Source organism: Saccopteryx bilineata, chromosome 2 (genome assembly GCF_036850765.1).
Source record: "Saccopteryx bilineata isolate mSacBil1 chromosome 2, mSacBil1_pri_phased_curated, whole genome shotgun sequence".
In the NCBI taxonomy this organism is placed as follows: Eukaryota; Metazoa; Chordata; class Mammalia; order Chiroptera; family Emballonuridae; genus Saccopteryx; species Saccopteryx bilineata.
In genome coordinates, this window is record NC_089491.1 from 339,821,813 (window position 1) to 339,943,708 (window position 121,896).

At 39.6% G+C, this 121,896-nt stretch overlaps 1 protein-coding gene and 1 non-coding gene across 3 annotated transcripts; one reads left to right on the forward strand and one right to left on the reverse strand.

Annotated features, from left to right (window-relative positions):
- Positions 1-37,033: 37,033 nt before the first annotated feature.
- Positions 37,034-37,164, forward strand: LOC136327466 (small nucleolar RNA SNORA31). The gene has a single exon (XR_010729677.1). It is a non-coding gene; the product is annotated as a small nucleolar RNA SNORA31 (small nucleolar RNA).
- A 5,331-nt stretch (positions 37,165-42,495) lies between these two features.
- Positions 42,496-119,791, reverse strand: PTN (pleiotrophin). 2 transcript variants are annotated; one of them, XM_066262375.1, is made up of 6 exons: positions 119,485-119,791; positions 111,680-111,740; positions 60,631-60,746; positions 59,522-59,695; positions 56,700-56,861; positions 42,496-42,963 (listed from the first exon to the last, which is right to left on the reverse strand). In XM_066262375.1, the coding sequence occupies exons 3-6, from the start codon at positions 60,743-60,745 to the stop codon at positions 42,908-42,910; spliced, it is 507 nt and encodes a 168-aa protein (XP_066118472.1). In that variant the 5' UTR covers position 60,746; positions 111,680-111,740; positions 119,485-119,791; the 3' UTR covers positions 42,496-42,907. The 2 variants fall into 2 exon arrangements, with proteins under 2 accessions (XP_066118472.1, XP_066118471.1); XM_066262374.1 differs by lacking the exon at positions 111,680-111,740 and having other exon boundaries at positions 119,485-119,790.
- Between the last annotated feature and the right edge of the window lie 2,105 nt (positions 119,792-121,896).

Genomic DNA, 121,896 nt, shown 5'->3' on the forward strand with positions numbered 1-121,896 from the left:
TAGTCATTTAGAATAAAATAATTTGTATTTCACAATGTAAATAATTAAAATGAACTACCCTGAAACACACAGAGACGTATTCAGAGATTTTCAATTATAGGGGAATCACGGAATTCACTGGTTTAAAGTGATCAGTAATACAGGGGTGTGAGTGAGTTAGTGAACTAAATACTATATATTATATTTATGCCAATGATGTTATTTTTCTAAATAGAGAACAAACTTTATAAAAAGTTTTTCTACTTACATGAAATCAGTTTCTGTTGTCAAAAAGCAGGTTTTTAAAACTGTATGAATATCTATCTAATGCTCTAATATTCTTAACTCTACTAAATACCAGTAGCACCTGAACTTTTGTGACAACCAAAATAACTACCACAAAATATTGCCTAGAAATCAACATGGTCCTCACTGAAAACTGCTGTTTTATCTGAAGTGCACATATTAATTTAATTTAAACAACTTCTAACCACAGTCATAATACTATTCTTGGTGAGATAGCATTATGACTCATCACATGGGGGCTGGGTTCATTTCTGCTCTCTCAAAGTGTTTCAGAAAGAAAGTCGTCTAGATACCTGAGGACACCATTACTTCTTGAAATTTTTAATGCTGAATTTAAAGGTCACACATTAAGGTCAATTTCTCCTCAAATATTATGAATTAAGAGACAACACAACACTTGCTATTGTGAGACTATAGAACAGCACTGTAGATACAAGACTCTCATTCACCACTGTGTACATGTTTGTAAGCCAAATCATGTTCGCTGGGAAATACCCATATTTCAAATGAATGCAGATATTTTTTGCCAATAGAGCAAAAGGAGAGAGGACCAATATGTTGACAAGAACCCGTGAAAATTCACTCTAAGTAATAACAATGAAATGTGCTCCCTGAAGATTTCTGATTATTTCTACTTTAGACCTTCAGGACTAGAACCTTTGGTACTGAAAATTGACACCAGTTTGTTTGTTTTTTAAGTCCTACACAGTTAAGCTGATTCTTTTGAAGGAAATCCCAGTGCCAGAAAACACTATTGTGATACCAGATATCATCCTGGAAGTGATGATTGTTATTTCACACTACCCAGGTTGAGGGTGGGGGCGGGGCGGGGGGGGGAGCAGTCAGACATTTTTATAAGCTGAACAGACATAGAGAAAATGGAATACATTAATATGTCTAGGGATGAAGATTATTTTGTACACAGAACACTTGTAATATCTAATGTTACCTTAAATATTTAAAAAAGTCACTATTAAGATTTGAACATTTTGCTAATTTTATTCCCTCTTAAATTACTGCTCTCATATATAGAAATTTCCTTATTTCATCCAACCAGTTATTTACTCATGTTTAGTTTTCATTCCAAATCTATGAATTTTCATATTGTAATAGATTAAATATTTTATATTTACGTACTGATGTTTGTATGGGTGTTTGTGTCTGTTAACAAACAAACAAGTTCGCAGTTAAATTGTTTTTAAATGGTTTGATATAAAATTAAACAGCTGTTTTCAAGAGTTATCTTCCATGCAGTTATTTCTTTGCTAGAACAAAATTGCTAAACTAAATTCAAAAGTGGTTCATCTTATGGGGAGGGGAATGCATAACCTTTGGATTTATCTCCTTTTCTGGGCAAAATCATTTGCATCTAATTAGTTTCCTCCAAATGAACATCTGACTCTAAAGAACTGTAAAATGTCTGCTGTTAATGAAAGGTAAATCAAACTCAGGCATATGTCTCTAGAGTCAGTACATCCTAAGGCAGGTTTCTTAGCAAGGAAGGTCATGTTGTCACCCTTTTGCCTTATTTCTGTGTAGGAAAATCTTTCTTAATCTTTTCTCATGATCAAAAGTAATCTCCAATTAGTATTTAATTTACATAAGTGATATTAGACTATAAATCTGTGAGTTGATTTATTTTTCTCTTTCAACAGTTTCTCTTTTTGCATCAGAGAGAGAAAGAGAGATTTTGTTGTTTTTCACTAATGCAAAAGTTCTACATTGTTTGTTTTTTCATATATCACCCTTTACAGATATTTGGTAAATAAAAAAATCTAGAATAGATGGATGAATCTTGAAGGGCAGTAATTTAGTATAACATCATCATCATCTACAATAACAAAGAGCCATTACATTTAACATTTGACTGTCACAAGTTGTTCTCAGTTGTCCTTACCAGCCTTATCTTCTAGACTTATCTCTCTTGACCTCATATTTCAGTAATAACAAACTCTTCACTGTGCCCTGACTATAGCTCAGCACTGTGTGAAAGCATGGGACGAAATACCCCAAGGGGAAGGGGGTAAGAAGAGTTACAATATAGGGTAGAAGCAAAATTTGAAAGTAGGAAAGATACCTAGTTTGGACAGGAGTGGCTTGAGAATTCAAATGGAAGGATTATTTTAATTACACTGCTCATCTTGGCTCTCCACCCCTTATAACTGTCACCTGTTCTCTGGTCCAAAGGTTTCCTGGGTCAGCAGGACATAAGTGAATTCAAGCATATAGGATGAACATTCAGTAAAAGTTAGTGACTATAGACAGAAGCTTGCCCCTGAGTCAGTCCTAAGGGTGGTAGATTGAAGTTGTAGCCCACATAAGGGTGTGGGTAGAATCATGCACATCCTTGGCAAATTACTCAGCCCAGCCCCAACCTCACAGTGGCAGTGGACATCACCTATTGACAAGATGTATTGTTTTGAAGACTTTTTTAAGACCTACAGAAAGTGCTTAGTGGAGGTATGTCCTGATTGTTAATATTTTAAATACAGGAATAGAGTTTTGATAGTGTTCCAGGATCCAAATGAACATATTTCAGGAACAGGGCTAAGAGCCTTTATTAAATTGAGGGGAAAAGGCCAGAGCCAAAATTATACTTCGGATTATGGTTTGCCTTAATTCATTTGAGTGAGTTGAAATCATGAGTTAAATAGAAGAACATGAAATTAGGACAGAAAGAGAAGCTCTGATTTGAGTTGTATAAAGTTCAGAAAAGCTGAGAAAACCCAGAGAATCTCTGGATTCTTCTCCTCCACGATGAACACCAAAATGTACCTAAAAATGCCATTGTTCATAGTTCTTATCATTAATAGTTTTACTATCTTGCCATTTTTTTATGATTTCGGTTCACACTTAATCCTATTACAGAATCTCTTGGTTATTAGATTGTAATTTAGAGGGATACAGGTATGTTCTTAATTGAGGTCAATGTCAGCAGCTGAAATTCAGCAAAATGAACAATAGGAAACACATTCCATTGGCCTTTGCTCAGGAACGTGTCTATTAAGCCTGTTTATGGAATTGTAGATCAACCACAAATTGTGGCCATTGTGTCTGAGGGGTGTGCTTTCTCATTCAATAAAAGGTATTATTGCTCAGTCTCTCTGACACTCAAAACAAACTCCCTTTTCATAATGATTCTGTAAGACAATGTTTGGATAATACATAAGGCATGAGTGTAGTAAAATACCGAGGCCATAACGAATATACACAGTGATTCATAGTGTATTAGTCACCAGAAACTCTGTCTCCTCTCTCTAAGGGATTTTTTTATAGTTTACTATAGAAATGAAAAATACATGCATTGGAATAGTAAACTGAAAAATATATTGAAAGGAATAACTTGTTTTGTATCAAGGGGCAAAAAGCCCAGAGGCCATTGTATTGTCTTACCTCTTAATTCCAAAACGGAATGAGAGCATGAGCCAATAAATCTATTTAATAATAAATCTATTTTAAAGTGATTCTTTTAAAGAAGAAAGTAGAGAACCATAGAGGGGAATATTTTAACCTCATAAAACCCTTTCAGTATTCTAGTATTGTTATTCTTTTATATCTTAAAAAAATTGCATTGCGGGGCAGGGTCATGAGGTTTCTGATGTAAGGACAGATGTTGCTGTCTTCCCGATTGCATTTCCGGAAGTGGGACTGTTATGACGCCACAGTGCTCACAGATGGGACCAGACAGTATGGCGGGAGTTATCTGAGGATCAGTCCTTCCTCACACCCCCCCAAGAATAATAAAAGAATGATTAGAGGGTGGAAATTCATTACCACAATTGCTGCTAATGTTATTCACCAGAAGCTCTCTACACATAAACAAGATACCCAGAGGCACCTCTTACTCATGTAATGAAGAAATCCTTTGGCTATCTGCAATTGACACATACACGTCAGTTTACAGTTGTTCCCACAAACTGTCAGTCACAGTAAAATCAGCTTGTGTAGAACACATGGTCAGGTTTTTCTCATCTTCCATCCTCTCGTGTGGAATGTACTAAAATGAGTTATTGAGGGAGAACTTCAAAATAGTAAGACTATTAATTCATACACGTGTAGACTGCTTCACAGCTTGCAAGGCACATCCATACACATTACCTCACTCATTTCCACAGCCATACGAGAAAGATTACTAATATGATTGCCACTATTACAAATAAGAGAAATGAGGTCTAGCATGCACCCATGAGACCAGGATCCCATGATTTTTTAAATAGTAGAGCAGAAGCTACAATGTATACTTTTTATTATTATTATTATTATTATTATTGCAAGTTCAAGGGACCAAATTAAAAAATAATCAGCTTGCTCCAACATTGGAAAATGTGCCTCTATTATTAGGCACCGTCCTCTCTGAACATCTCACGTTATCTTTGCTGAACAGTAGATATCCAGTCCAGACACAGAAACAGAGGGCATTGGAGCATTCGAGGTGCCTTAGAGCCATGCTCCTCAGAACCTGGCTCATGTGCTGCTGCTGGTCTGCTGTTTGTAATGAATCGGCAATGTGACAAGGACCAAAATGGAGAGTAAGCATTTGGAAAATTTCGTGGCAGTTTGACAATAATTTTATGGCTGTTGAATAATAATTGTATTTCATATGTCCTTTACAAAAAGGTTTAATTTGTCTACTCATTTATGTTTATGATATTTTGCAAAAGGATCAGGCCACAACAGGTTGAGCCAGGGGAGGAGGAGAATGGGCCCTCTGCAAATTTAGCAAAAGAAGCATGGCTTTAGGGAATGATCCCTGTGTCCTGGCAGATAGCATGTCTATGTTCAAATTCATCAGGGCGTCCTTGGCTGACTCTGCTCCACTCTGTTGACTTGACTGACTGGATTTTCTCAAAGGGCTTTCTTTTCATTCTGCAGAAATCTGTTTCTATAAGCATGTCTTTCAGGTTCTGCCCACTTATGAAGCATAGTTCTCTTCTCTTTCAATTACCAAGTGACAAATCACTAAAGACATAGGTAGGTGGCTTGAAGCGACACCCATTTATTATCTGACCATTTCCATAGGTCAAAGACTGAGCATGACATAAAGGTTCCTGGCTCAGGGTCTCAGGAGGCTGACTTCAAGGTGTTAGCAGGGATGCTGCTCATCTGGAGTGGGAGGGTCTCTCCCGAGCTTATTCAGCTCGTTGGCAGAGTTCAGATTTGGGTAGGACTGAAGTTCATGTTCCCTTGCCGGCCAGCAGGGGGATCACTGAGCTCCTAGAGGTTGCTCTCTGGTCTTAGCCACAGGGACCTCCTCCTCCACCGGCCGTTCACACTGTGTCTGCTTGCTTTCTTCTAAACCAGAAGTACAAGAATTCCAACTTTTTTAAGGGGTTACCTGATTGGTTCAGCACCACCCTCTCCAAGACAATCTCCCTTTTGATTAATTCAAAGTCAATGGATTAGTGAACTAACCACTGGATTAGTACCCTGTCATGGTTTCTGCTCTCAATCACACTTAAGAGGAGTGAGAATTAGACAGGTGAGGACTTGGGGGTGTGGGTGGCTTAGAATTCTGACAATCACAGTGGTCAACACCTGATAAAAACAACACTAGGAAAATGCATTGTTATGTGTCGTATTGTCCCTGTTAAACAGTGTCCCTGAAAATTCTATTGATTAAAAAGTGTAAGGCTCATTTATGTTGAATTACACTGATTCCATGCCTGCCTGAGCCCTTAATGTTATAACAGAAGGACTCATCCATCCTCTGAGACGTTTTGGTCCTCAAAGCGCAGAGGTCTTGCATGCCTTCACGCAGGGAACCCAGACTCCTTGGTATTTTCTAGTGCGGCTCTGCCAGATTGCTGGAACTACACTATTAGAGCCAGTGGTTATGACACTTTGGGACTGTAAATGAAATGGAGCACAAATCTTAGGACACGGTCAGGAAAAGTCAGGCTGTGAAACTAACAAAATCAACACAAAACAACCATGCGCAACCTCATCTGAAACTCAACCAGTAGAGAGTTGGAGAGAGTTTACTTCTGAAGCAAAAGCACCAAAAACCTACAAAAAAAATGAATGTAATATAAATTAAGCTACAATCGTGGACACCATAATATATCGTGGACATGAACTATTATTATTATGTCTGTTATAATGACAGAACACTTTGGGCACTGATAAGAAATTCTGAACTGAGCCCTGCCCCATAGAGCCACAGCAGTAGAGCATTGGTCCAGGGTGTGGAAGTCCTGAGTTCCATTCCTTGTTAGGGCACACAGGAGAAGCAACCATCTGCTTCTCCACTCTTTCTCCTCCCCCTTCTCTCTCTCTTTCTTTCTTCCCCTCCTGCATCATGGCTCAAATGATTGAGCAGGTTGGCCCCAGGTGCTGAGGATGGCTCCATGGCCTCTCCTCAGGTGCTACAATAGCTTGGTTGCTGAGCAACAGAGCAGTGGCCCCAGATGGGCAGAGCACCCCCCATTAGGGGGCTTTCTCAGTGAACCCCAGTCGGGGCGCATGTGGGAGGCTGTCTATCTGCCTCCCCACTTCTCACTTAATAAAAAATAAAAAATTTTAAAAATTCTTGAACTGAAGTCATCATTGAAAATGAGACGTTTATATCTTGCCTACAGTACTACTTAAATTAATAAAGCTCCAAATTATTACGTTAAAAAAGGTAATACCTTTGGTAGTTATACCTGCAATGGAATGGAATATCAGCAGAGCTTTAATGATTATTGTCTTACTGCCATTTAATTCCATTCATTAACAACAGGCACTAACATTGATACGGTACTTTCACAAAGAGAATTTCATTATTTTATAGAAATACTTCTATTTATTCTACCTCTAAAGTCTTAAAACGACCTTCTCATTATAGTTTGTTTTGTCAAGTAGATTGTCCTAATTGGAAAAAAAAAAAAAAAAAGATACTCTGTGCAGTAGAATTCTTTGGTGCAAGAGACGGAAATTACTAAAGAAAATATAAGCCAAAGAAAGGGGAGAGATTTTTTTAAAGGCTGGCAAAGGATAATTTTTTAAAAGAGACACAAAGATGGTTCCTACACAGATCCAGAATAAACACATGTCAAAGATTTTCTTTAACACATGAATTCATGAGGGAAACAGTAGATATTACAACTCGTCCAATAGGGAGCTCAGGGCACCACGCATTCATAGTCAGATACGGAATGCAGACACAAGTTATAGACAGAGGCAGCTACTCTTAGATGAACTAGATAAATTTAATTTTTGAGCCAAGCAATAAAACCTAGACTTCTTTGTTCTCTACCAAAGAAAAACCAACTTCTGAGACTCATACAGAAAGAAGAAGGTGACTTATTTAACATTCACATTAATGGGGACCACAGACACATGATCAGATCAGCCATGGCAATGGGCTAGATATCAGGAAGGAATTTCAAAACTAAACTATTTCTATCAGTCTAGTTTTGCCAGTTCAGTGATCTAATAGAGATTCAGGCTTGGATTTATCTGCTTATTGTTTGGTATGAAAACCAGATATATAGCCTTTCTTTTTTTCTTTTTCTTTTAACTTTCTGACTTCATCCTATTGTAGACTCAAACCAATATATCTTTTTATTTAACCTGTCCTTCCTCGGAGGCAACCTTTCTTCTCCAGATTTTCTGGCAGAAGGGGACACTGCGGGAACATCTTGATAATGGAGACATCGTTAATCTAATTACTTATATCACACCCCTGCTTCGCCTTCGCCCTCCCCCACGTCTTGGAGAAGCATCTGTTAAATGTCAGTAGTTAAGATGTGTCAGACGGAATCCAGAGCCGCATAGCTCAGCTTGTTGGGAGACAGCCAGAGAGGAGTAGAGGAAGAAAAATATTTTTTTCGAATTCTCTTTTCAGTTGTCAGCCTAATTGTTTTTACAAAGAGAGAGAAGAGTCCAACAAGAAATCTAAAGAGATGATATTTGTGTGCCTGAGTATATGCACTCATAGTGTGTGTGTGTGTGTGTGTGTGTGTGTGTGTGTGTGTATGAGTGTAGGAGAGAGAGACAGAGAGAGAGATTGCCAGTCAGCCAAGGGGAAGGGTGTACATATGCGGGAAAAAAGCATGACATCATTGGCATGATTTATATGCCCCTTAATCAGTTAATGATTTAATGGCTCTTTAAATCGGGCAGAGTGGAACACATATAAAACTCAGTATACCATTTATGCCCGGATGGATCAGACATGAAAATTTAGCTACTGAACTTCATGCCAGGCGTTGGTATGTCTAACTATTTGGGCATGATGAGTGATGAGCAAAATTATGCATACTATCTATTAAATGCAAGAGTGATGTAAAAGCAACAGCTAATCTCATCTCCAACAAGCGTTATACCCAGGTTCTTTATATGTAGAGTAGGACTGCTACCAACAATAAACAAGAATTCTTCCCTTAGCCCCTGTGCACAGGGTTACTTCCCTGAAGCCATCAATGTTTTAGTGTCTGTGGAAGTTTAAATCATTTGAGAAAGAAAAAGCTGTGTGTTCAAATACCAGCACTTTATTTTGTAAAAGTGGATGTCATCCGCAACCACTAATACGCAATGTCTAGTTCCATAAAATAGTAGTTCTCAACTTGGGGTGCCCCTCAACCCACAAAATTCTATTTCATACCCACTATGTCAGAATACCAAGATGGGAGCACACAGCATGTTGTCTACCATTTCAATGAAGAAAGCCACTTTGCTATATTTGTTGCTATAGCTTTATAGTTTAAAACAATCTCAAGCATAGAGTACAAACTTAATATTTGTTTTCAGAGAGAACGGTATTCAGAGAGTCAGAAATCATTTGGGGATACAATCTTTTTTTCTCGCATATGTACACCCTTCCCCTTGGCTTACTGGCAATGTTGTGACATAGACACAACATTTTGATTTTTATGTCTTGGGGATTTTTTTTTCATGTAAGACTTTATTATTATAATAAAAGATTATAGCAAAATACCTTTCAAGACTTATTTGTGGCCTGACCAGGTGGTGGCGCAGTGGATAGAGCATCGGACTGGGATGTGGAAGGACCCAGGTTCGAGACCCTGAGGTTGCCAGCTTGAGCGCGGGCTCATCTGGTTTGAGCAAAGCTCACCAGCGTGGACCCAAGGTCGCTGGCTCAAGCAAGGGGTTCCTCAGTCTGCTAAAGGCCTGTGGTCAAGGCACATATGAGAGAGCAATCAATGAACAGCTAAGGTGTCGCAACGAAAAACTGATGATTGATGTTTCTCATCTCTCTCCGTTCCTGTCTGTCTGTCTGTCCCTATCTATCCCTCTCTCTGAGTCTCTCTGTCTCTGTAAAAAATAAAAAATAAAAATAAAAGACTTATTTGTGGCTGGGGCCATAAGTGAGCTGTTGTATTGCATAGGGCCCCTTCCTCTGCTTCTCAGGTCCAATACCCCTCCCTGCTCCCTAAAGGCAGAAACTGTCTCTCATACTCACCGACTCTGCTCCAAGATCATAGTCTGTTTTCAGGGGCCCATAACACAAAGAAAAAAGTAAACTAAAATTGTTAAATTTTCATTGTTCTCCTGACCCTCCCAGAGGCATGCCCCTTTAAGTATTTTTTCCCCTTCGGAAAGAGGTTACTTTGGGCAGTGGATTCATTCCTCCTTCATGTAACTGCAGCAGACATTAACAAAAACAGGGCTTTTGCTTGCTCCTCTGGTTTCTATAATTTACCATTTGGCTCAGGCCTTTGGTTGAAAAGGCTCTGAATTATTAAAGGGAACAATCTGTTTTCTCTTTTTGGACACTTTACAACATTTAATAAAACAAACTGACTCATTCACTTAAAGATATTTATTGGACACCTACTAGGCTCCAGGCACTGGGGATATAAGTTGAGTAAGACACAGACGGTCTCTGGAAGCTTTCTAGAGGAAGAGACAGAGAAGCAAATCAATGATTGCCATGGGATAACTACCCTGGGGGAAATATTGTGATAGTTCCATGGGAGCATGGAAGGGGAGGGGTCTCAAATTTAGCTAGACTCTAGAGAAAGACTGCTTAGCGGAAGTAACACTTGAACTAAGAGCTTGAAGACATAAAAAAGCTCTGTGATGTGTGTGTGTGTTGGAAAGAAGTAAGATGTTTTTAAGGCAAATGCAATGACAGTGTTAGGTATCAAGTATGAAGTATAGGGAGACTCATTTGGGATACTAGAGTCTGGGGCAGCCGGAAAGTTTATGAGTGCGTGAAGGGAGATTAGATGACCAAGAGCAGTCCAGTGAGATGAAGAATGTATGACAGTTAAACAGAGATAAATACACCGATTTGTAGAGCATCCAGAAATAGGCTTATGTATAATTTAGTATATGACAAAAGTGTTATTTCAAATATAAAAAAATTGATTATTTAATACAAGCTTGGGCACCTGGCTACTCATTGGGACCAGGAAAATACAACAAAACTGTAGCTCTAATTTCTAATAGCGAATTCAATTCTAGGTGACTCAAAATGAAAAAATTAAACCGTAAAGGGTGAGGTAACATTTTTTTTTTTTTTACTAGATATTGAGATAATCCTTTTGGGGACGTGACAACAAAAGTCAGAAAATTGTTAATATTCTGCTGACCTTTAAAAGAAGAACAAGAAATTCTTCATGTCATAAAACAGATTAAGAAGTTTAAGGTACAACTGATAAGATGGAAATATTTATCTGCAACCTATTTTAATAGTCATAATATTGGTAGATACTCTGATGTATTAATTGCTAAGCAATCTTTTAGCGTTTATAGTTGTCACTTAATCTTCCCAACCACTCTCTACTCCTACTTTATAAAGGGAAAAAAAAGCACCATAAAGCTCAATGATCTCACTCAAAGTACCAGAGTTAGTAATTCTAGAAACTGGAGTTTACACTAAACTTGGATTAATTAAAAAATTTGTATGCTTAACAATTATAATACTGGCTCTTAAAAGAATAATTTTTCATTTACGCAAAAATTCATACAACGAGGACCAAAGAAAGAACATTCTAGAGAAAAATGGGTGAAATATAAGAACAAATGGTATATTCTCTCTCCTTCTCTTCCCCCCAACACCTTTATCACTCATGTGTTGTCATCCACATACAAATTGGCACTAAATAGTAAAAAAATAAAAATCCTTCACTAATATCCTAAAACTAAAATTTTAAAAATTTAAAAACAAGACATTACTTTTTTTACCCCTCACACTGACAAAGATCAAAAAGACTTTTGTATCTGTTTGAAGATGACGTAAGAGAAACATGCTGCCTGTGCTTTGAGCGGGAGTATAAAATTTGTGTAAACTTTTGGACAGTATGTTGGAAAGATCTATTGAAGTTTTAGTTGTATGTCTCCAGTCATACCCACAAATATCTCCTAAATTGACCAGATAAACATGTAAATATACAACATAAAACACAGCCATATACTCCTAGGACAGTTCAAGTTCATGGCTGGTATCTTCTCATGATTAGAAATAGTGTCTTCTTCCTCTCTCACATTTTCTCATTTTGTAAATTAAATCATGAGATCAATCCACTTCAGTATATTTTTAACCAGTACATTTCTCTATAGTCATTGGAAACGATATTAATCTATGTCATCTGACATTACATGCAGTGTAACATAACATTGAGTAACAAAGGCACTGTATAAACTAGATTATGAAATTTAAGTCCTACATTTATTGAAATATATATATATATATACTGCTCACAAATATTAGGGGATATTTTATTGCTTCATATTTATTTTTAAATATCCCCTAATTTTTGTGAGCAGTATATTTACATCCTTATTCAACTATTTATATCTTTGTATGTATTTACAAATGCAATAAATTTATAACTGATTTTTTTTACTTCAGGCATTTTTATTTTATTCTTTACATTTCTATGGTTTAAACTCTTACAATAAACATGTATTCTAATTTAAAAAATGAAGCGATTTTGGAGGGGAGAAAAACAGGTCATGAATGTATAGCTATCTGATAAAGAAGACTCTAGAAGAAAATAACAATTTAACCAAGTTGCTTTTTGCCCACTAGATATTAAAATGAGATCTGTAAGTTAAAGTATATTTAGTTTTAATCTCAAAGATCTATATTCTATGAAAATATATAAATACCAAGGCTGAGCCTGACCTGTGGGGGCGCAGTGGATAAAAGCATTGACCTGAAACGCTGAGGTTACCGGTTCGACATCCTGGGCTTGCCTGGTCAGGGCACATGTGGGAGTTGATGCTTCCTGCTCCTCCCCCCTTTCTCTCTCCCTTCTCTCTCTCTCTGCTCCATCTAAAATGAATAAATGAAATCTTTAAAAAAAAAAAAAGGCTGATAAACTCCTTAAATGTTAGTCTTTTTACTAATAAAGGAGATAGGTGATAGATATATGAAAGATAGATAGATGATGATAGATGATAGATAGATAGATAGATAGATAGATAGATAGATAATGATAGATAAAGATAATGGTTCAAGAATTAAAGTTACTAAGAATTTTATCAAGAAACAATTTGAAATAAGTAAATCAGAAAAAACCAGGAACTGCATTATTCCATACGTAGGTCGGACATAAAAGTGAAACTAAGAGACATTGATAAGAGTGTGGTGGTTACGGGGGGGGGGGGGGAGGGGGGAAAGGGAGAGGGAAAGGAGGAGGGGGGAGGGGCACAAAGAAAACTAGATAGAAGATGACAGAGGACAATCTGACTTTGGGTGATGGGTATGCAACATAATTGAACGACAAGATAACCTGGACTTGTTATCTTTGAATATATGTATCCTGATTTATTGATGTTGCCCCATTAAAAAAAATAAAATTATTAAAAAAAAAGAAAAGAAAAGAAACAATTTGATCATTTTCTTGTAGTTTTTATCTTCGACATTTCATAGGCTAATCTTAAGCCAATTACTAAGTAGCAACTGCTACTCTATCAACTGAAACTGCTTTTTTTTAATTAAAAAAAAAGTCAATCAATATGGGATTTTTAAAATTGAATTTATTAGGGTGACATTAGTTAATATATAAGGGTCTACCAGGAAGTTCTGTCCATTTCTATCACAACAAGTTTCAACACGTAAGCACATGTTTATTTGGCGCATGTGTGCCTCTCTATTTTTATCACTTAATGTATACATACTGATGTCGCAAATTAACTAAAACAAAGTTGATTCACGTTAGTCTTATGTGTGAAGCGATAGTGTACCCATGGCTACTGATAAAGTTCATTTACGCCACTGTAATTTTTACGAATTTCAACAAGGAAGAAATGCTACAGAAGCATGTAGAAATTTATTGAAAGTGTTTGGTGAAGGTACAGTTTCTGATAGGACATGCAGAAGATGGTTCAAAAAATTCGAAACAGATGATTTCGACCTTTCTGATAAACCATGTTCTGGGCAACCATCTTTGATCGATGACGATGTTGTTAGGACCATGTTGGAGCAAGACCCTTTTCTGACAACATCGGCGATCGCAGAAAGGCTTAATTCAGCTCATCAAACCATTTTGGACCATATTCGGAAGATAGGATTGGCGTGGAAATATATTATTTAATAAAGTTTATTGACGGTAAGAAAAATTTGTATTTTGTTTTATTCCAAAAACGGAGAGAACTTTCCGGTAGACCTTTATAATTATACAGGTTTCAGGTGCCCAATTCCACAACACATCTCTGTATCCCGTAATGAGTGATCACACCCCAACCAAGTCAAGTCCTTGTCCACAATTTATCCCCCCTACCCTCAACCTCCCCCGCCCCCAACTGAAGCTGCTTTGCATTGTCACTGGCTTCCGCCATTTAGCTACAGAACAGTTGAGGATGGCAAGGTCTTGGGTGGATAGAGACAGTGAAGCCAGAACTTTCAGGTCTGTCTGGACTGCCGCGTCTCTTTGTCCTGCACCTACCCTTCGTGCTTTGAAAATGGTAGCAGGAAGCAAATCCTTTGATGGATAGAAAGAAAGATGAGGCTGAAGTTCTTTTTAGAACTGAATGTTTGTTTTTTTCCTATTTTTCTGTTTCACTACATACCAGATAATTTTTTCATTTACTTTATAGAAAGTCGATGAGAACAAGGATAAACATGGAGTAATATGCAGAAAGAAGACCCGAATTGGGATTCCGGTGTTGCCTGTCTTTTACTACAATTGTTTGTATTGTATTTTAATTTGTTTGCCTGCCAAGTTTTACTTTGGGAAAAAAAGTATTTCTCAAGGATGGCTGTAAAAGTCACCAGTTCTTCTGCAGAATCAGAAACATTTTGATGTTCTATAAAATAACTGTCTTTAGTAGGTAAGATTCAGTCTAAAATGTGGTACTTAATTTTATTAATTATGATTAATATGATATATACATCCTTGAGTACTTTGATGATAAAAAAAGGATACACTATTGCTTTAAGGTCTGTGTTTATTTTTAAATGTTTTTTATTTGTTTGTTTATGTATTTATTTTTAATAGCAGGAGAAAAACAAATTGGAATTTAATAACATGTATACCTCCTGTATACATGGGAGAGACCCAGGAACATTGAGAAACTCCTATTTTAAAATTAAAATCAAGAGAGATCATAGTCTAAAGTCATCTAAAATTCTCATATTAATTCATAAGTATATACCAAAATTACTCTCAAAATTAAATGTAAACAATACAATGGAAATGCTCAGCTTCCAGCAAGAAATATATGTTTAGACTGATCTCTTTTTAACACCATAGTTAGCATACTAAATGGTATTTTGCAATCCATTTCTCCTTCCCATGCTCACATCTCAGGTTCTGATCTTTCATTTACACTGAAATAAAAAACCTCTGTGAGATAGTTGCTGACCACCTTTGACGCCCATATTAGCTCTAAAAATGTATGATTCCATGGTTCTACTGCAAAATCTTTCTATTGTTGCGTGTGGAGTTTTGCTCCGTGCAAAGGGGTAAAGCTTGCATGGTCGTGTTCATCCCCTGTGTGTGCTTAGCTGGCACACAGTACATATGCAAATGCTCGTCTGTGATGTTTCCAGTTGTAAGCTAAATGAGCAGCTGGCACGAGTGTTGCATGACTTAACCAGAAACATCAAAAACTGACAAGCAGAAGGTTGACATCGGCTTCCACAGAGAAATGGCATAACCATTAAACCAATATCCATCAGCTTTGGAATATGTTGCCGTTTCCTTTCCTTTTGTAAATAAATTGTTCGTTTTAGTGCTCAAGTGGCAATTGTCTTTATTTGGGCTATTAGAGAAAAAATAACATATACACTGGGTGGGTGAAATAACATTTATTTCTCACTGTTCTGGAGGTGAGAAGTCCAAGGTCAAAGCACTAGTATACATCTGGCCCTCATCCTGTGTGCTCACATGATAGAAGGGGCAGCAGTGCCTTGGGGTCTCTATTATAAGGCCACTAATTCCATTCACGAGGGCTCCACCCTCCTGACCTAATTGCCTCCCAAAGCTCCATCTTAAAATACCATCACATTGGAAGTTAAGATTTCAACATATGAACTGTGGGGAAACATAAACATTCCTTCCATAAACATATTCATAATTTAGTCTTAAAAAAGAAAAACTTAAATTATTCTTAAGAATGCAAAAGTTTCTGGCACCATAAAACCTGGATCCTTCCCTGTGAACAGCAATTGCCTTCATTTCTGCTATATTAGCTCATGAGATCAGAAGAAATTCACAGCACAATAAAACTGAAACTGCAGATTTTTCCACTATTCTGGTAATTAATGAAAAATGTAACTTGTGACAAACCATCGCTAATTTATTACAAAGAATATAAGACTTGCTGACCAAACTCTGCACCTTGCTTATCCCCAGAATGCTAATAAATTTTTTTTATTACATGAGGGCTTGGTTTGATGCTATCAGAAGGTGGTTCCTCACCTTATCCCACCAAAATATATCTTTTAGCTAGAGGTACACAATTTCTAGAAAGCAACTAAGCAGGATGTGAGGAGACGGTGGAAGACATATTTTGAGAAACCATCAGGAACGTAAGAACAGGCTTGTTTCCGACATAATAACTTTGCACTTGATCAGTTTAGAGCATGAAATCTAAACCCAGAGAGTCCAGAGATCCATCGCAGGCAAGATTGTATGCAAAATACTGGCTACATACTAGGCAATATGTTTCTTTATTCTTTTCTCATTGACATGAGCAAAATCCAAAAAGTGTATGAACTTCTGATGTGGAGAGAAAACCAACAAGAGAGAACAAGGCATCTCAGGTAAGAACAGGGGGGAGCATTTAAGGTCAAACTGAGTCAGGGTCCTGGCTCTCCCACTTACCAGTTGAGTTATCTCAAAAGGTTACCTAACCTCCTATTCTTCAGTTGGCTCATCTGTAAAATAGGGTTAATAGTAGTATCTACCTGAGAAGGCTTGCAGGAGGATCTAGTGAATGAAATATGTAAAGTTCTTGGAACAACCTCTGGTCTACAGTAAATGCTGTATACATGTTAGCTATTATTATGATGATGAAATTCTGTCAGGCACTTAGAACAGAGCTTAAAATGTCTTGCTCCTAACTATAATCCCAAACAGGAATTTGACTTTTGGAGACAGGGTAGAAATTTTAAAAAAAATTTGTGTCTGGAAAATAACTAGTATTAGATAAGAATGTGGAAAATCTAAACAACAACCACACCTGGATTCTATAAAGATTACCAGGGTTTAAAAAATAAGAGAATTTTGCCCTGGCCGGTTGGCTCAGTGGTAGAGCGTCGGCCTGGCGTGTGGGGGACCCGGGTTCGATTCCCGGCCAGGGCACATAGGAGAAGCACCCATTTGCTTCTCCACCCACCACCCCTCCTTCCTCTCTGTCTCTCTCTTCCCCTCCCGCAGCCAAGGCTCCATTGGAGCAAAGATGGCCCCGGCACTGGGGATGGCTCCTTGGCCTCTGCCCCAGGCACTAGAGTGGCTCTGGTCACAGCAGAGCGACGCCCCAGAGGGGTAGAGCATCGCCCTCTGGTGGGCAGAGCGTCGCCCCCTGGTGGGCGTGCCGGGTGGATCCCGGTCGGGCGCATGCGAGAGTCTGTCTTACTGTCTCTCCCCATTTCCAGCTTCAGAAAAGAAAAGAAAAAGAAAAAAAAATAAGAGAATTTCAACTTAAAGAAATTTAGAGAAGAACTAACCTCTAAAAAGTTATGTATAGCCAGAAAAAAAATACAAAATATTTTTTAATTCTCTAAAATATTTTATAAAACAAGCAAAAGACAAACAGAAAAAAAGACCCTGGTGGTAGGGTAGCTCAGTTGGTTAGAGCATCATCCTGATTCACCAAGGTTGCAGGTTTGGTCCCTGGTCAGCACACAGACAGGAATGAACCAGATTGCATAAATAAGTAGAACAACAAACTGATGCTTCTCTTTCTCTGTATTTCTCCCTCTCCCTCTCTCTCTAAAACCAATTAAAAAAAAAGAGCTATAGACTATTTAAAGACAAAAGAAGGTACAATATGTTAGAGATAAATGGAATAAGAAATAATTTCATGAAAACAAAAAATACAGCTGAAAAAGGACATTAATCTTCCTTGGCAACAGAATTGGAAGCAGAATTGGCATTGTAGGAAATTGAGTCAATGACATATCAAACTGGCAAACCTCCCCCGGAGGCAGAAGGAGAGGAAAAGAGAAGACAACAATGACAATACAACAGATAACGAGAACAAATAATGCAGATGCAAACTAAGAATAACAGTTGTTCCTGAATGAGCGACAAAATAATTGGACCCAAAATGGTAATAAAAAAAAAACACAATGAACATTTCCTTAGCTAAAAACCAAACAAACAATTAGAAAAGCATGAGCATGAAGGTAGTATCAGATCATCACGTACCAGAGAATTCGATGCAAATAAACCCACACAACTTTTTTTGTTGTTGTCATTACAAGGGCAGAAAAGAAATTTCTGTAGGCATTATGGATTTAAAAAATGTTAAAATAGAAAAAACACAAAGCCTGCCTGTACTTAGACTACCTTCTGCAATAAAACAACAAAGTGAACTCAGTAGTTATTAGAAGATGATAAAATTGTGTAGCTAGAAAACCCAGGCACATTAACAAAAATTTTATTAGAGAAAACAATTCAGGAAGTAAATGGGTTACAAGAAAACCATGCCAGGTTTATGGGGTTTTTATTATTATTATTATTACAGTTAATCTGTATACTGGTTCATGGGCCCACAGAATCACTGAAAATTGGCTGAGTTTTAGTTTTAGCCATGAATTGGAATGATCCAATACCCCTCTCACCACCTACTCCTGTTAGTCATATTATATACTGACAATTAAAGTACTTCTTCACTTAAAATTTCTTGGTATATTGACAAAGACTGATCATATGCTTTTCCTAAAAGAAAAAAAAAGGTTCAATAAATTTCAAAATTAGAAATGATTATGTCGTAAGTTTTGATAACTAAGTAATAAAATTAGAAATTAAACCAAGATTTGAACAGAAATAACAACAAAATCAACCAGAAATTAAATTACTCCTAAGTACCGCTTGCCAATATTTCAAAGACTTAAATATAAACTGAAGGGGGTGACCTGCCTTAGAGGGAAAATATTCCAAAGTGTCTCAATCTTGACTGTGTCTCTTTAGTCAACAAACAGTCTCAGCACAACCTCTCACCTTGGGATCAGATGACTCTGGCTGGGGTACCTTCACTGTCTTTCTGCCAGGGCAGTGATTGATTATATACCTTTATTACCTAATCAATTTGTGCACTGAATGTGGAATGGATTCAGCAGTCAGAGGAAGGAGTGGGAAAACGAAGCTATAATTATTTGGGATGGGATATGATTTAGGTAAAAAGCTCTGTTTTAAACAGCATCATACTAAACTTATTTCAATCCTGTTGGGCCCTCCAAAGTGATGTTGCCTTTAAATTTGGTCCTGAGGTGAGAACACCAAATCCTAACCACTAGAGCTTCAGGGAGACACACTACAAAGCACTAATTAACAAGATTGAAAAAGACAAAATAAAATGGGAAGGTATTCTGTGTTCATGGATTGAAAAAACACAGTTAAAATGTCCACATTACTCAAATGCAATCCCTATCAAAATTCCAATGAGATTTTTTTAAAGAACTAGAACAAAAACATTATCAGATTTGTATGGTATCACAAAAGACCCCAAACAGCCAGAGCAATCTTGAGAAAAAAGAATGATGCCTGCGTTATCTACTATCTGACTTCAAATTATACAAAGCAATGATAATCAAAACAGCATGGTATTGGCAGAAAAACAGACACACAGACCAATAGAGCAGAATTGAGAACTCAGAAATAAAACCAAGTCTATATGGGCAAATAATTTTTGATAAAGGAACCAAACACAAACAACAAAGAGAAGAAAATCTCTTCAATAAATGGTGCTGGGAAAATTGGAAAGTCACATACAGAAGAATAAAACTAGACTATAGTCTGTCCCTATGTACAAAAATTATTTCAAACAGGATTAAAGACATAAATTAAGATGTGAAACAATAAATTACATAGAAGAAAACAGGTACTAAACTTACTGACCTTAGTCTTAGAGAAGAGTTTTTGAATTTGACCTCAAAAGCAAGGGAAGTAAAGGCAAAAATAAATGAATGGGACTATATCAAACTAAAAAGCTTCTACACAGCAAAAGAAAAACCACCAACCAAATGGGAAAAGGTATTTGCAAAACACAGCTCCAACGAAAGGTTAATTTCCAATATATTTAAAGAACTCATGCAACTCAACGCCAAAGAACAAACAATGCAATTAAAAAATGGGCAGAGGACCTGAACAGACACTTCTCCCAAGAAGATGAGCAAATGGTCAACAGATATATAAAAAGAGGCTTAACTTCACTAGCCATTAGGGAAATGCAAATCAAAACCACAATAAGATACCACCTCACACCTGTTAGAAAGGCTGTTATCAACAAGACAATAATAAGTGTTGGAGAGGTCATAGGGAAAAAGAAACCCTCATTCACTTGTGATACAAATATAAATCGGTACAGTTACTATAGAAAAGTTTGGACGTTCCTTAAAAAATTAAGAATAGTGTTACCATATGACCCAGCAATTTGTTTTCTCAGTATCTATCGGAAATTTTGAAAACATTAATTTGCACACAATTGTGCACCCTTATGTTCACTGTAACACTATTCACGATGGCCAAGTCATGGAAACAACTAGTGTCCCTCAATCAATAATTGGGTAAAGAAGATGCGGTGCATATATACAATGGACTATCACTCAGCCATAAGAAAGGATGAAATACTGCTATTTGTGACAACATGGGTGGACTTTGAGAACATTATGCCAAGCAAAGTAGGTCAGTCAGAAAAAGTTCAGAATCATATGCTTTTACTCATATGTGGAATATAAAATTAAAACTCCCAAAGACAACAGGATAGTGGTTACCAGATAGTGGGGATGGGGGTAGTAAAAGGTAAAGGGGGCCAAATATATGGTGATGGGAAATTACTTGACTGTGGTGGTGGGTACACAATGCAATATACAGATCATGTATCAGAGAAACGTACTCTTAAAGCCTATACAATCTTGTTAACCAATGTCACCCCAATACATTAAATAAAAAATAAAATAAGTTTGGTGCAGAATGCTGAAATCCTATAATCATTCTTTGAAGAGTGAGTTCAGCAGCCAAGACACCCCCCTCTTTTCAGATATTCCCCCAAATAAATGGTTTTATTAACAGGAACAGATACGTTCTTTCTATCCTTTTCAAAATGGGATTATTTTGTGCTGACTACATTACTGAAAGCTAAGGTAGGCAGTGGCCTGAGAAAAAGAATATGGCTGAATGTCCACACAGCTGGGAGAAACAATGTTTATGTTTTTCTGGGGAACCAAAGCAACTGTGGAACACTCGAGTTCCATCAAAATGGAAGCTCAGCTCTAGAATGAAGACCATTTGAATAATTAGAAGAAACAGTTGTCAATGGGAAACATTTGGGACCTCAATCATACGTCCATAATGACTATTCCTCACTCCTCAGCAAGCAGTGGAATTTGGTCTATTAAAAAAATAATAATAAATACCCTGAGAGGAAGAAACACAGGGTGCATTTCCACATCCTTAGAAAGATGAGGAGAGAAAACTTGGGGAAGTGTCCAGGAAGGATTTGGAGAAGAAAGAAATAGAAGGAAAGCCAGAATTGGATTTTGAAGCAGAGAATTTGTAGCAGACCAATAACAAACAGTTATTATACTGTTTTAATTCTAAAGAATGATGCTTCAAATAAGAAAAAACAATAAGACAAATGGGGCTAAAGGTATCTTACCAGCCAGGTAGAATGAGCTGTGACCATCTGAGGTGCCCCTCCTATGTTATATGATAATGCTCCATGCTTCTCCCTTACCATTGTAATGTGATTGACCACTCATATCTATTTCCATTAAACTCAGAGATTCAGAGGTAGGCCACTTGCCTGTCTGTTGGGTGTGCAGTGCCTGGTGATAATCACTGTTGGTTAAAAAAATAAATAACATACCTTCCCTGTGGTGGCACAGTGGGTAAAGCATCGACCTGGAATGCTGGGATTCCTGGTTTGAAACTGTAGGCTTGCCCGCTCAAGGCACATATGGGAGCTGATGTTTCCTGCTCCTCCCCCACTTTCTCTCTCCCTCCTTCTCTTCTCTCTAAAATGAATAGTTTTTTAAAAAATTTTTAATTAAAAATTAAATAACATTTGTTTGTACAGAGGAGATTATATCATGTATGTATATCATGATTATACATATAGTCAAACTTCCACCGAGAGCAGGCTTTTCCTAAGAGCTGGTAATCCCCACTCTCTTGAATAGCTCATTTCTTACAAAGGTAATTTGGGTAACTTAAGTTATTAGGGAATTTAATTGGCTAATATAATTTATTAATTAAATTCCCATTAGGTAATTTTGATTATTAGACTATATTAAATTAAAATCCCCTTTTTCCTATGGATTTTTTTTATCTTACAAAGCTAAATGGAATATATTGATTTCTATGTATCCCTTCTCTAAAATCTAACTTCTGCTAGCACCTGTCTTTGTCATTTTTTTTTTATAAGCAATTCACAGATGCAGAATCTGAGGCTCAAGTTAAACTAAATAACTTGCCCAAAGTCAGAAGGCCAAAGTTAACCGGCTATTCTGGGACTTGAACTTTGTTCTTTCTGATAGCATAACCACTCTGTTTGTCCTGAAAATAACTATAATTTCTTATAATGAATCTTTCAAAAAATGGTTCACTACCTCAAAATTCTTTCTCCATATGCCCTTTGTCAGTATCTCTCTCAAAATGCAGCAGAAAAAGAAACCAATGTCTCAGATATTATCTAGCTAGCACAGAATGCAGTGGGATTAATATCAAATTTGATTTGGACCCAACAGTTCCATTTCATTAAAATAAAATTGTGTAGAAGTTACAAAACCTGTATTTATTTTATGGCAAACCAAAATTCCAGATTATGTTTACATGAGTTGTTTCAAAGAAAGGTCTTCCCAATTCACATGTAAAATTTATTGTTTTAACTAAAATGCAAGATCATTTATCTTGGTGAAATATTTTTATTTTGGGTCAAGCCTACCACAATCATTTTAAGACTTAATTATGACATCTATCATATTAGCCAGCCTCCAAACTTTATGTCATCTGCACATCTTGCCTAATAACCGTATTTTCTAAGCATTTAGTCATGTCATTGCTAGAATATTAAAAAAGACAAGATAAGACATAGAGTTTAGCAATATTCTATTAAAAATGCCCTTGAAAATAGAAACAAGAAAACATTTCTGGAGAAATTGCTCAATAGTTTTATGGACAATAACCAGAGCATTTTTCACCATATTATTAACCAGGAAAAAGGATAACATTTATTTAAATGCTGTTTAGAAATCATTATGCCTTACATGTCGATCTTATCAAAACAGACTAATTTGTCCTGACATATTGGCTCCTGGTAATCACGTCATTTCTACAGGCTCAGAAAGCATATAGTTAATAATATGTCCTGGAATTTTCCAAGGGGCAAATATCTGGGAGCTGGAAAGTCTTTTTTTTTTTTAACTTCTCAAATAATGCACATAAGTTTGTTTGATAAAAATAAAATTTAATAATGGTGAAGAAAACTACATTTAAAATCTGAATTTTTATTTTTTAAATGTACATGTTTTAAAAATGTCTGAGAAGCTATGTGCCAGTGGGCTAACAGTATCACTCTGAAAGATGTAACTGTGGTTGATTTTTATTTTCTTTTTGTTTGTATTGTCTGATTTTTTTCTTTTTAATGAGGATTTTATTTTTGGAAAACTCAGACCTTTCAGTGGATGATGTGGGGCAAACACATGATGATAATATTTTCAGTACAGTATTTTGGGGATATTACACGCTCTTCCCCCATTTTTCTCAACTCACACACACCCTGGTCCTTTTAACTTTACAGTTACATAAGCCCATATTTTGAGTGTTTGAATATTTTGAAACACTCATCATATTATACACAATGTTATTCCAGTTTTTTTTCAAACTGGAAGATGGACTGTTATGTAGAATTGTCTGACTAATACCCTAAGTTCCTTAATATTGCCAAAGTGATCTGACATTTGCTAGACATGTTGTCACTTCCAATCTTCCTGATGAATGACATATCTACTGCCTTGAAGATTCTTCTAAAATAATAGCTCATCATCCACAGCCCTTTATTCAAAATCTCTGTCTCCACTGAAAATAAACATTTTCAAAAAATTTTTCTTGTTCCAAAGTGTGCATTTCACCCAATACTGTGCTTTAAACTTGGGTTCAGCACGCAGACGTTTGTCCAAGGCCTCATTACACGTTTTCTGATTTCATTGATTTTGATCACATATTATCTAGCTATGTCAGCCTTTCATTTATTTCTTTTGAAATAGAAACTGGGTTTTCCTGAGCCTTCTCTGGCCCTCCTCCAGCTTTTTCTCACATTCCTTAGGGACGTGGAGTAGCATCCTCAATGTTTTCTTTCAAGGGGAAGCTCTGATTTATCTTGGGCATTTGAGTCATTCCCATGCAACGGGACGTGACTCTCCCTGCAGTTCCGCCAGGTTCCACATGATGGTGGCCTTGTCTCCGCAAACCGGCCTTCAGATCCTTCTCTGTTCTAGAAGTGAACTGGCCTCCATCTCAAGCCCCTATAATAAAGCCGTGTCATGTTGCCAGTGTCCCAGTCAGATGGCTGAGGTTGCTGGCTTGGGCTTCGTGACCTGTGGCTGAGACAGCCATGTTTGGGGTTTGATTTTGATTTTTCTTTTTCTAGTTGACTGCTTTCCTAGCACATTTCAAATGTTGAGGATGGGGGATGAAGATGCTTAGTGAAAACTTAAATCATGCTACAGTCCGAACTGAGGTCTGCAGTCGGCTTAAAACACACACAAGATTTAAAAGTCCTAATCCCCCCCCTCAAAAAATAACAGGATAATATAAAATTATTTATGTTTATTTAACATGAAAATAGTCATAATTTAAAATCTGCCAGATTATATTAAAATTAATTTCACTTGTTATTTGTTACTTTTTAAAATATTGCTACTTAAACGAGAAAAAAATAAACCTAAGAAAAAGGTAATGATAATAACTAGATTAACATAATTTTGAAACACCTATGAGATGTCACAAATAGTGCTGACTACTTTTCATAGGTTATATCAGAGTATCTCTCTTTGAGAGAGGTCTATTATTGTCACTATTTTGCTTATAGGGAAATCTAGGTTCCTGGAGTTTAAGTTCAAAGTCACAAAAGAATTGAAGAAGCTGGTATATCAATCCAACATGCCCCGTGGCACTATTCCTAAACCCACTGAAGATAGTACAAAGAAGATACTTTAACTTTTCACGAAAAGCAAAATGTCTTAATTATCTAAAATGGAGCCTTTCACCAAGGCTCAGAATAAATGTTTTATTCATTACCTTGTGAAATAATTGAATTGACTTCACAAAAAAATGAAAAAGAGAACTCATTGTTTGCATCTATTTTTCAGGAACAAGTTTCTTCCAAATTATGAATCATGAGAACAAATACCTCTCTTTAAAAATTTTTATTGATTGATCTTAGAGAAAAGAAGGGAGAGCAAAAGAGAGAAAAAAAAAACCCATGGATTTATTGTTCTACTTCTTTATGCATTCATTGGTTGATTCTTCTATGTACCCTGACCAATGATCAAACTGCAACCTTGGCGATTGGGAAGATGCTCTAACCAACTGAGAACACAGCCAGGGCTACCAAATACCTCCTCACAATATATATGTATCCCACAACATTCATCTAAAGAGGAAGTTATTATTGACAAAGTTTTCTTTATTTCCTCAAGGCCCTTCCTGTACCTCTCTTCCTATATTAGTATCATTTTCTGCTTCAGGAAGGGACAGCATGGTGATGCAGACTAGTCCAGGAACCGTCGCAGGAAAGGGCTAGATATTCCACACTGGATCCCAGTAGGGGACCGCTAGCAAAGAGTCAGCCATGCCAGCAAGAGTTGGGTAGTGACAATTTTAAGTAACCGCGAGATCCAAACCTCTGTGCTTGCACTTCGTTGGAGGGGCATCAGTTATTTCCAGGGACATGCCGTCACATCACACTTAGTCTTTTAATTCTGCTTTGTCAACTGGGAGGGAGTAAAGCAAATGCATGGGGCAAATGTTCCCTGAGAAAATTACAATTTTATTTCACATACAGTAGGTATGAACAGGGGAGGCGGGAGGTGCTTAGACTATCGTGTTGAGTTTATATCTACTAGTTGAACTGAGTGCTGAGAGGGTTAGGTATTGTCACCTGGGCCATGCCAGCAACATTCCCAACTACCTAAGGTGAGAGAGTACCTCTTGTAGTAATGATATCATGGAGTTTAAAATAACCTGTAATTGAAATTAACAAGCAATTACAAACCCCCACCCTGGTAGAAGAACTGTTTAGCCTGTAAGCAAATCACATTTCAACGTTATAATTTGAGGTTGCAAATATTACTTTCTCACGCTGAGCCTATGAACTCAGTCATTTCTTGGACACTACAGACCAGGTGACTCCTGATGATGTGATGGCGGCTGTGGAACTAGACTCTAGTTACTAGAGTATCAAGCCGGCTGAAAGGTATTAGAATAGGGAGGGGATGTCTGAACTCACATTCATTGTGGAGCATTAACATTCAATGACCTGCTGCTTTTCAGGTTTTCAAAACTGTTAATAAATGACCATTTTTCAGGTCCAGTCTTGGTGAGGTCCAATGCTACTGAAATCTCCCTATATCCTGATAAGTCTTTGTTGTTGTTTTTTTCATGCCTAATAAAAGCTGTCACTAGGATAATCCCATCCTCCTGCAATTATTTTAAAATAACTCCATGACCATTGATATTAAAATTTATCAAAGAGGTTGTTAGGATTTTTCTCAGTATGGAGGATGTATGCAGGGTCTGATTTCTGTTCAGCACTAATATGTGATGCTTTGATGTTATATGAAAAGTATGAAATATGCAGTTATCACTAGGCAGAAATTCATTTAGAACAGCTGTTATAGACTGCATGATTGTGACTCTCCCAAACTCTCAATACATTGAAACCCTAACTCCCAATAGAATGGTATTAGGAGGTAGGGCCTTTGACGGGTAATTACATGCAGGTGAGGTCATGAAGGTGGTGGCCCATGATGAGATTAATGTCCTCATAAGATAAGAGACCTGAGTCTCTCTCTCTCTCTCTCTCTCTCTCTCTCTCTCTCTTTCTCTCTCTCACACACACACACACACACACACACCTCTACCCACTGGAACCTAGATCTTGAAGTAATAAATATTTGTTGTTAAGGCACTAAGTTTATGGGTTTTGTCACAGCAGCCCAAGCTGACAACCACAGCAGCACAGATCTTGCTTTGTTCTTTGAGGCAGACAAATGTGGGGGTTGGGGGAAGGGAGTCACATGCACATGTGTACTCATCTGGCAATATGTTGCAATATTTACTTAAATAAATAATACTTTAGATAAATACATTTAAGACAGGACAGTTCAATGGAAGTTCCTAGATAAGAAAAATATGTGAGCGATTCTTCTAGAAAATCCAAAAGGCAAATTTCCTTTGTTGTGTGTTTTATTTAATTCATCAAGAGATTGATAGAAAGCCCTGGCCAGCTGGCTCAGTGGTAGAGCATCGGCCTGGCGTGCAGAGGTCCTGGGTTCGATTCCCGGCCAGGGCACACAGGAGAAGCGCCCATCTGCTTCTCCACCCCTCCCCCTCTCCTTCCTCTCTGTCTCTCTCTTCCCCTCCCACAGCGAGGCTCCATTGGAGCAAGGATGGCCCGGGCGCTGGGGATGGCTCCTTGGCCTCTGCCCCAGGCGCTGGAGTGGCTCTGGTCGCAAAAGAGCGATGCCCTGGAGGTGCAGAGCATCGCCCCCTGGTGGGCGTGCTGGGTGGATCCCGGTCGGGCGCATGCGGGAGTCTGTCTGACTGTCTCTCCCCGTTTCCAGCTTCAGAAAAATACAAAAAAAAAAAAAAAAAAAAAAAGATTGATAGAAAGACCACACCATGTCTGTATTTCCCACATTGCCCTGATATTGTATTACTTAATAACACTTCGCAGGCTTAGCCTACATTGGAGAAACACTAAAATCGAATCCATGACACGGCAGGATGACAGAGAAATCTCCCTTTGTATATGAGCTCAATCTCTCCCTATTAAATTTTCCTCCTCAAATTGACCTTTTCACTATATGATTCCACACATAGGTGGTATACAAATTTGAGACTCACGCACATAGATAAAGAGTTCAGTGGTTACCAAAGAAAAGGAGGTGTGGAGGGGGGGGTAGGGGAAAGGATATAAAGAGTAACAAATATATATAAGGTGATGGAGGATGATTTGACTTTGGGTGATGCATAGACAACATAATTGACTATCCAATGATGTAGAGATGTTTACCCAAAATCTATGTACGCTCGTTGATCAATGTCACCCTGTTAAATTAAATTTTCTAAATAAATAAAACAATTTGAAAAAAAATTGACCTTCTCAATAGTCAAAACATGGTCAGACACTTTGATAATGACAGTCATTGAAATACACACATTTTCAACGAGCCTCTATGCAGTTCATATAAATACTGTGAAGTGTCATTGCAGTCCTGAAGATTTCTCTCTATACCTAAGAACTCTCCTTTCCCTACTTATTATGTTGACATCTCTCTTTTCTCTACTGTCATAAAACGTGAGAAAAGGCTTCTTTCAGAAGGTTATTAAAGTTTGTTTTGCAGTCCACTGATTGAGAATAAGATTTTATGGTAATTTAATTTTGCTGTGTTTCTTAACGGGTTTTCATACTATTCATCCCAATAGATATCAGAGTAAAGAAATACACATTACTGTGAATATATATTGTGTTACTATAGAGTTGACGATATTTTAAATAATTTCATACAGAGTGCTCTGTACACTAGTAATTTTAATGACCCATGGCAACCATACAAATTCCAAAAACAGTTACATGAGACAGAATTATCACTTGGAAAAGGCAAGCTTCACACTAGAAATTATCCCATGGGACAGCATTAGATTGACTAATATTTCATGGTTCAAGGGTTGACCCCCAGCTGGCTCACAGATTGAATTATCGTCCTACTAATATTAGATACATATCATGATCTTCATGTATTAACTGATAGTGATGAAAATGACTATATCTCAGATTACAATACTCTGACAGAACATTGATTTCCTTCCCTCCTCTAGACCTAAATGGGGTACGAATATTTTTTTCAATGAGAATGGTCCTGTCAAGTCAGTGGGTGTGGATGTGGAAGGTATTTTTGCTTAAGTTCCTCCCTCCCCTGAGATGCTCATAATGTAAATGCAGCATGAGTTACTGCAGCTCCCCTTTCCCTATGCTGACCACCCCTTATCACCTCCCCCACCCTCGAGTCTCCTTGTTCTGATCTACACATCGTACATCATGTTTGATGACTCTGTCTGTGACATTAATCTCACACCACTTCATTCCTTGCTCCAACAGCCATTCTTTTTCAGTTGCCTTTGCATGTGCCCTATTAAATGGTGACTTCTTATTTCAATTTCAGATGGTAATTCATTTCTTTCTAAACTATATTTTCAAATTGTTGGAGCCTGACTCTCTGTAGACTTCAACTGTGGATAAAAGGTAAAACTAATTTTGCAGAATCGATTAGAAATTGAAATGTGCTAACTTAATACAAGTCTGAAAAGAGCAACAGAATTAGGAATTAGGAAGCGGAGTTCATGACAGCTGGTCATTAAGAAGCTGGGTTCAAGGTAGAGGTCAGGAAAAAAATCTCTGATTCCAGGAAATAATGTGACTTCCTTTCGAGCACCACATATTTATTACCCACACTAAACAAAAGGCAGTAGAGTATAAAAAACTAAAGCCCATATGATAACAATTTTCCCACCCTACTATTAATTTAGAAGAAGAAAAAAATGATATCTCAGGCTTGGGTTTTCACTTTGACATGAAATTAATTTTCTCTCTTATGTAGAGATTAATATCTATTTCTCCAGACTAAACTAACCTTATCCATCACATAGACAGTAGCTCTGGGCTCCGTCAACTCATAGATAACATGGGCCAGCAGAACTTGAGGGATGTCTAGCATCAGTATTTCAGAAAGGAAGATTCCTGGTAAGAGAAAGAGTCTCAGCCACAGAAAATGGATATTCAATATAAAACAGGAAATGGGAAGAAAACTAAAAAGTATGATCGTTCATTTAAGATTCCACATAAGATTTGAATGGAATTTTAATTTTTTTCCTCAGATGTTCTTACATCCTCTAGACTTAAATATCTCATAGATATAGCCAAATATAACAGCAAGGGGCAAGTAATCTTTGAGAGTCCTGAATATGTAAAAATCAACTGCCTAAATTTAATATTATTATGTATGTATGTATATATTCCTTTTTCTGCTTTTACTATTTAGAAGCCTTATCTCAAGAATTGGGGTACTACTATATATTTTGAGGGCTCTGAGATAGGAGTAATCCATTTAGGAAAAAAATAATTATAAAGTAACAATTGGTTTAAAGCAGTGGTAGTCAACCTGGTCCCTACCGCCCACTAGTGAGCGTTCCAGCTTTCATGGTGGACAGTAGCAGAGCAACCAGAGTATAAATAAAAAGATAGATTTAACTATAGTAAGTTGTTTCATAAAGATTTAGTCTGCCAAACTTAGTGAAAATCTGACATAAAGTACTTGGTAAGTAATTATTATTATATGCTTTAACTTACTGTAACTCTGCTTTATAAATTTTATAAAGTAAAGTTAGTTCCCTACTTTATAAATCACCATTACTGTGGAGCTGGTGGGTGGTTAGAAAATTTTACTACTAACAGAGATACAAAAGTGGGCTGTAGGTATAAAAAGGTTGACTACCCCTGGTTTAAAGGTTCATTTATGAAAAGTCCTTTACATAATATAAAGATTTATTTTCCCTAATTTTTAAAAATGATTATTTTGAGTGGAAGAACTTTTGTATCTCAGCTTCTACCTTACAAAACAAAAACTACCATCTACAACAGGCAAAGATGTTTGAAAAATACTAGTGTATTTTCTACTTTTTCCATATAAATAATATGAAATAGTAGTATAAAAACTAGTAGTTTATTTCTGAAGAAAATTGAGACATTCAACAACACCGAGCACTGACAAAAACAAGGAACAATGGAAACTCCCACACTGTACCAGTGGTAATGGAAATTCTGTTCAACGAATCTGCAAAAAATGATTTGCTTCAGAATCCCAAGGGCCTGTCTTGAAATTCTTCCACTGGGTTTGACATTAGCAGCGTACCTCACCAGTCCCCATGACTGACATATGTATACATGGTCATGGTGTCTGCTAAATCATAATGTCCAAGTTTCAGGACTGCTTGTGCCACCGCCTGGACCTGTCAACCGAGCCTCTTCCTAATTAAGGTCCCATTCAATGTTGACAGTTCTGTGTCACCTGGTTGTATGGGCCAGAGCAGTAATAGCTAGCTGTGGAATGTATTCCCTCCATTACCCAAAGAGGCCTCCCAGGCCCTGTGCTTCCTTTGTGTGCTGATTCAAGGTGCGGTCATTTGTCTTTTACTTTAGAGTGGTGGATGTCCTGAAAATGGAGCTATCCCTTTCTTTACCTTTGGACCCCCAAAAACCTCACTGATGTGTCAGTCCCCTGAATTTTCATAGGGTTTATCTTCCATCCTCTGGAACACAAGTGCCTTACCAAGTTCTCCCACATACAATGCACCTATTGTTCATCCTGCCTAATTTGCATGATCTGATGGACATAATATATTTGTCTGATGTTTTGTAGGACATCCAGGGCACCCAGATCTCCTCAGACTAGCCTGATGACAGAGAATGGGAATGTTAATGCAGACCTGATGCAAAACTATAGTGAATAACGTCTGTTCCATAAATGCAAACTGTGTCTGAATGTCTTTTCTCATTGGAATCAAAACAAACATATTTGCCTAATCATTGGCTGCCTACAGTGTACCGGAGGCAGCGTCAGTCTGCTCCAACGATACCAGGACTGGCCCAGCAGCTTCCACTCGGTTAAACTTGCAGTTGTCCACAATAGTTTTTTAAAATCCTATCATTTTTAGGGGTTTTCGTGTCAAATTAAAGGAAGAGAGGTTCAGAACCATTTCTCTTGTATCCTTTAGGTTTATAACAGTGGCACTAATGCCTACTGTCCACCCAAAGATGCAATACTGTTATTGAATAATTATATTGGCTACAGTAGAAGGGTGTTTCAGAGGTTTTCTATGGTATCATTACTCAAGGCCAGTGGTCCAGTGTGGGGGTTGTTTCCATTGCTAAGATATCAATTCCAATGATCCATTCTGGGACTGGAAAAATGACCCCTGGATGAGTCTTTAGATGGAGTGGCCCCATCGTGCACCATTTTGACTTGCCCCCTTAAGCCCTCACTAAAGCCAGAGATGGAGGCAGGTATAGAATAACGATAATCTAAGTCTCTGGGTACCAATCTCAAGTCACTTCGTCAGTATTTCTTAACTGTCCAGATATTCTCCTTTCCCCAGGGTAGTCAGCCTTTTAAGTATCCATGGATTCACCTGGGGAAAAGTTGAAGGAATCATTATAGTAGCTTCTTACCACAGTGTTGCATGCAATCTTTCCTTCTTAAGACCAGAACATCTTTTCAGTCATTGGGTTCTGAATATAAAAATTAGCTCAGATTTAGTAACTTAACAAAGAGTCATAACTGCTCCTTGGGGTGGAAGAGCAAACACCCCCAGCCTCCCGTTCTTCTGTTTGTATCTTTTCCTGGTTGTAGATGTTCAGCATCACCTTCATTGACTGCCTTGTCTTACCATTTTGTCTCCAGAAACACCAGGCTCCATTCATCATCTCCAAAACCCCTTGAAGATTAAGTCTAATTGACTGCCCCTTAGTCCTTGCAGGTCATTAATTACAGCCTCCTGGTTCCGAGTCTTTAATCACCCACACCTGTGGTTTCAGTAAGTCAAGGAGTACTAGCATTCCAAACAAAGGGGACAGCAGAAACAAAAGCCCTTGGAGAAAAAATGTCTGTGTTTGCAGCTTGGCAGAAAGGACAGACTAGTGTTGAGGAAGAAAGGCAGGTCCCCATGTAATAAACTTAGGATGGGTCCCCTAAGGAGTGCTATTGACATAGATTTATTAAAACTCTCTAGCCTTGTCTATGATTGTGAATGCCACTGGAACAGGGTTTTTAACTAAAGAGTACCTGAAGAGAATTGGGGAGTCCATGACTTAAATTTTTTTTTTAATGTTTATTTTTTAATCGCCTCTCACGGAACCAAAATTTAACATTTTCTTCCAGTGCAACTGTGGACAACAAATCACAGCAGTATTAGGAGTATTTGTGACTTGGTCATGAATAGAAATCACTGATAGTCTCATCATATTACAGTTGTTGCTGTAGCTAAAAAAATCATGTATGCGTATCAGTAGATATTAGACTTTCCTCTAGATCTTACTTGATGTAGAAATAGTAAAGCAAAATATTTCCATATCAAACTTTCATTTTCTTAGGATGACAACTATATTTCAATATAATTGGAGTAATTTACAACCCAATACAATTTATTTTCAGCATTTAAAATCATTGTTCTGTGAAGGGGTCCACAGGTTTCTCCAGACTGCTAAAGGAGTTTATGGAACAAAATATGTCAGAACCCCTACATTTAGAATTAGCCCTTTGGTTTTAGTTTTCTTCGCCCCTCTATCAAATTAGTTCTTGAACCGTCCAGGTAAACAGCTCCAACAAGCATCCCCAAACTACGGCCCGCGGGCCACATGCAGCCCCCTGAGGCCATTTATCCGGCACCCGCCGCACTTCCGGAAGGGGCACCTCTTTCATTGGTGGTCAGTGAGAGGAGCACTGTATGTGGCGGCCCTCCAATGGTCTGAGGGACACTGAACTGGCCCCCTGTGTAAAGAGTTTGGGGACCCCTGATTCTAGACCCTCTCTGTAGGATTCTTACACAATAGACATCTATGACAGTTCCTATCCTCATTTGTGTGGGTGAGGTAAAGAATTTTTATATCCCCTTTCCTTGTTGTGCTCTTTACTCTCCCTTTTGTCCATTTCTATTACACTTCAATGACTTCCCCTATTTCAGCATGTTCCTGGAGATGAACGGGAAAACTCCAAGCAGGTAGGAAGGTTCAAAAGGGCTTAAATTGAAAAGCAGAGATCTTCACACAAGGAGGGCAGCTGCTGAAAGCAAGGAGAGGAAAGGAAGGTAATGGGAAGGGGGAGACAGAGTCGCAGATGGTAGGAGGAAAAGGCAACCCAGTGGTCGGCAGATTCAGAGCACAGCTACACCTGAGTGGTGATGATGTGATGGGGAAGAGGAATTGAGGAAAAATAATAGAGCCCAGTCTTATAAAGGCTGGAATACTGGGATGACTACAAGGAAGTTAATTAGTGGCTGGATTGGAAAGGGTAGTAGGGTGGAGGCTTTATCTCAAGTGAAAGGCGTGATCTGAATTGAATTCTTATACCTAGAACACGTGAGCCTGAGAGAAGATTGGCTTGATGCCTAATTTCTTATTATCGAATCAGATCATCTTAAATAATTAGGGGAGGATCATTCACAAAGCCTGAAGCCAAGGTGGCCTGACTTTTGCCAATGGCAATGGAAGGCTGTGAAGACAGAGAACCAAGAAACATGGGACATATGGTCAGCTCCAGACCTGCTTTCCTCACTGAGCAAGACCTACTCTATGTGACATTAGGCTCCCAAAGCCTGAAGCAAAATGGGTCATTGAGTTGCCTCTCCTTGGATTACAAAGAAAATAATAAGGCAACAGCAATATAAGAAGAGAAAGAAAAACTCAAGAGAGAAAATGACTGAGTAGCCACAGGCAAAATGTATGACAGATCCAAATGGCCTTCATTATTTCTCAGTTGGAAAATTCCAGTAACTTCCTAAATTGTCTCCCCATCGTAAAGGCTTCATATTAAAATGTATCTTATAAACCGCTTCCAGGTGACAGATTAACATTCTTCAAGTGTAAACACTGTGACTCACTTCAGTCTTCTACTAAAAAATACCAACGACTCATTGCCTAACATATCTTCTCTTCATGTTCAAATTTTTATATGGTTCCAACACATGTCCATGCTTATTTCCTAGTATTCCTTATGCATAGTAGCTTAATATTAGACAATTAAAATAACTAATGCAAATAGTTAATACTCTACTACTTTTTCATATTTCCTATTTAATTTCTGACAACACTTCCTTGAAGAATTGAGCTAATTCATTCATATGTGATTCTGGTAGGCTGCTAATCTGAAGACCATGGACTTTCAACAACAGGGATGCCATATGGCCCAAGTTAGTGAGTGAGCCATCTTGGACATCCAAGCTTCTCAGGCTAATACCACATGGAACAAAAGAACCACCGAGAGGAGTTCAGTCAACCCACCATAGGAGCAATGAAATAATAAAATAATTGTTGTTTTAAGTCCATAGGTGGTTTGTTATGTAGTGATATATAACCAAACATCATTCCTTGTGTTCCTTGTTTGTGTCCTAGAAGGAGGGAAAATTCCATGAAAACAGGGTTTTAATTGTTTTTGTCCATTTTGTTCTTTGCCACATTCCTAGCATCTATAACAGCGCCGAGCACTTGATAAACATGTTGGATGAAGACATGCATAAATTAGCTAATGAATTTAAACTAGTCATGGCCCATGGGGTGAACTGTATAATCAGAATTTGGAATGGGAGTTATGCCCAAAGGGATTTTCAGAAATTCATTAATCTATATAATTAACATAGAATAATATTTATTCAAAAAGCCTTTAGACTTTGTAAAAGAATGGAATCTTATTTTGGATATAGTTAAATTTCTTGAGAAGGATGCATTTATCAGAAAATCAGAATTTAATTTTCCAGTACTAGTTCACTTTCCTACTTAATATGAACCTAAATCAAATGCTGCCCAAAGCTTAGATGGACAGATATCTTTTAGCTTAATATAGATGGATGGAATTCAGAAATTTCAAAAATGCTTGATTACAGCAATTATCTACATCTTGCCTACGCTTCTCCTCACCAGATCCCAGAATAAACCTCTGATATCTCTCCCCTTATCCTTGCTATAAGACAGTAGAGAGGAGAATCTCTCAATAAATTGGTAAGAATTTTAATTACTAGTTATAACTACCTTAAAAGCATACAACTTTTAGACTTATCTCAATCCACTGGTCATTTATAGTAACTGAGGTATTGATGTAATTCTCCAAGAATCAAGTATGATACTTGAAGATTTTTTTTGTCTTGTGCTTAATGAATCTGATAGTTAAAAACAGGTTAAGCTTTATAGTGTAAATATGTAATATAATATGTATATTAAAGTAAAAAATTTTAAGACACAATTTTTAAGTGTATAAATTCTATGATGCTAAAGAGATAGAGGGGAAAAATCATTCTCTGTCATTAGTTTATTGTATGTAACATTTGTATCTCTACTAAGAGCAAGTTGAGTTGAGAGTATGAACACAATCACTATGTCTGTATAGTCTCCAAGGCACCCCTCCTTCCCAGGAGTTAATGGGTATGTCCACATTTCCCATGCTTTCATTCTTTAATGTAATGTCTATGGCTCCCATGCACATTTTCAAAAAACAAAAGAAAGAATGTGGCAATAATCTAGAGAGCTAACCTCCTTAGCTAACCCCATGAGTAACTTAATACAGTAGCTGTAATGGTATATATACTGCTTACAAAAAATAGGGGATATTTCAAAATGAATGTGAAGCGATAAAATATCCCCTAATTATTGTGAGCAGTGTACATAAGAAATACATCAAATAATGTTCTGCCTGTTGTTTTGTCCATTCTTTTATAAATTACTTTACAGAAATTAGGTATTGAGAACTAATTGTTCTTCATTTTTCTTTTTAAATAAAAAAACACAATTTTTTAAATAGAAATGTAAGCCTCCATTTCTTTGTGTTGAGATATTATTGAATTATATTATTTTACATAAGACTGTAACAGGATTGAGTATTTCAGTCTTCTTTTGGTGCCTTGCTTGGAAAAGTGAAAGATTGGGAAGAACAGAAACAGTAGAGGATGGGCAGATTGCTAAGATTGGTATATTTTTCTCTGATTAAATGTTTCACATTTTTTATTTTGAGGGGATTAGAGTCTACATAAATTTGAGGCCAGCATTACTTGCAGGATGCTCAGAGTAACATTATGCCCTTTCCCCTTGTGTTCATGTGTTCCAAGACTCTATATTTTCTTTGAAAAGTAGAATGAAAATGCATCTCTTTGACAGACCTAGAGCAGTTACTGTCTGCTGCTAAGGTTTCCAGATGCAAGAAAAAATAGTGTCCCCTCCTTTTCTGTCTATCTGATTGTGGCAGCCCAGATAGAATGGGGGAACAGAGGAGGAAAACATGGCAATACAGGGAAAGACAGGGAGAGAATTTTTACCATTTAGAAATAACCTTATAGACAGTGAGGAATCTACAATTTGAGTTTATATGAAGTGTTGGATATACACCCTCGCTTTCTGATTGACTTTTGAAAACTTAAGGGTTAAAACTAATTAAATTTTTTTTTTTATAATTTTATTTTTTTAATGGGGTGACATCAATAAATCAGGATACATATATTCAAAGATAACAAGTCCAGGTTATCTTGTCGTTCAATTATGTTGCATACCCACCACCCAAAGTCAGATTGTCCTCTGTCACCTTCTATCTTGTTTTCTTTGTGCCCCTCCCCACCCCCTATCCCTCTCCCATTCCCCCCTCCCCCCCGTAACCACCACACTCTTATCAATGTCTCTTAGTTTCACTATTATGTCCCACCTACGTATGGAATAATACAGTTCCTGTTTTTTTCTGATTTACTTATTTTGCTTCGTATCATGTTATCAAGATCCCACCATTTTGCTGTAAATGTTCCGATGTCATCATTTCTTATGGCTGAGTAGTATTCCATAGTGTATATGTGCCACATCTTCTTTATCCAGTCATCTATTGACGGGCTTTTTGGTTGTTTCCATGTCCTGGCCACTGTGAACAATGCTGCAATAAACATGGGGCTGCATGTGTCTTTACGTATCAATGTTTCTGCGTTTTGGGGATATATACCCAGTAGAGGGATTGCTGGGTCATAAGGTAGTTCTATTTTCAGTTTTTTGAGGAACCACCATACTTTCTTCCATAATGGTTGTACTACTTTACATTCCCACCAACAGTGTATGAGGGTTCCTTTTTCTCCACAGCCTCTCCAACATTTGCTATTACCTGACTTGCTAATAACAGCTAATCGAACAGGTGTGAGGTGGTATCTCATTGCCGTTTTGATTTGCATTTCTCTAATAGCTAAAGAAGATGAGCATCTTTTCATATATCTGTTGGCCATTTGTATTTCTTCCTGGGAGAAGTGTCTATTCATATCCTCTTCCCATTTTTTTATCGGATTGTTTGTTTGTTTGTTGTTGAGTTTTATGAGTTCTTTGTATATTTTGGATATTAGGCCCTTATCTGAGCTGTTGTTTGAAAATATCATTTCCCATTTAGTTGGCTTTCTGTTTATTTTGTTATCAGTTTCTCTTGCTGAGCAAAAACTTCTTAGTCTGATGTAGTCCCATTCATTAATTTTTGCCTTCACTTCTCTTGCCATTGGAGTCAAATTCATAAAATGCTCTTTAAAACCCAGGTCCATGAGTTGAGTACCTATGTCTTCTTCTATGTACTTAATTGTTTCAGGTCTTATGTTTAGATCTTTGATCCATTTTGAGTTAATTTTTGTACAGGGGGAGAGACTGTAGTCCAGTTTCATTCTTTTGCATGTGGCTTTCCAAAAACTAATTAAATTTGAAGCAAGCCATGAGCCTGACCAGGCGGTGGCACAATGGATAGAGCATCGGACTAGGATGCAGAGGACCCAGGTTCGAGACCCCGAGGTCGCCAGCTTGAGCAAAGCTCACCAGCTTGGACCCAAGGTCTCTAGCTTGAGCAAGGGGTTACTCAGTCTGCTGAAGGCCCACGTTCAAGGCACATATGAAAAAGCAATCAATGAACAACTAAGGTGTCACAGTGAAAAACTAATGATGATGCTTCTCATTTCTGTTCCTGTCTGTCTGTCCCTATCTATCCTTCTCTCTGACTCTGTCTCTGAAAAAAACCAAAAAAACAAAAAAAGCAAGCCATGAAAAATAAAAGGAGATTGAATGCTTTGATATTCCACTTCCAAGGATGTATATCTTATTATTTTGGAAGAAGATTAATGAGAAGAAAGCCCTTTGTTTGACTCCCTTAGGAACTCCCATAACGGTTGATAAAGTTCTGATTTTAATGTTTGGGAATTATTACACAATGATATAATATGTGAAAGTGGTATTTTCTATTGCCCCATTCAGTGCCTCTTAAATCATATTTACCACTGTTTTTCATTTAAAGAAGTTATAAAATAAAGGCCTTCAGAATTATGAAACCAAGAGTTATGTATAAAGGGGAAAATAATGTGTGCCTCTTATTCCTAAAGAAATTATCTTCTCAATGGGAGAAAGATTGTAAACTTTCTTTCCCTAAATAAGACTTCAGACAGTCAAGGACAAACAACTAATATTATTTCATTTTTTCATTACATAATTTAATTATTAAACTTAATAATTTATTTACACTCTCACCCATAATATTCAGGGTATTAAATTGTTTGGGGCTCCTCTCCTACAGAGTTAACAAGACTTTGAAATGTCATCCCAGGAATATATGAAGTCAAAATGTCCTTTTTCCTAGGTCCTCTTCTTGATAATATTTATATATAACAAGTGTGACAGCATTCATGTATTCAGGATAAATCAGAAAGTCTAGCAGAGCACAACGTGGAGGACTCAGTCACTGAGCTAAACAAGGACACTTTCTGGTCACTGAAGGATTACTAGCATTTGGGGGAGGCTGCCTTATGCCCTCCTAATTTTATATATAATAATATATATATTATTTTTTTGAGAAAGATGGGGGAGGCGGTGAAGAAGCAATCAACTTGTTGTTCCACTTAATTATGCCATAGATTGCTTTTCATATGTGCTCTGACTGGGACCTGAACTGGCACCCTTGGGGGTCGAGCTGGGATCTCAGTGCTCCAGGATGGCTAGAGAACTCTATGAAATTCTTGATGATGGTCTTTCTTTTCCTTTTTGTGAGAACTAGTCATTTTTGAAGCTTTTCCTTTTGTCTGTACAGTTTCAATACATCAGTGACTTAGCAAGATGTTTAAAGCTGAGGCTCGGATGGAATAATTCTCTAGACTTAGAAGAAGTCTAATTTCATATCCTAGATGATGGAGATTAGCATTCCAACTCTTACTCAGAGAATCGAGGAGTTATTACTATATGGTTTGTTAGGATTCATCGTTGATGCAGCAAAGAAGCCCCTGGCTTCCTGCCATGCTCGGAGATAAAGAGGGATGCCATGATTATTCACAGGATTGGGCTTCTTTTCGGAGATTCTGTTCTAGCTCACCTTAGCTCACTCCTGATTCATGGGCTGCTATTTTAGCTAAATGCTGATGGAGAAGCAATATGAGGTGAGAGGCTAAGAAGACGTGCTTCAGATTCTTCTATCATCCCTATCCTCATGGGATATTGCTGTCAAAAAATCCATGAAGACAATGCCTTTCTTTCATCCCCTCCATCCATCCACACGAGTGCTTTTTCTTCCCATTAAAATCTGCTTGTAAAAGGACTGCATTCACTATTCACGGTTCTGTCATTTGCACTGTACAAGGTACTCTGCTTTTATTAAGCACCAGTCCATCAAATGGTCAATGTATGTGCCCACCCCTCTTTCTATTGCCATTGGCAGTTGGCTTGGACTTAGTGGGGAGTTATAGACCTCCCCCAATATTCTCTGCTCAAGTGGAGAGTTCAACTAGATGACAGACAGGTAGCTTTGGAGCTATCCTGGCTTCACCATCAGACAAGGATGTAATGATTTTATGGCTAGCCCAAGGTATGTTAAAACCATCATTTTTTCTTTTTTTCATTTTTCTGAAGCTGGAAACAGGGAGAGACAGTCAGACAGACTCCCGCATGCGCCCGACCGGGATCCACCCGGCACGCCCACCAGAGGCGACGCTCTGCCCACCAGGGGGCGATGCTCTGCCCATCCTGGGCGTCGCCATGTTGCGACCAGAGCCACTCTAGCGCCTGAGGCAGAGGCCACAGAGCCATCCCCAGCGCCCGGGCCATCTTTGCTCCAATGGAGCCTTGGCTGCGGGAGGGGAAGAGAGAGACAGAGAGGAAAGCGCGGCGGAGGGGTGGAGAAGCAAATGGGCGCTTCTCCTGTGTGCCCTGGCCGGGAATCAAACCCGGGTCCTCCGCACGCTAGGCCGACGCTCTACCGCTGAGCCAACTGGCCAGGGCAAAACCATCATTTTTAAAATACTTACAGTCATCTGAGTAGATAGGTGTGTGTTTATTGCATCCCGTCACTTTAAAATGAGAGGTGGCTCCTTCAGGAGCAATGCTTTGAAGCTAATCTCAGCTGATTTCTGAGCCTTTTTAGCTGAATGATGGAAACATAGTCTTGTTTACTTAAAGATTATTGTTTAGAGGCCCTGGCTGGTTGGCTCAGGGGTAGAGCGTCGGCCTGGCGTGCGGGGGACCCGGGTTCGATTCCCGGCCAGGGCACATAGGAGAAGCTCCCATTTGCTTCTCCACCCCCCCCCTCCTTCCTCTCTGTCTCTCTCTTCCCCTCCCGCAGCCAGGGCTCCATTGGAGCAAAGATGGCCCAGGCACTGGGGATGGCTCCTTGGCCTCTGCCCCAGGTGCTATTGTGGCTCTGGTCGCGGCAGAGCGATGCCCCGGAGGGGCAGAGCATCACCCTCTGGTGGGCAGAGCATCGCCCATGGTGGGCGTGCCGGGTGGATCCCGGTCGGGCGCATGCGGGAGTCTGTCTGACTGTCTCTCCCCATTTCCAGCTTCAGAAAAAAGAAAAAAAAAAAAAGAGATTATTGCTTAGGGCCCCGCAGATAAGGGGAGCCCTATAGAGAATCTTTGGCATGCATATGGTAAATACTAGAGTAAGAATTCTTGGTTTCTGGAAACCAGTTCAAATTCAAAGTACCATTTTGCATTGTGATCCTCTGATCCTGATTTGGGCTTGGCAAGCCCAGATTGGTTCAATATAAGAAACATTTTCCTAACAACTAGACTACTTTGGGACTTTAGTTCAATTCAGTACCACTAGTCCAACCCACTAAATATTGATAGAAAGTTAAAAATATAGAGATATAGACATATTGATTTCTATGTCAACATATACATTGCCTATATCCACATCTATATAAACCCTCTGTAACATTTGTGCCCAAGAGTGACTTAATTATTTTGTATGATAAATTCTCACCACTAACAGGTTGACAAGGGGAAATGTAGGTGACAAATGTAAGAGGTTTACAATATCAAATTATTGCACACAAAAGCACCTTTTTTTCAGCATCACCTTGATTTATTTTCCTAGTTGGTTTTTTTTCCTTAGATGGAAAAATAGTTTCATCAAGAAAACAAATGTTTCTGCCAAAGTGAAAGAATTGCATGTTTAAATGCTTATCTTAAAAAAAGTCAACATTGAGCATGCTCTGTCCCCTCCCCCTATTTTGCCGACTAAAAAAATTTTTAAATGCATAGGCAGATCACAAGGTATTTTCCTTGAATAAGATGATCATATTTTATTGCTGCCTGGTTTAGTACATATTTTTCTCAATTGGGGAAAAAAAAGTCTAGGTGAAAAAAATTTATCTAACAAGGAAAGTCGTTTACATGGTCATAACATTTCAATTGCTGACAAAGGAAAAAAAAGTGTAAAAAAAGAAAGATTTTAAATGGAAAATATCACATAACTTCAAAAAAACTTACCTCAATTTCCTATCATGTATCATGTACTATAAGTCAACTTTCTACATAGGATTACAGTCCTTTATTATAAGCCCCTAGTGGTACTATGGTATACATTTTAAAAATGCAACTACAAAAATGTTCTTTCCTTTGTGTTTCTGCCTATTGTATACTTAAGCTGTAGATACATTTTGAATAAAAAGCCTACGGCAGGTATAAATGTAATAGTTAAACTGGTCCTGTTGGCAGATGTCTCCCTGTCCCACGAAGGTGGCCTCTCTTAGTCCAGCATCTTCTCCTGTTTCTTGCCTTCCTTTTTCTTCTTCTTCGATTCTGCTGCAGTTGGAAAAGAAAAAGACAGAGAAATAAAAGCATTCCATGAGTAAGCAATGGGGAAAAGCCACTTTTTTGATAACTGGCCAGGAATGGCATGATTCAATGGATAGACAAGGTACATGCACCCATGCACGCGTGTGTGTGTGCACATACACACACACACACACACACACACACACACATACACACACGTGTTTTTGCCAGGAGAGTCCCTATGAGAATAGGCAGGAGGAATAGAGTTTAGAATGACTTTTATCTAATTATTTAATGTGCATTTCCCCTGCTGTAGGAGGGTGGAGACTATACTTTTCTCTTCCATCCGTGTCTTTGATGCCTGGTATATTCTAAGTGCTCCTGAGACAGTGGTAGTACACAGAGTGAAGAAATGAACACTTGAATGAGAAACAGAAATGGTCGATGATTGGCATATAGAAAATAGTATTTCCCAAGGAAAGTATGGAGTGTAAATTCAATCAGAATCTTGCAATATGTCAGTTCTTCAAAAAAACAATAATTTATGAAGAGTAAGATGAAACACATACATATATAACATACAAATTTCTCAACACTTTTTTCTTTGTCTTTAAAGTAGAACCCTGAAATAACTCTGTGGGTAAAAGGAATGTCCCACTGTAGCAGTCATTCAAGGTTAGACAGTAAAAGAAATATTTACCATGAGCACAAGGGTCATGAATTGGCCTGGGCCAGGGCTCTAACTTGGTAAGGCAAAGTGCTTTGTGATGAAATGACATAGCAGCTACTCTCCAAGGTTTGAAGAGCCAATGTGATCATATCTCAATGTGACCCAGTAGGGCACCTTCATTCACACTAAAAACAGTCAAATGAATGGAAGGAAGTATATACAGGGTACACATCAAATAACACCCCCGGTGACACGTCACTCTTCCCCATGTGGACAGAGGCTGTGAAGCAGAAATGGACGCAAACAGGAAATGAGCCACTGTCAAAATGTGAGAGAGAAAGGTGCCTGCCCGTGGGGGGACTTGTTCTTGTTCCCTGGCGTGATCCCCAGGAGCACATCTCTGCACTGGAAACTCACGGTGGTGCCCTGGGAGTGTTTTAACTTTCTGGGTTTACAAGTTTGTACCCTTTGGGGGGCAGTTTTTGAGTTGCTGGAGGATAGTCCTCACCTCTCACTTCCGGTAGGTATGTAAACATAGAAATAGGTTGTTTTATGATATGTTTGAGAGTGTTCAGGACGTCCTAAGACTTTCCTAAGAATATTCTAGAAAGGATTCCTGCTCCTCCTAGTGCCATCAACCCTAGCCCCCAGAGCACCGTCTTTACCACATCCTGTGTAGAAAACTCAAAATCCTCACAATTGGCTCACTGCATGGCAATCACGGTAAGAAAGAAGAGAGGCACTGAGAAGGCACGTAGGAATGAATTCTGAACCCACTATTTTTTTTTATTCTGAATAGAAAATGAAATCCAGATGGACACTGACGTAGTAAGTGGTCCCTTGGCCATTGTTTAGTGAAGCAATGAGGGAACGATTCTGTTAGGATCATAATGTGAACCAGGTCTTCCCTAAGGAATTGTTTTTCATTGATATCTGCCATCGACCAGCTCAGGGATCCTGGGCAACCCCATCGTTTTGCATTTATTTCCTGTAAACTGGGGATAATAAATCCTAGGATGTGCTCCTCAGAGGACCATCAGGATCACCATGTGAGATTATGGCCTCTAAGATCCCATTTAACTATTACTAACCCCCCACATTTACATATTTAGCAAATACACACTCTCTATCCACTATAGTTCAGGTGCTGTTCTAGATGCTGGGCTAAAAGGGCAATTGCCTAAATTCTGCTCTCACAGAGCTCCATGACAAGTAATGTTTCTGAGATTGCTTGTGTGGGTCTTTCAACACTGCAAAGCAACTCTCAAAGTACATGTTTATATTCAAGAGCAAGGATACATGGCAACTATTTGAATGGCTTTAATGCCTATTGCTATGTTGCTAGTTTACTAGAACCTTGCAGGTGCATATAATGAAAAAGGGTATCCCCAGGGAGAATGAATTACTAGGGAGAAATGTATGCCTACCGTAGATCTAGCCTAAAGGGAAGCAAGAATGATTTCATTCTTCTTTAAACATATTAATTCATTTTCCAACACAAAGTTTTAAAACACACTTATTATTAAATTACTCATAGCTTCACAACATAGAGATTTAACAGCGGGCTCTATTTATGTTTTCTTTCTATGGATATACATTATATATACTTTAACTAGGAACAGATTGACAGTTGATAGAATATCTTATCCCAAATATTGAAAAGCACTTATTTCCCTGCCATTCCATGTATTCTGAAACATGACCGAGTAGTATTTCTTTATGACATTCTAGTCCAGGGGTCTCAAACTCGCAGCCCGCCAAACAATTTTGTGCGGCCCGCAGACTAATCCACGAAGTTCAAAATATTTTGGATAAAATTAAGTAAGCCTAGGGGCCTACTTGTATTTTTCATTTCTCTAGCATCCTAGCTAGATATTAGCTTAGTTAACAGCAGTTGTGATGCGAACTACAGTTTCTGGTCGTTTTGTGACACTGAGTAAACTGCATATACGATTGTGCTTGTTGTACTGATTTTTTTTTCGTTTTCAACTGCAGTGAGAAAAGTGTTGCGTAACAGTTGCCTTTTGTAGACCTAGTGCGGCCCGCCGAACAGCTGTGATCTTGCTCTGCGGCCCACATGCTGATGGACACTGCATGTGAGTTGTTTGAGACCCCTGTTCTAGTCCATACTGTTTATAATCTTTCTCCTGTCGGTAACCTGGCGTGTTCTCAGCTTTTGCTATTATAAATAATGATGTAACGTGTGTTTTGTAAATCATTATATGTTTAAGTTTTGGCTTAGTATAAATTATTAGAAGAGGAGCTCCTGGGTCAAAGGTCAGGATATTTTTTAAGCTTTTGATATGTATTAGCAAATTTCTTTCTCAAAAGCAAGTGCTAATTTAAATTTTTATCAGCAATTTATAGAAGAGCCAATCACAGCAAACTTGCTCTCAAAAGGCAAATAAATAATCAAAGAGCATGCAGCCGTTCTTTTCCACTATTTACAGGTCTTTTCAGGAAGGGGAATGCCATGCAGTTGGTACAGGAAAACACCCACTCCCATCTTCAATATTAGGAAAGTCGGGAGAAACAGGGCTGTGAGTAGGTGTTGAAAGAAAGATGTCAATTGAAAGGTTTTTCAAAGATCTTGAATGGGAATATAATTCCAAGGAATGGAAGGATTGAGAATTCTGAAATAAGCTTATCTTATTTCCTTTTTTTTTTTTTTAAAGTTTATTTTTATTGATTTTAGAGAGAGAGAAAGAGAGAGAGGGAGAGAGAGACAAGAACATCGAATCATTCCTGTATGCACCCTGACCAGAATCGAACCAGCAACTGCCGCACTTCTAGATAATGCTCTAACCAACCAAGCTATCCGGCCAGGGTGAAACCTTTTTTTTTTTTTAATTAAGAGAGTTAAGTGATTGAGAGGAGCCCGGATTTTAACGAAACTGAGTCAACTTCTTTTTGCTATGATTTAAACAAAGTGGCTTTGGGGCCCTGGCCGGTTGGCTCAGCGGTAGAGCGTCGGCCTAGCGTGCGGAGGACCCGGGTTCGATTCCCGGCCAGGGCACATAGGAGAAGCGCCCATTTGCTTCTCCACCCCTCCGCCGCGCTTTCCTCTCTGTCTCTCTCTTCCCCTCCCGCAGCCAAGGCTCCATTGGAGCAAAGATGGCCCGGGCGCTGGGCATGGCTCTGTGGCCTCTGCCTCAGGTGCTAGAGTGGCTCTGGTCGCAATATGGCGACGCCCAGGATGGGCAGAGCATCGCCCCCTGGTGGGCAGAGCACTGCCCCTGGTGGGCGTGCCGGGTGGATCCCGGTCGGGCGCATGCGGGAGTCTGACTGTCTCTCCCTGTTTCCAGCTTCAGAAAAATGAAAAAAAAAAACAAAAACAAAAACAAAAAAACAAAGTGGCTTTGGGTTTTTAAACCAATGGGAAGAATTATTCATTAGAATAGGAAGCAGAGATTTGTACCTTCTAAGAGGTAGAATTCGTATATGAGGAAGCTAACCCCCTGTGGACGCGGAGGGTCAGAGTTCCAACAGACAGGGACAGCTGGAAGCATGCCATGAGAGACCACTGAGCCTTACCTGTGGGGACGCACTCAATAAGTCATGAGAACTGAGCCAGGAAAGGCATCAAATATGTCACTGCCAAATAGTACTATCACCATGCAAATATGCCCCAAATCCTGGATATCACCAAGAGCTTTTTAAAGCTTTGTGAATCTATTTAAAAGAACTTGTCTGTGCTTGAGAATTGTCTACCTAGTCATTTAATCCCTTGTGCCATAACTGCTGTGCCTCAGAACTGATAATAAAGCATTTTAAATTGTGAATGTACAACTCAGAGATCTACCTGGAATCCCCTGATATGGGGCCATTCATTACATTTCTCAGTATTTCAGGTTAAATTGGGCAGCATTTACCTAATTTAATTTAAATTTGGTGCCTCCATACAGAAGGAGATTTTTATTTAAAAATCAAAATTATAATATTTAAAAGAGTTTTCTTAATATATCATTCTCAGGTATGGCTCTGTCTTATGTCTATTATTACTATATTGTTGTTTCTTATTTGATTTATTATTTTGTAATACCACTTACTTTATTTCTTCTTTTAGGAACTCGAGGCACTTACTTCCAGGCTGTGTATGGACTATATATGTACATATGACTAGAATTACGAATGTAAGACATACATGCATAATACAGATGTTACTGCTCCTCAATGCTGCCCACGAGCTACCTGTTATCTCACTATCCACTTTCCTTTAAATATTTTTATTTATTAATTTTAAAGAGAAAAGAAAGAGAGAGCGAGAGACATCTATTTTTTGTTCCACTTATTGATGCATTCATTGGTTGGTTTTTGTATATAGCCTGATTGGAGTTCGAACCGGCAACCTTGGTGTATCAGGAAGATGCTCTAACCAGCTGATCTATCTGGCCAGGGCATCCATGTTCCTCTTTGTTCATCAGCTCTTCGTTTCAAAACAATATCTACCATGGCCTCTCAACTGTGTGCCTTTCTACATGTCTGCTTTCTGGTTTCAATTAGACGTGAATAAAAGATATGCATCTTCGGCTAGACACAAACTAAACATTTCTGGATCCTTTAAGGCAGTGGTCCCCAACCTTTTTTGGGCCATGGACTGGTTTAATGTCAGAAAATATTTTCATGAACCGGCCTTTAGGGTGAGACGGATAAATGTATCACATGACCGAGACAAGCGTCAAGAGTGAGTCTTACATGGACAAGAGTGTGGTGGTTACCAGGGGTGGGGGGAGGGAGGACATGGGAGGGAGGGAGGGAGAGAGTTAGGGGGAGGGGGAGGGGCACAGAGAACTAGATAGAGGGTGGCGGAGGACAATCTGACTTTGGGCGAGGGGTATGCAACATAATTTAATGACAAAATAACCCAGACATGTTTTCTTTGAATATATGTACCCTGATTTATTAATGTCATCCCATTACCATTAATAAAAATTTATTAAAAAAAAAAAAGAGTGAGTCTTAGACGGATGTAACAGAGGGAATCTGGTCATTTTTTAAAAATAAAACATTGTTCAGACTTAAATATAAATAAAACGGAAATAATGTAAGTTATTTATTCTTTCTCTGCGGACCGGCACCAAATGGCCCATGGACCGGTACCAGCCCGCGGCCCAGGGGTTGGGGACCACTGCTTTAAGGAACCTCTGCTCTGCCTTCATTTCCTTTTGAGGTACCTCAGCACTTAATTGCATCTCCCCCAAATAGAAATTTCATCTACGGAAGCACTGGTGAGTAACGTAGATTTCACTGAAGGTCTAGTGGAGGAGATGAGGAAATTATTTCATCAACCATACAGTACAAGCTTAATAAAAGTCCATAAACTTCTTCAACCCATCAAGAAAGGGCCCAACTTTAGGATGCACTTCTTTGTATGGTAGAGTCAGGACTGTGTTAGACTCAACCCCAAATCAATGTGTGTGTGTGTGTGTCCAGGTAGAAATTCACCAGAAGAAAGCCCTGTTTTTTAGATCAACACATCCTTATGTATGAGCTAAACCTAATCTTCCATTTGGGAATTTACAAACATTAAGCATAAAAGCTGAACGTTTTCATGGATTTTTCCTTAAAGAGTCCCGGAAAAGAGCAGTGAAGATGAGAATCAGAGGTTGATTCACCTGCAAGTCTTTGAATCTGGGGCTTTCTTTTGTATGTAGTCACAGAAGCAAAACCAAAGCCATGCGTGTGTGTGTGTGCATGTGTGTGTGTGTGTGTGTGTGTATTCAACATTCAGCCGCTAAGCTATGTCTTTATCACCTTTGGCAAAAATATTTTTAAGCACTAAATAAACCTGAAGAGAAGCAAATATAGTCCAAGCACGGTAAATTCTGCGAAGAATGTATCACTTTATGTAGGTAGCTTCAAGAATGGGAATGTAATTATGCCTGTGAACACACAGGCGCAGTAGCAGGCAGTTCTGATACCTGAATTAGAGATTCGTTGTGCACACGTGTGTATGTAGGTAGTTGGTTTGACAGTTGCTATACAATGTCTCACCTGGTGGTACTAGTGGCCCTAACTATATTCTCATGTTTTCCAAAGTTACTTTAAAAGACTTTATGGAGTTAGGTAGAATAGAGTGTCGATGCTCAGTCACATGCACATGTGAACACACACATACACACACACACACACACACACACAGAGAAAACCATGGATAAGGAAGCAATATTTGGGTTTCCTCTGTTCAGCTAAAGCATCTGCCTCTTCCTCAATGTGTAGACCACTCTCGTGATCTTACATTCTTGACCGTGACCTCCACACACACAGATTCACTGACCTCTTCCACCTCAAAACAGGAAGGGAAAACATTAACTTCTGACATGATATTAAATGTTTAAAAGCTTTGTTTCTGTAATAATAAGAACACAGAAATCTTATAAAATTTCAAAAATTATATTGGTAGCCAAGTCGGAAATGGGAATGGGAATGTATTTATTATAAACAATAACAAATAGTTCCCACTTGGTGCATCATTAGTTTCTATCATCATACCTGATGTTTAATCGTACACGGCCGGTACTACTGGAAAATTAAATGATGATTTATGAAAAAGGAGAAAAGCATGAATCCTAGAATATTTAAATTTTCAGCAGGTACAGCACCATAAATCATGTTTTATTTGCTGCCACATAGATTGTTCTTTTCCGTTGTTGTGTGCTGACTTCTGTATCCACTGAAAATCATGTTGGATTCTTAAATCCCATACCTCAGAATGTGAACATATTTGGAGAGAGGGTCTTTTAAGAGGTAATGAAGTTCAATCGGGGGCATTAGGCTGGGTAAAACATTAGGTATTACCTAATCCAAGATAACTGGTATCCTTGTAACAGCAGGAAATTTGAAGACAGACACCCACAGAGGGAAGACAGTGGCAAGGGGCATGGACGAGGCAGGTATCTATGAGCCAAGGGAAGATGCCTGGAATGGAGCCTTCCCTCATGGACTTGAGAAAGAATCAGCCCTGCAGAACTCTTGAGCTCAGACTTCCAGCCTCCAGAATTGTGAGAACATAAATTTCTGTTTAAGCCACCCTGTCTAGGTCCTTTGTTACAGCAGATGTAAGGAACTGAGATATCAGTGAATGAAACTCACCCTGTCTTTCATTTTCTAACTTTCAGGGCACCCTCCTTAGTTGTAGAGGTGTAAATTATGGGAGCTTGTTTTTTTGTCTGTCCTCAAGAATTTTAAATATATGCCATTTCAATAGGTGACTTTGATACTATGTAACGTGGGACTCAATGCTCAGGAATGGTTTCACAAATGCTCACTGCACTGATCATTCCCCTCATCTCCACACGTGACTTCCAGATCCCAAGCAGGTGAGCTACATTCCCTGCCCCCCACCCCACATGATTTCTCAGACCTCCAAGTACCCGACTTCAGCAGCAAAAGTTAGATTTGAAGAAATTCCCCTGGACTTCTCTACATCTTTTTAGAAAGCAGCCTTCACAGTCGCTTAATTGATTAGCCTTGTGCATCTGAGTGAAGATCTGAAAATCATGTTTTGCTGTCTTCTGTAGAATAACAGTAATTTCTGAAGGCCTCAGCTGAGTGAGCCCTGGAATTCTGGTAAAATGCTCTGAGCCTTGCTCTTTGGATTTCTTGCTTTCTTTTTTTTTTTTTTATTAATTCAATTTATTGGGGTGACACTGGTTCACAAAACCATACAGGTTTCAAGTGGACAAACCAACCTAACCCCATCTGCACGCCACATCGCGCACCCTCCACTCCAAACAAAGTCTCTTTCCTGTCCCCACATTACCCCTTTTGCCTACCTCCTCTGGACAAAAGAAGGTGAAGGGATTAGCCAGAAAACCATATATACATAACACATAGACACAGACAACAGGGCAGCAACAGCCAGAGGGAAAGGGGGTGGGAGGCAAGGTGGGGGCGAGCTCTTTGGATTTCTGATGAGCTCTTCTGAAAATAGTTTTTACCATATTTCCCCATGTATAAGATGCTCCCATGTATAAGACGCACCTTAATTTGGGGGCCCGAAATTTGAAAAAAATGTATTGCATAAAGTTACTGAACTCAAGTTTTATTCATCAGAAAATTCATACAACTCCTCAGATGTTTTTTCTCCCAAAAAAGGGGGAAATGCAAGTAAAAAAACTACAACCACTGTATAAGACGCACCCAGTTTTTAGACTCCAAATTTTTCAGAAAAAAATGTGTCTTATACATGGGGAAATATGGTACTTCTCAGGAAAGAGTCTTCAGTGTTTTTCTTTTCCCTGCCAGCCTGCCCTGATTTCCCTGCAGGTTCCCGGAGGTTTTACCTCAGTGCAAAGTTGGCTGGAATCACTGGGAGTATGTCAGGTGTCCCCACTGACAGAGCTTGTTACCAGGACAGCGGGGCGTGGAACCCTGAGAAGCACAAGAGTGGCTCTGAATCTCAAGTGGGGAGCAGGCAAGCCTGAGTCCAGCCCAGGGTCCTGCCTGGGAGGCTGCTGGGTGTGACAGGTGCACTGCACTGCTTTGTCTCCCTCTCAAGAAACGTTCCCCAGCTTGAGAAATGCAGCACTAGAAAAAGTTATCACTGGCTTCAGTGCAGTTATTATACAAAGGCAAGCGTGAGCCAAACATTACCTGACATGACTCCATTATAAATGACCTCCAGCAGGCTTATATTAATGTTTTAGAATTATTATTGAAACAAAAATCTAAATTATTAATTTTTTTGAGAATACCCAAAGAGTAGGAAGCACTGAGTTTGGAAAGCAGTGGTATAATAGGAAAGAATGAACTGTGAGTATAGACAGTCCCGACTTCAAGTTCAAGCCCGATTCTTCCCTGAATGGCTGACCTTCTGCAAGTTGCAACCTCAATGTCCTCATTTGTAAAATGTGAGTGAAACTAGCTGAGGCTGTTGCAGGGATTAAACAAGACAGTGCATTCCTAAAGGTTTTGTATAATTCCTGTCACATCATAAGTAATAAATGGGAATGACTTCTATAGAACTCAGGAAATGCTGATGACAAGAGCTACAACTTAAAACACGAGACAGAACTTATCAATCCAGCAGAAGTGAGAAGTAGAAACACAAAAGCTTCAGGGGTCCAAAACCAAAGGCGTTCCCTCAACCCAGTAACTAATTAGTGTGAACAGTGTTCTATTCTGCAGCCTTCCCCCATACTAATTATTCCATGGCTGTGTGGTGTGTGCACAGCTAATGAGGCTCCGAGCGCGGAATTTACCAAGGGACATGAAAGCATACACAATGTGCAGTAAACCCCACAAATATTTACAGTTCCTACTTCTCACATCTGTCCCAGCAATTAGAACTAAAAGTCCCTTAATAAGGACAGTAGGAAAACATCCTGATGAGTTTTCTTGAAGGTGAGAGTGTTGTCCTTTAACAGTGATTTCTCTGTACATTTGTGAAGCCAATGAATAAATGATGTGTCCTAGTGAGCCAGACTAGCACAATTTAGTTGGATACATCGCTCAATCACTCAGGTCAGTACTATTCATTGAGTTCCTCTCATGGACTAGACACCATGATATGTGTGGTACGTTACACAGGTGAGCAGCACGTGGCTCCTGCCCTCCCTTAAGATGTTCATTGGTGTGAGCAGCAAATACATCCTTGCTACAGAGGAATGAATGAATGTCTCATCAGAGGAGTGACCCCTCCCAGAAACTTAAATGCTTGGGAAGGGAACTCTGCTGAGATTTAACACTGATCTCTTTTCTAGTCTTTGAACAAAACAAGTTTTCTTTTTTGTGGCCACAGGGCCTTTGAGCTTCTTGTTTCACTTAGAATACCAGGATGGCAAGTTCAAAAGTTACCGCTCACAGAAGCTGTCCCTGGTTATTCTACCTTAGTCCCTCCAACCCCATCCCATGCTAGTCACTCTAACACTTGGCTCTTTGGTTCTTAAGACTACTTACTCCAATATACAGTCATAATTTTAATTTTCTATTTTTCTTTGTCACTATTATCTACCCAACAGCATCACCAGAACAAGTAGCAAGAGGAAAGGAAACTTGTTGAGTATCACTAGCTCCTAACGTACTGCCTGCTCCATCGAAGGTTCTTAGTAGATTTTATAAATAAATGAATAAACCGGAAGGAATGCCAAAGGCCTTTCACAGGATTTGTCCTTCAGAATGTGCCTTGGGATTTGTCCCTCTGCTCCTTGTACTCCACTCTAGGTCCAGGACGGTCATAAATTTGTCCCTGGTGTTAACTCTAGCAGACAGCATCCATCAGTAACATATTTACTGAATGAACAGGGTAGGTTTTACAGAATGAAATATATAAACTGCAGAAAAAGAACAGGTTCCAGGCTTTTAGAACCACAGGCACAGAGAAATAGACGTATAAGTTTGGTGTGGCCGGGCCACGGTTTGGCAAAGACTCAGACAGGTGTCAAACTGGATGATGCCTGAGCAGCATGTCCTACTAGGGAACCAGAATCTGATTCTGTTGCTGATAGAAAACCATGATCAAAGAAGGATTTTAGGAAAGAATAAGTGGGTCTGACATTCATTATTCTTCTTAGATAAAAAACTGAGAGCACTCTGTTGAATAGATTCAGGGGACAGAGTTATGCAGGAAGCCAAAGATCTAGAATCAGACCGCTGGGTAATTTAGCCCTGGCTCACAATAAATATTAACTATAATTACTATTATTGTCATCATTAAGATTTTTTTTTCTTTTTTGCTTGAAAAGGTGCTGAGAGAAACACCCAGCTCAAGAAGTTTATTTGGAAGAAAGGAAATCATCTTAAAAATACTGCACAGGTATCACACATTCTTACATATATGACTTCATTTTATCCTTTCAGCAGTGCTAGGAGATATTTATTGTAGATTCCAGTTTACAGAAGACAAACAAGAAAATATCATTCTAATAAGAAAAGAACAGAATTAGATCTTCTCACTTCATATACAGTAGCATGGATGGGAAATAAAATATAGATATTCGCACAGATTGATGAAACAGAATAGACAGCCCAGAAATAAACGCACACTTATCAGGTCAATTCCTCTATGACAAAGAAGGTCGGAATATACAATAGAATAAAGACACTCTCTTCAATAAATGGTGTTGGGAAAACTGGACAGACACATTGCAAAAGAATGGAATGGACCACTTTCTTATACCATGTACAAGAGTAAACACAAACAGATTAAAGATTTAAAAATAAAATAAAATGCAGATGTTCAAAGATTTTTGTGAGCAGGATAAAGACATTGTAACCTTGTGACCGAACTAAATAAGAGTGTTTTCCTCCTATCAAGGACAAAATTCCCACAGGGTGATCCAGGCTGCCTTTTTTTTTTTTTGGTCAAATGCAAGGGCAGCAGCCGTCAGCCCCCTTTCCTCCTGTTGCAGGGTCTCAGGGGCAAGCAAGCTCTGAGATTCTGCCCTTACACCTCTCTGTACACAGAAGTCACCAGCACAGCACAGCTCTTCCACAGAATATTGCCACGCTCATTCCTAAGGGATGTCAGAGCCCAGAAAATAGAAAAAAGAAAAAAAAAAGTCAGGGAACTTCTTTTATCTTTAAAAGGACTGGCAAAAGAATCTATTTAGTGGGGAGAGAATCAAGGATGCTGGGAATATCACTTGCCTGACCCTTTTCTCCATTTAATAATCAGCTGCCAAAAAATGGTGCCCCACACACAGCTGAGTCTTGCACTTAAACAGTTGCTGTTCTTTTGATCTTTAAAGATGAATTGTCAAACCGAGGAGAGGGCTAGGCAATGGTCCAAAAGAAAAAAAGAAAAGAGCAGCAAGATAGGGAAACTTTGAGAAAGATCTGGGAAGATATAAAAGGAATTGGGGTTATCGTGAGCAGGGGAATTTAACAAGGGTCTGGTCACAGCAGAGCTTGAGTTGGCAGCCAGGACAGCAGGAGGGATTAACACATTCCCTGGACCACCTGTAACACAGACATCCAACCCTGTATCACATGCTCCTGCTTCTGACTATACCAGAAACCAGCTGAGAATACCCTTCGCCCAGGCAGACTCAGAGGCTGCCCCGCTGGTATCAAAAGGAGCTTCACTGTACCTCTTGTTGATGTAGCTTATTTAATAAGTAACAACTAAGAATGTCCATGTATGTCAACAGTAACTCAGAGTCTAGAATGCTCCAAAGTGATCATTAGGCCATGTCATCACTGTGGCACTTGGGAAAATTTGAGCCCCTCGAGGACCCTTCTGCACAAGTCCTGACTCAGCCTCAGGTTAGACCCTCCACTGCATTGGTGACCCCCAGAACCAGGTCAGCTGGGCCGCTCTGTACCTACAGACGGGGCTGCCTGTGGACCAGGACAATGGCCGCCCATCCTGGCAGCCCCGCTTGGCTTGGCCGACTTCTGATTCCATAGTGAGCTGTCCATCATTTAAACATTCCATGATAAATGTAGTTGGGGAGCTAATCAAACTAAAAGGAAAGGTAAAGGCTCCCAAAGACGTAGAAGAAATACAGAACTTATCAAGGTATGCGGTAGAAAAAGGAAAATGTAAAATAACTGAGGTGATGTCACGAAAACGGTACCTGTTAGATCATCTAGGAAACACTTGATTTAAAATCTTCTGCCCCATGACCTTTATACATACTTGTCAAAATGTAGTCCCAGTTTAGGGCTTGGAATATATAATCATCAACAACTATCTTAATTGGCCTGTTTTGCTATGCCATTTATTTGTGCGAGGAGGTTATTCTAATCCCCACATCTGTGCAGAGAACTCCAATTTCCTGCTAAAAAGTAATTGTGTAAAATTTAATATATGGGGCTCTTTTCCAATTTCTTTCTTAAGGTAATTCACCTAAGACCCTGGTCAGCAAACTGCGGTTCATGAGCCACATGTGGCTCTTTGGCCTCTTGAGTGTGGCTCTTCCACAAAATACCATGTGCGGGCGCTACCTCCATAAGGAATGTATCTACCGATATAGTTTAAATTTAAAAATTTGGCTCTCAAAAGGAATTTCAACCACTGTACTTTTGATATTTGGCTCTGTTGACTAATGAGTTTGCTGATCATTAACTATGGAAAAGCGAAGATCTTGCCTGAGTCCATTGATCCATTCATATTTAAATTACGGTCAAGGAGAGACTGAGAACCTACCTTGAGGCTTGGGTTTAGTCAGTTTGCCACAGGGCTTAGAGATGGTGACAGTTTTCTGGCAGTCAGCATTGTGGAGGGCTCGCTTCAGACTTCCGGTTCTGGTCTTCAGGGCGGTATTCAGATCACACTCTCCCCACGCCTGGAATTGGTATTTGCACTCCGCTAAAGGCAGGGTAAGACCAAACAGAAACCTTTGAAAGATTCTGTGATCGTGCCATGAAAATAAAAGACACTTTTGTTTTTAACTCTTCGTAGTTACATAATTGTAGATTCGCACAGTTGTAAGAAATGAGAGAGATCCCATATACCCTTAACTGTGATATCTTCCATAGTTATAGTCCAATAGCACAGCCAGGAAACTGACATGGATACAATCCATAGAACCTACTTGGGTTTCATTCATTCTTTTGGGTATGTGTGTGGGGGAGGCAGGATTTAGTTCTGTGTAACTTTATCCCATGTGTAGATACAAGTGACAACTACCACCACTGATATACAAAACTGTTCTATTACAAGGGTCCCTTAGGCTATCTTTCTATAGCCATATGGCTTCTTCCTTTCTCATCCCTTTAACTTCTGGCAACCACTATTCTGTTCTCTATAGCTCTAACTTTTTCATCTCAATTTTGTCATTCATCTTCATGCATGGAATCAAATTCTATGCAGACTTCTGAGATTGGCTTTTTTTTTTTTTGTATTTTTCTGAAGCTGGAAACGGGGAGAGACAGACAGACTCCCGCATGCGCCGGACCGGGATCCACCCGGCACGCCCACCAGGGGGCGATGCTCTGCCCCTCCGGGGCGTCGCTCTGCCGCAACCAGAGCTACTCTAGCGCCTGGGGCAGAGGCCAAGGAGCCATCCCCAGCGCCCGGGCCATCTTTGCTCCAATGGAGCCTTGGCTGCGGGAGAGGAAGGGGGGGGGGTGGAGAAGCAAATGGGCGCTTCTCCTATGTGCCCTGGCTAGGAATCGAACCCGGGTCTCCCGCACGCCAGGCTGACGCTCTACCGCTGGAGATTGGCTTTTTCATTCAGCATAATTTCTGGGAGGTCCATCCAAGTTGTGTATATCCATAGACTGTTCCTTTTCATTGCTAAATAATATTCCAGATGTATGATTTGTTGAACCATTCACCAGATGAAGGACATCAGGGTGGTTTCCAGTTTTTGGCTACTACAAATAAAGCTGCTACATACATTCACATACAGACTGTTGTGGAAACAAGTTTTCATTTCTCTAGGATCAATACCCAAGAGGAAAACCACTGCATTGCATGGTAAACAAATGTTTAGTTTTGTAAAAAACTGCCATAGTCTCTTCCAATATGGCTGTCCTATTCTATATTCCCATCAGCAATGGATGAATGATCTAATTTTCCCACATCCTCTCTAGTAGTTGGTGTTATTTTTTATTTTAGCCACTCTGATAAGTATATAGTATATAGCAATAGCTTGTTGGTTTTCATTTTCATTTCCCTATTGAAAAAAGATGTTGAGTATCTTTCTGGTATTTGCTGCCTATATATCCCCTTTGGTTAATGTTTCATTATCATAAGTCTTTTGCCTAATTGAATTGTTACTTTTGAGACTTCTTTATATATTCTAGATACAAGTCCTATAAGACACACTTTTAAAAACTTTTGGTAGTTTAGTCTTTATGATACCCATATACAACTTAAGACCAAAGATTTCTAAATTTTACCAGGCTTTTAGAATTTACCTCCATTCATAAAAAATGCCCCAAAGGTTATAGAAAGTGACAAAAACATAGTGTACAGATTCACTGCTCTTCTTCACTGGCCTATTAGCCAGAGTACATTTCTGTAAACTAGTGAGAGTATTTGAGACATTGTGTCTCACCATGGCTAAGAAAGACAAAAATTAAAGAATATGAAAAAATACAGGTAATTTGGGTGTGTCACTGTGGGTTTAAAGTTAGAGAATTGAAAGATTACTTCTCAAATAGGTAGATGAGGCCAATGAGATTGGCGACAGTCAGTGGGAGAAAATCTGTGAAAAATGGCTGTCATCAATCAGCCCTCCTGGATTCGATCAGTCAGTCTCCAAACCAGTGTGGAGAATGGAGAGGACCACAAGACAGAGAGGGCTTGCAAAAGACCTGGAGAAGAGGGATAATCAATAAGAAAAGGGGAAAGAAAGATACAAGGTACTTAGAAATAGAAGAAGAAAAGAAAGGACAGAGAAAATAGATCAATGAACATTATGAGGAGGCATCAAGAACATATTTTATGTCCCTATTGGTAAGGCAATGGTTCCCAATCAGTGGCTGCTTTGACCCCCAGGGGACACTAGGCAATACCTGGACACATTTTAGTTGTTTGCGGAGGTGGGTGGTGCTAGTGGGAACTATAAAGGACAGAAGACAGAAATGGTGCTAAGAATCTTACAGTGCACAGAACAACCCCCCACAACAAAAACTGCCTAGCCCGTAATGTTAGTACAGTAAGTTCTCACTTAACATTGTCAATAGTTTCTACAACTTTAAGCAAAACAATGTCTAATAAAACCAATTGATACCATACACTACTTGATATAAATAAGACTGAAGTTTCTACAGCATCTCACCAATGTTATCATGAAAAGAAATGGAACAAAAGAACTTTATCTGAGGACCTACTGTGGTGCCCAAGTTGAGAAGCCCTAGGATTAGGCAAGATGTCTTGTAATTTTTTTTTATCTGATAAAATAAACTCATTGAAAATAAACGATAGTCAAGCTCAAAAAGATATTTGGTGGAAGAATGCAAGAATGATCTCAAGTGGATGGTTGAGTCAGTAGGACTCCAAGGGAGGGAGGGACTTACCTCCAAATTGCTTCTTCCAGTTGCAGGGGATCTTACATCTCTGGGTCTTCATGGTTTGCTTGCACTCAGCTCCAGTGCGGGTGCCCTCCCGGGTGCCCAGCCCACAGTCTCCACTAGTGGGCACACACACACTCCACTGCCATTCTCCACAGTCAGACTTCTTCACTTTTTTTTCTGGAAGGAGGAACGAATAATCAACATTCAGAAAACTCTTTAACTTTTGAGATCATTACAGGGTCAGGACTTTTCACCTACATCTTCAGTGTCCAGCAAATAGTAGAAACTTGAGAGGTGTTAGCAGAATGATGGAATCAATGAATGACCAGCAGAAGGGAAGAGGAAAACTAAAGAAGGAGAGAGAACTAATGTTAATTTAACTCTTACTATGTGCCAGGGACTGTGCTAAGTGATTTACTGACATTTCCTTGTAGAAGTAAATATTTCTATAAAATAGAAGGTGGTCAAAAACAGTTAAACCCCCCAAAATGAGAAAGCATTTTATTAGAAGCAAGAGTTGTCAGATTTGCTTTCTCAATGCAAGTTGGTGTTACTTTCTCTTTGTTATCGATAGAATAGAATAGCATAATATAGATGTGGTGCAACTGAGTGCTCACTCCACAGACTCCTTACTGGGAGTAACACTTTAAAAAAGGTGCTTCTTTCTCTCTGAGCTTCGGGTTTTTTCTTTAGTAATATGAAATGAAACAATAATGCCTTGAAGGGCTCTTTTTGAAGACAGAGGCAATATAAATAAAACACCTGATTCTTGGTTAAATAGTCTATACATAGTAGCTGCTGCTAAGATCATTATGTTAATGGTCATCATCTATATTTCAGGACTTACAGTTGGGGGAAGATGAGAGGAGATGTTGCTTTGGTTCCTGGAAACGTTTGAAAGAAAAGGAGGGAAGGAAGAAGGAAGGAAGAAAGGAAGGAGAGAAAGAAGGAAAGAGGGAAGAAAGGGAGGGAAGGAAGGAGGGAGGTGAGAGGAGAAGAAAAGATAAAGGAAGGATGAGGGGAAAGAAGGAGGGAGGGAGAAAGGAAGAGGTAGTTGGACAAGAAGGACATTAACCAATGAAGAGTCTTGCCTTCATATCCCTACTGCTCACCTGGTTTCTCTTTCTTCCCTGCTTCAGCAGTGCCCACAGCTGCCAAAATGAAAATGAATGCCAAGAAGGCAGCTGCAAATTTTCGACGCTGCTGCAGGTACTGTTGGGACTGCATTCTAGGAATAAACAGAGACACAGAAGAAGGTGGTGTCAACCTAAATCAGAGAGGAAGACTAACGGAACTCCTGCATGAAGGGCTCCATTTTCCATTTCTGGACTATTACATTTTAGGAAGATTTGTATCAATTATCTTATGTGTAGTTGTATCTTTTCTCTTAAACAGCCACAGAAATAAGTGCTCTTTTACAATCAGTCATATATTTGCTGACAAAATCCAACTGTTCTCCATGTAAGACTTCACACAACACAACCATTTGGTAAGTTTGACTCAAGAATGACAGAAGCAAAGGAATCTTGATGACATGTGTTTGAAAAGACTCCTATAGGAAGTCTTCCTGGGAGTGACACTTGGTAATATCAATAACTATAGTCATCTTTATAGCACTTAAAAAGAGCATGGTGTTCTAGTCCACATGGATAACATGACTGGACACAATGAATGGATTATCTGTGCAAATATATGTTTGCTGTTATCTTTAGATGCATCAGTATTGACCAATATCTCTAATTTTGTAAATAAGTTCCCATGATCATGATCATCTTATTGTCATTGTTCCATTATTCATCGGTCCATCGAAGAGTGAAACATGAAACAGATGTAAGGATAGCACGCATATGCACATACAAACACACACACACACAGATTCATATATATAAAGCACACAAGCTCACATGTGCTAAAAATCCTCTAAATTGTAGGACAATAAAGAGTTCACACTCACTCAGAATTTGAAATTCTCCACATTTGATATGATCAAAGCCTCAGAATAACATTAGAAAAACTCCCTTAGAATTTGAAGTCACATCTGAGAGTCAATATGGTCACCTTGCCAAAGCAAACTTGAGAAGTTTCTGCCTTAGCCCGGAACAACCCACTTCCTAGTGCCTATCCCAAGCCAATGGCTACAGCAACCCAACTGGCTTTTATTTAATCTCCATCTGGTGTGTACCTGGTGTTTTATATAAAAATAACAATAATGACTTAGGGTCCTTAGCTCTGAGGATTTTCTTTCCAGAAGTGGTAATAGATTAGTTCAGATGATTTGACATTCTCTTGAGTGTGAACAATAAAACCTCATACATATAAGGAATTGGGATTATTCTGTTCTGCAATTTGCTTCTCTCATTCAAAAATACCTATGAAATGTTATCCTTGTCAATAAATTTGTCTCCCTTTCTGTGCCACTGGAATGCTATTTTTTATTAATGTTTTTTAAATCAATGACTTCAGATTCCATTGCAAGGATGAAGCATATTTCATTTACCAATATAAATGAATATTTTGGTCATTTAGCCCTTTCACCAAATAATAAGTCCTAATTAGCTACTCACCATCTCCACTACTTTATAAAATTGGGTGGTCTGTTCTTCCTTCTAATGCTAAACGCTCAGAAATTAAGAAGTGGGTAAACGGTGAATTTCGGCTTCACAAATTCTAAGGAAAGACACACCCAAGTCCATGTGTACAGGGAGTCACCTCTGCAATATGATACGTGATCAGAAACAGGTTTGAGTTGGAGAATACCTTTCTTCTTCTCCACCTCCTCTCCACGGCCCTTAGGTTTTGTCGCCATTCTGCTTAAGCCTACATTTTGATAGCTTAGATTTTTCTGGGTTGAAAAAATGAATAAAGGTTATTTGAAAGAAGAGAGTAAGAGGGTTTAGAAAAGAGATGATTAAAATTAACCAAAAAATTCAAGTTGCCCAAACAGTACCCACTTAACACACTGGTGCCTTGCTGATGTAGTAAATACTTGAGTAATTAGCACATGTGTGGATAATGGGTCCTCTTGCTAGTGGTATCTGCAGAGTTGATTATTTGTCCTGAGCATCAAGTAAAGGCAAAAATCTCTGCCTGTACTTAGCATCTATATACCTAGTTTTATATTTTTAACTCTGCCTGCTCTCCAACAGAGCAGAGGCAAGAGCATTGATCTTAAGTGGTCAAGAGCATGGCTGAGGGAAAGAAAACAGCAGAAGAAGCAAGCTTGCCAAGCTGGCTCAGTTCTTTTGAATATTTACTTACTTGTACCCCCTCCCACCACCATTGTTTGTTGTATTTGCCCTCTAAGATTGAGTTTCATAGGGTTTAATGGTTAAGTTGAAGCCTAACATTGATGAAGGCTGGTGTCTGGAAATCACTATTGAAAAATCTCAATCATTAATGAGTCTGAAGCTCAAAGATAAAAGGGAAATAAAGTTAAAGAAACCAGTTCAGAGGAAAAGTGTTAATTTATTAAATCCTGATCTCTGCTCTAGAGAAATAGTTGATTAAAAGGAAAAGGGACCTCCCCTTTTCTTTTGCATTTTAATAGGATCTAGAGGTCTTCACAATGATTAGCATTTGATATAAATAGAAGTCAAGGATGCTAGAATCTGTCCCATAGTGATCTGTTTGGACTAACTTGGGATTTGAAGGCAGAAGCTTTGGCTTATACTGCAGCTCCACCATCTAATTTGTAGAATGTCCTTGGGCAAATCATAGGTATTTGAACCTCTGTTTTGACATCTGTAAAGTGGGAGTGATTACAGATAGCAACTACTTGATAAGCCAGTCATGAAAATGCAAGATAGAAACATAGAGCTAACAAGAACATTAAGGAATATACTATGAATTGCTAAATAAAGGTAATTCATCCTCACACTCTTATTACCCAATATAAGGAAGTGCTGTTTTTTAAGTAATAAATAATGAGCATTACACTTCAAGCTGTCTAATATCCAAAAGCAAAAGACAAAAATGCAAGACAACAATGAGAAAAAGAAAAGGAGAGAGAGAGATGACTTAAGGTCAGCTAAAGACTGTTAACCTTTTCAGAATACAAATTCATTCTGCCCTTTGACTTGCTAGAAGCTGAAACAAACTCAAGGACCTTCATCCCCATATTACATTGGAGTTCACTAAAGTCAGGGAAGATCCACATTGAGAATCAGGGAACACATCGATGCAACTTAACTTGCATGAAATGAGAATGAAAAATCTCACTTTGCAACTGTATTTTACAGTCTAATTGTCCCATCTTTGGCCAGTGTAAGCTTCAGTACATTGGCTCATAAGTTCTTTTCACATGACCCTCGTAATCTTTCAAAATGTCCTTGCTCTCTTCCATATGGCTAAGAGCCCGTAAAGTATGATATCGCTTACTGATAAATATTTTGAATCAGCCCTCCCCCCAATTATCCTTGTCATTCCTCGTTATTCTCTTCTGAGATGAGATGATTTTCTTTTTGCCTCTGAGCTTTTATAATTCAGGAATTCCAAAACTAGCCAGCCACTTCTCCTCACTGACCCATTCTCTTCCCTCTACCACAATCTCTGGATCCACTTCAGGTCTGACCAACAACCACTGGCTCATGGGTAAACCATCCAGTCAAATTGAAATCTTCCCAGCTTACAACCTGTATTAATATCTTAGGTCCTATTTTAAAATAACCAAACAAATCATCATTTTAGGAAATGTTTACCTTTCCCAAGAAAAATTACAGCAGTCGTTTATTTCATTTAAACATCATGTCCCAGAGTGTTCTTTTATTCATGCCTTCTGACTTGGTAATATAGCAGGAAATCCATTTTGACTAAAAGCATGTGGCCTTTTCCCCTCTGTCCCTTATTAATATTTACTAGGATGCGTAGGTTGCTTAAAAATTGCTTTCTACTTCGAATTCAACTCTAAATACACAAAGGCATTCAGGAATGAGCGAGGGAAAAATAAATCAAGTAAAACAAGTGCTCAATAAAAATGGATTAGGTTTCCCTTTATAATATGACTGTGATGGGAAGGTCTGTTTATTCAATTATTTTTTGGAGCCAAATAAGTTCAAAGTTGGTTGTATTATTCATTTACTGCTTTCATTTGCTATAATTAAAAGTAACCAGAGATGAATGCTAAGCATTTTAGAATTTTCTAGTTTCCTTTGAATTCTTTTTATATCTGTCTGCTGCAACTTGATATAGAGAGAAACAAATTAAGGGTTTTTGGATAAGTCAGACCAAAGATAGAAACCCAACTCTGGCTAATAGAGCAATTCATTTAATTTCTCTGAAACTTTTTCCTTGGCTGTCACACAGTGGTTTGAGATTAGAGATTATGAAAAGTGAGGAACAAGGACCTGGCCCATGACAGACCCACCATATCTTCTCCTGGTATGCTTTCTGAATTCGTACCACAGTCCCTTTGCTCCTGCACCTTTACCTGTGCTAAGACAACAAATTGACATTTTGGATGGAATTTTCCTCCATCCCTAACATTGAATTTTCACTGGGCAAAAATGGCAACTATGTCTCCCTGTCACAGATGATCATGCTATCTTAAACTCACCTTTCTGGTACCTTGCTTGTTTCCCTCTACTCTATTTTATTCTAAAGCTAAGGTGTCCATAATATCTTGAAACTTTTCTTTCTCACAGAAATCCATTTGACTTTGTCTTCTTGCCTCCTTTACCCAATCCATATATCTTTAGCCAGAAAGAAGTACTTACAATGCTCTAAACCCAGAAACATCATTTCAATCCATGGATCCCACACTGTCCCACGTGATGGAAGCCCTGCCCCAAATCCTTCTACCTGGCAAACCCTCATCATCTTCCAAGGTCTAGTGCAAGGATTTCACCTTCCATACAGCCTTTGCTGATACAATATTGTCTGTCCTCTTTATCTCGGGAGCTCACTGTACCACACCCATTCCATAGACTATGATCATTCACAACCCCCGAATTTACAAGTGGTGTATTATTGACTCAATATACTCCTATCATATAAAACTGGGGAAACTGACAGGAGCCCTCTAGAACATTATATTTAGTAACCATCCCTTTTTTTAGTTCCCTTCAATTTCTTGTCTTCCATGACCAGTACTAGCAGTTACTTTCAGAGGTAATTATTTCTCAATAAGACAAAAACAAATAATAGCGTATATTGTAACCCAAGAAGAGACTAACAAAGCTGCCCAAAAGACGGACACTGAGAAATCATCAAGGAATGTTCCCAATATGCTTTAGCTATTTTACTGGTTTCCATCCACCAGCCATGAAGTAAATTCTCATCTAAGGCAGATTACTGGCAGTGCAAGCCATCGACCTTATGAGATGCTATTAGCATGACTGACATTTAGAATATTATCTAGTGCTGATGTTCTATCAAAAGCTTTTGAAATAGAAGTAATATAATTTTCTGAACACACATGTGTGATTGTGATTGGGTATGTATATATATAATAGCGTGTGAGTAGTGTACACAAACACTTCTATACATCTTCCTTCAGTTATAGGTCCTTTAAGGGACAGAAGACTATATTTTTGTTGTTACATTTATCTGTAAGATTTAGAACAGTATTTGACCCATAGTTATCACTTATATATTTCTTTAAAAAAGAAATAAAATAATAAATAGCTTTATATCCAATATGATAACTGACCACAGTATCTAAAATGGCACTGACTTCATATATTTTATGCCCTCATCTGGCTTTATTTACTTTTTTTTTCCTTAGCACAAATTAATGCTGGGTGTATTATATCTTTATCTTTATTTGCTAATTATCTTTTCTCTCAAGATGGCAGGCCTCCAAAGAATAGCAGCAAGTTCTGGTCATTGAAACCATATCAAAGACCATGCGCAGAAGAACACACAGGAATATAAAAAGATATTCCGGGCTGAGCGTTCTCAGTAATCATAACTAAAATACATTTTAATTATTTTTTTAACAGCTAAAGAGCCTTGGTTTTGAGGTTGCTTTTTTTTTTAATTTAAGTCCATTTTCTCCATAAAGATGGTGGCAAAACAAACTTTTATGATTTTTTGAATTTTGATAAGCAAATTTGGGATGGAAAGCATTTCCAATGGAAGGAATGGGATAAGCCAAAGCTGTAGGTGAGGAATCAAGAGACCGATCTGAAGTACATAGTTCCATTTGTTAGTAAAAGAAGAAAATGTGTTGTAAATGCACAAAACCAAAGCAAGCAGGGTTTTGAAATCATAATTATTATCAGTGAATATTTAGTGGCCATTTACTATATGCAACATAATAAGCTAGGTTATAAGAAAGACACAGTGTGAATTATATTTAATCTCATGAATGCCATATCATTACAAACTTCAGGATGGAGAACTAATATACATCATATTTTTGTCTGAGCTCTAAAATGCTCTAACGAAAAGCAGCAGTATTTGTGATTACAGAGGAGTATTTTATATTCTTGTCAAAATCTCTTCTGCAAAGCTAAAAGGACACCTTTCAATACTCAGCAGTAAAAAATCAAAAGAAAGGCATCTGTATTGGCAAACTAAATTAATTTCTCAAAGCAAGAGTCAATAGTGCTAATAAGTCACAGCTAAATGCCCCATGGTGACTGAAAACAAATCCATACTCGTTCACCCTAGCTCCGGGAGAAACCCACATTAAAAAAATGTGTGGATTTCAACTTCAAACAAAAAGGTATTTCTGGCAAGATTACTCACACATTTTCATCCTCTTCTAAACAACTGAGTACAGCTTTATTAACCACTGAGTTCAGATGGCATCTCTAATAACTGGTGGCTTTATTTGTTCAGATGAAGTGGCTCAATTAAAAACATAATTACCAAAACAGCATGCAGATTTTCATGTTCACTAACATTGCTAAGCAAGCGAACACTGTTCCACATCATTGTGTATTTGGGGGAGGAAATGAATAAGTATGGTATGGTTATATAAAGTGGAGACTTCTCAAGGTATCCCTGAGCATCCACTCAGAGAAGATGCCCTTTTACCTTGGCCACAAAGTCAAACACCTGAGACATGAATATTGTGAAGACGGATCTAAATATGTGGATCGGTCTACTGCAGACTCTTAAATTTGGACCGGAAATGGAACTATCACTTGTTATCACAGAAAATCTTTACCCAATAAATCTTGATTGTATCTGAGAGTATGGACCACTTTTCTCAGGTTAAGACATACAATTACCAAAGAACCTGCAAGAAACAGATTTCTATTTACAATTCAATGGAATTACCCAAAAAAGTTATTAGAACTACTAAGAGAGGTCAGTAATGTTGCAGGATACCAGATCGATACACAAACATCAATTATATAACTATATATTTGCAAAATATGTATCTCAAAGGTGTTTTATCTAGAACACATGAAAGAACATTTATAACTCAATAACTGAAAAATCCAGTAAAATTATGGTTAAAAGAATTAAACACTTTCCAAAGAAGATATGCGAATGGCAAACAGGCACATGAAAAGATGTTTAACATTATTAGGACAGCAACTGATACACATTGCCAATGATTCCTAGGAGAAAATAGAAACACCACAATCATAAATGTGGAATCTCAGCAGAAACATAAAAATTCTAAAAAAGACTAAACAGACATTCTAGAATCGAAAAATACACATGCAATGTATGCTGGATTGATTAAGAGTGAATTAGATATAGCAAAAAAGTCATTGAATTTGAAAATCGATCAATATGAATGATCTGAACTTCAAAATGGAGCAATAAATTATTTCTTTAATGAATAGTCTCTAAGTGTCCTACAGGACAGTGTTAAACAATCATATTCCAGTTAAGGAGTTCTAGAAGCAGAGAAGAGTAAAAAGCAGCGCCAAAAATATTTAAAGAAATAATAATTGAAAACTTCTAAAACTGTATTACATCAACCCATAGAACCAAGAGGCTCAGCAAACCCCAAGTCCAACAAATATTAAGAAAATCTCACATAGATACTCACATCTAAATTATTGAGAACCAAATATGAAGCAACAAACAGAAAAAAAACAAACTTAAAAAGCACCTGGGAGAGACGTACATCGCATCGTGGAACTACAATATAAATGACGAATTATTCCCAATGTAACAAAAGAAGCTAAAAGTCAGTGGAACAACACCTGACAGAAGAAAAAAAACACAAACTGTAAAACCCTCCCAGTTTCTGTAGGGTGATGTGGCAGCATGTGTGCATGCGCAAATGATGATGTAACACTGTGTATACAGTGGAGGAGCCCACGGCCATGCCAGTCGAGATGTGGACAGTACAGAGGAAAGTGTGTTCTGTGGCTCGCTAAATTCGAATCCATGACCAAAGTGCAACGTGAATATCGGTGCGTTTATAACGAAGCGCCACTACATAGGAACAACATTACTCGGTGGGATAAGCAGTTGAAGGAAACTGGCAGTTTGGTGGAGAAACCCCGTTCTGGTAGGCCATCAGTCAATGACGAGTCTGTAGAGGCTATATGGGATAGCTACCTAAGGAGCCCTAAAAAATCTGTGCGTGAGTCCACATCGAGCTGCACTGAATAGGTATGAAACTGGGAGAGTTTTCCTTTTATTTGGTGGAGATTTCACATTTCTATCGTCTTTTGTTGCTTTCCTGTGACCGGTCAAAAGTGCACCATGACTTTACTGACACACTGTATTATAAAACTGAGGGCAAGGAAATGCATTCTCACGGAAAAAAAAGGCTGAAAAAATGTGATACTAGCATATTGTCTTTGCAGTAAATTCTAAATGCAGTTGTACAGACCAAAGGGAAATATTATATTGCCATATTAAACTGTATATTTCTTTCTATGTTATAAATGTTAATATGTATAATATATAATATATCCTTGTATATTTCAAATAGACAAATCTGCATACATAGCTCAGATCCATAAGATGGAATGAAAGACATAGAAAATGGAAAATATGTGCACAATTATAAAAAGCTAACTTTTTATTATTTTTCAAATCGATAACTTATTATTTAAAGCAAATTGTTATAGGGTTTATAGCATATGTAGAAGTAAAAGATATAACAACAATAAAATGAAAATGGGGAAAAACGAAGTTATACTGTTTTATGGATTTTGCAGTTTACATAAAGTGGTGTAATGGTTCACTTTAAATAGAAACTTATATGTCACAGATACATAGGGCAATTCCTAGAGCAACCTCTAGAAGAAAGAAAGAATTCAAAGAGTGGAGGGTGGGGGGGCGGGAGGGGGATGAGGGAGGGAAGGAGGAGAGGGGGAGGGGGAGAGGGAGAGGGAAGGGCACAAAGAAAACTAGATAAAAGGTGACGGAGGACAATCTGACTTTGGGAGATGGGTATGCAACATAAGTGAATGACAAGATAATCTGGACATGTTTTCTTTGAATATATGTACCCTGATTTATTGATGTCACCCCATTAACATTAATAAAAATTTATAAAAATAAATAAATAAAATGATACAACCACTTCCGAACAAAAAAAAAAGAGCTACAGTTAAGAAGAGTGTGAAAATTAAACTTGAAAACTTAAAATAAGGTTAGATTAACCCAAAATAAACAGTAAAGGGAGAATAAAGGAACAAAGAATAAAGGAGATAAAAAAAATAGAAAGAAAATATATTTAAACCTAAACAGATGAATGATTGCATTATTCTAAACAGCTGACATATGTTTAAGTGTGATTTTAATTCTCAGAAAACCTGATTATTTAAGTTCTTTTACTATTCCTACTTCTGAGGTCAGTACCTAAGGTTTAAAGAAGTTAAGTGACTAAGGGTAAGAAAATGGCTTTCAAGCTCTATTTTGACATTTTGAATTCGAGGGATCAGTAGGGCGTTTTTGTTGGAATTGACAGTAGTTATGAATCTGGAAATAGAAATTAAAGTAGAGTCAGCAGATGCTATTTCAACAAGTATGAGGACTTCAGATTTCCCCAGGAGACCACAGAGTAATAAGACACAGAGTAAGAAGTGAAGAGGTAGCAGGAAGTGAGGATTTTAGTTCCTACATAAATAAATGATGAGTAGCAGCAGAGGAACTAAGAGGAAAGCAAAGGGGTTGAATCGTGGAAATCAAGCACTCAGGAAGTTTTAGGAAGTAAAAAATGATGACCAGCTTCAGATTCTAGATAGGTGACCTCAGGAATTAGCAATAAGAAGTGAACGGTAACCTTAATGAGGTACATTTTAGCAAAACTTTAAAATTCAAAAAGCAAATAGCTGTTTCAGAAACAATCATTAAGCTAAACTAACATTAATTAGTTCAGAGCCTGTTTCTTGGGCAGTGACTCTCCTGTGTGACTTGGCCAAGTTATTATGTTAGAAGAGCCTAATAAATATTCAAGGTGACATAATAAAAGACTTTGAGAACTGATAATATATTAGGGGGGAAAACTCTGTCCGGGAGTCAAGGGACCAAATGCCTGCAGAGGGAGCTGGTATTACTCAAATGAGCGTCAACACCTATGGCACTGGTCAGAAATAGACTCCCTTGGAATGGTTTCAGGTAATTTTTGTTAGAGAGGAAGCTGTCACTCAATAAAGAATAAGAGAAATGAGGAACCATCTCTTTGCTCTTGGTTGTGATTCAAGGAGGCCTAGGCACTAGATTGTGTCTGTTTGTTTTTTATTAAGCGCTAAGGATACTCCACATCACTCTTTTGAATCCCTTTCTACACAAAGTGTTACTGTAAAGACCAGCCACACCAGCACCAACTGGGAACTTGTTAGAAATGCAGATGATGAAGTCTTCATCCCCTACATTCTGAACCAGAGTTGACACTGTCACAAGGTCAAGATCCCCAGGTGAACATCCATGCACAAGAAAGTCCCATAAACCTTTCTTCTAAACCATAATTTTTAAGTAATTAAAAAAATTAAATGTTTATTAAGTATTTGACGACTTATTTACTTTATGTATAGTTCAACTTGTTCCCGTAGGTTTAAGGTAGCTTTTACAGATCTATACATTAGAGAAAGATGGGAAAATGAAAGTAAAGAAAAAAGGCGAAGGTCAAGTCAAAGTATGGAAAGACAGCAGCCGTCGTGGTTGAAAGCTCCTGCCCTGTGCTAAGAGCCTCCTCTAACTTTTATCCTCCCAACAACTTCATAATGCAGTCAGTATTATTCCAATGTTGCAGGTGGGGAAAAATACAAGTTAGAGAACTTAGATAATTTTCCCAAGATCACAAAGTATAGGAACCTAAAGTATTTCAACCTAAACCGCTGAAAATTAAACTAGATCTGTACTTGTAATCACAAAGTGGAATAATGAGGTTAAAATACAGAATGCCTGGTATGTACTCTTACATACCAGGATTTACCCTACATTTGGCTCTACACACTTCTTTTCTTTTCTTTTTTTTTTTTTTTTGTATTTTTCTGAAGCTGGAAACGGGGAGAGACAGTCAGACAGACTCCCGCATGCGCCCGACTGGGATCCACCCGGCATGCCCACCAGGGGCGACGCTCTGCCCATCAGGGGCGATGCTCTGCCCACCAGGGGGTGATGCTCTGCTCCTCCGGGGCGTCGCTCTGCCGCGACCAGAGCCACTCTAGCGCCTGGGGCAGAGGCCAAGGAGCCATCCCCAGCGCCCGGGCCATCTCTGCTCCAATGGAGCCTTGGCTGCGGGAGGGGAAGAGAGAGACAGAGAGGAAGGAGGGGGTGGGGGTAGAGAAGCAAATGGGCTCTTCTCCTATGTGCCCTGGCCAGGAATCGAACCCGGGCCCCCCGCAAGCCAGGCCGACGGTCTACCGCTGAGCCAACCGGCCAGGGCCTCTACACTTTCTAGAAGCTGATGTTAATCGAGACTATAAGAATAACATTCACAGAGTCTGTATTTAATTCTCTACCAGTGTTTTTTTTGTGTGTTGTAGAGGAGAGCTATCACTATATGAACAACCTCAACAAACTGAAATATATATGGTAGATTTAAGGTCTTGTTTCTTAGGAAATGTATGTATAAGCGGTGTATCCAAAAAATGTTTAATATTGTAGCAAAATTAAACATTTTGCTTTAAAAATTTTGTTTTAAAAATTAAACTTTAAGTGGATGACTAATCATTTATTATCTGAACCAGAAAACTGGGGGTGTGGGGGCAAGAAGTAGTTTGGAAGCAGAACACAAACTCAGGAACTAATCTCTCTCATTTGTGGGCATTTAACTCATAGACAAACGGATTCAGAATGCTTAGCAACAGGGGCTTTTAGAGGCCCTCAGAAATATTTGTGATGTGAAAAAAGATGTCTCTAAAACAAGAAAATAGAAAATATTCAAACTAGCATTTAATAATGGTTACAAAACCAGGTATTAGATGTCAATTTCACAAACCAGAATATCCAGCAGTTTCAAAATTCACTATATTTGAAAATCACCTTAGGATTAAATTTTTCTCACTTTTCATGGATTCCTTTTTATTTATTTTAAATTTTTGATTGAATTTATTGGGGTGACACTGGTTACTAAAATCATATAGTTTTCAGGTATATAATTCTATAATATATCACTTGCATATTGTACTGTATGTTCAGCACCCAAAATCAAGTCTCCTTCCATCACCATTTGTCCCCCTTTACTCTCTTTTACCTCCCCCACCCCCTTCCCCTCTGGTAATCACCACACCATTGACTGTATTCATTATTTATTTAATTGCTTACCCCCTTCGCCTTGGCCACCCAACCTCCCAATCCCCCTCCTCTCTGACAGCTGTCAGTCTGTTCTCTGTGTTCTATGAGTCTGCTTCTGTTTTATTTATTTTGTTCATTAGATTTCACATCAGTGAAATCATATGATACTTGTTTTTCTCTGACTGCTGTATTTCACTCAGCAGAATACTCTGCAGGTCCATCCATGCTGTCGCAAAAGGTAAGATTTCCTTTTTTTTATAGCATAGTAGTATTCCATTCTTTAAATGTACCACAGCATTTTATCCACTCACCTATTCTTGAATATGTTATTGATAGTTTAGAAATGAATTACTTGAAAGCAAAGAATTTTCAAAAGCAAAATGACAAATAAGTTCACCCCCTCCCAAATGTGTGCATGCATATTATCTCCTGTGGAAATAGTAGAAGTCCCTGACTTTAATACAGATACAACTAGATGGGGCTGTCTGACTTCAGAGCTCCTAGTTTCTCCTTTGTCTGTCCTGGGTTAGAGTAGAACAGAAAATATCAAAGAGACTGAAGACTACCTCCTCTAACCACCCACATCCTACCAGTGATGCAACATCCCTTCCTACACAGTTCCCACACTACTAGGAAGTGACCAAATGGGTACTAAGATACCGCAAGGCAGAAATGAGATGTGTATTTTCTTGGTTTAGCTTGCAAAGGCTGGGTTATTAATGCCTGGTTCCATACCGGGAACAAAGCCCTAGAATAATCAAACAATCACCCAGGAAGCCATTTGGCTTGAAATTATCCTCTCCTTCAAGAACGGAAGAGCTGAACCTTGCCAGCTTTGATTTGCACGCCTTTCAACTACTATTTCCAGCCAATTCAGTTCATCCAACTCCAGCTTTCATTTAGGGCTGAACTCATTGAGTAAAAAAAAAATAAAGAACGGGAGGGAGGGAAAAAAAGAAACAAGAAAAGAAATCAAGGAAAAGCTTAGTTGATTATGCAGAGTGTTGCTTTGGGAAAAGGGAAAATCTTGTTAGAAGCTTGGCAAACCTACTTCATTAGGGACCTGGTGACATCTAAAACCAGAACATTACATCAGGTTAGTTTAAAACATCAAGTGGCCTTACAGTTTAGTAGGGACGCCCCATACTCATCCATTCTGTCTGCCTCATTCTTTGCATTTTTTATCATACTTTTAGCAATGGCGAAAAGTTTGTTACTAAAAAATCTGCTGAAAGAAATGTGACTACTGGAAATTAGCAACATTAAAAACAGAGACTGATTCTGCTCATTCATCTGGTCCTCTTTCTTAAAGCCTACTTTCTTCTTCTGTTTACTTGGTTATTTTTACCTCATTTCTACCATCTTCCTCTCTCGTATACATGGTTCCATTCATTCTCCTTTCATATGACCCACTTTCTGCAATGTTGGTAAATAAATGTAGACATGAGCATCAGGTCTCATAATGGTGCATGAGAATTGATTGCTTCTTGTCCTGTTCAAGATCTTCTAAAGTTCTAGGGTATGGTTCCCATGTGAGAGAAGGTTGTTGATTTTTGTTTCTTCCTTTCTTTCCCCCACTCACTGAACTGCTTCCTTTTTAGAAATAATTAGGCTAAGGACCAAAATTACTATTAAAATTTATAAAGAGTAACTAGAAAATCAATACGGTTTGGTCATGCCAAATAAACATCATTTAGTTGTGTGAGAAAGTGGCTCATAATGGTGATTTCATGGCCATAGAGTATCTTGGTTTCAGGACATTTTGACACCTTCTGAAAATATACCTCTGATAAGATAATAAAGCTTGAGTTAGCCCTGGCCGGTTGGCGCAGTGGTAGAGCGTCAGCCTGGCGTGCAGGAGTCCCGGGTTTGATTCCCGGCCAGGGCCCACAGGAGAAGCACCCATCTGCTTCTCCACCCCTCCCCCTCTCCTTTCTCTCTGTCTCTCTCTTCCCCTCCCGCAGCCAAGGCTCCATTGGAGCAAAGTTGGCCCAGGTGCTGAGGATGGCTCTATGGCCTCTGCCTCCGGCACTAGAATAGCTCTGGTTGCAACAGAACATGCCCCAGATGGTCAGAGCATCGCCCCCTGGTGGGCATACTGGGTGGATCCCGGTCGGGTGCAATCGGGTGTCTGACTGCCCCCCCATTTCCAACTTCAGAAAAATATAAATAAATAAATAAATAAATAAAGCTTGAGTTAGATAACATTATGAGGTGGGTATATTGTGAGACTACTATCATTCCAGATAAGTCAATTCAGAGAGATGCTTATGAGAAATTCACAGTAGATTCTCTCTTTAACTCTGGTCTGCAAAAAAAAATTATACTAATAATTAAAATAAAAATACCAAAAGAGTTCTAGTTAAATGTGCAGATTACTTAAAATTGGGACAAATGGAAAATGATGTTGATGATAAAATCAAGACTAATTATATTCTTGGTGGTACAATATTGACTTGAAATAAATTAAAACATAACAATGATAATGTTAGGTATTATATAACTGTTATGTAATTAAAACCTAACAATGATAACTGTAAAATCCTGCATTTGAATATATCTAAATCAATTAACTTCCATAATAGAGGATAACTTGCTTTCCAGTAATTCACAGGATACAGTGAAGGGTTATGGGGCCATAATTTAATATAGATAAATGGTAAAAATGGGTGAAGAAACCAAGCTAATGAGAACATCAGTATATTCCATTTTTGAAAAGCTCAAATTGTTAGAAAATTCTTTCTTATGTTGAGCTAGAAGCTACTCACTGTAAATTTCATTTACTTTTTCTCAGAGAAGGCATGAAGTTCAATTCTTGGCAACCTGTACATCGATAATAGGATACACAATTAACTTTGATTCTAATAAAGCTACTGTGGCTATGACAGCAGGAAACAATACTTACACAGATGAGAGATGATTAGCTTGCAGTTGCAAATTTTAACTAGATTTAAAGTAGTTGTTCACCTTGATCATATCATTTCCTTAAAACCATATAATAACATCATGTTTCATTGGCATATAAATCCATGTATCATAAAAATGGTAAGATCTTTCAACCTCCAGGCTTAGTAAAGTACCCAGGCACCTGGACAATATTTACTAAAAGAATAAATGAAATTCAGAATACTGACTAGCCATAGAAACAGTAACATGTGGTTGATCCCCTTATGATATTAATCATTATCTTTTGAATTTTACATATAATCTACAGGCTTGGCTGTTTGGTTTTCTGGTGTATAGTAAAGTAAAAGGGAGGAAAATAAATGCTACTGTCAAATACTGGCATTGGCATACCAATGGAGGAAAATGTAGGGAAATTACTTTTAAAAACTCATTCACATATAAATTATTTAGGGTGGAGTCATATAATTTAATAATTGAGATGTCTTTAATTAGAGCACTCTCAGACCTTACAGTATTGATTGATACCTGTAAGATATCTAAAATCACCGATGTATGCTAATATTTATAAGGCATGATAGTGTGACAAGGCTACACCGATGAAGTTAATTAGTTCACACAATTAGTACATAAAGGTATAAATCCTTAGCTCGCTAAAAAAAAATCTCCAAATGCCACTATTCATGGTTATTTGCCTCCTCTGGGATCCTGACAAACTCAGTTTCATCAACACTTCTAGAAAGCCTCCATAAAAATTCATTTTACTAGCTTCTAGCGATTCCAATTTCCACCTCAATTACCCTGACACCTCAGAGTGGTAGAAGAGGTCCATTGTATCCAATTTATGGATACAATGAACACAACAGAAAGTAAGTCAGGAGAAAGTGAGGCCAGCCTACTCCTCAAAGGTAAAGACTTTGTTTCTCACTTAACCATTCATTTGGACTGCATCAGCTTATGGTTGTGGCTTTGTGCTAAAAACCAGGCACCATGCTGAGTGATTGTGTGTGTGTGTGTGTGTGTGTGTGTGTGTGTGTGTGTGTGTGTGAGAGAGAGAGAGAGAGAGAGAGACAGAGAACGAGAGGACAGATAGGGACAGACAGGAAGGGAGAGAGATGAAAGGCATCAATTCTTTATTGCGGCATCTTAGTTGTTTGCTTTCTCGTATGTGCTGTGACTGGGGGGTCTACAGCAGACTGAGTGACCCTTTGCTCAAATCAGCGGCCTTGGGCTCAAGCCAGAGGCCTTGAGCTTCAAGCCAGTGACCATGGGGTCATGTTTACGATCCCACGCTCAAGCCAGCGACCCCACACTCAAGCTGGTGAAAACCATGCTCAAGCCAGATGAGCCTGTGCTCAAGCCGGTGACCTCGGGGTTTCAAACTTGGATCCTCTGGGTCCCAGATCGGTGCTCTATTCACTGCATCACCGCCTGGTCAGGCTGGGTGATTCTAATGTAGAAATCAAACTACTCTCTCAAGAAAACAGACACATAAACAAATATTTGGAGAAATAATTTTGGAATGAGTTAAAAAGCAGGATTATCTGATACATTTAAAATACCATATATAGGCTGCTGATTTATTTTCCTTAAAGCACTTTGTTTTAAAGCACTAGCTAGGCTAAATAATCATTAACTACTTTCAACCCCAAAATGGTATAATTCTATGCTCTTCAATTACACAAAATTACTGTGAGATAAACAATAGCAGGCATTGTTAATCTGTAGTAAATAGACTATGAAATTGAAGACTTAATAGATTGCATTATTTACCACAAACAAATCTAGTTAAATTGTGAAGCCAGATAAGAACTTGATTGAATCCTAATCAATTATTTGATTTAGCATGTAATATATCTCATATTTTATGATAGGGAGTCATCAGCTGTCTCATCCCAGAGACTGAAATCTCATTCTGGTGGTATGTTTACAAAAAAGCAGATTGAATAAACAAGGTTGTTCCCCAAGTGGTGTAATCTTTCTTATTTTGCTAATAAAGTTTTTCAGTCTCTCTCTTAACATTCCACATGCACACTTTATGAACAAATCCACTGTTCACCTCTACTTATAATGTTTCTTTTACATAACTGCTGTTTCTAGAAGACTTGTAAAAAGAAATTTATGAATGACCTAATCTGACTACTATGTATATTTAAAGCTTGTCAGCTATTTGGGGGACTAGGCGGAGTTCCTTTCTGCTTAGGGTCATTAGGATGTCATCTAAGTACAAACAAAAGGTACATTTTTCAGAGAATTTTAGGAAGGGGAGTGACCTTAACTTGATCCTTCAGCTCCTAATTCATCAACTAAAATTTATTAAGTGCTATTAGGTACAAAATTCTGTAGACATAGGGAATTAATATATATGTGACTCTCATTCATAAAGAACCTGAACTGAAACTTCAGGGTTTTCATGAAAATTTAAATGGAGATCCTCTGCTTATCAAAAAGAACGTCCCATAGAATTAAAAAACCTTGTATTGCATTTACTTCTCCAAATATTTACAATGCAGTCCACTCTAAAGCCAGGAAGATGTACCAGCTGGCTTCTTTTCTTTAATACAGTTTTTTTCCAGGTCATAAAAGGTGTATTTGAAAATATCAACTGTCTACTCCCCGCCAGCAAGCCAACCAGAAAAATCAATTGACTAATAAGCCAAGCCAATTTTACTAAACTACTACAGTCATGAATAGAACCTTGACTGTATCTTAAAGCCTAAGAAAGGTAGGTCCAGGAGGATAATTGTAGGGCTTTGGGATCTGGTTTCAAGTGATTGAAGTTAAATCTTTCAAGTCATGGCTTGACTAGGAATGAGTGACATTCTCAATAAAACAGTTCAGTGAGTTGAAGGTCTTAAAATGAGCCTGGATAAATGAACTGCTGTCTCATAGCCAAATTGTTTACCCAGGTAAGCAATCAGTAATTCTAAGAGGACAGCAATTTGCACAGGTGAGTAAACTGTGTGCTTGGATACACTGGTTTTCAGGAATTTTATGAAGCAACAAAGTTATGAATTGGTTTTACAGCTCAGTCTTTCCAGCTGAAGACTTCCTAGAATAACAGGAGTGATTCGGGAGCTCTGCCTGCTTCATTCTCTGGTTCGTCACTTTCCAGTTCACTCATATGTTGAATAAGATTTGTGATCATTGTTTACACTTGAAAAGCTAGCTGACCATGGCCTGACCTGTGGTGGCGCAGTGGGATAGTGTCAACCTGAAACACTGAGGTCGCTGGTTCGAAATCCTAGGCTTGCCTGGTCAAGGCACATATGGAAGTTGATGCTTCCTGCTCCTCATTCCCACTCTCCCTCTTTCCCTCTCTCTCTCTTTTTCTCTCTCTCCTCTCTGAAAATTGAATAAATAAAGTCTTTTAAAAAAAGCTAGCTGACCACACTGTAGAGGCTTCTAATGAACATAGCATGTACATTTATTAGCAGATGTATGTGTCTAATGTTCTCAAAAGCAAATATATTTTTTAGTTCGTATTGTGAGCCAGAAATTAAGAATATGTATTTGCATACAGAGATAAAAAAATATTTATTTGGGGAAAACAAAACTTTCGTTTAAAGTTTGGAAACGTTGGGCCCATCATTCCTTAAGAAAAAAATATGATATCAGTTTGGGATCCAACTTTCAGTTTGAAAAGCATTTTTAAAAAAAGCAGAATCAGCCCTTGGCTGGATGGTGGATTCAACTTTAAAAAGCCCAACTAAAGAAAATAATATAAATCTGCTTTCTCTTTGTTTCCTTCCTCACTGAAATCACATTGAGATTACTGTTTATTCTATAACTCAGAGCAAGAGCTGTGCTAAAGGTTTTTGCACACATATTCTTATTTAATAGTCACAATGCCCTTATAAAATAGGTCATATTATTCCCATTTTACAGGCAGATAAACAGAAACAAACAGTTTAACCAAGCATGTTGTGCAACTCATCCAAGTCTTGGTAGAAACAAAATTTGAATGTTGTATATCTGATTTCTAAGCTGTTAGAGTGAAATTAAAATTTCAGTAATTAAATGCGATTACCCATCTCTCTCAAACTTAAACCTACTAATGACTTTCGTACTGGAGGGTCCCAATGAATGTTCCGACAGCACTGCAGACCCAGCCAAGTGTACTGAGCAAAGAGATGAGCCGGAGAACTCTGGTCTGCCTTGACTCCATTTCTCCAAGGCTCCAACTGAAATGAATTGAAGGGAATTTTCTTCTTCCATTGTCTCCTTCATGGGCTGTGAATGCCACCCTCTTTAAATTGAGTTTCCAATCTGAGTTGCTGAAACCCATAAACATCTAGCCAAAGGCAGTGGGATAAAAATGATTATGAGTTCTTTAGACATACTTAAAAAGTAGGTGTATCTTGACCAGGGTCTCAACCACCCACTTGTACTGGGATATGTCTTAAGCATTCTTCTTTAGTGACCTCGTGTCATTCACTCCCCATGTTCCTTTGTATCTGAGGGACAAAACTAGGTTTCTAATAAAATTTGAGGACCCTTGGGTCTTCGGCCAGCCTTGAACCAAAGATGCGCAGGAATTGAGTAGGTTCATATCCACTTCTGTCACTAAAAAATATCCCATTTAGGGTTAAGTCAGTGAGTTTTGGTATTGTGAGGGGGATCATCTTCCAAAAGGGAAAAAGAAGTAATTAAAATATGGAATAAAACAATATTTTAAAAGTTTGAAACAGAAAAAACAACTGAGTCCTAGTCCTAACACCCTAGAATAATAATTTTAATTTTTAATTACCTTACCCACTTTCACGCTTAAGATCTCATGATATTTACAATTTGGGTTGTTTTTCTTAAAATTGCAAGCCATTAGGCTTCTTAATATATATATATATATATATTTTTTTCCATTTTTCTGAAGCTGGAAACAGGGAGAGACAGACTCCCGCATGCGCCCGACCGGGATCCACCCGGCACGCCCACCATGGGGCGACGCTCTGCCCACCAGGGGGCGATGCTCTGCCCATTCTGGGCGTCGCCATGTTGCGACCAGAGCCACTCTAGCGCCTGGGGCAGAGGCCACAGAGCCATCCCCAGCGCCCGGGCCATCTTTGCTCCAATGAAGCCTTGGCTGTGGGAGGGCAAGAGAGAGACAGAGAGGAAAGCGCAGTGGAGGGGTGGAGAAGCAAATGGGCGCTTCTCCTGTGTGCCCTGGCCGGGAATCCGGGCTGGGATTCTCCTGTGTGCTGTGACCTGGGTCCTCCGCACGCTAGGCCGACGCTCTACAGCTGAGCCAACCGGCCAGGGCCATTAGGCTTTTTTTTAATGCTTCTTTGTTACGACTTGACTTCTATTTTTTTAAGGGTGCTGTAATTTCTGCCGAGTAGATATACCACTGTCTGTTACATCAATTGCTATTTTCCCTTTACACGGACTTCCAAAAATGAGGAGTCTTGCCCACCCACCAGGCAGAGATAGGCAGGGAGCCAGCACAGGTCATATAGCCTCCTCGCTTCAGACTCCCCCTTCCACACGTCACACCCCCAGGGCCGCTTTCCTTTCCTGAAGCTATTTCTGGTTCTACAAATGGGTTAATATCAACTGGGTCTTGTGATGAAGCTACACAACAGAGCGAGTTTAGACCTAAAACTGCTTAACCACCAAGTCAAGAGATAAGAGGGAGAAAGAAGAATCCATAAATAGATGGCACGGAACCAGCCCCTACTTCCTGACTCATGGGACTACAAATAAGTCATTGAAACTGGTTTGTGCTAATACGGGGCAGGCATTTTTTTCCACCTCCCCAGCAGCATAACTATTTACTTGGGGAAAGCAAAATGTAAGCACACTGCTAAATGCATTAACGAGCCCTTCATCCTACAATTGATAGAGTTTCTGGGCTAGCGTACTTGAAATGCTAGAAATTCAGGGTGAATTAGTTGTGCAGGGTGCTGAGGGCAGATAGAATAGTTTGTCTTGGGAAGTGAAACTTTTGATGATTCCACCCTGAAGACAGCAAACAGGTGTCCTGACTTTACTTTTTAAACTGAGCTATTTATTATGGAATGAAGATATTATTAAGAAAGGATGGAACAATGAATCTTTTAAAAAAAAAATTTCCATTACAGTTTACATTAAATATTATTTGGTATTGGTTTCAGGTGTACAGCATCGTGGTTAGACATTCATGTACTTTACAAAGTATCCACCCCTCTCCGCCCTGATATTTCTGGTACCTACCTGGTTCCATACATAGTTACTACAATAATATCGACACTATTCTCTATGCTGTACTTTACACCCCCTGACTATTCTCTAACTACAAATTTGTACTTCTCAATCCCTTCGCATTCCCACCCAGCCCCCAATCCCCACCCCTCTGGCAGCCATCAGTCTGTTCTCTGTATCTATGAGTCTAGAACAATGAATCTTAAGTGTTACCTTTATCAGGTGTAATAATGGCCTCATGGTTATAATTTAAAAAACTTTTATCTTGGCATTTTCAGATGAAATAATCAAAAGTCTAGGATTTGCTTCAAAATTTTAAGGAAAAGTGATTTTGGCATACCACCCAAGCAAAAAATGTTGATAAAACAATCTTGAGTCTATTCTTTATACAGGTACTTAGGATTGCTTTTCTTCTTTCCTTTTATTTTATTTCTTAGAAAGAGATAACACCCATTCATATTTAGACCAACTTCAGGTATTTATGGGCTTCTATATCTTAGGCTTTAGCTACAAATTTATTTTTTTATTGTTATTGTTTTTTACAGCTTAGCAGGAGTTCTTCCTTCTAGCCATAGCTTGAGTGTTGAAGATGGCTGCTTAGATACCACAGTGGGCTGCTGATGGCCCCTAACCTGTTCTTGTACAGAATTTAACAATGTGCCTCTTCCTCCAGGTGCCGCAAGCCCCAAGCAGGGTCCACGGGGTGTGCATTTTACTGCCCACTCTTCCCCTGGGTGCCCTTATGTAGGGCACAATTTTGCATCATGTTGCAAGATGTGCAACAGTCTTAGTCCTGAACATTGACACTCCCTTTTACTTTTACTGAGTCCCTGGCCGCTTTGCTTGGCAGTCAAGTGTCTAGTCAGAAGCCAAATTAGGATCACTTGCTCCCCACCAGGACATCTCATGCCCCCACCAAGAGTTTGGCCTATTTGCAAGTTTCTCTGCCATCCACCCCAGCCACCAGAGAACATGCCAAGTTGCAGTTACTGAAAAGCCCATTATCTATTGTGTCTTAAGTGTCTCCCCTCGGTGCTTTTAGTTGTGTGCCCTTCTGATGTCACACACATGTACATTTAGGGGAAGATAAAGAAGCCAATAAAAATGTATGCCCCTTGCCATTAGCTAAATGATTTGGATTGTTGGTGAAAGTAATAGCGATTGCTTTAGTTAAGTAAGTTTGGGATTAGGTGTGGATGTCAGATATCTCCTGCCATCTGGTTCCTTTTTTTATAAGGAGACTCGGAATTTTAAGTTGAAACTCAACTTCAGAGAGTTGGCAAACAAACAAACAAAAAGAAGTAGTATCACTTGCCTTTGGTCATACAACTGGTGACTTACTTTGGTGATAAAGTCAGACTTCTATCCTTCTATGCCAACAATCTACACCTATCCTGTTTAACACCACAGCCCCTGGTCACATGTGGCTGTTGAGGTCATGAAATGTGGGAAGTCTGAACTGAGATGTGCTCTAACTGTGAAATGCACACAAGACTTTAAAGACTTAGCATGGACAAAAAAGAGGGTAAAAATATCTCAAGTATAGTTATCTCACCCATTCAGCCAAGAGTTCATTCATTGGATATTCAAGAGTTGGGCACTGTGCAAGTCATTAAAAATAGAGCAATGAATAAGACAAGCTCAGTTCGGGCCCTCATGGAGCTAAAAGTAGATGCTATTAAAATTTTGTTCCCTTATTGGTCAGCTTTTCCAAGTAATACTCTGACTGTACTTCTGATATTCTCAAAGCAGACCCACTATAGCCCTGATGCAATGTCAAGGACAGGGACATGTGTTAAAAGAGTCCATTACCAACTGCCACCTGGCAAAAGTGCCACTTCTTATTGTTCAACAAAATAGCCACTTGTCTCAGGTGGACACTTGAAATATGACAAGTCTGAATTTTGATGTACCATAATGTAAAATACTCACTGCGTTTCAAAGACAGTACGGAAAAATGAATGTAAGTATCTCATTCATTTGTTATACTGACTATGTACTACAATAATATTTTGTATACATTGGATGAAATAAAACATATTATTAAACTCCAATTTTACCTGTTTCTTTTTACTTTTTAGAATGCAAACACAAGGAAAATTACAATTAAGTATGTGGCTCACAAAATAATTGCACTGGCCAGCCTGCCTCCATACTGATTTTTCCCACTGTGCCGGGACAAATAAGCATAGCAGAGGGGGTTAAGGCCCTCCAGGAAGCTGGGCAACAATGAATAGAGGAACTTGGACAATACAGGAACAATAAGCTGCCTCAGTGTCTCCCTCTTTTCCTTTCTGTTTGTGGATCCCTTGTACCTTGAGTGATTAGTCACCATGATTCAAAGGTCTAGGGAGCATGATGCAATAGAGAGGCACAGCTGTCAATCAGAAACCCTTGGTTCCTTTGGTCTGAGAGTTCTCACTCACTGGGAGACCAAGAACCAATCAATCATGAGTTCTTACAGGACCTGTTTTCACAAATATGAAAACAATCTGGTCTCTTCATTGCTACCGAAATTACAAGTGACATAAACATATGTGAAACCACCTGAAAACTATGAACCATATTGCCCTAAACATTTAAAATAATAATATAATAATTCTGTAAGAAATCAGGAAAACTTTGGGGATGTAAAAGGTGAAAACATAATTCTGGGGGAAATTGCACAAAACAAAAATCTCAATAGAAATATTAAAAATGCACTCATGTTTAAATAGTGAGGCTGACCAAGAAAGAAGTAAATGAAAGGAAGGGGGATTTATGGGTAGAAGCATAGGACAGAGTCGGGACACTTGGTTTTGGAGCTCACATCTATATCAAACACAGAAACACGATTCTTTTTCTGGGTGTCTGAGCAGGTTCCAATGTTCCTGATCTCCATCAAACCCTGAGAATCAAGGTAGATCCAATGGCCTTGGAAGTCCTAATTTGGTTATGCTCGTGGTTATCTGGGCAGCTTGCTGTCCTGTCCTGAAAATCAAGCTGTTTTTATGCTTACTTACCCACACAAAAGATTCAAGAAATATTCCCAATCAGGGCTAATTTAAATCAGCAAAGACCATTTCCAGGGTGTAGAACAAAGAGGTTTACATCATGGGGAAACACATAGAATTGAAAGAAATGAACTCTGTCCAAGGAAGTTTCCACATGACGTGAACAGATAAATAAGGTTGAATATTATATTTTTAAATAAAGCATGTTATAAAATAGCACATGATCATTTTCCCCCCAAAGAATCTATGCCTGTCCCTTCCCTCTGGAATGACCTGCCAGGTGAGCATGGTTAAATTTGGTTTTGGTGTGATTTAAAAGGGCATGGACCATTACACATGTGGAGGCAGAAAAGCCACAGAGGATACTTAAGACACAGTGAGTAAAACCGACCAAGTGGAATGGAGGTTTGGCAAAATCAACAGGGGAGTCCTAGCAGGGAGCAAATGGCATCCTCAAGAGGCTTCACTGATGAGGGTTGAATAAAGGCATTATTTAAAATGAGGTGAGAAGGGTTCAGCAAAACCAAGGAGAGATGTTGGGTCATACCGATGTGAGCAATAACAAGATGGCGCTACCACCTTCAGGTCTGAGGTGGAAAGTGGAGTGATCAGTGATCATCGCAAGAACCTCTGGAGAGCTAGGACTGGAGGAGAGGACAGCCCGAAGACCATCAGCCTCTGGAAAGTGACAGAAGAGCAGGAAGGGAGGGAGAGAAATGAACAGGCCTGGACTCATTGTTTCCCCACTCTGATCTCTTGACAGTGCCTTCCTTGGCCAAAGCCAATCCAGCCAGATGGCAAAAAAATCTATTGATAAGCCCTTATAAGCCTAGCCTCCTGCTACTCAGAGCAGAATGGAGAAGATTGGAGAGAGTAGTTGGAGGGGCAATTAGAAAATATCCCAAAGAACTGATGTTAGATCAAGAGGGTATCACCGGGCTAGAAGCTTTCCTTCAGTGGGCAAGAATGGGGAAGTGTGTGTTTTCTGTCCGTATCCATTTATCCTGACACAAGCTTGCTCTGAATCTACTTCCTGCCACATGACAGAAGTAGCTCCTACTATATGCAGCAAAGATTCAAGCAGCTGTTCAGTAGATTTTCAACACTACCTAAATCAAAGATTAAAGAGCAAGAATAAACATGAAATAGGTCCACATGCAACTTGGAATGTATGAGGAAAATGCTTAGATTTAAAAACATTATTGTTTCTCATCTTGAGCTTCTGACAACCTTGAGATTTGTACTAATTCACACTTTGATTGAATTTCAATGAAACTAATCTCAACTCTGTGTTCATTAGCCAAGTAAATATGCTTTAGATTCTCTTTCTTTTTCCCCTGACTTAGCCAGATATTGATCTGGATTGTCCAAAAGCTTACTGAGTCTCTGAGTAGACATTAAACAGAGGGAGATAAAACAACAACCTGTCCCAGTCATTAAATACAGAAGGATTCTTTAGTACAACTTTCTTTTTCAATTTTTTCTGATCCTTACCTAGGTTTTAAGATAACGATGTTAGGCCCTGGCCGGTTGGCTCAGTGGTAGAGCGTCGGCCTGGCGTGCAGAAGTCCTGGGTTCGATTCCCGGCCAGGGCACACAGGAGAAGCGCCCATTTGCTTCTCCACCCCCCCTCCTTCCTCTCTGTCTCTCTCTTCCCCTCCCGCAGCCGAGGCTCCATTGGAGCAAAGATGGCCCGGGCGCTGGGGATGGCTCCTTGGCCTTGCCCCAGGCGCTAGAGTGGCTCTGGTCGCAACAGAGCGACGCCCCGGAGGGGCAGAGCATCGCCCCCTGGTGGGCGTGCCCGGTGGATCCTGGTCGGGTGCATGCGGGAGTCTGTCTGACTGTCTCTCCCCGTTTCCAGCTTCAGAAAAATACGAAAAAAAAAAAAAGATAACAATGTTAGTAATTAAAGAGTGATAAACCTTTTATTATAATTCATGTAAACGAATACAAGGCCACGGGCTAGCTAGCCACTGAGACACAGTGAGATGCAGTCAAAATTCAATGCACGTGCTTGGTGGCTCAGCACACCGTATTGAAAACAGACTGTTTCTATAGAAGCCCCTCTTTCTCCCTAGCCCCCATTGCAGGACTATTTCCTGCCTTCCTGCCCCAAATAGCAGGAAGCGGCCAACTCTCTCAACCCACTGGGCTCCTGGCACCACCTCTCTGCAGGGGATAGGGTTCACTGCCAGGAATTTCAACAAAGCTCTTTCGGTTTCTTCCCCAGAACTTAGCTCGTGAGCAAAGAACTGAAGCAAGATCTGTAAAATGTCCAAGAATGAGAGAAATGAGATGGCATCAAATTTGGCGGATCGCAGCAAACCAGAGGCAAGACAGGAGCCTGCCCTTGCTCTCAGCCTGGTTCATCTGGGGAGTCAGTTGCAGGTGAGCGTTGGTGAGCCTCTGACTAATCAGGAATAACTGGAGAACTCCAAAGAATGGCGTTAAGTACTAAGAGAAAAGAGAATGGTCACTGCTCCTTGGGATTTAATACAAACTGGCACTGAGCTGTCCTACATGCTTCTGGCCAGAATACCTACCATTCACTGGCAATATGTCCAGCCTTTGGTAGCCCCCTAAGGCCATGTTATTCAGGCATTCAGTGCCCCAGATGGACTACTTCTAATTATAATTGTTAACATTGTTATTTGTTGTTACTTCTGTTGGTGTTTTCTTTTTGGTTCTGGACACGATACTAAATATTTTATATGCTCTCATCTCATTTAACCCTTACCCTTTCGTTATCACTGCTGACCCCATTTTAGAAATCAGAAAGCTGAGTTTTCAAAAGATCAAGCCATTTAGCAAGTTTCCTAAGGAACACAGCAAGGGATCAAACTAATAGCTTTGCCATTCTGTGCAAATACACCCTGAAACGCACCTATGAGAGGCCTCAGAAGGGCTCATGATAGCACTGTTCATGGCAAAAAGGCAAATTCCGATATTAATGTGTGTCCTTTACGACGTCTAATATTTGTTATCTTTGTTATTGCTTGGTTTTGCAAACAGTACAGCCTAAAGGCACTCTTTTTAGAAATAAGAATCCTAAAAATTCTGTGTAACTAAAAATTATACCGAGATTTAAAGGAGTCCATGTAATAATTTAAAAAGTAAGGTCTAATAAGTCCCTCCACTTGCTTAGCAATTTATGGTTCACAAAGAGCGTTCTGCAGAGTTTCTTACTTGATCCCAACCATTCTGTGCAGGAAGCAGGACAATCTGTAGTATGCCCACCTTCCTGAGGTGAAACCTAACCCTCAGGGAAGCTACATGTCATAAAGATGTTAACCCAGCCAATGAGAAACAAAGCAGAGGCAACACACAGCCACGTCTGCGAATTCTTATTTATCACACAGCTTGCGTGTGGTCAACACAGTAACACGGTATTCAACTACTGGCAAAAGGATGGGCTGGTTGCATTCAAAATGAAAAGAAACAGTTCTAGCAATCAGCTGAAATCCAGTAAAATAAAATTCAGAAGCATAGACGGGGTGAAGCGAAGAGGAAGGGAAATCAGAAATAGCCCAAAGGAGTTGAATCTGCAACCAACCAATGCCAACATCACAAGGATTTTGACTGGGCCAGCAGCACCTTCTTCCGCAAGTCACTTTCAATAAGGAATCCCAAGAGGTAGCCAATATTATTGTTACCATTATAGGATTAAAATGGAAGTATGTTAAGAGGAATGCAGTCGTGGACCTCAGTTTGCACGCATTTGGTGCTTTTACGATTCTAAATCATTTGCATTTGAATATATCATTTGATTGTCTTGCAAGGTGGTCAGACTACATAGCAAACGCCATTTAATGGTAGGGCAAAAAATGTTTGTCATTTGAGCTCTGCTCTCTCTTATCTTGATGCAAATTATGCAAGTTAGCTCCTTCATGAAACAATGGATATCACTTATATGACCTCAAAGAGAAAGCACTGGACGTCCATGTTTATTCATTGTATAGTATTTATTGTAATCATATCAATAAGGCTCTGTTTCTACGGGCCAGCTGCATGAGACATGGAAATAGGTTTGTTTTATAACACCCTCTTTGTATTTTTGTTATTGTTGTTGTTATTGTTGTTATAATGGAATTTTGTCATATATGGCTCTGAATTCTACTGAGTGTTTCAGACTCAGAAAGTTTATTTGCAAGGCTTACCCTCTCTTTGCTTGCCCTGTGTTATGACAATCCACAGATCAAGTCACACATCAAAATCACTAGTTATGGAGCCCAGGGAAAAAGAAGTTTTCAGTTTCCCAAGTGATGATATGAGAGATTTTGAAATGACTGTTCTATAGAGCACCCTGTTTTATTTTATTGTAATGTAGACTGAACCATGGTATTTCGAGGAGTCCATCTGATTATTATTAAGTGATAGAAATGTAAATGTTTTCCCAGACAAAATGAAATCTAATCTCCTAAAAACCTCTCTTACAAAATGACTCTCCATTTGCATTAGGATCATTTGCTAGAAACCAAGCAATACTCTAGCATACAAAAAGGGCTAAAAATATCTGAGAAATTCTTAAATCCCTTTTGTGTATCATTTATTCTTTCTACACACTGCTAAGGTTTGTATTAAGGGCATAAACACAAAAAGAGTGGAGACTGAGCCCTTAAAATTCAGTGGGAAAATTAGGATTTGCTTTTGACATCAATCGACTCCTCATCAAAATTATATCTGAGGCATTAAACAGGCATATATGAGTGAAAAACCAGGCAGACCTCATTCCCTGCACTGCTTCTACAGAATTACCAGTTCTTGAGCCATGAGACAGTCACTAACACAGATAAACTTAAGTGTGTATATAATGATTAATAGGATACAAATAGCCTCTCAGAGACTTGCAGGGTCTCTAAGAAGTAACAACACATTTAACATGTAGCATAACTCTCCCTCAACACCTCCCCAAAAGCTTTGATCTTGCACAATGGTTTGAAACAGTCTTAAATAAAATCGTCTATAAGGTAAGGAGACTGTGTAGTCTCCAGATAGACTGCATAATATAGTCTATGTCCAGCCCTTGAGAAGATATGCAGGCTGGTACAAAACACCATGATTAGCATAAGGAGTCACCAAACACTCTCCTAAGAAACACTGCAAATAATGCTAACTGACCCCAGGGTAGCACCCTCCCTTTCTCTCTGATCTTTCCCTCCTTTTATCCCCCTTCCTCCCTTTGCTTTGAACCTTCTGACAGCCAAGGACTTACGTAGTTCCTTTGTCATCCTCAGTAAAAATCAGAAGCTCGAATTCAAAAGTGGCCACTCTTGACCTCTGACCCTGGCGCCTTCCACCCTGCTGCTCCCTTCCATTTTCTGTCTCCATGGAACTGAAGAGCCAAGTGGAAAAATGGGAGCAGCCAAAGTCTATGGGTATTCACAGACCCCGCTGCCCCATACCCTTCCATAAAACAGAGAAAGATGAAGGAAACTCATTCATCAATAAGCAAAAGAAAGCACTACTGGCTGAAAAGCATGCTAAGAAACAGGCAGAGGGGAAGAGGTGCCAGGGAAGACAGAGAGGAGTAAGGGAACCCACGTGGATGCAAGTGGTAGGTTCTCCAAAAACCCAAGCAGGTGAAAAGTAGCATTGCACACCTCCCCAAACTAAGTTACCTACATGGCATCAACTGTTTCAAAATGAATGCCTACTGCTTATATTACAGCTTCTTAAAAAAAAAAAAAAGGAGTGCACCTATAGGGAGGGCAGAAGAGATGGCATGGGAACTCTGGGAACTGGGACCATCCTTTCTTTAACATCCAAGTGGCGCTGCTTTGGAGCTGGAAGACATGGAAATAGGACCCCTGCTCAGAGAGCTGCAAACTGAGCACTCACATACAAGCCGACACCCATCCAGAGGAAATGTTTCAACATATCAGAGAGCAAGTTATAGCATCTATAGGTTACACCCACAGTCGATCTTTATTTCTACAATCTTGGCTGATGTGCCCAAGATCAAACTGCAACAAAGGTAGTGACCCAAATCAAACTGGCCAACAGTCTTCCAGGTGACCGACTTGGTAACAACACAGAGACCGGGCAACAAAGAATATTTCCTCTCAATGTAAGTGAAAAATAAAATCAGAACTTGAGATCAATCTCAAAACTAGAAAGATTTCAATAGTTTGGGTGCATTCACTGTATTTTCTTCTTCCCCCCCACAAGATGTAAACATTTCCTAATTCATGAATCATCTATCTGAAAACCTGGTTCTTTTTTTTTCACACAAGTTGCTATCTCTGTGATGAACACCTCAAAATGTTCTCATTGTACATGAATCAAAGTATGCACCATATGCATTCAGATAAAAATGTTGGGGCAGGACGATGATTTTATCATGTTTCAGTCCATCTGTCTTCCACCATGACGTCACTTGCACCATTAGCACTCGACGGGAGTTGTATTTGCAGGAAACAATCTCCCTACTTCCTCATGGACCTTCTCTAGCTACTTCCAAACAGAATTCTAAAACTTCTGTGCCAGAAAATCTGGCATTACTCCAAACTGTTCGCACTTTTTTTCCTTTTACAGTTTTTCATCTCTAGGGACCCTTTTCTGACTATCTGTGTCTTCTAGCGCTGTCAGACATAAGGGTGTGCATGAAGGAGGTGATGTGACTGGGAAGAGAAATAAGGATGAGGTCGATGGGAAAACTGGCAAACTCTCATGAGCGCCAAGTCATCGAGTGGAAACCTCACGGGCTTCAAGTATACATACTTACCACTGCCAAGGGCGAAGCCCTTGAGCGACTCCAAAAGTCACACAGTGGGACATAGAGATGAGTGTGAAAGACCCCCTCATCAAAGAAACAATCAAAGGTTCTAGCTGTTGTTGCCATACTAAAAAGGACAGAGGTCAACCTACCGCAAAGACTCTTGTGAGCACCCCCTTCCCTGCACGTTTCCTTCACCTCCTCCCCTTACAATTGTACAGATTCTCACGGAAAGTCCTGAAACAGGGGCTAGAATGCAGAGGCAGAGTGGATGCAATTCTTTCTGGGCCTCTGCCAGATTCTCATTAGGTCCCGGACATGTGAGCCAATGGCGATTTCCATGGCTGATCTACCCTAAATCTGCCCTTCCTGAAACACTAGCCTTTGTCCTTCCCGCCAGCCGCCTTGAAACAGGGGATTTGGGTGAGAGCAATACCAAAGGGACCGTCATTATACAGCCATTATTATGAAATTGATGGGCTCTAAGTCTTTCTGGCTGAAAGCTGCGACAGGGTGAGATCACACTGGATTGTAGAATCATTGCTTTCCCCGGGAAATCGGGTTACACATGAGGACTAGAATTGGGAGGGAGGGTAAGGAGAAGGAGAAAGGAAAAATGCTTTTCCTCAAATTCACTTCACTTCAAGCTGGACTGAGAGGCCCTTCCCTACTCACGAAAGGCTAATTATATAAATCAAATGCCCTGGCTAAGTTTCCAACCCCCTGGGAGCAGGGGGGAGCTAGGAATAAATGAGGTCTTCTGAAAAAGGGGGGGGGGGAGATAAAAACCTTTGAAAAAATGCCAAAACCAATGGTTGTACAGCTTAACTTACAATTTGTTTTTAACAGTAACAGAAAAATCTGGACCAAGGATAACAAAAAGCTGAGTTTTCATCTTCCAACAAATCTGGAAATGTGTTCTGAATTTATTTACCTCCTTGCTAATATTGACTCGCCTTGAGTTTGCATTGCTAACTATGACCACTCCTGAGATGTTCAGAGATCTAAATGCCTCCTAGGAATGAAATGTGACTTGCATTTTAGGAAGATCGCATGTGTGTTAGGAAGTTATGGGAACAACCCCTGTTCGGGTTGCCAGGGCTAAATGCGGCATAAAAAAAAAAAATCACAGCACTACGAAACAGGGTTACAGAACTTGAGTTTCAGCAAGTACTGGTTAGCCTGAAAATTTGGGCACTCACATCCCTTTCCAAGCCCTCAGGGCCTTCATATGAAAATAATGGGTTTGATGCCAGCAGTTAGCACCACTTGATCTGTGATGCTGATTTTCCATACATGCCACAAGTAATCTGCTCAGAGGAACTGAAACTCAGTCCAGAGATGAATGGTGTACACACCAGTTACTTTGACTATCAGATTTGAAGTTTGGACTTGGGTGGCTGTTACCACCTTATTTTCCTTATGGGTCATGGCAGCCTCCATGGAAGTTCATTCCTGTTCTTGCCCCAACTCGTTGATACTGCCTCCTGCTGGATCCACTGAGATACAGCATCTGAGAACTATTTGATTTCCGGACAATGTAAGTTCCTTTCTTAGGACAAGACTGATTCCCAAACCAGGTGTTTGAGCGTCATTCACATGCTTGCTAGAAGAAATCATTATATGAATTTACAAATGATAAAATATCTCAGCTTCCAAATTCAGTTTAGACACATTCCTTTTGTCAGTTTTTTTTTTAACCACTCTCCTACCTCTCCCCTACATTTAATGAAAAGTAAAAGTTTTTAACACTGGAGAAATTTTTAACATCTGGTCTAAGGGAAGACCAAAAGAATGTAAGGTGAAGAAAGGGCTAGAAAATTCTATATATTTTTATAAAAATTTTAAAGAATTGAATTTTAAGTAAAATCAGACTCTACCTTAAAATAATTTACAATAAAGCAAATGTATAAAACATATATTTGGGAGTGAAGGCATTGGTTGATATTAAGACTCATTCAACAACTTTTTACCTACTTTACAGGTATTATTAGAAGCAAATGGAAAAAGATTGAATAAAAACAAAATAATTTTAGACTGTCATATGTGTTATTTATACTTATATTGTTACCAAATGCTTCTAGGTGCTTGATTGTATTTGTACGAATGTCTCGTTTTCTCTCTTTTGGTTTCCTGTTCCTCCCCCATCTTGCTGCAGCCCAGAGCCCGCCTGCTTGACCTCACTCCCCACTGAAGTCTCCAAAGAAACACTTCTTTGAGAGTCATGTGTCTTCTCTATCTCCAAGTTTATATCATGGGTTGGCTTGCTCAATACCCACCCCAACCCTTTTCCAGGAAGTACAAAATTGAAAGCAAAGCAGATACACAGTAAGAAAACAAATTTTAAAACAAACAATATTTCCCAGCCTATCTTAACACTGTTTTGCAGGTGATTTAGAGACTTGCCAGTCAGAGGCACTCAGAAGAGACTTTGGGAATTGAGTCACCTGGAAACAAAGGTAAGATGTATAGGTGAGGATGGTGACAGGAAGACGTATTAGCTGCCATGTGAGTCAGTCAGGGAGGCTGGTTCCCCTCCTCTGTTAGGGACAGAAAGGGTGTCACAGAGGTGAAAACACCTTTGTGAATCTAGGTTTCCTCAGTTACCTAGTTAATAACTCTACACCTGGTTGACTAGTATTTATATTCATTCTCTCTGTGAAAATAATGGGTGTGGTCTATCTCTTGGCTGGTCCTGATTGATGCAGAAATTGACAGCAGGTGCGAGATCAGGAATCACTCTTTTCAGTGGCATTTAGGGATTGGTTTGGCTGTGTCCTTGGGTCTGAACTCCACACCAATGGAAAAGAGGCTGCTAATAATTGTGCCATGCAATGGCATCACAGTTAATCAAATGAACACCTGTGGTCAATTGTGATAAAGTGCCCAGTGAAGAAAGGGCTTGAGAGCCCAAAGGGCTGCTGTCCTATTACTGCATTGACGATGGCGATGAGGACTGCGGTGTGGGCTGGATTTCTTCTGAGGACTCTGGAGCGATCAGAGAAAGAAGGGACAACCACACGTCTACATTCTTACCACAAATCACAGAGAAGTAATGTGGCAGCCTCGAAGAATCTCATCTCTTATAACCTCTGGACTGACATCAGTGGAAATCAAGCCCAACATTTTTCATTGTGTGTGATCCAGAACGATAAACGAGGTTGACACCACCCCCTCACCAGCTCTCTCCTTTGCAAGTTAGGACAGTATCTGCCACGTCAAGTTCTTGGAACATGGAAAAGGGAAATGTAGCTGGACTCACACAAAACCCAGGCTCTTAAACCTCTGAGTCACTCTGAGTTTTTCTCCAGTAACCATGATCGACAGCCTAACCTAGGGATAACTGGCACAACAGAAATGTGGTCTGCGGTGTCTCAACCCCAGCACCACAGGGTAGACTGTAGAGGGGAGGAGGGTTGGAGCTGAAAGACAAGAGCCCAGCACATGCGTGTAGCTAAACTGTAGAAGGTGAGAGGTAGCATTACGTAACGGAGAGACCTGGTCATGCAGATCTGGGGTCTGACGTCTCTGCCTCTGTCTCTGTCCTTTCATATTAAAAAGAAAACACTGGACTAAATTGGTAGTTTCACTTTTGTTTTAAGGAGCCAAAACCTCTGATCAAATAAAGCCATGTATAAAACTCCAATGTACAAAACAGATAAAAATAAGTTGCTCTTATTATATCAGTAGGCAAGGACCCTTCCCCTTGCCTACTCCATTTACCCCTGGCCACCTCTTCAGAATTGAATGGCTCTACTGAATATAGTCAGTAAACCTCTCAATAGAATAACCTCTTAAGATCCTTCTTCCTCGAGAGGTAATTGACGCTGAGTACCTATTCTTCAAGTGTGGTCCTCAGACCCACAGCTTTGCAATGGGTGCAAAGAGAGGTGGTAAGAAAGAAAATTCTCAAGGCTCTGAACTCAGACTAGCTCAGCTCAGCTCCACTCTGTCTCCTCACTCACTTGAACAAGGTGCTTCCCCTCTGCATTCATTCCTACCCCTGTAATTCCCATCTTGAGGGCCCCCTTCCCAGGAAGAGGACACAAATCTCATAATAAAATCCCCTGGGGGACAAACCAGTCCTGTTCCTGAGAAATTTGGAGCGAGGCATTTCCAGAACTCTAAATACCAAGTGAGGCACTGGTATAAATAAATATAGGTCAAGTTCAGCTCACATTAAAAAAGGGGGGGCCTCATATCTTTCAAACAAGAGGGGGCTGGTTTCAAAATTGACTGACAGCAGATACCAAGAGAGCCCAGAAGGGAGTGGGATGCGTTTTTCTTTACTGCAAAAACTGGCCAGCAACTCAGCAAGAACAATAAGCAGGGGGACTAAAGCCCTCCTGGGGAGCATTGGGTTACAGAGTGGGTTCCCCAAAGCATTACCTTTCCCACAAATTAGCCAGCAGCCAGATTTGGTAAACATCGTAAATCTCCGAGAACAGGGCTGCACGCAGGAGGTCGCCCAGGTGTTTGACCAGGGAGGAGGGTGAAATATGCAAGGCCAGCACTGCCTGTGCCAAATGGGTCACAGCCACCCCTCTGTGCTCGAGTTTCCCAGGCCCCTGAGTGGAACTGCTCACAATTAACGGCTTTGTCTGTCACCAAGCCCGCCTCGCTTGTTGGACATGGGGTTCCTCTCAGGTTGGTGGTCTCTCTCTCTCTCGCTCTCCTTCTCTCTCTCTCTCATTTCCACACATGCATAGCAATCTTAATCAGAAATCACATCAGTCACCTAGAGCTTTTTGGAGACTCTGTGAGCAAATCCATCACTTGGGACGTCAGGCTTGATGAAAAGAGAAAGAGGGCTGGGAGGCCGCTGCAGGCTCCCAGCCCTCTCCTCTTTGCCCTGGTCCCCAGGCCTGAAGGGCACTTATTCTGTCCTTTGGTGTCCTCAGTTCAGGAGCGGAATGATTTTTTTTTCTTCCCCCATGGTTCTTGAAACTTAAACTTGAATATTAAGAATTGTATCAAGATCCAAGCACACGATGTCTTCTTTAAGCATTCCAACTGAGCAGTGGGTGTGAGACTGCAGATAAAGAAGGTGATAGGAATCCCAGAGGTCCCCAGTGTGCAACCCCATATACCCCCAAACTCCTGACCACATTCACAGAATCCCGGCTTTGGGGAATCTGGTAGACTTTGCAACTTTACTGGCTTCCTTTTCATCCAGCCCCGAAACTTCAGAATATTCTAGACCCACATCAACAAATGCAGTGAAGGGTAACTACGGGCTTCTTCTTTCTGTCTCTGCACTTTAGAGGACCTTCTTGGGAGAATGCTTTAATTAAATACTGGGGAATAATATGTAGAGCACTCAATATGGAAATGATGTTGCCTTGCAGGGTATTGTGAGATATATATATATATATACACACACACACACACACACACACACACACACACATACATATAGTATTTTTCTGAGGTTGGAAACGGGGAAGCAGTCAGACAGACTCCCGCATGTGCCCGACCAGGATCCACCCAGCATGCCCACCAGGGGGTGATGCTCTGCCCATCTGAGGCGTTGCTCTGTTGTGACCAAAACCATTCTAATGCCTGAGGCAGAGGCCACAGAGCCATCCTCAGCGCCCGGGCCAACTTTGCTCCAATGGAGTCTTGGCTGCGGGAGAGGAAGAGAGAGACAGAGAGGAAGGAGAGGGGGAGGGGTGGAGAAGCAGATGGGCGCTTCTCCTGTGTGCCCTGACCGGGAATCGAACCTGGGACTCCTGCACGCCTGGCTGACGCTCTACCACTGAGACAACTGGCCAGGGCCTATGCTATATATTTAAAAAAAATAGATGTAGTCCCTTCCTGGAATAGTTTCATCTTTGCAGAGAGAAGACGCATCAAGTAAGAAGCTGAGGGACTTCGGACAGGTGAATAAGTACCCTGGGAGCTCAAAGAGTGCTTGGTCAGGTTAGCTAGAGGGTTTAAAGAATTCCCAGATAACATGGACTTAAACTTCTCTTCACAAGAAGTATAATCTAGTGGCAGAGAGCTCATTGGAGATGGAACTTCAAAATGGATGAAGAACTTCAGTACCTTGTCATCCCCACACTGGCCCCGATAAGAAGTCCAGAGATTTTAAAGAGTAGGAAAGGCAGATAGATTTCTACAGATTCTTCTTTGTAGCATTTTATCATATGTGGCTCCACATGAAATATTAACTGTTGTGTCCTCATTATGTATAATTTTAAGATGACACATGGTAGGGTTCTAAATTTCATTTAAGTCGGGTCCCAGCCCTCTCAGAGACCTGACAGATAAATGTGCATGCTGTGAATGATCAAATGGTCCTGGGCTTTTCCTGAATGGTGTGCTACTCTTCCCCCATCATTCAGGGTGTTTGCTGTCATACCCTGGGAGCTTACTGGCAGAGGGCGGATTTCGGAGTCAGACAATTGGAGTTCAAATCTAGCTTTTGCTAATTACAGGCTAATGCCTTACGAAATCTATTTGGGCTTTCTGAGACCTGTTTCCTTATTTTTAAAATAGAACAATAACATTTTGAGAGAAATAAAGTATAGCACTCAATACACAGAGTTAACTTGTCCCCCCATCAGTACCCACGTTTTCTTGTTGGTTCTGTTTCGTTTTCTTATTGTAACTAATGTCATTTGTCTCTCCCTTTTAACATGACTAAAGGGAGAATCTTTCTGATCCATCTACCCTACCTACCCATCTATTTTTCTATCATTCCGTCTACCCCACTAATACCCACACTCTGTACTTTGGATTTGCATAACCACTTATGACTTCTCAAGTAATACACACACCTGCTTTCAAATCTTACCTACTAAAGACCTGTGCAGTCTGCTTAACAGCTGCCAGCCTCAATTTTTTCATCTGTAAAATAAAATTAATTTTGTTTCCATGCCTTATAGAATTCATGCAAGGATTAACTAAAGTCATATACAGAAAGCATTTACAAGAGTTCCTGGTTGGAAAAAAATGTTAGCTGTTACAAAACTTAGCTTTTTTTCCCCCTCCCATTTCTTCTCTGGAAGCTTCAGGTTCCCGAGAGGGCATGGCTTTAATACCCCCTTAACTTGAGCGCTGGAGTATTTCCTTAAAACTTGACATTGAACCGAGACACTCCCAGGGACCGAAAGCAAGCATCTCCCTGTCATTTCGGCAAGACAGCAGGAGCCTCGCATACTTCCTGATTCTTTCTTTGGCTGCCCAGCTTTCTCTGTAGTCACTGGAATGGAAACTCAGATTTCTCCCCTGTAGGGTTTTGTTTTCCATTTCATCAGAATCTGACTGAAGGCTCAGGCTGTCTCTAGACATCCACAAAGGGCATTCAAACCTGCACAGATGAGGACAGACTGCCAAAATGAGGCCTCCGAAGTTGGGCAGTCAGGCTGCCTGTCTCCCAGCCTCTCACGGCTTTGCTAGGACTCACTGACTTTACATTTTGCTACATGTAGGTGACACCAAAGGGTCAAAGGGAATGGTAAGACAATCTAGGTCATTTTTTCAGCGCATGCTCGATACTACCACCCTGCTTGATATGCCCCCTGAATACATACCCCACTAATTATGAACCCACATGTCTGTGTTTCCAGGACAGTCAGAAAACAAAACCTGCCTCTCTCTAGCTCGGAAATTCCTTTGTCTTCTACATGCGTGCTAAATATGTGCTTGCTGGCTTATGACACAGATGTGTACATTCATATTTAAATGACAACCATGAAAAAAATTAAAAATAAAAAAATCATAAAAAAATAAAAGACAACCATGGAGCATTTTCAGTTTTAAATTATTGTTATTAATTACTGTTATTATTTCATGCCATAGGGGAATAAAAGTCTACTTATTTTCTTTTCCCACTCATGTTTCAACTCACACTCACACGGGCCCCTTCTCCCAAGCTCACACTTGCTCCTCACGCCACCTAATAAAAATAAAAGCCACATATGGGGTATTAAATCTTTCTTTAGAGCAGACCATTTTAGTGTCAAACCTAAAATGCAGACTATGTTTTCTAACTAGCCTGCCCACTCTATTCAATTACAAACGGACCATTTCACAGTTCTAGGGAATTCTGCAGTGCAATTTTCCTGTTAGACTTTACCACGTGTCCTTCCATTTATAATTATTTATTATAAAGATTAGAACATGCTTGCTCCATCTAAAACATGACGCTATCATTGGGAGAAATAAAGGAAAGGAAACAAAATCTCTGGAAGATGTTTAGATAAGATACAAAAAGCTCACACACAAATGTGAGCAGTATTGTAGAAAGAATTACAAGGCTGGTAACTAAATAGATTTTCAAAAAGTAAATTTTTATAACACTATGGGGATTTTTTCAAGTTGGCATTGTCCACTTTCTCTTGATTTTCTGACATTAGCTTGTCAATCGAGTTTCCTTCCTAACAGCAGTAGCCTTCCATGAACCAGCGCTCTGGATTCTCTGATGCTGACCCTCCTTGTCAACCTGCCTCACAGGAGACCTTGTTATTCCTCTTCAGATGTGCAGCTTATTCATCTCAAAGAGCAGCTGGGATTGGGAGAACCCCTGTGTTCTAATTCGTGGCTTTACTTTCCCCAGACAGACAATAAGCTTTGAGGTGAGCTGCATGTTCTGTGCCTTGATGATGACTATTTAACAATGCACTTTGTGTCCACAGGTGGCCTATTAAGCCAAGGGTCAGGAACCTATGGCTTGCGAGCCAGATGTGGCTCTTTTGATGGCTGCATCTGGCTCGCAGACAAATCTTTAATAAAAAAAATAATAACGTTAAAAATATAAAACATTCTCATGTATTACAATCCATTCATTTCCTACTGCTTATGTTCATGGTTGCGAGTGGCTGGAGCCAATCACAGCTGTCCTCCGGGACAACACCAAATTTTTATTGGATAATGTGTAACGTACATGGGTTGTTGTATGGCTCTCACAGAATTGCATTTTAAAATATGTAGCGTTCATGGCTCTCTCAGCCAAAAAGATTCCCAACTCCTGATCTAAGCTAATGGACCTTTAAGGAAACAACCAGACAGCTGGTATACCTCCTTTGAAAATGGCCGATCTTGTTTTCATGCTCCAGGCAAAACAAGCTACAAGCAGAGCTTCATGTGCTCCACTTTCTCCTCCAAACTCTAAGGTTAATACCCCTTATCAAACTGGCTTCAGTAAAGGCTTTACTCCTGCTTGGAGCTTGGCTAAGAACCAAAGAGATGTTTGTTTTGCGAGGAGATAATCCTTTAAACCAAACATGGTTTGGATTTCTGTTTGGTTTTAAAATAGTTTTTAACCAACTACTTTATGTATTTTTTTAACAAATAAAAAGTGAGATATTTATATGAAGAGGTTTCTGTGGTTGTTACTACAATAGTACTTTACATTATCTGGGGAATGGTAACAACCCAAGCATAGCACTTAGTCTAAAAGAATCTTCTTCTCTGGCCTATGCCTGTTACAGCTTCTTCCCCTACCCTTTCATTTCCATTTCATACTATTTTTATCTTTCTCTGCAGAATTGTGATTTTCCTTTTTCAAAACCAAGAATTCAGATTTGCAACATTAGTAATGTCCTGGATTTTAGCCATTAATTTAGAACATCTTTATAAAGAGAAAATCTATTTATATGTAGATAGATTCTCCCTCTCCCTCTCTCTCTCTCTCTCTCTGTCACTCTCTCTCTCTATCTATATGTATATATGTAACTTAAAACGTGCAATTCAATTTTTTTCAGCCTATCCACAGATAATGCAACCATCACCAGTCAATTTTAGAACATTTTCATTACCTATAAGGAAAAACCTGTACCCCTCTCCCCTGAATCCCACCACCCCGGCTCTAAACAACCACTCATCTCTATTCATAGTTTCTATAGAGTTCTCTGTTCTTGATATGAATATAAATGGAATTACAGAATATGATTTTCTATTATCAATTACATACTATTATAATCATATAATATGTAGTCTTTTGCAACTGGCTTCTTAGAGCATATATCAATACTCTATTTCATTCTATAGTTAAATAATATTCTGTTGTATAAATTTTTTAATTTTATTTATTTATTTATTAAAATTTATTTCACCCATCACCATTGATCCCCCTTCCACCTTCCTCCACCTCCCCCCACCCCTGCCCCAGCAGTCACCACACTGTTATTCATATCATTAATATATGACTACAAGTTACACAATAAGAAGACTGACTTAATCATTGAAATTGTATAAGATTTTTAATAGTTGTACCCCTTTCTAGGGCTCCAACATTTTATTCTTCATGCTTTCCAGGTTGTAAAATACACCTAAGAATTCCATTAAAATGAAGGTTTCACCAGCATCAAATCCTTTGGGGCATCTTTCTTTTCCCTGCCTTCATCGTTTATATCTATGAGTTTGCCTTCAGGAAGTATCTTTGGCTGCATACATAGATTCTCTCGAATGGTAGCTGGGCCAATGTTCTCTCACCTTCAGTTATTTCTTCTAATTCCATTATGTTTAATTTCAATTTCACTCAAGTTTTAAATCACTTCTCATTTCTTGACTGTACTTTCATCTTTTTTGGCTAATTTCTTTGTTGTTTTTTTTAATTATCCACTTTTGAAAAATCCCATGTGGGTTTATAGTGGGAGACAAGAAGGCAAAAAATTACATGCTCCGCTGTCTGTGCATAAAATAAATAACACATGTAAAGGGCTGATTATAGACAGACTATGAAAGAACTGATGTGATTGGTCACTGATTATAAAGCACACCTTTTATTTATTTAATGATTTGTGGACTGAGTAGCCAGCAGTCAAATTTGTATTTCATGTAATTATTCATGGTTAATAAACTAAAATGTGTTGCTAGAGGGGAGGTGGGTTGGAGGACTGGGAGAAAGAGGTGAGGGGATTGAGAAGTAGTTTGGTAGTCATCAGAATGTAAAGTACAGCATAGGAAATGTAGTTAATAATATTGCAGTAACCATGGTGTCAGGTGGGTACTTGAAATATCAGGGGAAATGCTTTGTAAAATAGTATATGATTATCTAACCACTATGCCGTATCCCCGAAACTGATACAAAATAATATTGAATGTAAACTGCAACTAAAAAATTAATATATATACTCAAATATGAATGATGTTATTGGGGGAACACTGTTAATTAACTAAAGTTAAAGTCATTTAACCGTTTTATGACAAGACTAAAGCCAGGATTCACAGCAACTCCACCTGGAAGTCCCATGTGCTCCCTTATCTCCTTCAGTCGTTAAACACAAGTCAGGAGCTATACTTCCTCCTGGAAGCCTGACCTGAACCCACTCCCAACTAAATTAGATGTCTCTCCTAGGGGTTTTCAGAAGTGCAAATCCAGGTCATTGCTCAGACACTGTACGGGTTAGCCGTTCATGTGCCCACCCTGCCCCTCCAACTAGACTGTGAGGATTGAAGGCTACTGACATCTCTATAGTCCTAGTACTTAACATAGAGCCTGCATATTGTGCTCATTGTACATTTTGGAATGAATGAAATTAAAAATTATAGAAGAAAAATTATAGAAAGTCGTGGAACAGAAAAAGGAGTAAGTATTCATTTTAACCAGGAGAATAAAGACAATTTTTATGGAGGGGATGGTATTTTAAGCAAAGCACTCAAGTGGCAACAGGATCTCTAGAATTTGAAAAGGTCAAGGGCTGGGGGAAGCAGGATGGTACACAAGGGGATACTTTTTGAAACCTAACTGATTCTCTCCTAATCTGCAACTTTTCTAAAAAATAATCTTCCCTGTGATCTATCAAGTGTTTCTTTCCATTCTTGCTGTGGAGAATGAACCTTCAATGACTCCTGAACGTCTGAAACAATCCAATTCAAGCAGAGTAGCTTACACTTCAAAGATCTTTCTATTATTATACCCAACACTTCTTTCTAATCCTGACCTGTACTTTTTGGCCACCCCCTCTCTGCACAAATCAAGCCCATCTCTCTCTGACCCCTCCACTCCCCAGCCCAGTATCTAGATTTCCATCAACTTTTTGGCGGTCCTCTTTCTCCGTCCCTCACGTGGGGTGCTGCCCCCCTGCCTTCTGGCCAATATACAAAACTACTCTGTCCTGGAAGATCCTACCGGTCTATGCAGTCAGAATCCCTATCCACTCAGACCAAAATGCCTTCTTCCTCTAGATAACTTGACTGGACCACTCACTGCCAATTATTCATTTACTACACTGTATAGTTTTCTTTAAGCTCACTTTGTTCCTATTGTGAGCACTCACATCAGGTACCCAACCGGCTAAGATGATGGTGATGTCTTTTTGTCTCAGACAAGTATTCTGTTGATTAAAAATTCTCATTAAATTAAGCATTCCTCTAAGGACATATGAGGGCTCTCTTTATACCAGGCGGACATCTTATTATTCAGCTATCACTGGATGAGGGTAGCTACAATAGAAGATTTAATTTAATAAGAAGAAACAAAATTCTATTATCAGTTTGTCTGCGTTACGAAATCATTAACTTGGCCTCCATTCTGAAACGAAAACTTCCTACTCCCCTCTTTTTCATAATTGATAGTTATTGTCATACTTATTTTTACCTTTTTCATGCAGCCACAGGAATTACGTTCGTTTGTTTGTTTTTTCAGTGTGTGACTATCCCTTTAAGACAGGTGCCTCCTTTTCACAGTGTTCAACCACCCATCCTGTAATCACAGTATTCTTTCATGCTTTCAGCCCTCCAGCCTTTGCCCCTCATCAAACCACATCAATATCAGCTTCACACCTTAATGGTAAAAGACATCCAGAGGGAGAGAGGCTCTACCCACCACGTGAAGGAGCGAATTGTCATGCACAAGAGCCTGGGGGGCATGGAGAGTCCGTCACCTTCCCTTTCCCAGCCCCTTCCCTCTGTGCCCCACTGCTGGATGTCCAAGCTTGACCATGAATGCATTCCAATGGGAAACTGTAGCAGGATTCTTTCCCCCCATCCTTTGGTCCCTATTGTATGTTCAGCTGCAGTGGAGCTAGCTGCTAATCAAAGCCAGAGACTCTCCTACACAAACAAACACAGCATTGTGGCCTCCCTCGGGGCTGGAACACAGCCGTCCAACAATTTAGTCAGGTGATAGCAGGCTGGACGAACAGACAGAGCCTCTCCCGGACACCCTCCTGCCTACACTCCCCTGATTTGGTGCAGGCCCCTTGAAGCACCAGGCTTGGCAAACCGATGCTTGAGAGAACAGTGGAGAAAGAAACAACATACAATAGTATGCAATCAGAGAGGACTAATAGATAGAGTTCTTTGTGCAAGAGAGGGGATATTCCTAGACACTGGCTAGGGGGAAGGGAATGCTGAACCAGAATATCTTCAGATGCTCGGAGCCCTTGTCCTGGAACAGGGGAATGGAGGTAGAAAAGCATGATGTCTGAGAGTTTTGTGGTTAGAAATATTAGGACAACAATATCAATTCTCTGTCTCAGTCGCCTGTGATCCTGGACAAGTTACACATTCTGAGACCCAGTTTCCTCTTCTTTAAACTAAGAATGAAAATCACCTTTATCCCATGGGGTTGTTGGGGAAGCATTTAACACATTGTTTTTAGAAAGCATGCAATAAATATAAGATGTGATCATTAAAGTTCATGAACTGTGTTCAGGAAAGCAAAAAGGGAAGAAATCATAAAAAAAGAAAGCAAAGTCTTCAGTTTTCTAGAAGTAGCGATGATAAGAGATGGAGGCTCCTCCCTGCCGCTGGAAGTTCCTAGAAACTTCAGAACATCAGAGATGCTGCCAGGTCCTGAACTTTGCCTTACTGTCATGTGTCCCTGCAGTACATCAAAGGAAGGTAGGGATGCCAATGGCCAACATGAAGCCTGAATATACGATGTCTTAACACAATAAATAGCAGAAGGCAGGACTCTAGGTGTCCTGACATTGATAACAGAAATATCCCTGAGTATAGAGGAGAGAGCAGAAAAGAACAGCTACCAAGGAAAATGATTGCTCATGTCACAATGTTTGGCTGGGCCAGCTGGTTAATATTAAATCTTTCCAAGGATGGAGGGAGGGAGAGCGGGGGGGATGAGGGAAAGAGCAGAAACCAGGTAAAAACTTATCTTTATTCTATGCAACAACAAACATGAGTTGAGCACCTACTGTGTGCCACTTGCTACTTGGGCAGTGGTAAAGTGAAGAACTGGAAATAATTATCTAGCAGTATAGTAGGAACAATGACACACATGGCCACGGGACCTCAGAATTAATATAGTGACTTCTTTTACATACAAGGGACCAATGATCCAAGATGACTTAATAATTGAAATGGCTTCATTTTGGAGACCTCTAAATGAAAACTATGTCCTTTAGATGCCATGTGGAGGTATTTATTATAATTATCGGCAGATTTGCCTCAGAAAACATCAGTCACTATTGCCATGTGTTGGCCTTTCTAGAATATGCTTTAATGTCCCTAGGTTACACAGGGTGCTCCTCACTGGGTATTTCCTCCTCCACATTTCAGTAAAAGTCAGTCAAACTTACTTGTTTAGCCTTTGTCACATAGTATCTCCATTTCCACCTTCTGGAAGAATTTTGTTACTTGTTCCTTAAAGTCTTACTAATTGGTCTCCACTGTAGTCATATTTCTCACCGCTTCCTATTCAGGCGTCCTTGGCCTTTCTGCAGGTCTAAAGGACACTCTGGTCTCACTACAACATTATGCGTCGTAATAGATACAAATAGATGAGCATTCTCAAGGAACAAAGTGTGATTTTGCCTAAATTCCACCAAGAACAGAGATAAGCACTCCCATGTCACATCAGTTGAGCAATGAAATCCACTCCCCTTTGATGAAAATAGCTTCTAATACTTAGGCTTACCTTCCCCACCAAAGAAACATGAAATCATCTTTCTAAGAAGAGCAGTCACACCTTTACCTGTCCCATACTTGTTCGCCATTGCTGCTCGGGTTCTACGGGATAGTGACAAACCTGGTTACCTCTTGGTTTGGACTTGGACATTAGCTAAGGGAGGGGTTCATTTGAGATGAGAAGCAGACAAGGGAATAATATTAGTTCTTCAAAATCAAGTTGAACTATTTAATAGAAATGTCCAAACCTAAACTTCTTCTGATTGAAACAAGATACTTCATGTAACACTTTGCAGTGGGTGAATGGACTTCACAGTAGACAACTAACCCAGGAACTAGCTCACTGGCATTTGTGCAGGGAAGCCCTGAGCCAGGAGGGATCCTCTGTGCTCCAGCCCCTGAAAAAGAGCCTCTAGTCTCCTCCTTGATCTCCTTTCATGACCCCCCCCAATAAGGGTAAGGGAAACATGTATGGAAACAATGGGTTCAAGGGAGTTCCTATTTTGAGGCAGGAACTCTTCACTGGGACAACTGATAATGTTTAGTCTTCAAAGACTTTCTCTGAGAAGCATAAGAAGGAGCCAGGGTTGCCCTATAGAGCTGGAATGACTTCATGGCCTTATTACACCAAGAGGCACCCGGAGCCCAGGAGATTCTGGAACACCAACCAGAGAAATCTTCCCCCCAGTGCCTGATGGGCCCAAAGGACTCCATGTTTATCTACCAGGAAGGAAACCTCAACCCTACCTAAGAAAATTTTCTGTAAGGTCTGAAATTCTTTTCCCTAAGTGTAGGGATTCTTCTATTAGATTTGGGGGTGTTTTCTCTAAGGTCTCAGTTCCAGTGTACTTCTACTTATTTTCACCTCACAGTCCTGTTGCCTTTGAAAATGACCATCGCTTGGAAGAGACGTTAGAAACCCACAGTTAGCTTACTTTTTGGAAATGTGGATCTAGTTAGAGACATTGCTGGAAACCCACCTCTCCCCATTTATTCCTGCTCAGTGGCTTTGGATCTACTGCTCCGAAACACGTTCCTTTATGACAGCCTTGATGTGCATCTTCAAATCTCCAGGTGTCACATATCAGAGGGCAAACTCTGGGATCCCTACCCATCGGACTAAAACAGCCATTTAAAAAGGACCATCACTCTTTAGGCTCAAATGGGTGGGAATTCCAGTGCTGGCCTAGTCGATAACCACATTTAACTTTATGTAACTTTCTTCAACCCCTCCTCAATGGACAGGAACGTGGTTGTCAAACCCAGATTGGATCGGACTCACTTTAAACTGGAGCCAATGTGTACACTAGTCATTCCAGATCAGAACAGAACAAATAAATACCTCCACAAAGGGTTCCAAGCCCTGGAGAGGCGTGAACCAAGGAGGTCCACTGCTTCCCCAGCCCCATTTGCCCACCTAGAGTGCATTAGGCCCCCTCCTTTTAGCTCAGACCTGCTCAGAGGGTCCCCAGGCTCCTTAGACCTGCTGACTGGGCTGGATTGGACCTGGGTGAGATCAGGCAGCTGTGGCTTCCCTGGGGAGGCTTTTACCCCCTGCTATGTATCTGGAAGGGTCCTCAAGGCTAAGAATGGAAGACAATGTTTACTCAGCTTGACCTCCCATTGGCACGCATGAAGCTCCCCAGGATCGTCTGTTCCCATCTAAGCAACACATCCTTTGCTGGGACAAAGATTTTTTTGTTTGTTTCATGCGATTATGTTTGTTTGCATTTTTCTATTTCCAACTATTTTTTTATGAGTCCATAATATTATAATTTACTAAGCTTTTTAAAAAAAAACAATGGTTGAAATTTACCTACGCCAAACAAAATAAATTGACTTCCCATCTTAAATGGCTCATTTTGTAGAAACAAATGCAATGTGGTGACACATGTACAGCTATTAAAAATATTGCATGTGTCAATTATAATGTTGACCTACAAAGTAGAACACAATTATTGAAACAACTACTTTTGAAAGTTACAGCAGAAGTCTATCAGCATGTTAACGGCAGTGTCTAAATTAAGCAAAATTATAAGTGCGTTTTTTCCTTTTTTATAATTGTTAAAAATTTGGACCAAGAACACATATTTTTTCAGAAAGAAATAAAACAAGGTATTTCTCTTTGCATTTTCCTAATAACAAATATCATAATGAAAAAACCTTTTCATTATTTTTCACATGACTAAAATTAACCTTTCACAAATCTGATGCTCGTTGAACTATATTTGAGATGTCTGTATATTGCCAGACATTGACTTTATTAGTTAAATGTATATTATAACCAAGAACAGAAGATGAGGTGGGGGAGGGGAACTTTATCTTACTGTTTCAAAATTTAAACACTTACCTCTGTTAAAATAATTTAATAAGCTACCTACTTTTTTTCCTATAGCAATTTCAGGCATCCTCATTTGGGCCCCTTGGACTATGTCTAAAGGAATATGATATAATGTATATGAAAGGCAACATTTTTTATTTTTTTGTAGAAAATATTTTTTGTAGAACTAAATGGATCCTTATATAAGAGTCTTCAAAGCTGCAAGCTGTGTGTGTGTGTGTGTGTGTGTGTGTGTGTATTTTTCTAAGCCAAAGATTCAACTTCTAGCTTAACAGGGACACCTCTTGTGGCCAGCTGGCAGATGCCCAGTGGAACCCCTCTAAGATCTTACACTCAGAAAGGAAGACCACTACATATTAAAACCTGAGATGAGGCCCTGGCCGGTTGGCTTAGTGGTAGAGCGTCGGCCTGGCGTGCAGAAGTCCCGGGTTCGATTCCCGGCCAGGGCACACAGGAGAAGCACCCATCTGCTTCTCCACCCCTCCCCCTCTCCTTCCTCTCTGTCTCTCTCTTCCCCTCCGGCAGCCGCAGCCGAGGCTCCACTGGAGCAAAGATGGCCCGGGCGCTGGGGATGGCTCCTTGGCCTCTGCCCCAGGTACTAGAGTGGCTCTGGTCGCAACAGAGCGACGCCCTGGAGCGGCAGAGCATCGCCCCCTGGTGGGCAGAGCATCGCCCCTGGTGGGCGTGCCGGGTGCCGGGTGGATCCCGGTCGGGTGCATGCGGTAGTCTGTCTGTCTCTCCCCGTTTCCAGCTTCAGAAAAATACAAAAAACAAAAACAAACAAACAAAAAAACCTGAGATGATTCTCTGCTATTGGGAACAGGGTTGTTTTCTAAAAGCCTTTCCTAGGTCTTATTATTAGTGAATTAGGAAGGCCATTAGGAAAACACTGTTTTAACATTTCGTATGGTTTCCCAGTTGTTTTTTAGCCCAAGGAAAGACTTTCTGTGACCTAAACTTGCTACCAGAGATGTTCCTGTTGATTACATCTAGACCTGGAGGCAAAAAGCTCTGGTTCCTTCTTGGGAAGCCCAATGTCCCCCAAGAAGTCACACAGATAGATGATACCTGCTCCACTTCCATTATAGGTTGGAAGGGGACAATCGAAAGAAGTAATAGATGTTCAAACCTTGAGGAAAAGCACACTCTTGCACAAAGGAAAGATCTGGCATTACATCCATTGCATATTAAAAATGAAGTTTCCTAAGCACTTTTTGCACTTGCTTTGAAGGCAAATGAAGAAGGCAGCTTTTGGGTCACTTACACCCTTGTCAGGTAAGGGCCCTAGCAGAAGCGCTGGTGAATAAGCCTGAGTCCATGCCACACAATGGGCCAGTCAGTGGACATTTGGTCCTGTCCAAAATGTTCACTGAGACATCTGGTCTACTCCAAAAGGCTTTTTGTGTTTGGTCCTTGACATATGGCAATACTAGCTAGGCCACCAAGGCAAGAAGGGCTATTATTGGCAATATGGCCACAACACAATTATTCATTGGACCAATAAAACATGATCATGTTTGTTATGTATTAATTCTGTAAGCCAAAATAGAGGGAAACATTATGGGCTATTTAAAATGAGGGACATTTTTTTCTAAGAGCTGGACATTTTGGACAGGACCAAATATCAAGGGCCATTTGGCATAGAACAAATGTCTCTGTGGACATGTTGTACAAAACCCAATGTCCTGAAATGACGGGGCCTTTTACTCTTAAGGGGCTTCAGCTGGGTCAACAGCAATTCAGATGGTGTCTGCAAAATTTTTTTATAAATAATCAAACATTGTAAATATTATTCAGACATGACGATATAGGTATGAGCAGCTTTTGCATACAGCAAGAAGTGTTATTATTGTCCATGGCCCTCGTTGGATTCTTTTTACTTATTTTTAATTGGATTTATTGGGTGACATTGGTTAATAAAATTATATAGGTTTCAGGCGTACAAGTCTATAATTCATCATTGCACCATGTGTTTAGCACTCCAAGTCAAGTCTCCCTCCATCACCAATTATCCCCTTTCCCTCCCCTCAGTCCCCACCAGTCACCACACTGTTGTCTGTGTCTATGAGTTTTTTTCCTTTACTTAATCCCTTCCCCTTCTTCACTCAGCCCCCTAACCCCCTTCCCCTCTGACAGCTGTCCGTCTGTTCTATCTATGAGTCTGTTTCTATTCTGTATGTTAGTTTTATTAAGCTATAGAGTTTATGATTGGAGAATTCTGCTCTCTCTTCCATCCTCTCCAATCTGTTAAACTAAACACCAATGGCTGGCTACTCTGAGTGAGGTCCCCAGGCCAACAGCACTATCACAAGGGAGCTTATTAAAAATACAGACTCTTAAAGGCCTACAGGAGACCTACTGAACATGATCTGCATGTCAGCAAGATTTCCAAAGGCTTGGTAGGCACAGGGAAGTGTGAGAATCACGGTTACAGCACAAACAACGCACTGCCAATCAGCTGTGAAGACTCAATGTAGTGAAAATAACCAATTGAAAAATTTGATGTGTATCCTTTTTAGGACTGTCTACTCACTTGTTTTTTCAGTATGACTCAGATTTCCTTTTCTTCACACCTGTCACACATCTTCCCTCCTATTTTAACTTACCTTCCAGCGTCTTAGGCAATCTCTGGGTGTCCTGAGAAAACGACAATGACAAGCAACAGAACTGGAGAAAGAGAAAGATAGAACAGACTGCCCTGACTTTATTAATAGCCATGTTTAGTATAACAGGTTACCATTTACAAGCATTGCTTTGTTACAATTTACCTTTTAATCACCAATCTGTGAGGTCGGCGAAGCAGGTAATATCATCAGCATCATCACCATCTTAGAGCTGACAATCCTGAGGTTCTAGAAGATTCAGTGACATACTCTACATCCTACATCAAACAACAGTCAGAACTATGATGGAATAAATGCCGGTTCCTGCATCCAAATGTCAATCCTTAGTTTGTCAGAGAACCAACTAGGCATGAGAAACACAGGCAGTGGGGGAGGAAGAGCAAAAAGATGGGGGAGGAAAAACGGGGGGGGGGAGACTTCTTCAGCTGCTCTGTCACCATGACCAGCATTTTCATCATCCTCATCAAACACTCCCTAGCAATCAGACTCTGGGGTCAATATTTCATATTCATTTTCTAAATTAATATTCATGTCAATCCCAGAAGATAAGTACCAATGACCTCATTTGAGAGATAAGAAAACTGAAGACCACAATATTTGCTGATGGTCACACAGCTAGTAAAAAGAAGAGTAGCTGTGGTTTACACCTTGATTTCTTTTACTTTAAATCTCAAATATTGGAATGTTAGGGCTAAAGTTGCTAATGTGTCACCTGCATCCTGACGTCACATGTCCAGGTTCCTCGATTCTCCCTCTCAGATCAGAATCTTTGAAGATGGACCGTAGGCATCTGGATGCTGAGACATGACCTAGTTATGCTGATAGATACTAAAAACAAGGGCCCATTACCCTAGGTTAACCGGGCTCTTACTACACATACATTGGCGTTCAGGTTTGACATGAGAGGCAACCGGCACATAAAATGAATCAGCCAAAGAAAGAGATGGCATTATACAACAGAGATAAAAAAATATCCAAACTAAGAATTGTAAGACCTTTGTTTAAATAGCATTTAATGGGCTCACTGTAAGCTTATGTGACCCTATCAATTAAAAAAAAAAAAAAAGATCTTGCTCTGCCTATCTAAGTAGAATTGTTGCAAAAATATGAGAAAATAAGTGTGAAGGGTTCTGAAACGCAAATGTTTTATAGCCACATTGAAGCTCTGATGGAAATGCTTCAAGTGATCAGTCTTGTAGTCTTTGAATTATATGGTTTGTGAAAGAGGTGGGTCAGATTTCTCTGTCCATACTGGCGGTAGCATGAGTCACTGGCCAAACAGGGTTTGAAGCCTTAAGGTAAAGGAGGTGGAGTATGGTTAGGAAGACACTCCAGAGAACTGGCCAGTATGTAGGACCTCTGGAATGAAGAAGATAAAGAACAGAGAGATGTGAACTGGCCAGTATGTAGGACCTCTGGAATGAAGAAGATAAAGAACAGAGAGATGTGAGGCTGCAAATGGGGGGGGGGGCTATTCTTTTGGCTTTTTAAAATTTAAATTTAGTGGGGTGATATTGATCAATAAGGTTTCAGGTGAACATCTCTATAGTATTTGAACTGTTGATTGCACTGTGCGCCCATCAACCAAAGTCAAATCATTTTCTATCACCGTATATTTGTCTCTCTTTACTATCCTCCTTCCATCCCTCCACTCCTCGGTAACCATTTATAAACAGGAATTGACATCAGTGATATGTAAGAGGATTAGGTATCAAGGACAGACAGTCAAGGTCATTGAAGCGGGAAGGGCAGAAAGAAGGGTATTCAGAGTCATTTAGTTATTTTTTCACTCAAATGCCAGATATTTGCGGGGGGGCATTTCAAGGGTCCTATGCTAGATAGTCTACAGTTCTTGAGATGAAGAAGAGTTCCACCTTTAAGGGGTACATAGTGTGAGTGGGGCAGAGCCGGTGGTAACAGTGAGTAAAAATGTGCTCTTCCAAGTCAACACTGCTGGCAAAGCAGAGGTTGAAGTCTCTGGACAGGGTGAATAGAGGCTGGGAAGGAAAGAGGAGGGGAGACTTAGAGCTCCCCCTAGAGGGAGGTTGCTCTGCAAACTTGCTCTGGGCACCTTCCACCTCTAGCTCACTTATAGTTCCAAATGCCACAGCTGAAGTTGGGGGATTTGTGTGTGTTCTTTTCCTCCATGTCTATATTTTTCACCGAAGAACAGTCATCTCACATCTGGTATAAAGTTTCTTGGAAAGAACATCTCAGATGAGGTGTCATGCTTCTAAAATTATGTGTATTCTAAATAACTCCAACAGAATTCTTGAGATGTCACTTTCAATCATTGTTTTTCTACTCTATTATGTGGCAAATGAGAAATGAAAACACGAAGTAATAGAGAGTTCAATTGCTCTTCCAAAACAAATGACAGGAAACCCACAAGAAGACAGTGATGCTTTGGAAATAAATATTACCACCTTTTCCATTTAGTACTTGGGAGTTCCTGTCCTTTTTCTCATAAAATGTTCCCCCCCCCCTTTTTTTTTCATCTCTTTGTAACTGGAACTGCTTAGAACAAAAATCCTGTGAGTCCATATTTTACTCTCACTTGTCTTAACTTGTGTTTTAATCTTTTTATTCACATATATATTGATAGACTGCGGGTTGCTTAAAGGGGTATTGATTTATCTTCCTAGCTCTGTCACACAATCGGACATGTAATAGAACAGTCAATACCTGTAGGCGGCTGTTAGGGATAAGAATAAAATAACAAGAGGTCCTTTATTTCAATCTCCTTCCCCGAATAGGATTGTGCTCAAGTCTTTCCCTTCCGTACTTATTCAAAAAACAATTAAATATGCAAGACCAAAACTCAATCGAGAATAAGAGAGATTTGGGAGTTTCCTCAATGATAATTGGAGCAGACACTCAAAGAGTCGTGATCAACAATGAAGCATTTGGTAGGGGGCGGGGGAGGAAGAGAGAGCGAGAGCAGGAGAGAACAAAAATATTTGGAAATAAATGTCCACATCTGGAAGCTGAGGTAGGGGGAGCAAAAAACAATGGGAGGAGTGGCTAAAGAAGTTAGAAAAAAATTAAGATAATATGATGTCAAGGAGGTTAAGAAGGTTGAGCAGCCAATGGACTATGTGATAAGGAAAAGAAAGAAATGTAAAGTACCATCAGTTTGATAAAATGAATGTGACTCATAAAAGTGTTTCTTTCATAGATAGGTGGGAGTAGGTTGGACTTTCTTCCTTTGAGATGTCTTTTAAATAAATATCCAACAAAGGATTTCACAAGTAAGCACCTTTTACCAAACACAAAGTGTTTGGAATTGGAAAACCGAGCCCTAGAGGAAAGAAACTAAACTTAAATATTTCTTAAACATGACATTGTCCAGCACAATGGAAAGCATCCTGCACTTATATAATAAGTATATTATTAAAGTGATCTACCATTGTAGCAAGAAACGTTGTTTGGTTGAGGGAGGACCTGGGAGAATATGATGAAGGTGAGTAATCCTGGCTCCACCCCTTCCTATACTGGAGTCTGGAGAAGAAAAGGAAGTCAACATTTTTTTTTTTTTAGTGATCAGAGTGTAAGCTGTTCTTAGCCAGGGTCTGAGTCAAAAAGGGAAAAAATCTAGTAGGGTCAAAATTCACTCTTGACTTCGATCTAGTGAGCAAGTTTCAACCTTCCATGCATTCTAACATATAGGCAACCATCCCTGGTGACAGAGGGACATAACAGGAGGTAGGGGAAAGGAATCAGGCCAGTCACCACAAGGCTTGTTGGATGGGAAATGATGACGACTTGATCAGAAAAAGAACAAACGAGAGCCAGAAGAGCAGGGCACAGGAAAGCAGAAGAGCTGAAAGAAATGGAAACAAAAGGTTGGAGATGCAACATGCTATTTGTATTTTTTAATGATGTTTTGGTTTTTACTAAGTACAGTTGTTAGACTTAAGAGCTCCATTGTCAGTTACTATGACTCACTTCTTCAAAATTAATACACAGCAAGAGATTTATTTTATTTTTGCTAAGTATAAAATTTAAGAATCTAAGGATTCTGCTTTCTGGAGACTCATTATGATCATCTTTTTTCATTTGAAATGTTACTTTATGTACACCTATTGTGAAGAAATGGCTCCAAAATAAAGCCCAGTAAAAGAAGTTAAGTTTTATTTTTCCAACAATCTCAAGCATGGACTATTCACTGTAGTTCTTGCCTACCCTTAAGAAACAGGAATCTGTGGTGAATGTAATCTACATAATCAGTCCATAATATTACCATAATGACAATGCCTTCTGATAATATTACATTACAGCTGCCCTTGTAAACCACTAAAATTTTAACCTCTTATTTACCAAATACTAAAATAGAGAGGAATAAAAGGCTCATTTTAGTTGGCAATCTAGAAAGATCATATGACACCTGAACAACAATGCCACATTCAAGCCTGGCATGAAATGTGTGGAAAAAATGGCCCAGTGCATGGAATTAGAATTGGCCACTCACATAAAAAATGGAGAACAACTTTTCAAAGGGAGACCATGGCCCAAATCCCACTCAAGCTAATTGAATCTGGATGGAAAAAAAAAGCAGTCCTCGCTCATAAAGAGAAGGTCCATCTCCGAATATTATTTTACCTTAGAGCAGTGGTAGTCAACCAGGTCCATACTGCCCACTAGTGGGCATTCCAGCTTTCATGGTGGGCGGTAGCAGAGCAACCAAAGTATAAATAAAAAGATAGATTTAACTATAGTAAGTTGTTTCATAAAGATTTATTCTGCCAAACCTAGCGAAAATCCGAATAAAGTACTTGGTAAGTAATTATTATTATATGCTTTAACTTGCTGTAACTCTGCTTTATAAATTTTATAAAGTAAAGTTACTTCCCTACTTTATAAATCACCATTACTGTGGAATCAGTGGGCGGTTAGAAAATTTTACTACTAACAGAGATACAAAAGTGGGTGGTAGGTATAAAAAGGTTGACTACCCCTGCCTTAGAGCAATGGCATGGCCCTGTGCCAAGAGGAGGCAAAAGTTTGGATTATTCCTTAGAAGAGCAGCCAGAGGAGACTGGGCATTCAAGCAATGGAGCAAGGCTGGCTGGAGAGCCATGCCTCTGCCGGAGGCTCTGAACCACACCTTAAAGTGGGCTGAGGTGTGCTCAGGTGTGGACCACGCTTGCTCACTGATCACCTTGGGTGGTCTCAGTTTGGACATGACCTTCCGGAGAGAACTCAAGAACAACTCCCCTTAGCACGATGCTATCATAGGAAAAAGCATAAGTGTTAGGAGAACAAGAATTCATATTCTGAATTCGGACTTCTGGCCCTCCATCTATGGTTGACCTATACTGTATACACCATTTTGAAAAAGCCAACAAAACTCAAGTCTCCAGAGAAAATTTTTGAGTAGCAACAAAAGAATCACATGGTAAATGGGAATATGAGCAGAATGCACCTGAGAATGTCATTTAAATGAGAAAGCAAGAGTGTCTTAAAAGGGGGAAAAACACTGAAGCTTAAGGTATTTAACTTCTAAGGTTGATTTTATTGATAAAAGTAATTAAATTATTTTGGGACTCTATTTCTTTTGGGTTATTGACAGTTAGCAGGTTTTGTGAAAATACAAATCAGGCCATTAAAAAATAATAATGTCCATTAAAACAATTGTGATAGGCACACAACACAATCAACAGTTCAAATGCTATAGAGATGTCCACCTGAAACCTATGTACTCTTATTGATAGTGTCACCCCATTAAATTTAAATTCAAAATAAAAAAGTGAGAACTGCAACATACTGCTACATGTAAAGACCAAATAAGGTACATGAAAACTTTCAATAAATTAGTAAATTTATTACTCCAAGTGTCATGGAAAGAGGTCTAGGAACCCAAAACTTATGTATTATTATATGATACATGTGTTATACTATATATACTGTTAACTATATAGTATTCTTATTTTGCATAATACCTCATTTAAATGAATAAGTAATAAAAAGCTATATATTAACTGTAATTTCATTTCTCTCACAGCTCTAGCTTTGAAAATATAACAAAATTGTATCCACAAGTGAACAGCTGGAATATAGCACCTAGTGAGATATCCATGACTTCAGGTGGGTAAGCTTTTATAAAGGACTTTCACTAAATGAGGAGGAAATGTCCTAAAGTCGGCCTGGGAAGAGCAGGAGAGAGAAAAATCACTTTCTAAAGACTGAAAGTATAATTAGAGAGCTCAAAGCAAAACATTTCTGAAAGCACAGAATAAGGGCATTGGTTTATTTTTCAATAAAATAATTTTTAAAAATCTCATCTTCTACTTTAAATGAGAAAGGATAAATTTCACCACTCTGAAACAACTCATGTCCCAAAGAGGGGAAGAGACATAACATCCACTCTAATTGCCTTTGAATTTGGACTATAAAAGTTTATTTTCTTGAATGATTTGGCCTTTAAAATGCATAATTTACTTAAAAAGAAGCATAATGTTGATGGGAAATACAAGCTTGATTTTCTGTGCTGGGAGATGCTCCCATTACCTTGTAGTGTTTCCATAGAACAATTCAACCCTATACTGTATACCAAGGGGCAAAAATGGGCTCCACGGGTCCACCAATTCCATTTTCCCTGGGATCATGAACTTGCTTCATATTAGTTCAAAAGCTGTTCTTAGTTCCCGAATCTCCTCCCAGGCCCTTCCCTCCAAAACACACACACACACACACACACACACACACACACACACATACACACACACCACCACCTTTCTCAAGCTGCTCAAGCAAAATGCCTACTAAGATAAAAGATGACCACAGGCTGGACCTTTGATGTCCCTCACATTGTTCATTCTCTCCTCTCATCGCCACCCCTCCCCCACAAGCCACTCCTATTTTTTCAGTGTGTCCCCACATCTGCAAAGTAGTGTTAACAGACAGAGGGGTGAGTTAACAACAGAGTGTAAGATAAACTTGGTGTGTGTTCTTGAGTGTGTATGTGTGTTGTGTTAAGGACAAAGGTGTATGTGTGTGTGTGTGTGTGTAAGTTTCATGTTTGGGGTGTTAAGTAGGGAAGAAGTTAAATAAATTCCTCACTTTAAAATTACTTTGTTAACTTATTAGAAGCATCAACTCAGCAGCTGAGACTCTGACAAATGAGTAATAAATGGACCTTAGCTTTATTTATGTGGGTGAAATAAAAGGAGTTCAAGTGCCTGGGTACAAGGCAGTTATTCAGATTAGCATGCAAATGAAGATGGGGTTCAAGGGGTGTCTTTCAAACTTTGGCTTGAACTCTTTCTAGAACCATCCCTGGGGCTGGCAGGCAGGACAGGAGCGCTGGATGCTCTGTGAGAAGCTGGGTGTTTGCCCGCACAAGAAGGAACCAGCTCCCGCATCGAATCTGGAAATGCCAGTAAGAATCCCCAGCGGGCAAGTCCTGGGCGACAGAGAATGGATGGGAAAGGAGGCCTGCTTGCTCAGGTGCCTCACCCAACACAGACACACCTACTTAGGCAGTTTTTACAGAGCAAAGCCCCTGCACAGTCCTCCAGCAGGTAGCAGGAACACTCTCCAAATGCATGCATGACATCACAAAGCTACTTACCTACCATTCAGCGCTGGGTACCCTGACCCTCCTGACCTGCCTCCCCCCACAAACCCCTCAGTTTGCCTCTGGAGCAAACCAGTTTGGAAAGTCACCCAGGCGGCCCCTCTCCCACTCCTGCCACCACCATTAGCGGGCGCCCCGAAAAGTGGCAGGAGGCGGAGGAAACTCCATTGGAGACCTCTGGGAGAATGGCGCGCCCCTTTCCACTTACTTTGAGTTGCAAACGTGCTGTGCTGCGCTCAGGCTGCCTTTGTTGAAAGGGGAGAGGTTGGCTGCTCTGCTCCGGGTCCAGGTGCCCCTGTCGCTGCAGCTGCAGGCGCGCACTGCTGCTCCCTCCCTGCTGGCGGGCTGCTGGCTCACTGGTCCCTTTCTTCCCCTGGCTTCACCTCGGGGTTTCCTCTGCTCCGTGGCTCCCTTGGCGGGATCTTCGGACTGGAAGGCGGGGAACCTGATCCTGCCTTGGACTCAATTCCGCTGCGACAGGCAGGGAACGGAAGAGAAGTGGGGGCTGGGGGGCTGGCGCGGGCAGGGGGAGGACGCAGGCCTGGAGGGAGGGGGGGGAGGAGTGAGCACGCGCCTTCTCTCAAGAGCTGATTGGGAAGCTTATTAAAAGCAGAATCCCCCAGGGGCAGGCCCTCCCCGCAGGAGCATGCACACTGATTTGAACCGGGAGGCCAGAGGTAGAACACGGCTTTGTTTTTAGCAGAGACCCATACACTATTTCTTCTCACAACTTTACGCACGACCTGTTCTTTAGGTGGCTGCATACCCCAGTTCATCAAGTAGGACATCTTCAAGGGAGCATGGATGGCGTTTCAGGTTACAATTTGGACCCCAGACAGTTGTGTGTTTTTTTAATGATATTCAGAATGAAAAAGCACGATCTTCAAAACCACCCACCCTCTCCATCTTTCCCACTCTCAAACTTCCTGCCTACACACAGCGAGGGTTACCTTCAGCTGTCTTTCCTACCACCTGTACGTCAGGAAAATGTGCAAAGTACCTTTCTGCGCCTGTCACAAAGAGTGGCAGATGTCTGAGAGTTCCCAATTAAATACCATTTTCCTTTAGGGGGCTCTTTCCTTTTTGGGCTTCTTTGGCACCTTTAGTAACCTATTCAGTGACATGTCTTTGACACCCAAGAATTTAGGGAATTAATCAATGCAGCTCAAGCTCCAAGGGTTTGTAAAACTCAAAGGCTGAGGGTGCATGGCTTTCCGGAATTTCCATTTTGTTTTAATGAGGAAAGAGGCTAAGGTAATATCCCTAGGATGGTGCAACACAGGTGGATATTTATAATATAGATGAGATATAAGCATGGTGCAAAAGGACCGCGTTTAAAAACAAATTTACCCCCAGACAGTCTCCAAAATTACATTTTGAAATTCACACCACTTACCAGCTCCTTCTTGTTCATTATCTTGCTCCTTTTACTTCATTTCTGCTCATCATTTGATGCTGTCCACCTCAAAAGTGACTGTCAAATACACTTTCATTCCCAAAGGCCTGAGGTTACATTCCTTTGATCCACTTTGAAAAATACCTATTAAGTGCCTACTATAATTCTTAGAATTTACATTTACTTAGAACTATACCTAAATCCCCCCCCCCCCAAATAGGAATTGTTTTGTAGCAAGTACTTCTTAGGGACTCTGGGCTCTTATATTGACTGCAATGTAGACAAATGGTCCCACTGAGGCTCTGGGTGGGGACAAAGAGGTGTCTCTACAAGTAGGGCTTGAAATCGATCCATCAATCTTTTTTTTCCTCAAAAGAATAGGCATGAGCAATTCACTACCCCACCTCCAGTCCACCCCCATGACGAAGCTCTCCCTACACGGGCCCCATACTATCCTCAAATGAAATAAGTGAATAAGGAACTGTCTTCCTTCTACACACAGATTTCAGGTGGCCTGTTTCTCTTTTCTGTAGTGTTTGTTTTAATCTGATTTTTACCTGTATAAATTGGGGAGGAATGCACAGTATCAGTTTTTTACAATTATTTTCCCCAGGCCCTTTATTGGAGACACTTCCCAACATTCAACATCAGTCCAGTCCACAGAGATAGAATTGCAAGGGCATGAGACAAGGGCTTATCTATTTTCCATTTCTTCCTAAAAGTTCATCTTAACGTCTACAAATGTGACATGCTGCCATTAGTTATTTGGTGCTTATCTATAAGGTGCATAGAGTAAGCACGGGAGCCCCACGATTCCCGCTCTGTTACATGTGCTATCTCTAAAATACAACCCTTTATTCAAATGGGAATATAGGAAAATTACTTACATCAGTGGTTCTCAACCAAGGACAATTTGACAGTGACTGGAGACGTTTTCAGTTGTCAAAGCTTGCTACTATCATCTAGTGGGTAGAAGTTATGGACAGACCCCCCCCCCCCCCCGCCAAAGCAAAACAAAACAAAAAATTACTAGGCCTCAAATATTAATAGAGCTGAGATTATAAAACCCTAACTATCATTAATAACCATTCATTTAAAAAATATAATGGAAGGATAAAGAGAGGTTTTTTTAAAGAAATAGTAATCTATGAGATTGAGCTTAGTCTTAATTTAATTCAACCCAGTATGCACACCAAGGTTTAAGTAGAAGACAGTTTCTAATGC

Excerpts from the sequence above, each read along its gene's own strand:
- PTN (XM_066262375.1), bottom strand. The coding sequence starts at position 60,745 with ATGCAGTCCCAACAGTACCTGCAGCAGCGTCGAAAATTTGCAGCTGCC. Across the intron at positions 59,696-60,630 it reads AGGGAAGAAAGAGAAACCAG|AAAAAAAAGTGAAGAAGTCT; the intron begins GTGAGCAGTAGG and ends TCCTCCTTCCAG. Across the intron at positions 56,862-59,521 it reads CTGGAAGAAGCAATTTGGAG|CGGAGTGCAAATACCAATTC; the intron begins GTAAGTCCCTCC and ends CCCTGCCTTTAG.